Source organism: Salvia miltiorrhiza, chromosome 5 (genome assembly GCF_028751815.1).
Source record: "Salvia miltiorrhiza cultivar Shanhuang (shh) chromosome 5, IMPLAD_Smil_shh, whole genome shotgun sequence".
Lineage (NCBI taxonomy): Eukaryota > Viridiplantae > Streptophyta > Magnoliopsida > Lamiales > Lamiaceae > Salvia > Salvia miltiorrhiza.
Genome location: NC_080391.1, coordinates 21,209,059 through 21,353,237, shown reverse-complemented (window position 1 = coordinate 21,353,237; position 144,179 = coordinate 21,209,059). Strand labels below are relative to the sequence as shown.

At 36.4% G+C, this 144,179-nt stretch overlaps 6 protein-coding genes, 2 long non-coding RNA genes and 2 other non-coding genes across 13 annotated transcripts; 3 read left to right on the top strand and 7 right to left on the bottom strand.

The window, feature by feature from the left end:
- Positions 1-54,664: 54,664 nt before the first annotated feature.
- On the top strand, positions 54,665-58,267 carry LOC130986685 (cytochrome P450 84A1-like). The gene is made up of 2 exons (XM_057910155.1): positions 54,665-56,001; positions 57,385-58,267. The coding sequence occupies exons 1-2, from the start codon at positions 55,072-55,074 to the stop codon at positions 58,006-58,008; spliced, it is 1,554 nt and encodes a 517-aa protein (XP_057766138.1). The 5' UTR covers positions 54,665-55,071; the 3' UTR covers positions 58,009-58,267.
- A 2,310-nt stretch (positions 58,268-60,577) lies between these two features.
- Positions 60,578-64,478, bottom strand: LOC130986684 (protein FMP32, mitochondrial-like). Its single transcript, XM_057910154.1, has 7 exons — positions 63,920-64,478; positions 63,443-63,574; positions 63,286-63,345; positions 61,356-61,432; positions 61,224-61,280; positions 61,054-61,120; positions 60,578-60,965 (listed from the first exon to the last, which is right to left on the bottom strand). The coding sequence occupies exons 1-7, from the start codon at positions 64,046-64,048 to the stop codon at positions 60,846-60,848; spliced, it is 642 nt and encodes a 213-aa protein (XP_057766137.1). The 5' UTR covers positions 64,049-64,478; the 3' UTR covers positions 60,578-60,845.
- A 2,531-nt stretch (positions 64,479-67,009) lies between these two features.
- TRNAK-CUU (transfer RNA lysine (anticodon CUU)) lies at positions 67,010-67,082 on the bottom strand. The gene has a single exon. It is a non-coding gene; the product is annotated as a tRNA-Lys (tRNA).
- A 1,125-nt stretch (positions 67,083-68,207) lies between these two features.
- Positions 68,208-68,277, bottom strand: LOC130987241 (small nucleolar RNA Z105). Its single transcript, XR_009089633.1, has one exon. It is a non-coding gene; the product is annotated as a small nucleolar RNA Z105 (small nucleolar RNA).
- A 5,468-nt stretch (positions 68,278-73,745) lies between these two features.
- Positions 73,746-77,389, top strand: LOC130986683 (uncharacterized). Its single transcript, XR_009089340.1, has 3 exons — positions 73,746-74,394; positions 76,470-76,534; positions 77,130-77,389. It is a non-coding gene; the product is annotated as an uncharacterized LOC130986683 (long non-coding RNA).
- Positions 77,390-78,978: 1,589 nt separating this feature from the next.
- LOC130986682 (uncharacterized) lies at positions 78,979-83,995 on the bottom strand. The gene is made up of 6 exons (XM_057910153.1): positions 83,562-83,995; positions 81,703-82,061; positions 80,713-80,882; positions 80,240-80,276; positions 79,589-79,658; positions 78,979-79,365 (listed from the first exon to the last, which is right to left on the bottom strand). The coding sequence occupies exons 2-6, from the start codon at positions 81,983-81,985 to the stop codon at positions 79,245-79,247; spliced, it is 681 nt and encodes a 226-aa protein (XP_057766136.1). The 5' UTR covers positions 81,986-82,061; positions 83,562-83,995; the 3' UTR covers positions 78,979-79,244.
- Positions 83,996-88,493: 4,498 nt separating this feature from the next.
- On the bottom strand, positions 88,494-94,222 carry LOC130986681 (uncharacterized). 2 transcript variants are annotated; one of them, XM_057910151.1, is made up of 15 exons: positions 93,649-94,222; positions 93,486-93,567; positions 92,810-93,307; positions 91,877-92,042; positions 91,619-91,768; positions 91,301-91,398; positions 90,985-91,076; positions 90,699-90,769; positions 90,479-90,614; positions 90,168-90,227; positions 89,915-89,997; positions 89,401-89,477; positions 89,224-89,294; positions 89,020-89,077; positions 88,494-88,834 (listed from the first exon to the last, which is right to left on the bottom strand). In XM_057910151.1, the coding sequence occupies exons 1-15, from the start codon at positions 93,912-93,914 to the stop codon at positions 88,712-88,714; spliced, it is 2,031 nt and encodes a 676-aa protein (XP_057766134.1). In that variant the 5' UTR covers positions 93,915-94,222; the 3' UTR covers positions 88,494-88,711. The 2 variants fall into 2 exon arrangements, with proteins under 2 accessions (XP_057766134.1, XP_057766135.1); XM_057910152.1 differs by lacking the exons at positions 88,494-88,834; positions 89,020-89,077; positions 89,224-89,294 and having other exon boundaries at positions 89,433-89,477; positions 89,915-89,980.
- A 5,599-nt stretch (positions 94,223-99,821) lies between these two features.
- LOC130986680 (uncharacterized) lies at positions 99,822-101,135 on the top strand. The gene is made up of 3 exons (XR_009089339.1): positions 99,822-100,247; positions 100,435-100,597; positions 100,785-101,135. It is a non-coding gene; the product is annotated as an uncharacterized LOC130986680 (long non-coding RNA).
- Positions 101,136-110,947: 9,812 nt separating this feature from the next.
- Positions 110,948-119,901, bottom strand: LOC130986679 (zinc finger CCCH domain-containing protein 44-like). Of its 3 annotated transcripts, none has more exons than XM_057910147.1 (11): positions 119,382-119,901; positions 119,135-119,214; positions 118,611-118,798; positions 115,165-116,272; positions 114,921-115,048; positions 114,339-114,398; positions 114,207-114,257; positions 113,929-113,999; positions 113,590-113,744; positions 113,431-113,499; positions 110,948-113,331 (listed from the first exon to the last, which is right to left on the bottom strand). In XM_057910147.1, exons 1-11 carry the CDS (start codon positions 119,702-119,704, stop codon positions 111,158-111,160), a joined length of 4,407 nt encoding a protein of 1,468 aa, XP_057766130.1. In that variant the 5' UTR covers positions 119,705-119,901; the 3' UTR covers positions 110,948-111,157. The 3 variants fall into 3 exon arrangements, with proteins under 3 accessions (XP_057766130.1, XP_057766131.1, XP_057766132.1); XM_057910148.1 differs by having other exon boundaries at positions 113,440-113,499; XM_057910149.1 differs by lacking the exons at positions 114,207-114,257; positions 114,339-114,398.
- A 2,682-nt stretch (positions 119,902-122,583) lies between these two features.
- Positions 122,584-131,261, bottom strand: LOC130986678 (zinc finger CCCH domain-containing protein 44-like). The gene is made up of 11 exons (XM_057910146.1): positions 130,506-131,261; positions 130,129-130,208; positions 129,491-129,678; positions 127,189-128,317; positions 126,938-127,065; positions 126,363-126,422; positions 126,230-126,280; positions 125,946-126,010; positions 125,397-125,551; positions 125,223-125,294; positions 122,584-125,137 (listed from the first exon to the last, which is right to left on the bottom strand). The coding sequence occupies exons 1-11, from the start codon at positions 130,868-130,870 to the stop codon at positions 122,847-122,849; spliced, it is 4,584 nt and encodes a 1,527-aa protein (XP_057766129.1). The 5' UTR covers positions 130,871-131,261; the 3' UTR covers positions 122,584-122,846.
- Positions 131,262-144,179: the final 12,918 nt, after the last annotated feature.

Here is a 144,179-nt window from a genome sequence, read left to right as displayed (position 1 = left end):
CAATCAGTTCTTCATCACAAAACCAAAGCTCACTTCAACGCTTTTGTGAATGTTGGGAGCAAAAAGGAGGTTATCTCTTTCCTTGAAGTGTGGATCTGCGTTACTTGGAGCATTTGGAAGAGTCGAAATAACTGCATTTTTAATAACGAGAGTTGGAATATGGAAAGAATTGTGGCAGATATTAAGTCTAGTTTATGGAGTTGGAGAGCAGCCTCAAATCGATCGTTTCAGGAGCAAGATTTTAGAAGTTGGTTCTCGGCAGCACGATTTTCTGTTTAAGCTTCTCTTCTTCTACGTGTTTGGTTTTTGAGGAGTTCCTCCTCATTTTCTCCTGTTTATTTTCTATTCTTGTGAGTTTCCCAGACTTTGTTCTCTTGCTTTGGTACTTCTGGTACCTGGTTTTTTATAAAAATTCTCTTGCCTGATCAAAAAAAAAAAAAAAAAATTGTGGAAGAAGTTGGCTTCTGCAGAAAGAAGCTAGCTTTGCAAATTTTGCCAACTCATCCTCCCTCCAATGATATGTATCTACTAGTTTTTTTAAACTTTTTTCAAGAGAAAGAAGTTACCATTGAAACCACCCTTACATGAATTACATTTTATAGTCCAAAATTGTAGTTGTGGGATATGACGATGGTAAAATTATGGGGGACCAACAATATGGGTAGTGGGGTAATGGTGGTCTCCACTACATTATTATAGGTTAAATTGAGAGGCATCCATAGCTTGTGGTAGTGAAGAGAGAGACAAGGCTAATGGGTAGTGAAGAGAGACCGAAGGCTTGTGTGTGTTTTTTTCTCATTTAACAAGTAGTGATGGTAAAATTCAACTATTTGTATGAGTGAATGGTTGCATTGACGACTCAATTATGACTTCTTTAAATCATGTGTGAATCCAATTTTTTAACCATGCTATATGAAGTTTGAGCATGTTCGTATAATTTTAGCATGCTTATACAAATTTTGTGAGCATGTTTGAAATGAAAATATTTACTTACCTACATTTTTAACATAAAAACACTAAAACAAGCCTAATTAACCAACTAGCCGCCATAGATTCTCATTTTTATTTCACTAGCCAGCATGTTTCCTCTGTCGTCGGCTACTGCCGTAAATAGGATATTTATCGGTTACTAGTTTGTTTATTTTATTATTATTACATTATTTTATTGATATTTTGGTTGATTTGCTATTTAATTAATTGTTGTCGTTTTGGTTATTTTGAGCATGTTAAAAATAAAAAAAATAATTTAGGATATTGTAGTAAACTGATAAATTTTAATTAACCATATAGTTTTATAAACACAGTGAAACAAACTTATTTAACCCATTAGCCGCCGATAGAGTGTTTCCTCCATCGCAAAGTAGTGTTGTAAACGAGAGATTTATCGTTGCTTAGTCTACTTTTTATTGTTATTGGACCATTTTAGTGCTATTTAGGATTATTTGGTACTTAATTGTTGGAATTTTGATTATTTTCGATTTAATTGTTGTTGTTTTCAGTTATTGTAAAAAATAGAAAGTAGTCCATTATTTGGGGGCCGAGACAATAAATGTAAAATAAAAAATTAGTACATATTATAAGACATCTTTGAATAGAGTATTGCAGACTTTGAGTGTTATTGGAGGATGCGTTAACCAACACATTTAGGCAAAGGTGATTCGGTCACCTATTAAGTTTGGACTCCGATTATAAGTGCAACATGAGCTTGCACCATGTCATTTCTTGCCAAATTAAGATGGACGGCAATGATGATTATCCGATTTTTATATCAATAGGGGAAGGATTATTTTTTCGCTTAGAGAATTTGCGTTTGTTATAGGTTTGAATTTCGGCTCCTCTTCATTTGATCTCACTGCACACAACAATGCCAGACACTTCACATTCATTTGTAATATGAAAATCCAAAAAATTGTATTTCGAAGAGAAAGAAATTTTGAAATAAAAAATGGAGAGCTAGAGTTTTAAAATATAATTGATTCTGGAATATGCAGCTTCATTTTAGTTAAGATACGTAATTAAAATTTTTAAAAATGCATGTTATTGAGTACACGAATTGATACACGAAAATGTACACGAACACGCTTTTATGCCTCAAACTTAGTTTTTTGGTTGATTTTTTGTTACTATAATGCATACTTTAATATTTGTGGTATAATATAAAACTACCCAACTATTCAAAATCATCTACCAAAAATACCCACTTTTTAAAAATTCTACATTCTATACCCAATTGAATTTTTTAATATTATTGTTGAGCATGCGTGTCACCTAGGAAATCTAATGGGAGAAAAAGTACACTTTGTAAGACTTTTGTTTTCTTCTCTTTATTGATCGACTCAATTTACTCTCAATCTACCAACACAAAAAAAGTATAGTGTATCATTAATTGTAATAAATGAGCATAAGTATACCAACATTATACCCTGTCATTTCCGCCTCTTCTTGCGCATTCAATACTAAAGTTATAGAGAAATTTTGCGTATTACTTATAGAGAAATTTTCATATCTTCAACGTTTGATTTAATATTAATGCAATTACTGATGAAATTTCCACGTTTGATTTATTTTTACTAAAGTTATGAATTATTTGTAATAGCGAATTGTGCATAAATTGTAGCAAATTAATTTGCTTCATAAATTGCGCATAATTTGCTTCATAATGGATTCTTGTTCGATGCTTGTGAATTGAATCATAATTGTAGCATAAGCGCATAATATAGTATGCGCATTAATTGAATACTTGCGGGTACTTTGCGACTTATGTGGGTACTATATACGCATAAATCGTGTTATGCGCATAAATTGTATTAATTCGGATATACGATACACATAAATCAAATTAACGCGCATATAGGACCCCATGAAGTAAGGTAACTGCGTGTCTCTGAACACTAAAGATTCCAAATTAAAAATATCTCTCAATCATTTGTACTTCTATGACACAACTATAGTTTTTCCATACCAAAGAAATATTAAAAAATTAGAATGGGTATGGAATGTAGCAAATTTAAAAAGTGGATATATTGTGTACATACATTGAAGAATATGGGTAGTTTAGAAACTATTCCTTAATATTTTGAGGTAGATATTGTATGGATTATACATTTATTTATGAATTACAGTAGGACACAAATGTTAGGTCGAATGTTCTTGAGTACACAAAGTGATATACAAAATTATACACGAATTTGTTTTTATGTAACAAACATTATTTTTTGGTTGCTTTCTTGTTACTACAGTGTATATTTTTACCATTTTTAGTTGAATATTGTCTGGACCATACATTTAGATTTTAGTTACAGTAGGACACAAAATTCTCAAGTCGAATGTTCTTGAGTACACAAAGGTAACACGGAACTCTACATATAAATGCGTTTTTATGTCACCAACCTAGTTTTTTGGTTGATTTATAGTTACTATAATGGAGTAATGGTTTGACTAATGACGAGTCATTGTCGTTGCACAGTCACATGACTTGACTGAGGTGATGTCGTCGAAGGAACAAGTGAATGTGGAACAAGGGCACCACTTAATTGTTCGTTGAACTACAACACATATGTTTACAGTTGAGGAAGAGAACACATCCTTCATGGTCGACCATGAGAACCGGACATATGAGTATTGTGAGTTTGAGTTGGACAAGATCCCTTGTCGTCACGCTTGTACTGCTATAAGGTACGTTTATTTTGGAGTAGTGTTTTTTGTCTTTTTTTTCATACTTTAATTTTCTACCTTTCATATATTTTTTTTCCATTAGGCGTGCTGGTTTAAACGCCATTGAGTTTGTGGCCCGATATTTCAAACAATATACCTTGTTGGAGACTTTTGCAGCTCGCATCGTGCCCGTGCCACATCCTACATCATGGAATGTGCCTGAAGAAATATCATCATACATCGTTCAGCCCCCAATTATCACACAAAAAGTAGGTCGTCCTAAGATGACACATGCACGGTCAAATGTTGAGAGTACGTCGAAAACACGTCACCAAATATGATTGCGCTGCAAGTGTGTGGGGCACAACAAACGCGCATGGACAACGTCACTCGTTCTGGAAGGCATTGATTTGAATGAGCTAGTAGGGGCGGAAGAAGAAGAAGAACAAACAGTTGTTCCAAGAAGACGACATAAAAAAGAAATGTAGTGTTTGCCGGAATGAAGACCATACAAAAATTTATGTCCTATATGAGATGACGAAATTTTAGTATTATTTTTCATTTTAACGTCACTATGTAGTTTGAACAATGATACACTATGACTTTAAGTGTTTTATTTCATTTGGATGCTTCAATTAAATATGGTTGTATATAAAAGAGGAAGAAAAAACCTTAAAACCCCTTGAAAGCATAAAAAAATAGACTAAGGGCTGAGCCTCATTAAAATCTCTTCAAGAAAAACCCGTAAGGAAAAAATCTTGAAGATGAAAAAGAGTACTCGTCTAAACCAGAGCGAAAAAGAACGCGAAAGACAAATGCCGAGAAAGCATAAATGACCATCTCAAGAGCTCCAGCCAAACCATCGCCCGTAGACAGTCACGACTTTCAACGACAGAATAGAAACAAAACCACAACCACAACAAATCAAATGAACAAAAAAAGAGGAACAAAATAGATTCGAAGACACGAAAGACCAACCACTTCTCAACGCCGACACTTCCAGGTGGCAAGAGCCAGAAATGCCGCAGAGGTCCCATCAGGACCCGACCCCAAGAACCCTAATTCCGAGCGCACCCGAGAATTGAAAAAAGGTTCCCGAGACGCCCTATCTCAAGCACTAAACTCCCCACTAAACAGCAAAAGAAAAAATAGAAAATCATCAAATAAAAAGAAAAGGAGATAAAGACTCCACCCACCTAGACCATCAACGACGGAAGCAACTGAGTGGTCCAAAAAGAGAAAACCAAATACCTCAATGGCGTATGGAAATATCAAGAAGATCTCACCATACGCGGAGCCACCACAAAGGCCCGACCATCAAAACCCTAGCCCCGAGCGCACCCGAAAACTGTGAAAAGGCTAAAATGACACCCCAACCCTAATCTATACCATACGCAGATGACTGAAATATCTATTTAACCACAAATAAGCATCCAAATGATATTTTGGATGCTTAAGGTTAAATAGATATTTTTCTGCGTTTTCTTGCACGGTTTCGTGTATTGTCGTGGTCCTAGGTCTGACCGAGGGAATAATTTGAACTCGAGCCTCATTTGCTACAGTCTTACCCCGCGACCGCGGCCTTAGGTACACGAATAATACATGAAATCGTGCACGAACGTGCATGTGATACATTGCATAAATAATTACTTATGTACCATAATGATTCGCCCTAATTTCATGCACCGTAGAGGATAACAGATTTTAGATCGATTTTTTAATTGATTGATCATTATAAGTTGATGAAATCAATTAATTCAATAGTTTTTTTTTTTCATTTAATTAATTGATTACAATACAAAGGTAAAACACATCAAATTGATTAAATCAATTTATTATATTTATGATTGTCATATTATTTTTAGGAATATCAACATTTGTGAAAAATAATTATACTCTCTCCGTCCCACTTATCTTGACACTTTTACTTTGGGCACAGAATTTAAGAATAAGGAGTTAAGAGTGTAAAGTAGGTGGGAATTACTTGTTTAATGTGTGTAGAGAAAGTAGGGACCACATGCTATTTTTGGAAAGTGACATTATAAATGGGACAAACTAAAAGGGAAAGTGTGCCAAGATAAGTGAGACGGAGGGAATAATTATCAATATTTGAATACATATTTGATTAGTAATTTCTAATAATTTAAATATCTAATTATAATGACTTTAATCAACAATAATACTTATTATTTGTACAAACATAAGTATAATCATTAATATTTGTGTTCTTTGTCCGACAACATTGTAAGTGTTTGATGCATCACCAATTTTAATCGAGAAGTCTACAAATTCGTGTTAAGTAGGTTTATTTTGAGATATGAATCATAATTCTCGAGGAAAATGTAAATACCAATAACTATATCAATGTCCAACCATATAAAAGTACGTTATTTGATTTAGTGTATGTGTCGTGCATAATACCGTGCACACTAGAACATGTTCTACAATACACGAAACCTTTTCATGTCAACACAAAGTAGCTCTACAGTGCACGAAGTAGTACACAATAATATGTTCTACAGTACACGAAATAATACATGGAATCTGTTCATGTCAATACAAAGTAGTTTTGTAGTGCACGAAGTAATTCACAGAAACATGTTCATGTCAACACAAAGTTGAATAAATAAACATGTTCTACAGTTGACGAAATAATACACAATAACAAAATTCATTCACAAATAGATATAATACATGATAACAAAATTCATTCACATAATTAAACTTGTGTTGCTTCAACTTTTTTGTCCTTTTGGGTTAATTTTTATGATCCTCTGAGTGTATGTTTATTAGGTTAGCTTTGGGTTGATATAGTGCAAAAAATAAAAAGTTTAAAACTAATTCATAATAATAGTTTCAATAGTAATTATGCAAGAACTATAAATTTTTTATTCTTGGCAACAAGGGCTGCACTTGCAATAGCTAGATTTTTATCGAAAATAGTCGACTATAAGTATATCACAATTTGTGTCGAAAGTGTTCCATCAGTGCTTCGATAAAGGACGCATAATGCATTTGCTAGGTACATATCAATGCAACCAGAAGCTAACCTATCAATTAAAGAGTTTAACATAGAGGAATGTAAACGCTAACCTATAATGACAGTAAAGTTAAAGGAACATAAACCTTATTTATTTCACTGCAGAGGTAAACTAAATGGATGAACGATAAACCTAAATAAGAGAAATATATAAGGGTGAAAATACGTTGTGGAAAATTATGAGGATAAAGAGAGTTTTAGCTTTATTTTTACTTTTATGTTTTATTTATTTTTTTGAAATGATAGGATCAATAACAGTTCCCCATGACTCGAACCCTCGACCTTAGCTGATAGTATATTATTATACGTACACTAACCATAGAAAGTAAATAACTCGTGCAATTTTAACAAATCCGATTAATACATGCATGTTGCAACAGATGGATACCGCTCATAAGGGTTGGACTTGCAACAACTACATTTTTATCCACAATAGTCGACTGTAAATATCTCTCGATTTTTATGCAATACTATAGATGGCTGCAGACGGTGCTAGGGCAAGTGGTAGGGCGCAGATAGCGGCGCTATACAAGTAGCAGCATATCGTGAGCGACAACACGAGGTGGCCGGGCGACGGAATGTCAACACGGTGGGCAGGCGGATTGGTTCGACGATGGTGTGTGGATGGGTGGAAAGTAATTAGGGTTTGTTGGATAATTAAATGAGGAAGAGAGAAGGGTGAAGAGAAATTAAATACTCAATACTTGCTGATGCGATTTGATAGAGAGAGATAGAGAGGGAAGAGAGAAAAGATAGGAGAGAGGAGATAGAGAAATTTGATGGGTCCATTTTTTAAAAGAAACCGATTAAGTTTTTTTTTCAAATGCGTTGTTTTATTATTTGTGGGTCCTATTGAGGATAAAATTATCTTTTAACACAAAGTTGGCTACTTTTGTTATAGTTTTATACTTGTGGCTTTATATCTTTTACTATTATTTTATGGGCTACTCTTGCATTGTCCCCTTAATCAGAATATATAATTTTCTCAATACCATCATATGCACCAAGAGATGTGATGTGAGAGTGCCATTTTGTAGGCATTTATATAGAGGACGTATTTTTATGGGCAAATTGCATGAAAATACCCCACTTTATTTCAAATTTGATTTTTTGACAAACTTTTTTTTTGTTGCAAAAATTTGAACGAGCTTTCAATTTGTTGCAATGTCCGGCCCGTTAAATTTTCGAGCCAAATGAATGCCAACGTGGCATTAAAAATGCTACATCACACTCACAAACCCCCCACGTCACCCTCTCTCCCCCTCTCTCTCTCTCTCTCCATACCCTGTTTCGCCCCCATCCAAATTCTCCCATCGTCTCTCCCGCTCCCTACTTTTCTCAAATCGCCGGTTCTCATCGTCTCTCCTGCTTCCTCATTTTCTCAAATCGTCGGTCGTCGTTCTTCTGAGAACAAAACAGGTAGTGGTGCCCAAATGGAAACCAGTGCCGCCGCCTGAGAAAATGGGGTGAGCCCTAATTCGCTTGCTCACCGCTCTTCGGCTAGAGAAAACGTCGGCCCTCAAGCCGGTGGACCCGAGAATTTGGGCGGTGGAAAACAGGGAGTCGGAGATGGTGATGTGGGGAGACCCGAGAATCTGGACAGATTTGGGCGGAGGAGGAAGTGGTGCGACGGGGTTGAAAGGTATTTGGGGCGGCGCCGCCCCTCTGTAAACCCTAACCAAGCAGCGCCGCTGCCCCTCGATTTTTCTTGAAATCCTCGCCGGGAAAAAGGTCGATGATGAGATGATAACATCTCTGAGACCACCCCCCCTGAAATTCTCGATTTTCCTTGATTTAGGAGCATTTTTTTGAAGTTTTTTTTTTTCTAGAATTGAAAGTTTTTCTTCTTCATTCTTCAATTTCTGATTTCGGGACGGCGTGGTTGTTGGGTATCTGTGGCGGTGGAGGGAGGAAGTCCGGCGAGTTGTTTGGAATTTGGGGGCGGTGACCGTTGCTGTGGAGGTCCCAGAATTCGGGGAGGAAGTGGCGGCGATGTTGTTTGGAATTTGGGGGCGGTGATCGTTGCTGCTGCGGAGAGACGATGGGAGAATTTGGAGGGGGGCGGAAACAGGGCGTGGAGAGAGAGAGAGAGAGGGAGAGAGGGTGACGTGGGGGGTTTGTGAGTGTGATGTGGCATTTTTAATGCCACGTTGGCATTCCGGGCTGCCAACTAAGATTTAATTTGGCCCGAAAATTTAACGGGCCGGACATTGCAACAAATTGAAAGCTCGTTCAAATTTTTGCAACAAAAAAAAAGTTTGTCAAAAAATCAAATTTGAAATAAAGTGAGGTATTTTCATGCAATTTGCCCTATTTTTATTGTAGGATAAATAAAAAAAAATAAAAGAAAATATACATCTCTTTCAAAATAAGTAGTACAAGATAACACTAACCCATACATACAAACATGCAACAAAATGCTATTACAGTCCTAGGTGTCGACACAAAATGAAATCAAATGAGATACATATTGCAAAGTTAATAACCAACAAAACGTAGCAACACACGTTATACTACCTAGCATGGTAATCCCTTTTACTTAACCAATCCATGAATTACACCTTCCATGAATTAACATCGATGGAAAAAATCTATGAAATACACCTTCCATGAATTAGCACAAGCAAATAATTATATTTGTTAGCCTATTGAGCATGTCGAATCGTCATTTGTACTTGTGTCGCTTCCACTACCATCTTTCCATCCAAACAAATAGTTCAAGATATTTCAATTTAGCTCTCCTTCTGGATTGTAAACACATCAATGGGGTTATCTCTGAAAAATAAAATATTTAGAGCACGAGAAGGTTATCATTTCAGGCAAATAGTTGAAATTCAAAAATTAAAGAACGAGTAAAATTTTCATGAAATTCGAAAAACCTGAGCAATATTTTTCCATGTTGTAGCACTCGCACAAACGGTGTTGCCAGTGTCACAATACCAATCATCCTCTAACAACCAATGAAATCGTAAATGGCGCAACTTCCATTCAACCACCTTGCAGTGATATTGGCTATGCAGAATTGAAGATAATATGGATGGTCACACAATTTTTGTTTACTAATTCGTTACTAGTTATCTAACAATCTTCATTGTACGTCTACTTTAGTTTCATCAACACGATAGTTTCTGTGGCATTTGACCATATGGCTCTATAAAATAGTGTTTCTTGAGGGGAACGAGTTGGAGGAATTTTTTTGGGCTTGTTGGTAGTACCAACAAAAAATATTTGTTGTTGTTTGAAATATCTATTTGTTGTATGTTATATATTACTCCCTCCATCCTAGGCCAATAGGCTCAGTTCTTTTCGGCACGAAGATTAAGAAATTTACTTTTTGATAGATAAATAGTGTGGTCTACAAAAGTTTAAACTTTTAAGTATTCCCTTATTTTTTCCTAATCACTTTTGCTCCCTTATCTCATTTTAACCTCTCCATTTAAATTAAATGAATTAGAATCCAAAATAGGCGGCTGAAATTGAAAGCTTAACAAACTGAAAATTAAAAAATGAATCCAAACTTTCTAAATTAAAAAAGGCGGTTATTTCAATTTAATTGCCAAAATGAAATTGAACTTTCTGAAATTTAATTTAGGCAGAAATACAAAATCCTACAAATGCTCTTGCAAAAGCTACGTGCAACAACAACCAACAACATTTCATATCAAGAAAGGCAACAACCAGCATCACAGATGCATAAAACGAACATGCACAACACAGATACACATAAATCAACCAAGGGACATCACAGATGCAAAATGAAAAATTGGAATTGCATTAGATCATTTTTTCGAAAATATCTTTGGTCCTAATCAAGAATGTTAAAATTGCCCAACTTAAATTTAATTTGGGGGGGGGGGGCATTCAACCACTACCAAATTCATCAACGACCGAATCAACCAAAAATGAGAAGGGAGAGAAGGGAGAAAGGTGGGTCGCCGGAAATTGAAGAAAAAAGGGGAATGGGGTGGCTTGTGGCTGTTGTCGCTGGAAATTGAGGAGAGAAGGGAGGGAGGTGGCCGCAATTTAGAGATCTACGATTTTGGGTACCTAGGGCTTGGCGACGGCCTTCCGGTCGTGCAGTCGCTCATGATATAGGCGGCGGTGGCTGGCAAAGAACGACGAAGGTGCGGCAGGGGACTGTGTCGCCGGAGTTCTGGGCTTGTGATTGTTGAAGAGGGGATGGACGGCTAGAGAGAGAGAGAATGGAAGTCAAAATAAAAATTGGGGTTTCGAATTAAATTGTCACCTCCCCCTCTTTCTTCCTCCGATCAGGATGGCAAGCCAGCCACTGCTCGTGGATCAAGCGGTTCCGCCGCTGTGAACCCTATCCCTAAATTGCCTCCCCATCTCTCTTCCTTCGGTCAAGACGGCGGCAGAGTCACCGCCACCGACCACCTCATCTCTCTCTCTACCAACAACCACCGGTCCAACTCCCCACTCAGACGACATTCTCTTCGATTGTCCGACAACTGCGGTGGCATCGCTCATGGGCTTTGAAGAGGGGAGGAGAAGTAGCAATAGAGAGAGAATGTGGTGATGAATGAAATTAAAGGTGAGAAATGAATATTAGGGTTTTCAAATTAAATGGTATATCTTCCTTTAACTAAGAATTAAGAAGTTCCTAATTATTTCTAATTTAAGACTGAGTGAAAAAGGATTGATTGAAAGGACGAAAAAAGATGCTCTTGTTTGAAACCCTAACCCTAACCTCTCTTCACCATCTTTCCCGGCGGTAAAGTGCCGCCGGCCTTGCCTTCATTTTTTACATGGTGTCCAGCTCCTCATTCCCGCAAGTTTCGAACAATTTTAATCTTCCGCCCAAGCATTCGAATGCATCTCCCCTACGAATCTCTGAGGGTAACAATAATATCCCGCCATCACAATCTTTGATCGATCCCAAGACGAAGGACTTGAACCTTTCAAAGGATGCACTAGTTCCGAAAGCAGCGCTGACTCCAAACCCCCATAACCCAACTAGGGTTCATGCGGATCCTAAAAACCCTAATACGGTTAGGGTTTCTTTTGCTCGTGTCCTCAACAGATCTACTCCCAAACCAGCAGATGTTTTTGCTCAAGACTTCAATGCTCTAAGCCGGTGAATATCGGTAACAAGTTTGTTATTCAAATACCAGAATCTTTATATCAAAAATGGCTTCAGGAATTCCAACCCGCTGTTCACGCTCGGGTGATTCTCAACAAGGGTGATGTTCCTCGACATGCGTCGGACATCAGAACAAAGTTAATAACCTTATGGCAGACCTCTGAGAAGTTACGTGTGATCCCTTTGGGTCGTAGCTTCTTTTCTATTATTTTTTCGTCGGAGGAGGAATTGACTCGTGCTAAATCTAAAGCTATTTGGAAGCTTAAACCTGGTGTTTTGAAACTTCGTGAGTGGACGCCCCAGTTTGATCCTTACAAGGAAGCTTCTTCTCTCTCACAAGTTTGGTTGTGCATTTATAACCTTCCCCATGAATACTGGGATCCGGAGGTCATTACCGGGATTGCAAAATATGTGGGTCTTCCTATTAAATTGGACGACTTCACTGCTGCTGGGCACGTTGGACATTTTGCAAGAGTTTTGGTGGACATGGATGTTTCCAAACCTATCCATGAAACTCTTTCTCTTACTAAGGGTGGGTTCGGTAACTTTCGAAGTTGAATTTGATTATGAAAACTTACCTCATTACTGTGGTTTTTGCAAAATCGCAGGACATTCTATACAACAATGTCGTCGGTATAAAAAGCAAGCTGTCCAAGGTGATAATCAAGGTCCTATTGTCAAAGAACAGGTGAGCAAGATGCGGACTCACCTTGTTAAAGCCAAGGCCAAGCAGACTGACAAGCCACAAACACATGCTCAGAACACTTTTGACGCGATTGGAATTTCTGGAGAGAAGGATGCCGCTGGGGCTTTTCCTCAAACTTTTGGCGATCATGATAATGATGCCTCTGGGGATTTTTCTCAAATTGTTGACGAGTAGGCTATCACTGCAATGAAACATTAGGATCTTATTCAAAAGCATGACATCCGGGTCCTCAAAACTGACCTTTATGGCCCGGATTTGTTAGACTCGATATTAGTGCCTATTCATTCCGAGCAGGTGATCATCACAGATCAAGATATGGACTTGAATGTAGGTTCTCATGACCTTCATAGTTCTCGTCAGGCTATTGATGAAGTTCTGGCGTTGGAAAATTCCATGAAAATACAGCGTTTGAAGAGTGACATCATAGCTCAGAATCACATGGAAGATGTTGCTGGGCAGCCGGTGATTTCGGACACGCCAGTTGAAAGAGGCCGCGGACGCCCTCTGAAGCATTCCGTCGAGCAGATGGCACGCCATGTACCGCCTGATAACTCGATAAAGAACAGGCTCCGATAACCAATGCCTTCTCCACAACAATCCACTGTCCAATCAGCTAATGAAGTAGGGAAAGGTCAAGAAGAGCAACTGGATTCAAATCATCAAGAATTTCATGAGCTTGTCAGGACGGCTTCTGCTAATGGTTTGGCTATTTCGGCCTTTCAAATTTTAGAAGAGGGATCGGCAGCTCGTTTTATGGATACTGCGGTTACTCATAAATGGGGTGATGTGATAGATGATGAAGATCCTCAGTCGGATGATGATCTTTTGGACCAACAATTATGAATTTTCTTTCTTGGAATATTCGCGGGATGATTGATGACTCCCGCGCTCTGCTTCATAATTACTGCGCTACATACCGCCTTGTCCTATTGGGTATCATCGAGCTTTAAGTCTCGATTTCAAAGTCTTCCACCTTCTTTTTGGCGTTCGTTGGATCTTATTCCTTTTCATCAGAATTTTCGGTTGTCTCAGTTTTCTAATATTTAGGTTTTGGCTAGTTCGGTTGTCACTCCGGTTCTCGTTCATTCTTCTGATCAAGCTGTGGTCATGGATGTTTCTTTACTGGTTAGAATGTTAGAGTTGCTTTCGTTCACGACAGTTGCGATTATGTTAATCGCCGTACTCTTTGGGCAGAACTTACTTCTCTGTCTACTGATCATTTGTTGATTATGGGAGATTTCAACGCCATTCTTGGTGCTCATGAGAGGTGTGGTCGTCGACGTCCTCTCAATATCTGTTGTCAGGAGTTCAGTGCTTTTATTGACGATAATAATCTTATGCAGGCCCCTTCCTCTGGCCCGTTTTTCACCTGGACGGACAGATGCAGTATCCCCAACACGACTGAGTCGGTTCTGGATAGAGTTCTCTACTCTATCGCTTTTGCGGATTTATGGAACTCCCTTGAAGTCACGGTTCTTCTTAGAATGGGTTCTGACCATGCTCCTATTATTCTCAAATGCAGTGTTCCTTCCTCTTTTTCGGGTTTCAAGCCTTTTCATTTTATTAATATGTGGTGTGATCACGCAGACTATTTACCCATGATTACTCGCTCCTGGCAGTTACCTATTGAAGTTCCTTGCCCTATTGTGCGGGTCATGCACAAACTTAAGCGGCTGCGAAAGGATTTTAAGATCTGGAATCGTGATACGTTTGGTAATTTTAATACGGCTCTTGCTGACCTTCAGGGGCGTCTTTCTTCTCTTCAGCAACACCATTGGCTACTCGGAGACTCTTTTTGATCAATAAGTGCAGCTTTAGGCCTTCATCTCCACCATGTTATCTCGTCAATCGAGTTTTCTTAGATAGAAGAGCCGTGTCAAGTGGCTTAATGATGGCGACAGAAATTCTAAGTTCTTTCATAACATTGCCAAAATGCGTAAGGCTAAACATGCGATCAAACATCTTGAGATTGACGGTCAACTTGTCGAGAATATGTCTCTCATGTTTCATAACTCGGTTTCAGAGGCTCAGGCCGAGGATTTGACTCGCGTCCCTTCCGTGGATGAAATTAAGGCAGTGATTTTTTCTGTGGACAAAGATAGTGCCCCTAGTCCTGACGACTTTAATGGGGTCTTCTTTCACTCTACTTGGGGATATCATTGGCACGGATGTAGTGAATGTTGTCACTAGGTTCTTCACTCATCATTATCTTCCTGCTGGTCTCAATTCGAATATCTTAAGTTCGTTGCCTAAGAAGTAGGATGCCCGCAGTATTTTGAATTATAGGCCGATTGTGCTTGGGAATTTTCTCTTCAAAGCCATCGCTAAGTCTTGGCTGTTCGTCTTAATATGGTTGCTTGCGATATTATCTCTACGAATTAGTTCGGCTTTATTGCTGGTCGTTCGATTCATTAATGCATCCTACTTGCTTCGGAGGGTGTTAATTGTATGGAGAGGTCGTATAAAGGTAATAACATCGCGCTCAAGGTTGATATTCGCAAGGCTTTCGACACTCTAAATTGGGAGTTTCTTATTGCTGTTCTTAAAGCTTTCGGTTTCCCTCAGGTCTTCTGCAGTTGGATCCTTATCATTCTTTCCTCTGCTCGGATTTGATTCACCTCAATGGGTCAATTCAGGATTTTTTTTAGTTGCAGTCGTGGGGTTCGTCAAGGTGACCCTCTTTCTCCGATTCTTTTTGGAATCGCTGAAGACGTTTTGAGCAGACTTTTCTTAGAGGCTTCCGAGAGACGTCTTCATACGCATATGCGTTTCTCTCGCTCAATTTTCTTTCCGTCTCATCTGCTTTATGCTGACGATGTTTTACTCTTTTGTAAAGCTACACGGAAAAATTGCATTCTTATTGATTCTATTCTCCAGATTTATGCAGCTGTTTCTGGCCAACATTGCAATAAAAGAGTAAATCCACTATTTTCTTTGGCAAAGGGGTTTCCATCGCCCGTAGGTGATGCTTTCAACGTACTCTTGGGTTCGCGGCTGGTTCCACTCCTTTCATTTATTTGGGAGTTCCTTTGTTTCTGGGGAGAGTCTCCACGACCAAGCTTATCCCTATTCGTGATAAGATTTTGGCTCGTTTTCCTCGTTGGCAGGGCACTCAATTATCTATGGCAGGGCGTATTTGTTTGGTGAATTCGGTGATTCATAGCGTGGCGGTTCATAGTATGCTTGTTTATAAGTGGTCGGCGAAGCTTTTAAATGACCTTGATAAAGCTTGTCGTGCGTTTATCTGGAGCGGAAGCACTAGCAAAAAGCCGACATGTTCTATTAACTAGAACAAAGTTCGTGCTATCAATCCTCATGGAGGCATTGGTCTCAAGTCTTTTTTCGATATTAATGAGTTTGGGTTGGAATATTATGAAGCTTAATTCCTTGGGCTACTCTATTTTTCATCAAAAATATCTTACGGATTCCATGGAGTTTGTTTCAGCCTGGGCTTCTTCGTCTATTTGGACCACACTATCCAAGCTCTTAGCTCTGATTCTTTCTGTTCTATTGGCCTTGGTAACTCTATATATTTTTGGAGAGATAATTGGCTCGGGTATCGACTTTCTGATAAGCTTCGTATTCCTGATTACATGATGCCTTTCTTTGCTCAAAAGATTTCTGATTATTATTATGATGGTGCTTGGAATCTCACTTCTAGCTTCGTTCAAGCCTATCCTAAGATTGCTTTGGATATAGTCACTACTCCTATTGCTGCTGAAAGAGATGACAGGGCTTGGGCGCACTCTAGCTTTGGCGAGGTCACGGCTAAATTGGCTTTTGATTAATATATGTCCTTCTTACCCGAAAGTGGATTGGGGTAAGTGGATTTGGGCCGTTTTTATTCCCACGAGACGTTCGCTTCTGGTTTGGCGTGCTATCATGGGGAGACTACCTTCTTTCGATGTGCTTCACCGTCAAGGTTTTTCCGGGCCTAATCGCTACCCGCTTTGTGGTGCTCATGAAGAGACGATTGACCATATTCCTTGGAGTTGTACTTTCGCCACTCAGATTTGGAACGACTTCCTTCATTGATTTAATCTTGAGTCTCCTATCTACTTGGAGCTGGGCAGCCTTCTCTGCTTCGCTATGAGTTTTTGTGCGGGGAAACAAGTTGTTAATTTGTGGCGAATTGGGTTTGTTTCGCTTCTTTGGAGTCTGTGACATCATCGTAATGCCGTAGTTCATAACAATGCCAAACCTTCTTGCATGGTTGTTCTATCACAGGTTAAGGTGTTCTTGATTGAAGCTTCCTCTAACTTTGATCTTGGCCCTATGAACAACTCCATTTCGGATCTCATGATCCTTTGCAAGCTCTCTATCATCGGTAATCCGCGGAAGCCCCCGATTCATCTTTATATCTCTTGGCAGCTCCCGCCTCCTTCTTGGATTAAAATTAACACGGATGGTTCTATCCGTGAGGGTATTATGCATGCAGGGGGGTTATTTCGTAACGCCTTCAATGAAGTTATTGGTTGTTATCACTTTAAGAGCGGTCGCGGGGCAGCTTTTGAGGCCGAACTCCTCAACCTCCTCTTTTCTATGGAGTTCGTTCATTGTTTCGGTTCGTCTCATGTTTGGTTTGAAGCAGATTCCTCATTCGTTGTGAATCTTCTTGTTTCTCGCTCCAACAAAGTTCCCTGGTGCTTTAAACTTCGTTGGCAGCAGGCTCTCCGTTATATGTCTCTCATCTCGTTTCGTATCACTCACATTTATCGCTCGCTTCGCGGATTTTCTAGCTTCTACGGTTCGTGAGGAAGGTTTTTGGGATCGTGCTATTGATATCATAGTCATGCTTGTTCATAAAGATTTACATGTCCCCTTCTTCACTCGCACAGTGGACTAATTCTTCTGAGTTCTCGCCGTTTGGTTTGGTCGAGCTGTTGGCGGGCGTTGTCTTTCTCCTTTGGCTGCATCGAGTTTTTTTCTTTGCTTCTCACTGGTTCTTCTCTTGAGTTCTCTCTCCACTTTTGTTTGTTGGTTTGGATTTGGAAAACCGGGCAGCTTGGGGACAATGGTTAGGCCGAAGTCTCTGGAGCTTCCTTCCCGTTTCCTTCTCCTTTTTGTTTTGTTGTGTACTCTTCTCTCTCGTCTTGGTAGTTCCCTCCTTGGGTTTTCTAAGATGGGTTTTAATGAGGCTCGGCTCCCATAGTTTGCGTTATGTGCTCTCATGGGTTCTTGATTTTTCTTTTTCCTCTTTTTTCTTAATAAATTTTCTATTTCATCATCTAATTTAAGACTGAGCCTATTGGGCTGGGACGTCCCAAAAAGAAAAACGAGATTATTGGGCTGGGACGGAGGGAGTATTAAATTGCAATTTTATTAAAAAACAAAAAACAAAAAAACCTAAGAACCCTTGAAAGCACAGGAAAGCAGACTAAGGATCGAGCCTCATTAAAACATCTTTAAGGAAAACTCAATGGGAAAAATCTTAAAGAGGGAATAAAGACGAAAATAAGAAAAAGAAAAAAAGAGTGGAAGTGGGACCACTTCCAGAACTCCAGCCTAACCATCATCCTGAAGCAGACCCGGCTCTTTTTCCCAAACTAGAAGCGCAACAAAAGCGGTGCAACTGAACTAATAAAAAACCAATTGTTATATGTTATATAGATAAAGAATATTTGAAGCAAATCAAATAAAAATATATTAATACATAGATTCTTGGATGGTACTTACTGTCATCATGCCATTGTTAATTTGTTGGTAACAAAAAGACGAACCAATACACACCTATCGTGTGGAGAAAAATATAGGCTGCATTTTACCCAATTGCTACACGAAAAAATGGACACAGATGAATTAAAAGTATAGTGAAGGAAAATTAGACATTAGATACATAACTTGAAATTTATTATTGAACACGAATTAAAAAATAATATATATAAACTTACCCTAGATGAAATACTCATCCAATGTACATGTACCATGTCCTTTGATTGAGGTGTCGTAGATTTGTAAGTTCCATGAACATGTTTAGGTAGAATTGTTGAAGAAAAATTTGATGTCGTCGCTGCAAAATAGGGACGCTTGCCTATAATATAGAAAATCAACACCTAATTCATATAGAATGCACGATAATAAATTGCAAATAATTATGTATCAATTGGGATACATTTTTTTTTTACTTTGAGATAGGAACAAGGACAATACATATAATCCTTCTCCATGTATTATGCAACAAAAAACTATAGCTAAAAGAAATAGAACTATTAAACAAGAACATTAAACTTTTAGAAATCAATGTCATTTTTCAATAAGCGTTAGATAATTAAAAAACAACAACTTTATTAGTTGACTGTTTTTATTCCTCTGTTTTTTTCCTATCCTAATGACGACTAACTCGAGTGTTGGTGAATCTTCGACGAACAGGAATGAGAGGGTGATGGACATGCAAACCTTGAGATGTGGTTGGTATGTGAATCTCAACACTTGGATTTTCAGCTAGTTCAACTTCGGCTAGCATGGACTAAATTTCTTTATGGATTGTCTTGAACCTATCGAGAAAGATTTCACGACACTTACTATCCAATTTAGCGTCATGTAGGAGCGCATACATCCCACACACTAAATGGTTATTGAAAGTAACATTTGACATACTATTAGATTCACTTGTGCAACCTTGATCAAGCAAAGAGTCATGCTTAATGTGTGTTTTGGCATCCCTAGACAATCGACGCATGAAAAATTTCTTCAGTATAATATAAACGTTCAGATGGTAATAAATCCCAAATATATGACACATTGACACATGCATGTAGCATCTTGAGAATTCTTGTGAAAAGTCACGTAGTTTCTACATAAAGGAGATGTTATAGTTTTCACAATGAATCTCAACTCTTCAACTTGGTCGTCCGAATGATTATGGATGGTATTCACTTTTAGGGAATAGATCACTTCATACTAATAGGAAATAAAGACATTGCACGTAAAAAGCTTTGCTGCGTGGATGAGCAAGGGGTTGTGTTCTACAAACTGACCTAACATTTCAATACACAAAGTGTCATATGCCCTTTCTTTTACACGTCAATCCATATGAATTTTTTCATATTTAAGTACAAAATCGTACAAAAAACCACTACTTGCACATAGGTCCTTCAACACCTTATTGGTTACTTCGCTGTGTGACGTTGCATGAAGGCCTACACAAAATCTATAACTTGTAAAAATGCCAGACCATCTTTTGCGCAATTTATACATGCTCGCAAACCACCTGTGATTACCCAAACCATAGTCAGTAATCATTTTCCTCCATGTAGCTTCAAATTCATCTTTATTCTCACACTCATTCATTTTCCTCCATGTAGCTTCAAATTATTCTCACACTAATTCATGTAATGATGTCATGCTTTCTTAAACTCAAAATTTTCATTCAATATACTAAAAAGAGACAACGAATTTTGATTGATATGCCACTAGCAGAGACGATGACACGCTCATTTGAATTGTGAATCAATAGCACTCATTAATGCTCGACATTAATCTGAGAATATCACTTCAGTTTTCCCATTCATAGAGTCTAAAAAAGTTGAAAACTACCATTCAAATGTCGACGTTGTCTCATCTGAACAAAATGCCAAACCAAACATATAATCGACATGCACAACTTATTGGTATGCCCGCTGAATTCAGTGCTTTCAAAAGAGATTTCTTAGTATGTGAAAGCTGACGCGATGACCAAAGCAAATATGTTTGATCTTTTGGAACTAACTCGTGATTGTGCTCCTTATAGAATTTGCAAAACTTCCAAGCCCATTGCCATCACAAACAATTCGTAATTTTTCTTTACAGTTTTACTTAGAGATCTTATTCCTTGTAGACAACCAACCTTTCTTGAAGACGTCGACTATCTCACATTCCATGACAGGAGCATAGTTATTCTTTCATTCGCACCTCTTCAGTTTTCATGAAATAGTTCTAAGTCCCTTTCTTAAAGCTAAACCCTTTGTATCAAGCATACTCACAATATAAGAGATAAGTTAATCCATCCCTTCAACTGGAGAACCATGTTTCAAACTTTTCTACAAATCCATTTTAGTACAATTATCAATTCCAGATTCCATATCAAGATAAAGATCACCATCATGGTTGCTTACTGCGTCGTCAAAGTTATATTCAACCAAATAATCAATATCATCTGCTTCATGTATAGGAGAACCATCAATTAAATTTTCCTTATTCATTTTATTATCCATGCCACATTCCAGATTTTCATCATTTAAAATATGATTATAATACTCCAAATCGAGAACACCAGCGGGTATATTCAAATCTACATGAGGTAACTGGTAAAGCATGAATGAACGGATAGTCATTTTATCGGTGAATTTTTGTTGAATTGTGAATTATACCTAGTGGTTGATCGGAAAAGTGAGAGAATTGCTAAGTTGCAGAGAGCACGAGAATCAAATGCAATAGTATTGAAAAGTAGAGATAGCGTAAATTACAGAGTGCGTGTGCATGGGTATTTATAGATTACATGCTAGGGGTAAAAGAGTAATTTCGCCTTCAAAGCATGCCTTCCGCGTGGTCGAGGGTATAATAGTAAATTTGCCCCCAGGCGGGGAATTCTGCTACTCTTTTGGTGATTTCTCTGGCGAAGGCCATTTCTCTGGCAAAGGCCACTCCTCTGGCGAGAGTGGCTTGTCTGACGAAGGCCATTTTTCTGGTGAAGACCGTTTCTCTGACAGCATCCGTTCCTCTGGCGAGGTCCGTTTCCCTGATAAAGGTCATTCCTCTGTTCCGCATATATCACTCCTCATCACTAACAAACACAAAAACATAACATCATTTATCTTATGCTTTAATTGTGCAACAAAACATCATAACATAATACATATATGTAGGATTGGTAATCGGTCCGGTTTAGATATAACCAAACCGATTTTCTAGTTAACCGACACCGAATAAGGGCAATTTCACTAACTGCTAATCGAACCGATTAGTGGTTCAGTTAACCACAAATAACCGTTAACTTCAATCTCATATAATCTAAATTCTACTATAATATCCAAAAATCAACAAAACTTAAGCAGCAAAATGGTTTAAATCAACATTTCGAACTCCAATTTGCAGCTAACAAAAAAATCTAGAAATTACATATGATTGCTGCCTACTAACATGCTGTTTAATTTTGAAAAGATTAATCAGCTTGTTGTAGCATTGCAGCAAAAAGATAGAGAATTTGACCTCGTGTCATCAGCTTTCTAGCAACTCAGCAAATATTTAGATAATTGTTCACAACACAACAACTAAAGTTCACAACATAACAATTAAAATTCACAACACAGCAACTCAGCGACACAACTTACTAGGGACGGCGGAGCCACAGCGACCCAAAGGCGGAGACGTGACGAAGGAGCTGCCGGCGAGAAAGCAGTTGGGGGAAGGCGGCGAATCGAACTCTAGAGTTGTAGAAGGAGGCGCCGCGCCGTCGAGGACTGTTGGTAGAACAAGGAGGCTGCTTCTCAGGCTAGAGGTGTTCTATTTCAGAAATTAGGGCTTAGCGTTAGGTAGGAGGAGCCGAGAAGGTGTTCTGATTCAGAACTTTTTATTTTATTAGTGATTACTTTGTTTTAATTTTGATTATTTGATTAGTTTGTTTTAATTTTAATTTTTAAAATAATATATAATATTTTAATAATTAATTCGGTTAACCTATCGGTTACAGGTTATCAGTTAAACCGATTAATCAAATTTTAGAGAATTCAAAAATTGAAAATCGAACCGAACCGGTGAAAATCGCGGTTATCGGTTAATCGATTAACGGAAAATTCGGTTCGGTTACGATTATAACCGATTAACCGAAGTCGTTTTACCAACCCTAACTTCGGTGCAATTACAGAAGGAGAAATCGAAAAAATAGAGAAAAAAAATACATGTTATTTTCACACTCAAAATGACAAATATACTGTTCGTCTGAAGAAAAGTATTTGTTTATAGTTAGAATTAAAAAAAGTGGGCCCCACCATTCAAATTACAAATAAAATTTACTGTGAATACAAATCTCTTTTTTTTTAACCGTTAATTCAAATCTCTTGCACCTTCAGCTTCCAACGGAAGCTTTTGGAGTAGTGCCCCCCCCCAACTTTAACTAACAAAGAATTAAAAGAAATAGACAAAATAAATATAATTCAAAAAGGGGTATTGGCCAATAAATACATCAACTTTCCCAATTTTCTAGAATATAACATCACCTTTAGTTTTTGCTCCATAATACACCACTTTTATGATTCTTCTAGTTTCTCCCATAACCATTTTCTGAAAATTCTAAACTAACCCCAAAATAATCAAAAGTGCAGAATAACCCCAACATATTACAAAACCAAGACAATATACCCATAATATGGCTTTTAAAACAGTTTAACAATTAATCAGGCCCAACATGCTTCCGTAACACTTCGAAATAAATCTTAAATTTAAACCAACATTATACCTTTGTCAACTGGTCTTCTTCAGGAGTCAGTTTTGTTGCATTTTACGGCTCGTCTGCCCACCTGGCACGCACCAACCACACACTCGCAAGAGATGGTTGCAACCTTTCTCCTTCACTAAGTGTTGACTCAATACTTTGTTGGAAAAATAAAAGATAAATTTTTATTCAACCGGAATAGTTGGACAAAAACTAAGCGTTTATAGAGGAATTATAAAATACTTAATTTATTTCATAATATTCTCCCCAAGGGAGGAGACAAACTTGTTTAGCTACTCATAGTAGCTAATACTTGTGTACATAAAAATAAAAAGAAAACTAAAAACTTAAAAACGAAAAGCTTTGAAAACAAAAAAAAAATTACAAAGATAATTTTTCTAGAGAGAGAAAGTGCTTGTGAAAATGTGTTGTGATTTTTTCGATGCCTTCTTCTCTCCAGAGCTTGAGTTTATATAGAGGTTTGATCCCCTCTATAATTGCTTGGTAGTTGGCCTTGGATTCCTTCTTCGTGGCCAGCTATCTTGAATGTGACGTCCATCATCTTTTGTTGGTCATAATTGCCGACAATAGTTAATGTTATCACATGGTGCTGGACCCTTGCTTTATCGATTTGTGATAATGCTGGTAGGGGCCGGCTACTTTTCCTTTCCACTCACGTTTGTCCTGGAGCGTTTGGTGAGTGGTCCTCCTGTAATTCCACCCACTTTTGTCGTTTCTTTTGTGGGTGCGATCCTTGCTGTGAATCACATGATTCACTTTGCTTTGTCGGCCACCTTACTTTTTTGGTGCCCGAGGGTTTCTTCCCTTCGGAGTCTGATGCTCATCATGTTCATCAGACCGGAACCTCCTTCTGTCAGGCTTTGGGAAGAATCCTTTGCCGAATTCTGGCTCTTTCTGCGATGAACATTGATCGCAGACTTTCTCAATCCAATGGCCCAGATGAGCCATGTTGCAAAATTTGCGACGAGTCTCCTTGCTCCCCGCTATCTTGTTTTCCCACAACATTTGCCGTTTATTCTCGAAGGATTTTTCGGCAAAAGGGGTCGTGGTTCCTGTCATTGTGTTAACCAGGAACATTCCCAGATCTGAACTTTGGTAGAACTTAAATCTGGACTTCATTTTATCCATCTCTGTGAGACAGACCCATAGGCCCCATGCTCGTCTAGTGGAGATTTGATCCTCCTTGAATGTTGAGACGATTGCGGCCTGGAAATTGGGAACTTTGATCCGATTCAGGGCTCCCGTGTCAGGTCTCCGAAGCTTGATGAAGTGGAAAGCTTCATAGATTCCTTTTCCGACTGGCTCTGGTGCTGCACTGAAAAAGTACAATTCCAGAACATCTCCCCTTTTGAGGGACTCGTTGTTCTCCCATGCATCAAACACCGTTCTTTGGATCCATTTGGGTAGACCCTTGATCTCGGTGAAAGCTGGAGAGGTAGTATAAACTGAGGCCAACGCCCCGAATTCATACCATTCCTTAACGTCGTTTGGATTGGCTCCTGGGGTTGTCCAAACTCGCGGATATTTTCCTGCAACATCAACCCGGCAATTTCCCGGATTAATGCCCTTTCTTGTGAGAAGTTTCTCCCACCTGTCTTGATACATCTGCCAAGAAGGAGAAATATCAATAAAATCAGTATCAACCTTAACTTGGCCTGTCATAGGCCTAAGATTGATCTCTTCCTCTTTTACCCCAGAGGTGGAGGGTTGACATGTTGATTCAGGGTGTGACCCCTTAACAACATCTTTTCCTTGAGGGTCCGGCTGTGAAACCATTGCCTCAGGACTTGGGCTAGGGGTACTTGAATCCCCTGCTACAGGTAATCCGCCCTGTACGGAAAGCATTGCTTTAACCCGATTATCTCGGATAACGCGCAAGAGCGGCTTGTTGATTACTTCTTGAAGATTGAACATCTTCATGAAGCATGCATCAATTTGGTTAGATACTTGAGCTTCATCAGCCGCTTGTATCTTCCCTGCTTGTTTGGTGTGTAGAACACACTTTTCCCATTCTTGTTGTAGCAACTCTAAACTTTCAAAGAGCTGCGCCTGTTTTGCCTCGATGGCCTCCACCTCAGGGAGCTCCATCCCTTGTTAGGAAATCTGCAAGAACATTTTGATCAGATTTCAAGATGACAATATCGTAATCATAATATTGGCATTCTGCTTGCCATCTAAGCAATCTAGCCTTTTCAGGTTTAGATTCTATCTTTTTTGTTAAGAAAGCTTTAACATTAGTGTTATCTACTTTCAAAACAAATTTCTTAGCAAGTAAGAAAAGCGGCCATTTTTTAAACGCCTTTCGCACTGCAAAGAATTCCTTTTCGTTGATGTGCCATCGCACAGCTTCGTTGTCGGAAAAGAGACCGCTACAATATCTGCAAGGTTCTTCACCATAGGGGGTGATCTTTGTGAGCAGTGCTGCCCACCAGAAATCACTCGCGTCTGTATAGAGGACCAGGTCATCCTCATCTTGTGGTATTGAAAGTTTTGAGAGATTTTTGCAAATCTCTTTTAACTTTTTCATACCCTGCCGATGCTCCTCTTTCCAAATGAATGGAACATCTTTTTTCAGTAACGAACTGAAGACTTTCCGGTGCTCTGCAAGATTTTTGATAAACATTCCTGCAAAGTTAACAACTCCAAGAAAACTTTGGAGCTGCTTCTTTTCTTTGAGATCCTCCGGGAAATTCTGGACCTTTTCCACAATATGATCTTGTAGAATGATTCCAGATTCATCGATCTCGATTCCCAGAAACTCCATCTTCTGGGTGGCTATGACTGCCTTCTTTTCAGACAGCACTAGTCTTTCTTGTTGGCAAACATCTGCAAAGATCTCTAGATGCCTGACATGTTCATGAATGTTTTTTGATGCTATGAGAATATCATCAATATAAACAAACATAAACGAGGAATAATCTTTGAAAAGATTATCCATCTTTCTTTGGAATATCTGAGGCGCGTTGGCTAGCCCCATTGGCATGACATTCCAGACATAATGTCCTTGTGGAGTTGAGAAAGCTGTAAACTTCTTACTCTCTTCTTCCATGCGAATCTGGTAGAAGCCTGATTTGCAATCGAACTTTGAGAATACCTCTGCACTTCTGATGCAGTTGATGAGGTGTTCTCTACTTGGGATGAAGTATCCGTCAAACTCAAGAATGTCATTAATCCCTTTATAATTAATGACCAATCTTGGTTTTCCTCGCTTGATCTCCCCATGATTTCTTACCAGAAATCCAGGTAATCCTTTTGCCATAGAGATTGCCCGAAAAAGCTCCAAGAACTGATCCTCTAGCATCTCTGATTCTTTTGTCGCAAAGTACGACATCAATTGGTTGGTCTGTCCCTGGGGAGAGGGAGGATTTGATTACCAACTGAATTGCTCCAATATGAATCCATTTCATCGTGCTTGCGACTTCTGGCTTCATTTTCTTAAGATCCTGCATAATATCTTCGGCAGGAACCAGCTGGATTTCCACCTGATTACTTGTAATCTCAATTGGAAGCGCCATTTCTCGGTTTGTAACACCAAAATAGACATGATGCTTCCTTTTGGATGGAATCAAGCTATGTAAAACTCGATTCAATCTTCCATTGGAAAACCTTTGGTATGTCTGTACCTCTCCAGTTTCCCTATTGAGTTTCTTCACGAGTTTTTTCACCACCTCCTCTTGTGGAATCAGAAAATGACTAGAAAATCCATTCTGATCCTCCTTCTGTATGTGGTGGACCTCGTGTTCTTCTTTAGTCTGACTCGTCTCCGGTTGATCCATCGGTCATCTCCGAATCTTCAGAACTAAAGACTTCTTCTTGCTCATATATGCTCTCATCAGAGGATATATCTTCAAATTGATACACGGGTATCAAATTCTGGTAAAAGATAGCATCTTCGATATCCTGTGTGGATTCGAATCTTTTTATCCCTTTCTTCTCGTTATCGGGGCAATTAGTAGAGATATGCCCCTTTGCACCGCACGACCAGCAGTTGCAATCCTTGAAACTTTCATTTGCTTTGGCCTGAGTACGCCTGAAAGTTTTTCTCGCCGGGATTCTCTTTTGATTTGAGAATCGGTTTCTTGATGGTCCGCTCCGTTGGCCTGATTTGTAGGAGCGTGCCTTCTGTCTGGTCCACATAGTTCTTGGCTTCCAAGAACTTCTTCTAGACTTTCTTTCATAGGGTTGGTACCTATGTTTCTTTCGGCTCCTCCTTTGATACAGCAGCTCAGCACCAATCTCTGTTGGAAGATCAATGTTGTTGCACATCAATGGGGATTTCTTATTGAATCTCCTCAATCTCTTGAGATTCCTCTGGTCCGCTGCCTTCTGGCACCATTCGGACAACTTCTTGTGGACATAAGACATCCTTCTTGAAGCGCTATCAAGTGGATATCCTCCTGGTGAAACATACTCATTGATGAGCATCTCCCTCCATGGACTTGGAAACTTTGGGAAAAAGAGGTCCATGGCCTTCTGATCTTCAACCACTCCCATATGGACATATAGGGTGTACAGGCGCAGAAATTCATCGAGAGCTTTTGGCTCTAGCACCAATAATCTCAGATTGTAAAGTGCCTGTTGATATTTCTTGCGCTTCTCCTCTGCGGATCCTTCGAAAAAACCCATTCCCAAGAAATGGATCTTTATTTGTTTAGTAGTCACCTCAATGATTTCATAAATTGACGTGCTACTAAACATTTCCTCCCTTGCCGAGACCTCAATTTTGTCCCAGTATTGTTTTGCCATTCCTGCCAAGCTGGCTTCGAAGATTCTGGCAAATTCTTTTTTGTCGTAATATATTGTGGCAATCACGACTTTTAATGATGAAGCCCATTCGTCGATGAGACCCTCCCATTCTTTGAAACTGGCTTCGTCGAGGTTGAGAATCAATCCATATGGATGGATTGGTTCTAGTGTGACCTTTCCTACAGGAGTATCCTGCATCTGAGGCCTCCGTCGTCTGGTTCGTTGGAACTGGCCTGCATTTTCTTGAGCTGGTCCCTTCTTTGACGGTTCACCTTCTTGAGGTTCAGTTTTGGGCACCTCATCTCCTTGGTTCATCTTTAGATCAACCATATTGAGGTTAGCAAAGGATTCTGCTAACTCTTGTAGATCTTCTAATCCGATTCTGTCAAGGCTATTCATGATATTTGCCTTTCATGATTCGGATTATGTCCTTCGGCTGCAACTCCTTAGGTGTTGCATCAAATAGTGATGGATACGTTGGGTCTTTGGACCATGGATTCCGAATTTTTCCAGAACATGGTTTTCGCCTTTCGATCTCCTCCACTCTTTTCTGGATATCACGCAAGAGGGTTAGTATTTCCTCTTGTTTGAGTGATATTCTGCTCATTTCCATCGGTAGTTCATATAGCTTGTTGCCATAATATTCCACCGTTTTCTGAATCTCCCTCAAGTTGACGTTGTCGGAAGAGTCTGGCTCGATCTTGTAGTAGCTTGGATAAGCCACTCATGCCTTGTCTTTATGTTCCATCAATCGTGTGACTGATGGGCCTCATCTCTGTTTCGTTCGATCACCGTCCTGGCTGCGGCGAACCTTATGAGGTTCTTATGGTAGAATTGGATACTCGCGATAATATCGCGAATAAGCTCGATATCTCCTCCTCGTCGTAAGTTGGTAACGAGGGCTTGATTGTTCCAGTTGAGATCGCCTAATAGACGACTGGTTTCTCTCTCCAGATTCTGGAGAGAATTCCTGTAGTGTACACATCTCGGACATTCGTCCGGATCCATAATTTTTAATGGAGTCTCCTCCCACATAGGTTAATCATAAAATAAATTAAATATAATATAATTCCTCTATAAAAACCCGCTCTGATACCATTTTGAACAAGGATCTTTTAAACTGTTTTTTGCTTAAAAGTACGTGGCATTGTCTCACAGTCCAGACCCAGATTACAAAGTAATCTAGCGGGCACGAGGAAAGTTTTCAGCCGATATACCATTTAAGCCCAATCTTGTACATGTTTTAGGTATAAATTGTCTTTTAGTCAAAAACCAAAAGTTTTAGGGGTCAAAATACAAAGAATTTTATAATGGGGTTATTTTTTAATATTCCAAACTTTGGACATGGGAGATTCTAGAAAAAATTGAAAGGTGATGTATTATGGGGCAAAATCTAAAGGTGATGTTATAAACTAGAATTTGGTCATAGTTCATGTATTTAGGGGCAATAACCCCATTCAAAAACATTATAAAATCTACGTGTCAACCTTTGGGAATGAGTGTGCAGTGCACACACCCGCTCCCCATTTCATTTATAACCCCACTTTATTCACTATAGCCTCCTAATTAAAATAATAATAATAAATAATTATATTTTACTATTTTACTTTATAGTCTATAGCCCCCAAATTAAATAGCTAATACTCCTAATTAGATAAACACGTTGTATTGCCCATTGGAATTTTGACAAGTTAAATGTAGAGAAAAGTACAAATGTCTGCATAAAAATTTGATATTCTATTAATCTCAAGATCGATTGAATCTGAAGATTTTGATTGATGGAAGAATCATTACAGTGTTTTTTTCCCCACACACAAGATCAGTTGGAGCTCAACCTGAATTGATAGAATCTAATTTAGTTCGCTAATGAGATTAATCTTAGGTTTGATCAGTTGCAGATTATGTACATTGATTCATTGAATTCGTAGTTCCGTACAAGAGAGATTAAGTCAATTCAATTGCAATGAACATCCCATTCAATTGCTTTACCAAGCATCAAGCTTTCAATTTCACAAATGTCATAATAATCTCATATTCATCAATTCAAATAACGGTGAATTTTCAGTCTTGTAGTTAGTTTTTCTAATAATCATCAATTAGTTGTCTTACCTATCGCACGGTCTTTAAATTTATTTATTTAATATTGTTAATTTATATATATCAATTAATTGTCTTCGGAATTATATATCTACTTTTTCTGCTCCTACCATTTCCCCCCTCTTTTTGATTTTTATTTCTTATCTAATGCACGCATGAGAGAGAGAGAGAGAGACCTACACGCTTAAGAAAAACTCAATAAAATTGCAATATGGTTAGATGATGTAACCCTATTGTTATTGTTCTTGCATATGAGAAAGTTGGGATGATCAGCCTGCCTGATGAACTGAACGTTTTATATCTAATTTGAGTTGGGGAATTGGGTTATAATTTTTAGGGGTTATTTTCTCTCAAATTGGCGATTAGGGGTAAACTATGAAGCTATTCACAGTAGGATAAAATAATAAAGTTATAATTATTTATTATTATTATTTTATATATGGAACTATAGTGAGTAAAATAAGGATTGTGAATGGAATTACCCTGTTTTTTAAAAATAAAAAATAAAAATTGGTACAATGGTCCAAGCCCATGACATTCAAAATTCCACTTTTCTTGATAAACTCGAGGCCCAAATAAATAGTGCCCTTGGTTAGCAGTAACCAGTTATAAACTTATAAACAAAAATCAGTGGTAGATAGAATCTTGAGAATATTATAAAACCGAGTAGAAAGTTTTGATGAAAATTAATTGAAGATTTGAAAAAAGAAAAGGTTGAGAACATTTAAATTTGGCTTAAACTCCCCTAAAAAAAAGGCTTAAACTAGAGGTAAAGCCAAGAGTATCTCTTGGTTGGAAAATTCACAAACAAGTTTTGACATTTTCTTTCCAGATATTACTCTTTTTTAAGAAAATAATTCTCGCCCATCGGAAACACAAAAATCCTATCAATCTAGTCGTAATTATAATTTAAAGTTTAAAATTTCAACCATCGAGTTGAGTGCATATAATTGCTATTACACCAAAACTTTCAATTGTGATAATGATCAATGGAAATTTTAAAAGAGCTTAAGGATTATAATACCCCCTCTAATGTGAGATAAAAATTTTCAGCACGTGATTTAATAAATTTGATTACTTTTTTTAATAAAAAATTTAAAAAATTAATATTTGGTGTGCTAAGTGTGGTAGGTGAAAAGTGAAAAGTGAAACGGTGAATAAAGAAAAAAAAATTGCCATACTAGAATTTGTAAAATGAAATGCATTTTTGTGTGAACTTTACGCATTTTTATGTGAAACTTTTATGCTTGTGTGAAACTTTATGTATCTAAAATATGTCTATTTTGATCAAATCTATTTTTTTTTAATTCCGAAAAAATATATTCCGATTTTACCTCTCTGCAAATTTTGTCTTGGAATGCCTTAGAAGCTCATTGTCACATATCACAATTTTGATGCGCCACGTGTCACAAATGTGTGGTCAAAATTTGGTCCTACGTACTACCTTAAGCAATGATACTACCTAATATAAGTAGGTATAAATTAATCCTTTCAAATGGGGACCACATATTTTATAGTATCTTGTTTGATTTGAATGATAATACATTTATTCCTCCCTTTATATGTATACCATCATTTTTTAGGTATAAAATTATCATTTTTTCAAGAAATAAGGGGTTGCCCGAAAAATCATACCACCTATCCGAATTTTTTCATACATCAAAACAAACGAGGTATAAGGTGATAAATATAGCTTATCTCTCCCTTATACCTCAAAGAATATTATGACATATAATTTGAGCATGTTGTTCACTTACACCTTATAAAAAAATGATACTCAAGATATATTAATTTTACCAAAGTGATTTTCCTAAAGGGTAAATATCATAAAAACCCCTGAAGTATACCCGCTTTATCAAAAATACCCTGAAATTTTCAAAATGTTCTCTAAACCCTCAAACTATCAGAATTTTATCAAATATATCCCGCATTTATTTTCCGATTACCAAAGACGTGATGTGGCTCGCCGGATGCCACAATGTAATTTATATTTAGTTTTTTTAAAATGCAATGACAAAAACAACGTCATTTCGTACCATATTATTTAAAAAAAAAATTCACTCTGAAATTTAAAATTGACTCCTATCGTGTTTGAAATTCATGCTAATAATCTAGAATTAGGGATAAATACGGTAGAATATGATACGAAACGAAGTCGTTTTTTCCATGTCATTTTAAAAAAATAGAATATAAATTACACTGTGGCATCCGGCGAGCCACATCACATTTTTGGTAACCGAAAAATAAATGCAGGATATATTTGATAAAAACCTGATAGTTTGAGGATTTAGAGAACATTTTGAAAGTTTCAGTGTATTTTTGATAAAATGTGTATAGTTCAAGGATTTTTATGATATTTACCCTTTCCTAAATAACATTGATATCGTGACTTCTTACTTCATTATAGTATCAGTATGACGTTATTTTATTAACATTATCATTATTTAAAAAGTCCAATTTTGCAACTAGTTCGGGTGGACTAATATCTGCCCAAGTTGGGGATTTGCTAGGTGTGTCGTGTGAGTGTGAGCAAGACACTCGCACACTTCTTATTTTATTCAGTAATTTTTACTTGAACCCCATTCCATAAATATAAAAGTTTATTTAAGTAAGAATCACCAAATAAATAAAATTATTCATTTCATTAATTATCAAACACACTTAAAATATTATCTTAAATTTTGTGTCGAAAAGAAGTTGATTAATATAGCTGGAATGGGGGAAGCATATTTTTAAATTATAGTTATAGATTATAAATTTTATTTCCTTCGGTTTGATTATATAGACTTATTTTTCTTTTTTAGATGACCCAAATATGTAGATTGATATTAACAGACTCATATTGAAGTCTTTGATTAACTCTAGCATTAAATATATTATCACAGAATAAATATGGACATATGAGGAGGTTATTTGTATAATTTTCTTTATCATTGATTTTCTTAATCTTGTACAAAATTCAACCAGCCTATATAATTGGGACGAATTGAGTATTAAAATTCGGATCTATGTTTCTTGGTTACCGAACTTCTAGGGTTAAATGCATATAAATTATTGAACTTTCAACAAATTTTCATTTTCCCTATCAACTTTAAAATAAATATTAAAATTACTCAATTTTTTATTTTTTTTTATTTTACATACTCTTTCATTCTATGTCAAACTTTGTGCTAGAATGACCGTCTAAAATTATATGAGTCTAAATCCCTGGAATAGTAAAATGGCGTCGATTTGGGCATATTAAAACAATATTTTTTTAGTAAAATTAACATATAATTAGATTGAAGCACAAATCAAGAATATCACGACATTAAATCGGGAAAAAGCAATAGGCTTAAAGCTGATGAGAGAAAGCGACAAGAACGAATCCAAGGAATTGATGGTAACTCTTCGTTGTTGCAATTTTAATTAGATAATTAGAAATTGAGAGGAGATGAAATAGAGATAAAAGAATTTTTGAGATTTTAATTGTCTAACAGTCTGAAACCACGTTTAAAACCACAACGTCGTTTTTATTTTTTCCAGTAGTCATATTTATATAATCATTTGAAGAATCAACGGACTAAGTTTCTATTCTTATTTTTATTTCAAATTTTCTTAAATTCAATTGAATTCGGTTATGCATTAATAATAATAATAATAATAATAATAATAATAATAATAATAAACTTTGTAATTAGCGTTATCATATTACCGTACTAGTGTTCCTATAGTCTTAATATAAAATTAATTCTGATATTTTTGGGTGGAAACAGTCACATTCAGATAGCTCGGGGTTTTTATTTTTTATTTTTTTTATATCTCATGCGGGCTTTTAGTGAACAACTAGCTAGCTACCTCAATAAGGCCCAGTTAACTGTGATTTATTAATCTCACCTTTTACTGAACGAACTTGGTAAAGTTGAGTCATCCAAATATTCTTCTTTGCGAGAAATTTTGGATTTAATTTCACCTACGTGCAATATAATTTTCTCATTTTTATGTGGATAAAAGTCTCATTTATCTGTGATTATTTTCTCACCTTTGTGCACAAAAAATTGGGTACAATCGAATTAACTCGCACCTAAAATAGTGTTATTTATAAGGTTCAGGTCAGAATACGGATTCGGGTCAGGATCTAAGTGAGGATGCAACCCCGTTGTACGGTACATCCGATTGTACCAAGACCATCTCACCTTTGTGTGGTGTAGAGGTCCCGTCTTGGGTTCAATTTCGCTTACGTGCGATGTAATTTTTCTACTTTTGTGTTGGTAGTGGTCTCGCCTACGTGATTATTTTCTCACATTTGTGTGGTTTAGCAATCCCGCGTGTAAGTGGTTTATTTTGATTATATTTAGATACATATTGTAATTTTAATGGGAAGAAAAAAGCTATGAAATCAATTAAAATATTCCTTTATAATTGTCAAACTAAATGACATGGTAAACTCGTCGTATTTTCAAAACCATAAACTTGGTAAATCATGTTTTGAATCCATATATGTGAAAGAAAAATAAATATTCTTTTATTTTCAAAAACAAAAATCTTTTGTAATTGTCAAACTAAACGACATGGTAAATTCATCATATTTCAAAATTATAAAACTTGTTAAATCATATTTTGAATCCATATATGTGAAGGAAAATAGGATAAAGGAATATTGTTTTGCGGACAGGAAGTATAATTATAAAAGTAAAAATAGTAGCAGCGTAATCTTCACACTGTACAATTTTCACAAAATTATACGTTTCACACTAATTTTCGACTGCCGCGTTGGTGCACATCGCTATTCGTTCGATCAAAAGTGGCAGTTGTGAGAAATTGTGAAAGAAAATTTATATTATTTGTAAAATATTTTTAAAACCATGCATAAAATATGAGTGATTCAAAGTTTTATGTATTTTAAGACAATTAATTCTTTTTAAAATGAACATTTTATATATATACAGGGAGGAATTAGGATTTTAAAAATGGACGGGCAAAATTATATCCATAGAAGATTGAAAGAAGTACAAAATATAATTTAAATATAATATTTTTAAAAAATTATCTGGGCAACCGCTAAGTTGAGCCTGAAACACCTGATAGGTCGCATAATGCTATGCATATTTATGTGTAATATTATGTATATATGTATACATTTTTGTTCAATTATATGTATAGAACTATGTGACTCGTCAAGTGCCTCTCGTCGCTGGTCACCTGACGGGTCGAATATTTGCTATGCATATTTGTACGCAATGCTATGCATTAATGAATTTATGTTTATTCATATTTATGTTCAATTACATGCATAATTACAACGGCGGCAGTGAGAAAAAAAAATCGACAAAATTAAAAAATACATTTTTTAATTTTCAAAAAAAATTGTTCCTATTTACCCCTCCATGTAATTTGCCTTGGAAAGCCTCTGCCACGTATCACGTAATATATCTAAATTTGATTTTTTTTTACCAACATTATTTTTGGTCAATTGATACATAAACTTTTAATATTTTGGAATTTGGTCCAAAATAAAATTTCGACAACAATGAATCCTATGTGGACGCCCGAAATTTTACAACGTGACATTTTAGCTAGTAATTAAAATGTTATGTTTTTTGTATAACATAAAAATAACGTCATTTTTAGCTGGTAATTAAAACGTTTGTTTACACTGTAGACTCCCTTCGTCGTAAATACGTTGTTTATGGTAGATGAAGGTTTGATCACTTGAACAATCAAATTGACAGCATTTTCAGTAGTCATTCTGTTGAATACATCAGGGTATTTATAGACGATGGCTTGAATATATTCGTTAGAGAGAACATCTTCCAATCCTCGATTATTGGCTTCGAAACTTATGGTTTGACATAACGGAAGACTGTGTCAGGATTTGCATTTCCGCACGTTGACAATGTAGACGTCTCTGTAAAATCCTTCTACTAGGTTTTTCTTTCTTCTGGAAAAGCAAGATACGCATGTAATGTCAAATCTGTAGCATTAAATGTCTTCTATGTTTTATCACGCCTCCTAGGTTGACTATGTCTTTTCTTTTCCTGACTTTAGGACTTACGTGGTAGATCTAGATTAGGTGAGCCATGCCTTCAGTCGGATGGTATAAGTTGATCTCCTAGTACTTGAAGAACACTTCGATTGTTAAACTGGCCTCGAAGATAGTCTGGGTGATTCATCACCTCACTCACCAAGCTTATATCCTGTAAATATAAAAAAATACTCTCTACAAGATGAAATTTTGGCATATTATCATCAATTTTAGGAGTTTTGGAATTTAATTAATACATCATAATTTTTCCAACAATTTTTCCATTTTTTATTATGCCAAAACCACTGAAACTACAGAAAATAAATTATTAAGTCTATACATTGTATAATTGTAAAAGATAAATCATATTTATAATGTGCTTTAGAGCTAACTGCTCCTACATCCACGACTTGATCCAGTCAGGTGAATAGGATTCATGTAGCTACGAGTCAGCTCATCAGCTAGTTACGTTAAGCTAATCCACGGGTTACGCGATTGTGACCGTTAAAAGTAATTTGCTTGGTTGCGTTCGACTTCACTTTCAATTTTCAGACTACTCACTTGTAGATTACTTGCTAAATTCCTTCTAACTCTAACACTTAACTTTTACAAGGGGTGTTGGGATTTTTAATGAGGTTTCCAACAAAATGAACACATTGTTACAATGAAGAACACAAGAGTACTTCAGTGTATTCAAGAAATAGGTTTAAGATGTATTAAAAAAAAAAGAAATAAGTTTAACATATTACAATGAGAAATGCCTAGCTCATAACTAAGTATTGATTTAAGTTGATGGTGAGTTTTGTTGCGTTGATGGTTAGTGTGCAGATAAATAGCAGTTTAGATAATAGCTGGATTCAAGTATTAAATATAAAGCACACAACAGTTTAACGTGGTTCGAAGAAATCCTCTTACCACGGGCCAGAGTTACTAGCAAATCCACTAACTTCGGCTTTCTTATTTTATAGCTGCAAGTCAACTAACCAACAAGGTTCCTTATGTTGATCCATGGGTTATGCGGCTGTGACTGTTAATGCAATTTCCTCGATATCTTTGGAATACAACTTCAGTTTTCAGACGACTAACTTGTAGCTTACTTGCTGATAAATTTCTAACAACTAACACCTATCTTTTGTAACGGGCGGGTGTTTGAAGATGGTTTTCCAAATTATGAAGATATTGCCACACTGAAGAACAAAATAAGATTTTTGGTGTGTTTGAATCTAGGCTTAGAATTAACAATGTAAATTACCTAGATACTAATGGAATGTTTGTAGGAAATCAGCTAAAAATCATATCTTGAAATCCCATAAGGTAACAATTAAACATTACAGAATTCACTTCTTCATAAAGACGTTGAATTCTTGACAATAAGAAGTAGAGCTTGATTGTTTTATGAATTCAAATGCGCAACATTTCTAGTAGTTTCTTTGTTGGATGCATCGGGTGTATTATACACCAAAGATGGAATAGTTCCGTTGGAGAGAACGTGTTCGAATCACAGGTTGAGTAGGCTTTGAATTCTTCCCATTTGACCCAAGGAAGGGTGTTGTCAGATTTTTGTAGATTCGTACGAAGTAGATTCTGACATCATGTGAAATCCTCGTACTTGAATTGCCCTTTCTCCAGATTCAACATGATCCACATTAAATGGCATACCTTTAGCATTAAAACTCCGTCCTTCGTCTGATGTAGCTCGTAGGTTGACTTCGCTTTAATTCTTTTGTCTTGGGCTGATGTGGCATGGGATCATCTAAGGTAATATTATCGTCCATGTCCTTCAGTCTGAGTGCATCAATTGATCTCTATTCAAGTGGTCTTTTTTAAGTTCAGCGAGTTTTCTATACTTCCATCCTTCGTCATGCACTATCAGCAAAACAAATCTGCTAATTCTTCAGGCTGATATCCCGTAAATGAAAAAATGCACACTCCCTACCCTAGCAGTTGAGTTGCAGTGTACAAGATACAACATTGACATATAATAATCAAGGAAGGGTTTTGGTATCAAATCCAAATATGTATATACATTTTTCAACATGTATCAAATCAAAGCATTCATAATATTCCCAACAAGTGTCATATTGTGAAACTGTAGAGTAAAATTATACAAGACTTTCACATGTACATCTTACCCTTGTCTTAAAGTTAAGAAACTAATAAAAAATTGAGAATTGAAAAATAATATCTTAAAATTAGGAAAATTAGTTAAGGGTACAAATGTGAATAAACCTTCTTTTCTTTTTTGGAATGTATTTTTTTGTATTATATGATATTTATTTGATGATGAAGTACTTATAAGTAAGGGGGTGTAATCGTTCAGGATTTTAATAGATTTCTGCAGACTTTTAAAATCTGGGTGTATTCGTTCAAGACTTTTAAAAGTCTATGAAAATCTAGAGGTATTCGTTTAAGACTTTTAAAATTCTATAAAAATCCAGAGGTATTCGTTTCAGACTTTTATTGTTGGGAACTTATTGAAATATCCTAATCCTTGTTTTGATGATACCAAAATCCATAGGCCTTAATTGTAATAGACTAGAACTGTTCGAACTCAAGTGTTAGAGTTCTTTTCTAGTTTAGTCTGCTGTTCTAAAGACTGAAGACTGAAGGATGAAGGACTGAAGACTGAAGTTACCAACTGAAGTATCAGTTGAAGAATCAGTTCGGAACTGATTACTTAATGCGTGCTACGTGGATTCAGCGGACTGATACGAAAGTCAAGTATCAGTTAAACATTCTTCCTCGGACTGAACCTCCAACATTCAAAGGAAGCCACGTACTCCAAAAGTACAACCGCATTAAATGCAGAGATCTCAGGATCATCCCTCTCTGTAGAGGTCATTCCTATTTGGTGGCTACTTTATCAGAGACGTCACATCTCCTGCTCTTCAACATAGTCGTTCTCACCAAACAAGGAACCTCAAAGATTTAAGCCTCAGCCCAAATTCGAAAAGCTCTCCAACGGAAGAAATCTTGAAGACGTTCTCTGCCAACAGATCTATTCAAGACCTCTCCTATAAATAGCGCTCGAGGATCACTTCAATCTTCATCGATTCAACGATATAAGCTGAAACTCTGCCAAAATTGTTTCTCAGCCAAAGCTTAACCTCTCCAAAGCTTGAATCGAAGAAGAGAATACCAAAGCCAAAAATCAGTCACTGCTGATTACACAAATTCTCTTAGACCTTAGGCAAACCTCTGTTTACCCAAAGCCTAGGTCAAAACTAACTCCAAAGAGCTTGTTCTTTGAAGTTTAGTTGGTAAGATTTCAAACCTCCCTTCGAGAGATAGAATCGAGTGTTTGAGTTGAAAAGGAGTTCAGGAAGGTACTCTGACTCCGTGACATCCTAGTGCAGGTTCGTGCTAGGAGTGGAAAATCCAACGCGAGTGAAGTGTTGGTACTGAAGATTGGATCTTCAGTTGATTCGGTTATGTGCACCCGGCTAAGCACACGGATAGGTTTGCAGTGCACCAGTTAAGCACTTGCGGAGTAAAGTTGTTGGTCTGATCAACCGACCGTGGATGTAGGAAGTGTTTTCCGAACCACGTAAAAATCTCTGTGTTATTTACAGCTTTCAGTTTTACATTCTTACTTGTGCTCTTTCAATTGATAAACTGAATACTGATTAAATGCAAAGAGAAACCTAAGACTAACAACGTGCTCAACAAAGGCTATTTCGAAACAAAGTTATTTCTGCTGCGTATGTTATCAGTCTGACTGATCTATCCTCTGATAGTCAGGAAGACTTGTAACATCTCTGTTTTAGCAAACTCGACTGAAGCCTTAACGTGCATCAGTTAAGTTCCAGTGACTTAACTGATAACTCATTACTGAAGAGTATTTCAATATCAGTCGTCAACCCTGTTTGGTCAAAATTCCTTTCAGTTAACAGGCGTCTAAGTTTGCGTGTAAAGTTTCGTTTTGATCTCTATCTTGAGATCCCTCTGATTTTGAGGAAAAATAGCCTATAGGTGTATTCCCCCCCCCCCATACACCTATTCGAGACCCTCCGGACCAAACATTTATGGAGTCGAAAAGCAAACAGAAATCAAGCAATTTTGGAATAGATAGCATTTACTGGGCAGCAGCAGGAAAAATCGAGAGAGGCGAAAATGGTGTGGAGAATGCAGAGGAGTATTTCTCCGCCGGCAGCGGTGTATCGAGTTTTGATGCATTCGTCACTGCCAAGACCACGTGTTTGTCATGATGCTCGAGCTTCAACGCCGTCGATTTTCAAGATTTCGATAAACGAAGATCGTTAATTCTTAAGTTGATTCACTGTCAAGGCTGGCCTTTCGGGCTTTGTAGGAAGGCGTTGTTGCTACCTCCTTTGCCCAAATCTCCTTCTGATTCTTGGCTGTGGACCAAGAGTGGCAGAATCGTTAAAATAATTGGATCATTTTAAAAAATCATTATAAGCCAATTTTTATCAAATATTACTACGAACTTTCAATCACTAGCTGAGAGTATTTTAATAAATAATTCTTTATAAATGTAAATTTATATTTTATTTTAGGGATTATAGCCCAAAAATACACAAACTTTGACAAAAGTTGCAATTTTCACGTGAACTTGAATTAGAATCATTACAAATCAATAAGAAGTTTACAACTCTTGCTTTTCGTTGGATGTAAATTGTGTTGTTGCAAACATCTGTGGTCTTTTTGTGGCTATGGGCAGTAATGAAATATATTTTAAGCCTATTTTTGTTATTTAATTCCTATTCAAGTTTGAATTGCAATTTTAATTAGGCATGAATAAAGAGTGAAAACAAAAACCGAGAACCCTAATTTTGTGAGATGTATTTTTTTGGCTTAATGTAAACATTTAGGTGAAAATCGCAACTAAAATATAACTTCATGTGAAAATTTGCAACTAAAGTATAAGTTCAGGTGAAAAATTACAACTTTTATCAAAGTTCGTGTATTTTTTGGCCATTGTTCATTGTACGTTTTAGATACCGACGTCTGCGCCACGTAGGAATTTTCGTCTGCCAACAAAGCTCTAATATCGCCGGAAGTCAAACTTGGGTGAAAATTGCAACAAAAATATAAGCTCATGTATATTTTGACTGATTTTAAAGTTCAGGTGAAAATTGCAACTTTTATCAAAGTTCGTGTATTTTTTTGCCATAATTCCTTTGTTTTATAATAATATTTATTTTTTAATATATTTTTTGAACCAATTATTGAATAACGTTTGAAAATATAATATTATAAAACTCATAATAATTGAAACAAGTCATCTAAATTTAATATAAAAATAATAATTTTAATTAATTAAGCATCATCTAATTTTATCGTCATTAGAAAATAAATGATAAAAAAATAGATATACACTTCATGTTTATTTTCTAGGTTTCATTTTTACATAATTAATTTTAATTTCAAAGATTAATTTTCTAAATTATTAGAATTACAGAATAAAAATAGGATTAATGGCACCTAAATACAGGAACTTTGGGTTCAGTTTAGTGTTTCCCATAAATTTTAAAAATTGTCAAAAAATACACGAACCATGACTCATTTTGTTTTTCCACAAACTTTGAGAATCGTAAAAAATACACAAACTTTGACTCGTTTGGTTTTTTCCCACAAAATACATTGTTATAAAAAATGATTCAAATAATTCTTTTATAATTAACTAGCTAGCTTAATTAATTTAATAATGATAGCTGGCAATTATTCACGGTGACATGATTTTCGTTTTAAAATTTTAAAATGTATTTCTTAATTAAAACGACATCGTTTTGAAAAAAAAATTAAAATAAGAATTATTTGGATCAATTTTTATAACAATATATTTCGTGGCAAAAATAAAATGAGCCAAAATTTATGCATTTTTCGATAATTCTCAGAGTTCGTGGGAAAAAATCAAAATGGACCCAAAGTTCGTGTATTTAGGTGTCGATGAAGAGTAGATTCTAGTAATTTTAAACTTCTAATAAATAAGTCATTTGTATTGTAATTCTAAATAATTAGATTTATAGAAATAAAGATTGGAACTTATGTGGATGAAGAATTCTAATGGATGCTACTACTTTATTAAAATTTAAAACGTAAATTATACATATATTTTTAGATTTATTATATGTATAATATGTTAAATTACCCAATTGGCATAAATTTAGTATATATGAGGGGTATACTAGACAAATCAAATTTTATAAAATAAAGCTCTTTTATAATAGGTATAGATTATGATTTTTACACAATTGTCAATTATTTTTAAATTAATGTTCAAGTGGATGTCTGAAATATGTACATAATTTAAACAATTGATATATTAAATGACATAATTATATATTTGTGCTACTTCAGCTAATCAAAATAATATTAATTCGTAAAAAATTGACAATAACCTAAAAATTTCTAATAAATGAAAATTTGTGTATGTGGAGGTAAAACTTTCAACCTATACGCACAACTATGTGGTACAATGACATGGTCGAGCTTAGATGAGGGATGCGACTGCCTAGGACCCAGGAAAAAACAGGGCCCCAATTTTTTATTTTTATTTTTATTTTTATTTATACTACTATAGAGAAATATTTTTTTTCCAGCTATACATTGGGCCTCAATCAGTCATTCAAAAAATACACATGAACAAATCCGACCTCAAATCACGAAATTTCGGAAATCTTCATATTTCAGCGCCGGCTGGATTTTAGCGGCCGTGGCTCGAAGAAGCCAGCAGTCGCTGGGCCCGTTTAAAGCTTTATATCGCACGAGGCCAAAGGCCGCTGGAACCCAGCGATCGTTGGGTTCTGTTCCAGCGTTCAATTAATTTCAATGAGCGTTGGGATGGTAGATTTCAAATCCGTAAAAATCACGTCAAATTCTTGTTAAAATCCCTACAAAATCTATTTAGAATTCTAAAATACATAAAGAATCTGTGTGAAATCTATAGATTTTTAAAATCTCTGAATTTTAAAAATCTATTAAAATCATGAACGAATACACCCCCCTAACATCCCCATTACACGTGCATAATTTTATTTGCGAATGACTTTGGTCATTGTATATTTCATTATCTATGATAAGCTCAACTTAATTAATAAAGTGTCGTTACATGTCTAATCTTGAAAAGAGTTATCTATGTTTTTAAGTGTTCCTCTGACTTTATGGTACATTTCTTTTGACATATATACTCCATAAGGATAATGTGAGACCCATTACTTTGTATAATGCAAAATACACTATTATCAACCTAAAGCTACAAGACTTGAATATGCAATAAAAAAATGAAGATAATTGAGAGAGAACTGAATCGAACTAGAACTTAATATATAAGAAGTACTTATCCTTCCTGGATTTTTACTCGGGTGAAGTTAAAGTAACACAATTGTGATATACGGTGCATCAAGATTGTGACACATGGCAATGAGCTTTCAAGCATTCTTAATGCTCCACATGTTACAAATGTATTTCAATTTTACCCCTGTACATATGTCTATTTTAAGAAAATATAATTTTTTTAAATTTTGAAAAATATATTCCAATTTTACCCCTGTGCAGATTTTACCTTGAAATGTATTGAAAGCTCCTTGCCACGTGTCACAATCTTGATGCGCCACATGTTACAAATGTATGATCTAGATTTGGACTTACGAATCTACCATAAACTTGGGTACTACAGGAACCCAACCCTATATATACTTGTCATATTAGCCCTTTTCCTCATAAAAGAAATATCTTATTCTCTACAAATATGACTTACAGAACACATTAAATTTCTTATAAAAACTTATTTCAAGTAGACAATTAACTGTGTTTTGTATTTGTTGATTAAGAAATTACTCGCTTTGAATGTTTGTTAGTATTTTTCTTGACTTTTTTTTAGACCAGTATTTTTGTTGACTTAAATGACCACTGACACCTATTACAAAAGTCTTATATATATAGAAGTCTTAAATATGAACGCTCAAGAATAATCAATTTTAGTGGACTTGTATTTGGTTATACCTCACCGCCAAAAAAAAAAAAAGCCTTAATTTATCTAATAAATCGAGTCAATATTTCAAGCCATTGATATTGAAATTTTCACACTTCCTACTTTGAGATTTCTGCTCTTTCATTTCTGTACTGCTGAGAAGTTAGGTTCGACTCAGAAAATTTAATTGTTTTAAAAATTTAATTTTCTATCAAAAATAAATTAAATCTAATTAAACCGCGCCTAACTAATTATCTATTTATTATATGAAAACACAGTTTGCGGTAAAATTGTAATTAAAGAATAAATCAAATGATATTTATAAAACTCAACAAATCTCATATCCCATATATTTTCTCTCTCCTCTCTCCTCTCTCCTCTCTTTCATCACAACATTCTTCAATTTTCTATTCTCTAAATCTTTCTCTCATATTCTCTTTTTCATATTTTGATGATTTTTTTTTTAAATCAAATTTTATTTATAAAAAATATTCTATATATATCTTAAATTAAAGATGAATGCAAGATCTTTGATTTGGTATCAAATAATTATTCAACTCTTTTATTAGTATTCTAATAAATTCTAATAATATAATTTATTTCCCTACTTATCAATTGAAGCTTTTCTAATAAGATGATATAGGTAATGAGCTAACTTAGAAAAAATTAATTTTATGCATGATTAGCTTATGTTTTAAAACTATATATTGTGATGTGAAAACTCTTTTTTGATTGTTTCTTTGTTTCTTTTAATTTGAATGATGTGTTTATTCTATAATTTTAAGGAAGAAAATAAAGTTTTCCATCAAATAGATGGAAAATTAAAAATGATACTTTTCAAAATTATAAAATAAAATTAAGGATCTTTACTGAGTAATTGATGTAGATTATTTTATTTTTCAAGAAAGAATAATATACATTTACTTATATTCTAACTATATTTAACATTTATTTATTTAGTTATATTCTAACTATATTTAATATTTATTTTTTATTTATTTGATACATCATTTAATTTATTTATGTTTTATAAATTAACATGATTAAATAAAGAAATTTAAAGGCCGCGCCACAGGGGCTCGAACCCAAGACCTTCGGTTTTAGACATTAACCCCTAATCGCTTAACCGTTACACACGCTACATCGTTTAAATTTGATGCAAAACTATGTTCGTCGTGCATCGCACGGGCGAATGTACTAGTTTGATTAATAAGACAGTGAAGCGTAGCTCATTTGGTAAAATGCTTCCCCTCCAAATAAATATAAGTCATAATATACATTAAATCAACACTTATAAATCAATCTAAGATCTCACCATATATAGGGGATCCCATTGGAACGCTCCCATATATATTCCTATTGCTAATATTTATCTGGAGGATTTTTTTTTTTTTTACCTGGATTCGAATTTTGGAGGGAGCGAAAATTTTACTAATTGTTTAATATCGTTATTCAACACTATATACTGTCTTATTCAACACTATATATTGCTTTATACATTAGCCTAACGATCTCACGAAAAATAACAATCTCATTGGAACCTACTCCTATATATATATATATATATATATATATATATATATATATATATATATATATAGGGGAGTATTCCAATGAGATCCTCAATATGTGATGATATCTTATATTGATTTGTAAGTGTTAATTTAATGTACCTTATGACTGATATTTATCTGGAGATTTTTTTTTTACCTGGATTCGAATCCTAGAGGGAGTGAAAATTTTACTAATTTTTTTAATATATCCAACACTATGTAATGCCTTATTCAACACTGTATATTGTCATATATGATATATAGGGTTAAGTTCCATGGAGAATGATATATAAGTAGAGAATGAAGAAACAATGAACATGTTATTAGAAGCGGTTGAACATACTAATAATTTTGTTGAACGTTTGGAGGTTTGAGGGTTCGAACCTTGTATAAGTTCAACACAATTCCCGTTGAACGTTAAACGAACGAACGCTGACCGTTAGATTAGATAAGATCAACGGCTGAGATTGCTTCTCCTTTCTTTGCAAACATTTACTTCTCTATTGAACCTTATATATATATGAGAGGGCTAAAATAAGTACACTTCTTAAGATACAAAATAAAAATCATTTTCAGCCCTTAGATCATCAAGATCTACGGCTGATTCATCATCATGTTGGATGAATTCATGGTCCTGAGTTCGAATCCCAAAGGTAGCAAAAAATTATTTTTCACAATTCATACATTTATACAGTGAATTCATACGTATTCTACATAAAATTCATACATTCAAAATTGTTCTTATTTCTTATTTTAAGAGGTGTTCTCACGGTAGCTCTTCCATATATATATATATATATATATATATATATATATATATATATATATAACATTCAACAAAAAATTATGCCTGTAAAATGATGAATTTTTAATTATTTCTAATTTTAACTACGTGAACAATATCTGGTCATATACATGGCATTTTAATCTTACGTCGCTTATAATTAATTGATGTGATTAATAAATATTAAACGAAGTTGTTTCATACTTGGAAAAAATAAATAAATTAAATCTACTCTCATTATAATCATGCAGAAGGTATCCTAATTAAATATTCATATGTGGTTGTATATTGTTCTCATAGTTAAAATAAAAAATAATTAAAAGATTTTCATTTTACAGATGGAATGTTTTATTCGAAATTAAAATCAAAATATGTTTAAAGTTTGTAATTTTACAGACATAATTTTATATTAAGACTAATGCTAAACAGCTACATTGTGGCCACCCACAATTTACCTAAATAAAAAATAATTTAATTTATTTAACTTATTTTTTAAATAAAAATAAAATTTTAGTTATTTTATCATATTCTCTACATTATAGTTATTTTTTTTCAATTTTTTGATAACTTTTTTATTTTTAATAAAAAATAAATTAAAAATATAAAATATAAAAAAAGTAAAAAAAATAAATACACTCACATGTAGAGAATATAATAAAATAACTAAATCCTATTTTTATTAAAAGAAATAAATTAAATAAATCAAAATTTTCATTATTATACTAACTTGTGGGTGACGACAATGTGGCTGCATAGATTTATTATTTTATTAAAGATTAAAATCAGAATACGGTCAAAGTAAAATTAGTTCATAATTTTACGGACCATTCAGGCATTCACCCTTAAATTAATTGATGAGATTTCTCGATTCCCAGTGTCCATGCAGTTGACAGTTTCTTTCTTTTTATGTCACGTAATGAAAATCCTCCAAAATTTATTTCACATATATGTTCAAATCGTGGACTTGTCAATACCTTTGACTGTTCAAAACATATATGCATTTTTTTTTATACCATGATGAGTAACACGTTACGACGATATATGTTTTCACCATACACTTTTCACTTTTAGAGTGTGTATACATGAAATTAAATGGCCTGTTATTAAATATGCTTTTTACTTTTTATAAAATACTATTAATTATAATCCAAAGTTTTAGGACTGGGTCATATGATTCAAAATAATACTACTATTTTGGAATATAAATTTGTTGGTGAGTTACATTAGCATCCACATGCCCGAAGTGGCCCACTTTTCTTTGGAGATTGATTGATACAATACATTGATATATATCGGTTAATTAAATTAAAGATTATCATTAATATTATTATAATAATTATTGTTATTATTATATTTTTCTTACCGCGGCTGGTAACTAGGAATTCTTTTACCTAGTCCAGTCAATAAGGAACGTTTGATTGTTCGAAATTATTTGAGATTATATATATTAGTTCAAAATTAATTTTGATAGAGAAGGAAGTTAAGAATGATTCATACATCATAATTAATTCTGCATGGCATTATATCTCGAAAATGAGTATCCAACCGTGGCCAATATCAATCGAATAGGATATTACAATACATAGCATCTGGAACTCTAATTGTTGTAAAGTGACATGATAAGGATGAAATTATTTATACGCCAAGATTAGTGCTAATCTCCATCTTCAATGTTAAGTATAAAACTAAACTTTTAAGAGTCAATTATAGGCCACTAAGTGGTTAAATTAGTTGTGGGTTTGGCAAAGCCAAATGTCGACTAAATATAATTTTCAACTCTTAAATATAGAAGAAATACATTACTCGCTCTTCACGAATGTTATTATATGTCTATCATATTTGATTTTTAAATATAATATAATCGTCATCTATAATTTTCAGGTATTACACAAAAATATGAGTTTACCCGCCGATGTGTATCGAAGTGGCGGCAGCTTCTCAAACACAGCAAAAAAATACATTACCTCTATTCGTTAGTGCTACAGATTAAAGGAAAAATGATGCATAAGAAATTGAAGTTATACTTAATTAATTTACTAGCTCAAAAATAAAAATTGGAAATTTATTTTATTTCCTTCTTCCCGAAATTATAGTATATTTTTTTTTTATCATTTCGGTATATTTTACAAAAGTATGCATATTCCACATTTGGACACTATCCTAATACGAATTTCTCATTTTTTAATTTTTATCCATATTTTTTCAATTTGTTCACAATCACACACATGATCCACAACAAATCCGTTATTTTTTGTTCTCAGTTCTCACTATCATAACCATATAATAAAATTGAGTCTATTTCTCCACTTATAAGTTATAACATACTCATCTAATATTTATTAAAATTAGGACAAGAGTGTGCATATTACGTAGTGAATGGTGATCGAAGTATTATTTTTTAAAATTATTTCGTTATTTTCAGCCTTTATTACGTGTATGGAAACAACCAATTACTAAAGGTAAGATGAAACTGTCGATGGTTAAGAGGTCTAAACCAAGAAAATGACTAAAATAATAATAATAATAGAGGTTTATGCATCATAATCTATCAATCTATCATTTCTTTTCATAAATACTGATTTCGAATTTCTCACTACACCAAAATCATATATGTATATATTCTAACTAATTAATGTGTCTTCTAGTATAATGGTTTCAAATTTATAATTTTTGTGACTATAATTTGATAGGTTTACAATGTGATTGCGTGTTAAACTTTCATATCCAATCTTATTATTATTATTATTATTATTAGAAAAAGGGACGATATGCACTTATTCATTCCATACTGTGTGTTGGGGTCAGAACAAATGCCCATCCAATAGATAATTAATTAATACATTAATAGGTAAAAACACCTACTTTGTTAAGTGATAATGAAAAATATCTACTATAAAAGAGACAGTGTTGTTTCATTAAAACGACACTTTTATTTGCAAGCTACTTCATGTAGAATTATTTATTAAAATTCGTATAAGCAATTTGTGAAATAAATATAATTAGGATTTTGAAGCGTTCAATAATTGGAAGATAAAAGAGTTTCTCCTGTAATATGTCGAAAATTGTATAGACTTGTCATTTTAATTAAAAACGGTTTTCTAATATTGCAAATCTTGTAAATGAATAAAAAATTTAGAAGGTTAGGTGAGCAAGAAAGCGACTATATATTTGTACTCTATTTCATTAATTTAAACTGTAGATTGAGAAAATAAGTAAGCAAACATCATTACTTGCCATAATATAAGTTCGATCAAATCCTAAAATCTAGCTGTTTTGTGATTGGATTATGTTTAACTTTTTTCGCTTTTTTCATTTTTTATTTTTAACTCTCTTTTCATTGTTTTCTTGCACTCTAGAGCACTTCATACCAATTATTGAACCAAAAAAAGTGGCGGAGCCAGGGACTAGGGGGGCTAGAGCCCCCTCTCAAATTTTGATTTTTAAATTTTTTTTAATAAATTTAAGATATATTATGATTTATGTTTTATATTTTAATAATTATTGAAGTAGTAGTATCCACTAGAACTTTTCATCTATAATAATAAGGGTTAATGGCAAAAAAATACATGAACTTTGAAAAAAATTGCAATTTTCACATGAACTTTCAATTAAGCCAAATAATACATGAATTTATATTTTTGTTGCAATTTTCACATAAATTTGACTCTAAATGAAATTAGAGTTTAATTGACAGTCGATATTAAGTCAAATATATTAATTTTTACATTCTTAGACCTATCATGAGCTTCTAAACACTCATCATCATCAGAAGTTAGACCAACATCAGGTGAACTTCCGATTGTCAATTAAGCTCTAATTTCGCCGAAAGTCAAACTCATATGAAAATTGCAATAAAAACATAAATTCACATATTTTTTGGCGTAATTGAAAGTTCGTGTGAAAATTGCAATTTTTCCCAAAGTTCATGTATTTTTTTGCCATAACCTAATAAAGGTGAAACGTAGAAATAAACATGAATTTTAATCAATCTTCTTCTCTTTTTGTTCGTGTTTTTATATAAAATTTGGATGAGTTTTTTCAATTTTATTAGTTATAATATTATAATTTTCAAATATTATCCCATAGTTGATTCAAAAATATATTAAAATGATAAATATTACTCCCTCCGTCCACGAAATGAGTACTCATTTGTGGACGGCACGGGTTTTAAGAAATGTATTGAGTGTGATGTGAATAGAATAAGGGTCTCACCTTTTTGAGTGTATTAATTAAAGAGTTTTGTGGGGTACACTTGCCAAAAAGGGAAATGCGTACTCATTTCGTGGACGGACGAAAAAGAAAATATGGGTACTCATTTCGTGGACGGAGGAGAGTACTATAAAATGAAATGAAATATAAATTTACACCTCATAAATAATTATTTATTAAAATAATTTATTTTTTTTTACGTGTGGATGCACGTTTTCAATCGATGAGTACAGGTCGCAATCAATTGTCATTGCTTTTTCAAACAGAAACAACTAATTCACCAAGTATTTATTCATAAGTTATTTGTAATGTATTGCAACTATATAATCTATAAAAATATTGTTTGTTGTTATTATTATTATACTTGTCTTTTAAAATAAATTTCTAAAATGTACGAAATGTCCAAAAAAAATGGAGACTACCGCCCCCGAACCTCCGTGCAAATTCAGACTCCCGAACTAATTTATGACAATGCGACTAACCATAAATACTTATAAATGTAGTTATATCTTCTTAGGGTTAATAGCCGGAAAATACACGACTATTTTCAAATTTGCATATTGCACATCACCTTTAAAATTAGCTTCACAATACATCACCTTTTAATTTAGTTGTAAATTGCCACCAGCGAAAATTCCGGCAACTCTTAAGTTTGACCGATGATGACATGGACAGTCACGTGACTTTTTTTACACGCTGGCAAGCCACGTGGGCAAAACGACGTCGTTTTGATGTTTTCCCCTTCCGATTCAAAGACTGAGCAACATGACTTCGCCCCTTCGAAACACAACCACAACCACCGCAAGCACTGTTTTCCCTCATCTCCACCATAACCACCACCACAAAAATCTCCACCACCATCGTTTTGCCAAAGAAAATCAAAGACCAAAACTTACCAAATCGATTGGGTCTGCGGCGGCACAGATGTAGTATTGGTTGGTTGCTGCGACGTCGATTGCACGGGGCGATGGAGTCGCTGGCGAAGATCTAGGACTCGGTGGGGGGATTTGGGGGTTTTGCAAACTTGGTAGATCTATGGTAAACTGAGAAGTTCGTGGCGTGGTGGTGGAAGGCGGCGGTTGGAGACAAGGCCGCACTGTGGGGTGGCCTGAGCGGTGGTGGCGGAACTCGATGGAGGCTGTCGGCGTTTTACAGATGGAAAAGGACGACAACAGCGCGAAAATAGCAGCGCCGCGGCAACGTCTGGCAGCGATGGTGGTGGACGTGGCGCAATGTCTGGAAATTGGAGATGACGCGTCTTGTGGCGAGCGGCGACGAACTGGAGTGGTGGTGGTGAACTGACATCGTTTTGAATGCCAGTGAGTCCACGTCTGAAAATTCCGGTGCCACATCAACACCGATTAAGGTGGTGGTCAATGCGTGTGCAATTTGCAACAAAATTAAAAGGTGGTGTATTCTGAGGCTAATTTTAAAGGTGATGTGCAATATGCAAATTTGAATTTGAAAATAATTCGTGTATTTTTCGGCTATTAACCCTATCTTCTTATAAATGTAATTGATAGTATATAGCTTTGGCCAAAGTGTTGGATTCATTAAGAGAAAATTACCTGATCATTTTTTTTCAAAAAAAGAAAAAGAGCGAAACAACTTTAGTAATACGACTATAAACAGAAAATAAAAGTAAAAGTTCCAAAATGGCGGCATTCACCAACTTTTAATTGCCTTGCTAATATTATTTGGACCTATTCCTCTGAATCCAGAGGTTTCCAGAAGTAAGTTATTTGCATTTTTTTTTTCGAACACAGAAAAGTACTATATTACTAAAATTTATTAAATTAAGTTTGAAATGGTTCGGACTCCGATTAATTATTATACTTCTATCCATAGTTCATTCAATTAGTATATTCGTACTCACAGAAATTTTCATTACATTCAAGTTAACAAATACGACAGATAACAATATTTGTTTTTTAGAGCAAAAATAAAAGTTCATAAGAAACATATTAGTAATATACTATAGGGTGTGTTTGGTACAGGGTGTGTTTGGTACGAGGTATAAGGGAGGGATAAGCTATATTTACTACTTATATTTTGTTTGCTTTGATGTATAAAAAAATTTGAGTAGGTTGTATAATTTTTCAGGCAACCCTTTATCCATTGAGAAATGAATAATTTTATATCTTAGAGAGGGTGGTATAATTTTATACCACCTTATAAGGAGCGGATAATATATTATCCTTCAAACCAAATAAAATATAACAAATGTGGTCTTCATTTAAAATGATAAGTTTATACCTTATTATATTATCCCTTTATTGAAAGGGTAAAAAGCAAACGCACGTAACAATGTGTTTCTGCGTAAATCCTTAGCTTCGATTTCGGGCAGCACTACAATGATCAGACAAAATTAAATTGTGTAGCAGGGGCGGTTCTGGGGGCGTGCGAGGTGGTAGATCGCACAGGGCCCCGAAAAAATAGGGGCCCCAAAAATATAGATCCATATATATATTATGTATATATTACATAAAACCTATAGAATCATTAAATCGTGTAAGGTAGCGCATGTGGGGAAAGGTCATTTTCTAGACTTTGTTTATTTGTGATTGAATCCTACTTGTAGCAAATTTTTGCGATTTTTTTTTTCAGCTTCTTTTTTTCTTTAGCGAATTTTCATTTCCAATTATCTTTGCGATTTATTTATCATGGCAGCACGAGGCACACTATTATTTTTTGAAACTTTTTTTTTTCAGCTTCTTTTTTCTTTTAGCAATTTTTCATTTCTAAAGATTAACAGCAGGGTAATTTCTTTAAAAATTTTAAGTAGATCAACACTTTGTTAGTGAATGACATAATTTTTTATTTATTAAGTAAATTCGTGGGACGGAGAAAGTATTGTTTAATCAAATATTTTTCTTTCATCTTATCTTTTCTTTCAACGATTTTTCAATTATAGAGACTATCAAGGTAATTTCGTTAAAACTTGTAAGTAGAGCAAATTTCTTTAAAAGTGTGAATGACATAGTTTTTTTATATATTTGTTAAATAATTTGACAAAAAAATATATTGTTTAATCAAATATTTTTATAATATATATTTTTTTAATTATGAATAGAGGGCCCAAATTTAAGAATTCGTACAGGGCCTATGTTTCCCCAACCCCGCCCCTGTTGTGTAGCATCTATTAATTAGACTTTAACAACAACCCCTAATTAACTATTTCTTCCTCAATTACTTCACTACTGGCCGGCTTCTGAAATTAGGGTGAACTACGATCAAATAGCCCATTCACTAATTTACGTACTACTGTACATGCATCTCACGCACACACACACAGCTAGCACATGCATCCACGCACACCACATAGACACACTACTTCTGGTTCCATCAACGTCCAAGTAAAAACCAATTTGTATTTCATATATAAAATGGTAGTATTTTTATCATTTCTCTCAGTATTATTAAGATCATCTCCGAAAATACCTGCATTTATAAATTTCAAGGATACGAATATCTTTATACGGTATACAAACAAAAATGACGATTCAAGAATCAAAGAGGCACATTTAAATCATTAGAAGCCAAAACTCGCAAATATAGTCTTTTGCAACATATGCCTAATTAGTAAAATTATATATATAGTCTCATTACAAATAATAAGAATTATTTTAACAATTATAAAATAAGTCTTACCCTAATAAAATACTTTTATTTATTAAACTTCAATATTAGAAGGCAAAATCAATGATTATTGGTAATGAGAATTAAAGAAGAAGTTTGTGTGGTTTCAAACTTCATATTAGACGTCCATCACTCTGCAAAATAAGAAAAGAATAAGAAGTTAGTATGTGTGTTGGCCAAGCGGAAAGGAGTTAATGTCTAAGTCCAAAGGTTTTGGGTTCGAGTTCCCTGTGGTGCGGCCTTTAAATTTCTTTAAAAAAGAACAAGAAGTTTGTGTGCGGAAAATTTTGTCAACTTTTTGTTCTTTTCTTTTGTTAACTTCTTGTTAGACAACAAACAAAATTACATATAAATTGAAACAACACAAACTTCTTGTTCTTTTCTTTTATTGCAAAATGATGAACGTCTAATATTGAAGTTTGAAATCACACAAACTTCTTTTTTTAACTCTCATTACCATTAATCATTGTTTTTTCCGTCTAATATTGAAGTTTAATAAATAACAACATTTTATTAGGCTAAGACTTGTATCATAATTATTAAATTTAATTTTTATTTATGGTAATGAGACTATAATTATAATAAATTTCTATATAATGAAAATAGTATGAATGGTAATTTTAATTGAAGTTAAATATATTAACTCTCTCTTTTATGTGGCATTGCCACATCAGTTGTGGACACATTAAAACGTGCACACGATGGATATATAGATGAACGGAACTATATATATATGTATGATCAGAAACTTGCATACCTTTCACAATAAAATCATGAGTATATTTATTCTATTTCTCACCTAAAAGCTTTTAAGAAAATATATAAAATGATTACTATCGAAACAAGAAAAAGGCCCTCCTTGATTGTAATCTACTACTAGCTAGATTTTCTCTGTTATTATATATGGCCAGATAAATACTTCCCACCTCATTTTCATATTTAACAAATAAACATATATACTTCTCCATGGCCCACCTAATTCCTTGGATTTATTCAAACTTAATGTACAAAAATGTGCGAATAATCAATTACACACCCACTGTGTGTAAAGCATGTGAGAAGCTACCAGCAGTCCCCCATTATATAAAGCCCTCATAGCATCCACCACAAAACTTGGCAACAACTCCATAGTTGCACCACCATTGTTGTTTGTAACAAAACTACACAAAATCAGGCATGGAATATAAAATGATTAATCTTCTCCAATCCGTAGAGCCCAAAGCCTTATTGCTAATCTCGTTGATAATCCCTCTGCTTGCCACACTCCTCATAACAAGATTCCGTCGCAAGCGGTATCCTCCCGGGCCTCCGGGCTGGCCCGTGATAGGAAATATGGGCCTGATGGGCCAGCTGACCCACCGCGGGTTGGCCCGTTTAGCGAAAAAGTACGGCGGAATCCTCCACCTCCGCATGGGGTTCCTCCACATGGTGGCGGTGTCGAGCCCGGACGCGGCCCGGCAAGTCCTCCAGGCCCAGGACAACATCTTCTCGAACCGGCCCGCGACTATCGCCATCAGCTACTTGACGTATGACCGGGCCGACATGGCCTTCGCCCATTACGGGCCCTTCTGGCGCCAGATGCGCAAGCTCTGCGTAATCAAGCTCTTCAGCCGCAAGCGGGCCGAGTCGTGGGACTCGGTCCGGGACGAGGTGGATGACATGGTCCGGGCCGTGGCCACCAGCAGCGGCACCGTGGTCAACATAGGCGAGCTTGTTTTCGGGCTAACGAGGAACATAACGTACCGGGCCGCCTTCGGGTCGAGCTCCCACGAGGGCCAGGATGAGTTCATCCAGATTCTGCAGGAAATCTCGAAATTGTTTGGAGCGTTTAACATCTCGGATTTCATCCCATTCTTGGGGTGGATTGATCCGCAGGGAATCAACGGCCGATTGATCAAAGTTCGGGCCCAGCTCGATGGATTCATCGACACAATTATTGATGATCACATGCAGAAAGCCCGGCCCGAAGAAGGCACTGAGCCCGTTGAGTCTGATATGGTGGATGAGCTGCTGGCTTTCTATAGTGATGAGGCAAAGGTTTCGGAGTCTGAGGATTTGCAGAATTCGATCAAGCTAACGAGGGACAATATTAAGGCAATTATCATGGTGAGTAATATTACTTTTTGTCTATCCTATAACCTATTCGATATTTATCATTATCAAATAAAATAATGAGTATTCAACAACTGCAATTTTTTAATTGATTAAAAATGAAGTAAAGAAGTTGAAGAATACTTGCTTGCTTTTGGTTGGTTGAATTTCAAGATTTCCTAAATAAACTACTTTTGTGTATAAACGAGTTATTGGAGTGATATGCAAAATAAGCAGTTTTCAATATTCCCTCTCGGAAAAGGAACCTTTGGTTTTCAAGTATTTGCAAGTTGAGAGAAATCAATTTTCACTAGATATGTTTAGATTTATTAGTAGAAATATTGTCTTTTCCTTGGCTTCTGATTAATTTATTGGTGAAATACAAAATACAGTATGCTATATATATTTCATGTTTTATACCTCAACCACCATACGTACAATTTCCATCCAGCATTATTTTTTCAAAAATCAACTAGAATGAAAAAGTCTTAAAAGGCCACGCAATAAGTCATAATATCTCCCACCTTATTCTGACTATGCGATATTATCCCCATCTTAGACTATATATTACACTATATATATGGTGTCGTACTACACATTAATGGCGGAGCCGTTTGGGCAATATATATATTTTTAGTGAGAACTAAAATTTTGATAAAAATGTGAGATTCATTAAAATTATGCATCTGCTGTAAAAGTTAATGCATTCGTTGCACTTCATTCAAGATTTTAACTAAGTGCTATATTCCTATATTCCTACCATTTGTATATATATCGATGAAATCTCATGTGTTATTCTTGGCAATCTTGCATACCCGGCATACTATATTATGAATTACAATATTATGTCATGTTGACGTTTCAAAGATCACTAAGACTTAAAATCAAACATTTTGAAAATTTGAGGCATTACTCTATTATGCCAGCATATCCAATTGATTACGACATGATGAGCTCTTCACACCTCACATAAATCCACCGTTGACCGTACTCTTTTTCAATTTATAAATTAGAAAAGTTTTTATTTAATCCTTTTATATGTCTAAAATATACTCCAATATTGTAAGAATATTGCGCTTGACAATATTGTATTTATCTATTAAAATAATATACTCCCTCCGTCCCACGAATCTTGATACGTTTTCTTTTTTGGGCCGTCCCACAAATCTTGACATATTTTCAAAATAAGGTAATAATTATTACATTTTCTTTACTACTTTATCACTTTTATTACATTTTCTCTCATACTTTATTAACTACACACTTAAAACACTAATTTACAACTTCTTAATTCCCGTGTCGAAACTAAACGTGTCAAGATTCATGGGATGGATGGAGTATTTGTTAATTGGAGGAATAAGAATGATTCTCACGTGACATGAGGTATTATTACGTCAGGACGTGATGTTTGGTGGGACCGAAACGGTGGCATCGGCCATCGAGTGGGCCATGACAGAGCTAATGCGAAGCCCAGAAGACCTGAAGCGAGTCCAGCAAGAGCTGGCGGACGTGGTGGGCCTGGCCCGTAAAGTGGAGGAGCCCGATTTCGAAAAGCTGAGCTTCCTCCGCTGCTGCCTCAAGGAGGTCCTCCGCCTCCACCCGCCCATCCCACTCCTCCTCCACGAGACGGCCGAGGACGCCGTCGTCTCCGGCTACCACATCCCGGCCAAGTCGCGCGTCATGATCAACGCCTGGGCGATCGGCCGCGACGAGGGCGCGTGGGAGGACGCCGAGGCCTTCAATCCGTCGCGTTTCCTCCGCGAAGGCGCCGCCGATTTCAAGGGCGGCAACTTCGAGTTCATCCCTTTCGGGTCGGGACGGAGGTCGTGCCCCGGGATGCAGCTGGGGCTCTACGCGCTGGAGGTGGCGGTGGCGCACCTCCTCCACTGCTTCACGTGGGAATTGCCCGACGGGATGAAGCCCGCCGAGATGGACATGGACGACGTCTTCGGCCTCACGGCGCCACGCGCCACCAGGCTCATGGCCGTGCCCACGCCGCGCCTGCTTTGCCAGCTCTACTAGGCCCTCGCCTGCACTGCATTTGGATCTCTATTTCGTTTGCTTAATTTGTTACTTATTATACTTTACTCCATCTTTTTTTGTTTTGGTTTTGTTTTTGGATATAGTTATATGTGTAATTAATTGAGAAACAAAAGACAATAAATAATTAGTACCAAATTGGGGAAAGATGTGAGGGGTGGAATTTGTTGAATATCTGGATTGATGGTTTGTTTTTCAGTTTTTTTTTTCTCATTAAATGGAAAATGTGTTTGTTATTCTATTTCATTTTTTTTTTGAAAGGGAAGGCATACCCAAACTAACATGCCAAGAACATATATTAAGAGATGTCCTTCAAGATCAAGTCACGAAGCCAACCAGGAGCCCCGTCAACCCAACAGATAGGTTCCGTACAAGAGCGCGCAAACTGCGTGAGGCTATGAGCAAAATTATTCGCCTCTCTATACATATGATTAACGCTAAGAAGCATAGACGATCTATTCCAAAGTAAGAATATCAAGAATATCATCAGGCAAAAAACGACCCTCCTCGTCCAGACAGGCCATGATTCTCGCAGCCATCATAGAATCAGTAAATAACTCAATAGGAAAGAACTCATTTCATTAATTCTTTGTTTAGCAATTTATTTATTTATACCAAATGTTACATTCGAAAAGAATTATACGATAAATTATCTTAATGGAGATTCTTATCCCCCATATACTTTGGAAGACCTCGATTATTTTCTGGAAGTCAATAAAAGGTTCAATTTATACCTTTATATATTTCTTTCAGTTCAATTTATTGGCCATCGATGCTATTAACCATTGATTATATTAGAAGAAAAATGAAAAAAGGTAGTTGGTAGTAGATGATGAAATTGATAGAAATATGGATTATTCTTGAAAATTAGTCCAGATGAAAGTTCAATCATTTCATTTTGACCATGAAGACTCTTCTAAATATTGGTATTAATTCATAGTTAGTTTCAAGCTTCCAACAATCTCTTGTTAGTCTCTCAAACAATTTTTGATATACTACCGAATTCCATTCATTCATAACAGAAAAAAAAAAAAAAAAATCGATTTTATCGAGTATGGCTTAATATTCATTTAATTGTGAAACCTAACATACTCTATTCATACGAAAAGCCCAACTACATAAAAATGCTCGAAAAGTCCTATTGTAATTATAAAACTAACAAAAAGTCATAAATTTCAGAACGATTAATCCATTATGATACATCTATGTCGTACAAAAAAGCATAGCATATACTTGAGGCTATCATAATCATAATAATCAAGAAGTGGAAGTTATTTCTCTAACTACTATAAATTTTTAATTTTTTAATTCATTTTGAATTTGCTGGATACTTTAAAATGCATGTCTTTGTCATTTAAAAAAAGTCGCGAATGTTCACCATAGGCTGGTTTGAAATTATTATTACACAACAAAACTGATAAGATTTAAAATCCAATATCCTTTCATATAAGAACAAAATGATGTGTATCTTGTATTGGACCAAAAGTTATATTACTATCGTTTAATGTAATGGACCTGCTATGTCGTGGATAAAAAAATCTTGTCCCTAGTGTTTGGTACGTACATCATTCGTTTGCACATACAGATTTTAAATAATTCAAATCATAAAGAAAATTCGTCCCAAAATAATTTAGATTTTGCTTGTATAATATTTTATCAGTTTGATAAATATATGAATGATTAAAATATTGTAATAAAAGTAAAAATAAAAAATACTACTCCCTCCGTCCCAAACGAAATGTCCTGTTTTCCTTTTTGGACTGTCCCAAACGAAATGTCTTGTTTCCTTTTTTGGCAATACACTCTCTCTCTATACTTAATATTTAAATAATTTCCACCAACCCACTTTATCTACTTTATACACATTTCTTAATCTCCGTGCCGAAAAGAAATGAGACATTTCGTTTGGGACGGAGGGAGTATATCATAAGCTATAGTTTTATTCTTTGTTTGAATTATTAGTGTCTGTCTATGAAAAAATTATTTACAATGAGTTTTTACTTAGATTGAATTCAAGCCACTGAATTTAGTTAATTGTACAATCAATGAACATTGTGTTAATATGTACCAACTATAGTAATGGATGAACAAATAATACTACAAAGTTTTTCAGTCTACTTTCATCCTTCTCGTACTTAAGACATCAGATATTCTAAAAGTAATTAATTGTTACATCCTTTTTCAATCTCTAAATTTATAACTTTCTTGAATATAACTCGAGATACCATTGAAATTTATGATTAAATATTCAAAATGTAGAGATGATTGATGAAATGTTAAGTCCAGCTAGTGACTTTTTGCTTGAGCAGAGAAAAAAGTTTATCCTTACCCTTAGCCAAAAGCCCAGCCCACCTACTTAAACTTCACATATAATTAGAGATGTAGATCACAACTTTTTTTGGTAAGTCTATATAACAAATCGTGCTGTCTTCGTGTTCGTGTTCCCCTCGATTAAACTTGCTTGTACTCTTAACATAAATTGAACAAAACCAAATACAGTCGAGCTAAATAACTTCTCTTCAAGAATCACCATGAAATTAATAGTAAAAGGTTGAAAGGGTAGAATTTTCTGCATTACTTGCAAGTTTAATGGGCTTTACAACATTATGGGGTGGGGGGGGGGGGGGGGGGGGGCGGGGACAACAGCTTGAAATCGATAAGAGAACTATTATAATAAGCTTGCAAACAAAGGACCAATCAATTAATACATTGTTATTTGAATTACTAACAATGAGTCTAGTTTTCTACTTGGTCAAGGATTTTAGACATAAAAATGAGTATAAAATCCCCACGAAAACCAGAACCAATGGCGCTGTCGGCTACATCAGAATACGGATTACAGCAAGACCAACGGCAGAGACAGAGGCGAGCGTACCTATGCAATACTTGATCACGTCATACTTTGCGGCTTCCAGTTGAGCCCGCAGTGTATGAATTTCCTGAGAGCGCACAACGGAAACAATTGAGTCGAGCATAAATACAAGTTCAAGAACTATCAACTTTCAGCGACTACATAAGAGTACTCACTCGATCAAGTTTGGTGGTGAGGTTGGTTGTTTCTTGGTTTTGGTTGTTCAGCTCATCTCGAATTCTCCTGCAAAATTATGGCAGATTTTCAGTTGATAGACTAAAAGTAATGGAAAGGTTAAAACTACACTTCATTTGGTTGGAGAATTCTATACATTGGTATAACTTACCCCCTTTCAAGATTAAGATCCAAGCGCTGCCCGGCTGTAACTTTGTCGATTTCATACCTGTACCAACATTGTTTTTAGTGTCTATCAGAATGAACTGTAACAGAGAAGATGAAGTTTATTTTATCTACATACCTTAACTCACTACGCATCTTCTCTATATCATTCTTGATTTTTTCCATCTCATGTTGCAACATTGAGAAATGGTGATCCTGCACTTGGAATCAAATGAATTAGGTGTGTCTTGGCCTATCATACAAGTTTCTTTGAGCTTGGAATGGTCGAACACATAGTAAACGAGTACAAACATATAATGAAGAATAAATTTAGGCCACAGATTCCCTACAGCATTTGATATTAATAGACCTTTGCTACTAGAGGTTAATGCATTTGAATGAATAGGGACAAACATTGAACTCTCGAGGCATGCATGAACATAATTGGAGGCAGATCCTAAATAAATATGTTTACTTGCTTTTTTCTTACAAATTGTCTTCCGTTCTCAGATTTCAGGTTTCCTCCTCTTTATCCAAAATCTGTATGAGATAATCAATCAATTCTAGAGTCTCACATAGAATCTGCCCTTCTTGGATCAAGTCTACATAATCATAACCAGCCTCGATTCTCCATAATGATTACACTCATTTTATCTCACTATAGTATTTTTGCTGATATTACAATAGAAATACTGCATTTGGATCTAATCTTGGTCGGCAAACAACAACCTATTTTGTAATAAAGAATCAGAGGAAGTTATGGCTGTTTTCAGCATTTATAATTTGAGTTGCTAAACCTGTCCATATTCTTATATTGTCAAGGCTGTTTTTGACCAGAATGTGATGTTCAAATCATAGATGTTTACTTTTTAGTTTGTAGTCAGCTTCATCCTAATCAATATTAATCACTTTTTTAAATTAGAAAGTAGCAATTTAATTCATTAAGAAACAGAGATTTTATGGCTTGTGATAAGGTACTTAATTTTAGTTACTAGCTATGCTTAGTTTCTCTGTAGAGAAAATAGAGAAATAACTGGATATAAGTCATTTGTCTTAGTCAATTAAAAAAAATAAGTCATTTTTTTAGGCGAAAATAAGTTGTTTTTTAAGTTCAAAACATAGAGGTAAATTCTATTCTCTATTTGAAACATCAAGATATATTTTCTCAAGCTTATGGAGGGTACACCAATGATTACTTAAGCTTAACAAAAAGGAGGCCAATGGCCAACCTATATTTATAATCATCACTTTCTAATGGAAGATGAAGATTAGAATAATTATATTGCTGCTATCTGAACATAGTAAAATTGAAGCTCGGTGTTGGAATGTTTTTATGAGATTTACTCCCTCCATCTCAAATATATAGTCCAATGGACCAATATTCTATTTTGAGGTGTCTCAATCAGATAGTTTCATTATTATAAAGGGTATTGTTTTTCATGGTCATCTACAAATATGTCCTCTTTGCTATTGGAAATTAATATCATTACTAGATGCTGTCAAAGTCAGACATGTAAATTAATAGTAATCTAAATATCTATAACACTCGGTTGTCCTTAATATTGAAATCAAGAGGATGTTTTCACAATTTTCCAAGAACCAATGTGCTACTTATATATTCATAATAGTAGAACATATAATAATTTAGCTAAATAACAAAAAAAAAGGTTCCAATTCGATATAACATTGTTGACCAATTCTATAGGCTCGACGTGAGATGAGTCGTCTACAGTTACAAGAATCAACTACGACAGAGACAAGGTACTAGTGAATGCAAGATTCCATGTCAAGGACAAAACCAGCCATAATATTCGACCTTCACATATTGAACAATCAAATCCACAACATATTTCAAAACAAGGCATTCTCAAGTTTTGATCATAAATTCATAATACAAAAATATAATATCCATTCCCACTTTAGCAACAAAAAACACTCATTTCCTTAGCATACAACCAAACAACTAGCAAACTCAGCAGCCTCAGTTTCCGACGCAACTAAGGACTAATCTCAACACAACATCAATTTCAAACAAACATGTAAAGAAACAAAAGTTGTGATAGCTATACCTGAGAGCTCTTAACTTCAGTCTTGAACATGGACAGATTGTTTTCCTGAAACATCTCGCTCTACACGAAAACAAAAAAAATCGCAGGAACATGTTAACACTACAAATTCCTTCATCGCCAACAAACAAAAACCAACAGAAATGGAAGCACCGCTCACTTTTTGCATTTCACTCTTTGAAACATAGGAACCAGAAACATTCTCCATGCTATCATTCAGCACCTCCATCATCGCCTCTGTTATCGCCTGCGCCTGCCTCGACTCCACCCCCTGGGCCTCCAATTTCCTCACCTAATCAAATTCATCACATCACAAAAGGCAAAAATCTAACTAAAACCATCACATCACATAAATGTAACTGAACAACACAACAACAAAAAAGGCAAAAAAGGCAAAAATGTGACTAATACCTTGGAAAACACAAAAAGCAAAATGTAACTAATCCATCATTACAGAAGGGGGGGAAAACATGTAGCTAAAATCTTCAAAACAGAAACAATAAGTTTGTAAACACAACAATCACAACCAAAAGCAAAATTGCAGCAATTGCAGCCAGCAATCAAACAAAAACACCAATTTCAACTCCAAATAACAATAACCCCAAAAAATCATAGAAAATAAATCAGAATCAATTACAAGGGCCAGAGTGTCGACGAGGTAGACCCGTTTGCCGTTGGATTTAGCAAGCTCGGAAATGGGTCGGGTTCCGACCAACGCGGGTCCCAATCTCAGAACCCGCTTACACGCCGCCGCGTATGCGGTCATTCTATGTCGTCGTAATCCAACCGGCACTTCAATCAAGAATTAAGCAAAACCTACTCGAAAACGGTTTCAAGTGCGAAATGGGATGATAGATTTTATTAAAATCGAAAAGGGTTTCGCTTCTAATCAATGGAATCGGCTTAAACAAGCACAAGGATCAAAATCTTGGTTTTCTTTAATCTTGCGAGCTATCAACAAAATGGGGCGGAATTAAAGAGAGAAACAAGTAAAATGAAGATCGAAAGAGGAAGGTGAGGAGAAGTTTTCCTAGAAAAACGTGAGAATTGATAACTGGATTGGAAGTTGGGTTTGACACCCTTTTTGTGCTGGAGGTTGGCATTATTTATAAGCAACTACTGCTGCGGAAATAAAAGAAAATCAAGAATTCAAAAATGGCGTTCAACTTTTGTTCCAGCGTGTTTTTTTCCTGTCTTAAAATTCCAAAGACGCATATTTTTTTTGAGGGACCGAAGACGCATTTTTAAGTGCAAATATTTATAATTCAGTTTAGTCTTTAGGTTGAGTATTTCATGAGTTCTACTAAGTCAAATATTTTCAATCGATATTTGAGGAAATTAGGTTTTATAGATTATAAGGTAAATTAGCTGTCTAATCTGTCAAAATTCAACTAATATTATTTTACTATGTGATTTATAATTGCTTTAAAAACATTCACAACGCGTAATTTAGCGTCGGACTAAGCCGAAGAAGAAGAAGTCGTTGCCGCTGGCGTGCCACATAGACTCGTGCTGGACACAGGCATTGATGTCGAGCACGAGAGGTGATTATGTGTGGTGCGTGTTGAACACGCACCCAATTTAAAAAAAAAAAACTAATAAATCTGACCGTTGCGTGCCGACATTTCAATTTTTTTTTTGTAACCATTGGCAACGTCTCTTTTTTTCTTTTTCAATATCTATAAATACCCCATTCAACATTAACACAAATCACGCATCTTTTTTCTTCTCTATTTTTAAATTCTCTCTAGCAAAATGGCTTCTTCATCTTCATCTTCTTCCGACTCAAGCGGCAATGAGCGATGTGCTCAAGAATTCGTCCAACTTGTGTCGCAATTTTACGAAATTGTTGACGTCATTGGTCCGCCGGAAAGCCCTCCTAATCGAAGGAGGCCGAAGAAGAAAGCTTACATTCATCGGGATCGTAAAGCCGGAGCACAACTTCTCTGCAAGGATTATTTTGTAGAAAATCCGGTCTACACCGATTCTATTTTTCGGCGCTGTTTTCGTATGTGATGTGCATTATTTTTGCGCATCGTTAATGTTGTGCAGTTCGATCCTTACTTCCAATAATGTCCGGACACACTTGACAGACGCGGCTTCACACCGCTGCAGAAATGCACAGTTGCTATTCGTCAACTTGCAAATGGAGGTGCAGCTGACCACTACGACGAGTACCTGCGAAATGCAGAGTCGACCTTGTTGCAGTGCTTGAGCTGATTATGTCGAGTGATCGTCCAACTCTTTGGCGCATAATATTTGAGGAAGCCGACGTCCACTGAGTGCCAAAGGCTTATTGCACTGCACGAGGAAAAGCACGGGTTCCAGGGGATGCTAGGAAGACTAGATTGCATGCACTGGGCATGGAAAAATTGTCTGGTGACGTAACAAGGAGCATACACTCAAGGTGATCAGGGGAGTCAACCATCATCCTTGAAGTTGTCAAATCCCAAGATCTTTGGATCTGACATGCATTTTTTGGGACTCCTGATTCAAACAACGACATCAGCGTGGTCAACACATCGATGTTGTTTAACGAACAACTGGAATAAAAGGCTCCACCAATCACATTTCAAACCAATGACTCATATCTATTAGGAATGAATGAAAAAGAACCCCTATTAAAAAAATGTTGAAAGATAATATGAGATTTTGATTATAAAGGTGGCCACATTAAGAAATTCACTTCTAGCGGAGAACTAAGTCTGATCGTATTGATTGTTATAATGATTGTGTTGCACCATAATTCTTATTGATTTCTATCTTTCGAGTAACATGTTTCTTGGGGACTATGTGAAGTGGCTTGTTGGATTGATTGGTGGTGTTTGTTTGCTTGTGAGCCGCTTCTTTACTTTGTTTTTGTGGATTTCGCTTGAGGATAAACAAAAGACTAAGTGTCGAGGGGTTATTTAACCCTATTTTGTGATGAATTTTCTAGGTGTTTATGTGTTTTATTGGTTTATATTTTAATCTCATTCACTGAAGAGTTGATTGACTTGAGCTTATTTGCTAAATTTTGTTGTCTCAGAATTCTACGCTCGAATTTATTAATAAGTGGACAAAAATGGAAATAGAATTGAGTTGGGTTGCAAAAAAGAAATAGGACTAAAAAAATAAAGATAAATGGCTCGTATTGGGTTGGGCTGCAAAATTTTCAGCCCTTGGTCCAACTTGATAAGATATTCATCCCCGGTGGGCCGAGCCGGAATGAACGATTCATTTTGCCACCTCTAATTATAAGTTTAACTATCCAGACCCATTTAAAAATATTATTGAATATAATATGGGTTATTTTCATGAGTTTATTAACATCACAATAAATATAAATAGAAAGCAAATAGTCCTTATGAGGACTATAACGCCCATCATGGTCTGAAATAGGAGTGTAAATGTAAAAAGTGAAAGTTATAGACCTCGTTTTCAAATTTCCTAATTTATAATCCTCATTTTCAAATTTTATAACATATAATCTTCGTTTTAAAAAATACTAAAAATTATGATCTTATTTTAACAATTAGCTCACTAGAACACATCTATACTTCAGGAATGTAGATTTCTTAGACTGTATGACATAGAATACCCGATTGGAACAACAACAACAACAACAATAATAATAATAATAATAATAATAATAATAATAATAATAATAATAATAATAATAACACTGGATGAAAGAAATGAAGTGTATGTGTTAACATAAATGATAAAAAAAATAACCAAAATAAAGCGCCCACCGTGGGGCTCGAACCCACGACCACAAGGTTAAGAGCCTTGCGCTCTACCAACTGAGCTAGACGGGCTGGTTAACAAAATAACTGCAACAATTATTTTCTTACCATAGAGGAGTGATAATAAAACTCCAAATAGCATCAACTTAGAATTTACTAATACAGCATGATACGAATCAAATAAGCTTTATTTTATTTTAGAAAAGAAAGCCGAAATTATTAATTAACGAATAAGTACACTCAAAATAAAATTGAAGATTATGAGAAATTATTTAATTTGGGATAGAATAAGTAAAACTAAATTTAGAATGAATAAGTTATGATTATTTAATGTTTCAGAATAAACTTTTTCATTTATGTTATTTCTTCTCTCCTTATTATTTTTTCTTTAAATTTTTGTATTTTAATTTTATTATATTTTTTATATTAATTTTTATGATTTTATTTATATATTTTTAAGAGTTAATTACATATAAATTATTGAACTTTTAAGAAATTCTCATTTTGCGCATGAACTTTAAAATCTTTATTAAAGTTACTTATCCACTAAATTTTTCTCATTTCTATATTTGCCCATTTTCCGGCCATATTTTGGGCATGAAACAGCGTTGTTTCCATCTAACTATACTATACGACGTCAATTCTATTTTCAACCGGTCATATTTATGCCACGCAAGCATATTCATGTAAAGGGAACATATTTATGTCATGTCACCACGATGAAAAATGAGATAATATGCAAAATAAGAGGGAAAAAAAATAGTTCAATAATTTAGAGTGGATTTTGAAAATGGACTATTTGTTTTAGTAAAAATTAAAAATTGTCCACTAAGATTAAAAAAAAAAAAAATAGCCACTATTACCATTTTACCCTTTAAACATCACCCCTTTAAAAATTCGCGCATTTCACAACCAGTCGAATTCACAACCTTGGTTGTGAATCCACAACCCGAATTTTTTGGTTGTAAATTCACAACCAGAAGTTTTAGTTGTGAATTCATGGATCTGGTTGTGAATTCAATAACATTAAACTATGAATTCATAAATTTGATTGTGAATTACATTTGTCTGAGAGAACTTCCATTAATATGATTGATATTCTGTAGCTCAACGAGCCGTAAATTGTCAAAATAAAATGGTCACGTATTGGATTTAAAATATAAGAAATAAAGAAAAATCTAATTGAATGAGGGGCATTCAGAATGAGTAGGAGGTTATATATCAATCAACCAAAATTCAGACAAATTTGAAATCCTCATTATGCCCCAAAAAGAATTAGAATCAACAAAACATAAAAATTACAGATTAGTTCAAAATGAAAATTAACGAATTTGCGAATTTTGATGAAATCGAAAAAGAAAATCAGCATGAAGAAGAGGGTGAAATGGAAGTTCTCTCAGACAAACCGCCTCTTCTCCGCCGCACCGTCCATCTCCATCACCACCGCCTGTAAATCACCCCAAAAACAGACGATTTTCCCTAAATCCTTGCAAATCCCTAAGTTATTCGAGGAGATCTGCCCGCGGCTGGAGGCGGACAAGAGACAGAAATTCAGGGAGGCAGAGGACGCGGCGGAGAATGGAGGCGGAGGTAGAACACGCGGCGGAGGATGGAGGCAAAGGATGTGGCAAACGCGGCGGAGGCGGAGGTGGTGACCGGCGACTGGTGGAAAGGCAGATGAAATGAGAGGGAGAGAAGTGAGAGAGCGTAGAGAGAGAGAGAGAAGAGAGAGTAATTTTCTGACCGACCATTTTTTAATATTTTAAGAGGAGGGGTATTTCTTACTTTTTGCTAAAAAAATTGGCCATTTTTTAATATTTTTATTTCATAGGCTAGATTTTAATTTTACAATATGAAAGTGGACACTTCTATATATTAACTCAATAATTTATATGCAATTAACTATTTTTAAAATTGTATAGTTTTTAGTGCAATTAATGAGAAAGAAATTGTATTAACTCATTTTAGAACTCTTTAATTTTAAAAATCATAAAAAATAAATTTAGAATGTATAAGTTGTGGTAATTTAAAGTTTTAAATTAATTTTTTTTCTCCTTCCTCTCTATTCTCTTTAATATTTATTTTTAAATATCATCACTCTTTAATGACATGTTCACTTTTTTCTACTATATTAATTTTATACTCCCTCCGTCCTAGCCAAGACGATACATTTGCTTTTCGGCATGGGATTTAAGGAGTTGTAGATTAGTAATTTAAGTGTGTAATAATAAAGTGATAAAATAGGAGAAAGAATGTAGTAAAGTGATAAAGTAAGAAAGAGAATGTAATAAAGTGATAAAGTATGAGAGAGAAGGTAATAAGGGAATACTTAATTAGTACTCCCTCCGTCCACGTAAGAACTTCTTATCTTTACTTTTTGGGACGTCCACAAAAGAACTTCATATCTATATTTGGACTATACCCCACCACTTATAATCCTGTTACTTTTCACTTTTCACAACTCCCAATATTAATTATAACACATTTTCACCACTCCCAATACACTCAACTACCTTTTATTCACTCTCAATAGACTCAACAATATTTTTTCTTAAAACCCGTGTCACTCCTCCTAGGAAGTTCTTTCATGGATGGAGGGAGTATTAATTAAGTGTTTAAAATTTCTTATTTTTGACAAATATAAAAATGTATCATTTTCGTTGGGATGACCCGAAAAGGAATATGTAGCATCTTGGACGGGACGGAGGGAGTATCTTTATCTATATATTTATTTATTTTCCTTGTTTTTAAAAGAAAAATAAGTAGAAACCATATTTTGTGTTTTGCATTTTTTTTTCATTATAATAGTTTAGAATCTAATAAAGGTGAAGAAAAATATTTTGATTTATTTTATAACTCTTTTGTTTTAAAAAAATTATAATTAATTTTAAGATAAATATTAAAAATATAATTTCAAATATACTTTTTATTTATGTTTTTGTATGACAATACTCTATAATAATAATAATGTGTAACGCTAATTTTTATTATTAAATAATTTTTAATTATTAAATAACAATATTTATTACTAGACTTTATACAAAGTCAAAAATATATATTTTCAAATTCAAATTTTTTATTTAGTAATTGATGTGGATTATTTTATCTTATTTTATTTTTGGGTTAAGTATAAATTTCACCCCTAACGTGTAGGCCCTTATTACTTCTAGCACCTTATGGGTAGGGGTGTGTCAATTAAGCCCCTGAAGTACCTAATTATCTCCAATTTAGCCCCTCGCCCTAACGGACACTTAACGTCGTTCGTTTTTAAATTTATTTTTTTTATTTGGTGGGCCCCACCATTAATGTTTGCGCGGGTTAGTTAACAACAAGTGCATATGAAACGTTTATTCCTCTTCACTTGCTGCAAATTTTGAAGGGAAGAAGAATAGGGTTTCAGAGGGATTTTAGGGTACGAAGACGAAGAGAATCTCCTCCATATCTACTTTTACCGATCAAATCTCGACTAAGGTAAGTATTAAGCCTTGATTTTTGGGGGAAAATGTCATCTTTTCAGAGCATGCAATGTTCGGACAAAAGCGATATGAAATTTCGTCTTTTTTGTATTATTTTGTGTAGGAATCGATGATCGTGTAATCGTTTGTGTTTTCTTCTTGTATTTGTTGCAGCATGCTGTCGAGTGTGACTTTTGTTTTTAATTTTTTTGGTATATGGAAGAAAGAATCTGAATCGGCAAATTGGTATATGATGGGTATAATTTAAAGGAAATAACCATAGACAAAATGACTTATGAGCGCATACTTGATGAATTTGCTAAGTGTTATGTCACCAAACTTAACAAAGTGTACGCTTTAGATGAAAATTATGATATTGAAAAAGATTTAGTGCTACTCAGGGACTCACAGCACTGTCTCAAGGTGTTTGATTATCTAGAGTTACTTGGACAAACTAAAATAATATTGTTTGCTGACCATGAAAGTGATCTCATGCCCCTTATTAAACCTTTACCTTTGTTTGATGAAAAAAAAGGGTAGTGATTAATTAGAGAACATACATGGGTTTGAGATTGCAAATGATGGTGAGTGGATTCACTCTAGAGAGAAGGTAGAGGAAGTAGAGACAGGAGATGGAAGGGTAGAAGGGCAGGATAGATTTGATGAAGGTAGGGAGGCTGGATTAAAAGATGATAATGGTATAGGAGCTGATTTAGTGGGAAGTGAAGATGAGGGTGATGACAGTGATCACACAACTACTGACTCTAGCACATATAGTGATATCCAGTCAGATCGTGATGAGGAAGTAGGAAGCATGATCCTATGGTTGACTCTGCTGCTGAGGGAGATCAAGGATACTTCGCATTAGGTATCACCTTTGCATGGGCAAAGGATGCTAGGGAGTCTATTAATGACTATGCTGTCAAATTTGGTTACAAGATCAAGTTTGTAAAAATATGAATCTCATAGAATCAGGGTGGTTTGCATCAGTGAAAGAAATTGTCCATTTGTAATGCTTGCTTCAAAGGATGGGGAGTCAGAGGGCTTGGTTATTAAGACATTGACACTAGAACATATCTGTTGTAGGCAAATAGAGGTGCCTAGTACTTCTAAAAAATACATAGCCAACTATTTCAAGGAAGCATTGTATAGAAATCCTAGGTTTTTATCCAAAGATATGCAGGGCCATGTCAAAGACCACCTGAAACTCCATGTGAGCTTGGAAAAGTGCAAAAGGGCTAAGAGGACCATCCTTACCAAACTGCAAGGCAGTTACAAAGAGGAGTTCAGCATGCTAGTTGGCTACATTGAGAAGGTGAAAGAGACTAATCCACGAAGCAATGAAACTGCAATTATCTAAAGATGAGTTAGCAAATAGCAGGAGGGTTTTTCAAAAGGTTATTTGTGATGCTTGATGCATGCTAGAAAAACTGGATTGGTTGTTGCAGACCTTTAATTTCCTTGGATGGTTGTCACTTGAAAGGGGTTACTTTTGGAGTCCTTCTCACAGCCGTTGGAAATGATGCAAATGATGGTGTTGTTCCTATTGCATGGGCAATAGTGAACAAAGAGAATAAGCACAATTGGAACTGATTTTAAAATTGGTTAAGGTGTGAGCTACAACTTGATGATGGCTCAACAAGTTACACTCATGTCTGATATGCAGAAGGTTAGAAATAACTTATTGCTATTCCTGTTTATTATTGAAAAGCATAACTCATACTTAATGATTTGTTTGATGTTATGGCAAGGTTTGATGGAAGCAGTGAAGGAACAACTTCCAAAGGCTGAGCATAGATGGTGTGCAAGACACATCTATGCTAATTGGAGTAAGAAATGGAGAGTGATGAACTGAAGAAAAGGTTTTGGATAGCAGCTTGGAGTTCATTCGATGAGGAGTTCAAGTTGAACATGGCAAAGATTAGCTCAATCAAGAAATAGGCTGTTGTGGATCTTCTCCAATATCCACCAGAAAATTGGTGCTGAGCATACCAGAGTAACAGGTGCTGCACTAACATGGTTGACAATAACATCTCAAAATCCTTCAATTCTAGTATCATAGAAGCTAGGCACAAGCCCATCATTAGTATGTTAGAGGATATTAGGGTGTTGGCTATGACTAGAATTAGGGAAATGAGAAACAATGTGCATAGTTGGAAGTGTGAATGGTCTCCTTCTTCAATGAAGTTATTTGATGCTGCAAAATGTGATGCAATGACTTGCAATGCCATTTGGGATGGGGAGGATGGATATGAGATTGGGGAGTTTGAGGATAAGCATAATGTTTCTTTGGATATGAAGAAATGCACTTGTAGAATGTGGGAACTAATAGGTGTACCCTGTTGCCATGCCCTTGCGGCACTGTTTTATTCAAAATTGGACTCTCTTAGTGTTATGTCAAGCTAGTACCACAAGTCAAGCTTCCTAAAAAGTTATGAGCACTCAGTATAGCCTGTTCCATGAGAGAAGTTCTGGAAACTGAAGCAAAGTGATGGCATAGAGCCTTCTCCTGTAGAGAAGAAGACTGGCAGACCCAAGAAGATGGGAGTGAGAGCTCCAAACGAGCCTAGGAGAAGCAACAAGCTCTCAAGAAAAGGGCAAAAGCAACATTGTAGCATATGCAAGAGTGCAAGTCATAAAAATGGTCAGTGCCCTGAAAGACCAAGTCAGGTATTATTATACTTATCAATTCAAATGCTACACCTTATTGTATTGTACTAATTGTTAATTTGCTTCAATACTTGATAGGTGACACAGGGTACACAAGCTTCTAATTCATCTTTGCCTACAAAACTTCAGTCAAGAAGAAGTTCTCAGGGCTTTGGATTGTATATCAATCCTGACAGTGGAAGAGCGGTTCTTAATGTAAGCTTCCACAATCCTATGGGTTTTATTTCTTCATTTCCCTCTTAATATGCTATAACTAAGTTGTTGTATGCAATGTAACAACCCGGTATGTCACAATCAGAGATCATAGATGAGGGGAGATCCACAGAGCCAGACCAAAACACACGATTTGCAATTCCAAATGAGGATGAGTTGAGGAAGGAGAAGAGGAAACAAGCACCCCTTCCCCCTCCCCCCCCCCCAAAAAAAAGGTGATGGAGAGAGCTCCAAGGTTAGGAAGGTGGCCTCCAAGCCATTTGTAATGCCCCGACTTTTATTAAGGATTATAGACTTTTAATTATTGATTTAAGGATTTCTTATGGTAATTAGGGTTCAGCATCCATTAATAAAATACGGACTTATGTGAATTTGATGATTACATACGTGATAATTTATTTTTATTTTTATTTCAACGGATGATGCACTCAAAATATATTTTGAGTCCATTAAGAGAATGATGGAGCTCAAAGATTTATTTTGAGTTTTCAAATCGAAAAAAAAAATTATGTATTTATTTATTTTTACCGAGAAATTTAGGAATGATGAGTTATAAAAATTTTCCATCAATATTTTTCTCAAATTATTTTCCTATGATGTATTTATAAATTGAGAGAGTGCACTAATGTTAGTGCTATTTATTCTAATTTTGATCACAAGAGTTTTATGCTCTAGCATTTTATTAATTGATGATTAGTCTTACATATATTTTTTTTCTTACACATGGGTTATTACTACACCACATTTTTATATTTACTTAATGTAACACCCCATTATCCTCCACTAATATTTTCTTTTCCCTACCACTAATCTTTTTCCCTACCATCACTAATATTTTCTTTTCCCTACCACTAATCTTTTTCCCTACCACTACTCCTACCTCTCCACCACACTACTCCTTTTCCCCACCACTACATTCTTTCTCCCACTCTCACAACTTTTCTCCCACCATTATCACACTCCATAGAAGCCTTTGAAGCCCCAAGAGAAGTAGCAAAGCAAGGGAGAGTGTGGGAAAACTATAGAGTGAAGGTTGTGCTTCGAGGGTGAGTTTTTCTTTGCTTTTTCTCAACTGAAAATGCTTTATGGCCATGGATTTTTACACATTTGTGTGTTATATTATGTGAGGATATGTTTTATGATTTTGGATGATTATTTTGGTAGAGTTTATTGGGTGAAAAACCGTGCATGAGGTAAGGCAGCGAATCTGCCATAAGCACACTGCTCGGCAGTGTTTTGCAAGGCGATTCCAGCCATCCAAACGGTTCCCAAAATTTCCCAAATTAATTGTGTATCATCTTTCATATGTTTTCTATACTTTGGTAAAATTTCAGAAGGTTTGGAGCTCTTATGATTTATTTATGAATTTGTAAACATCACTGCCCATCTGGAATACATTTTTGGTAAACAATCTTTGGGAGGCCATAAGTAAAGTTTCAATCGGTGAAAACCTTTGAAACTTGAATATGTCACTCTAGACTCCCGTATCTTTCTTTTGACATCAGTCTCACCATTTTTGAGTAAGGGAAACAACCGGTATAAATTCTTGAAATCTAGTTCTTATTCCTTGTACCATCCAGTAGATTTTACAAACCTACGACTTTGAGGTGGCAAAGGCCGACTTAAATCTTTGATTCTCAAGCCTATCTTTCTACTGAATATTCACTGACATGTTGGGAACTTACTTGTTCAGTTTTAGAATTTTTTGTGAAGCCTAAAGTGGTTTTTCCGATTTATGTTCTAAATCTGCCAAACTTGAACTCTTTTTGTGCACTGAACTTTAGACAGTCATATCTTCTAAACCATGAATGCTCTTGGAGTAAATCCAACTGTAGAGTGTTATGATCTCTCCCTAGTTTCCAGATTGACCCTTGGGGTTCCCAGTGGAGTTTTGTAAAGGGAGATATGAATTTTTAAAGAAAGCCCACTGACTTGGTTGTAATCTGGAAATCTGAAATTTTCAGATTTTTGCTTGTTAAATACCCATCTTTGAGAGGGCATATCTTGCTCGTTTGAATTTTTTTTCATTCGATTCAAATTGGAGAATGATCCTTGAAATGTCTAGTTTCCAGAATGTCTTTTGGAGCCTCATTTGGAGATCCGAGGCAGATTTGATGTCTGTTGCAAAACAACCTCTTAAGAGCTCAAGTTGTTGAATTATTTTCTATGTATCAAAGTTTATTTTAAAGGATGTTTCATGAAAGATTTAGTATATGTGCGTAACGAGTTTGGGACTATTTATTTTAAATGAGGTCCGTTCTTTTATTTAAATTATGATGGACTTTTAATGAATATTTTTGGGATTAAACTCTTATTTCTTGATTTATATAAATTATTTTTTTAAGGACTTATAAATATGAATTTCGTAGGCCTACTGACCTACTCTGATCGACGGTTTTTCGATGTCTAATAGCTTTGCAAATTTTATAGCAAGTCCCTACATGAGTCTTGCGTACCCTGGTAAAATTTCAAGCCATTCCAACTTCGTTTGATACTTCTTTAAAATGCAAAACCTAAACTGCACATTACTACCGAGAATTTCAGAGAACAGAGGAAAGAGTCATTCATTTAAGTAGCTTCCTGTGTGATCTAGATTTCCAAATGTTTATGGTATTAACCTTATTGTGTTAGCTAGATATCCACCAAAGTTGAGCCCAGTTTGACAACGTTTACTATTTTTCAAAAATCCAAGTTTTCGATTGTTCAAAACTGCCGAACATGGTAGATCGTGGTAAAAACGTCATATCTCTCAAACCACTTGGAGTTTTCGACTCTACTTTTTTTTTATATGAAACTAGACTCGAAGATCTTTCTTTCGGTATGAGTCTCGAGTCCAGGAGATGTCGGAGTCAGAACAGATTAAATTTTGAAGTTGAGTCAGTGTAAAAAACAGAGCATGTTTTGATGATGATTGATTGTGATTCTTATGTGCCTTATGTGTTTGTGTTGCCTATGTGTTTGAATGAGATTAGACGAGGTATGATTGATTTTTGACTGTCTTTAATGTAACGAATTATGGATGCTAGAACCCTAAAACATTAAAAGATACCCTAGGCACGTAGAATTAGACTTTGTCTTATGACAATTTCTTCACGAACTTATCGACTCTTCATCAATGAAGGACCGAGCGACAGAAAGTGAAGCCGAAGAAGAAACGACTCCACGCCAGCTTTAAGAACAATTGAGGTGGGCATTACTTTTACTATACGTATATAGAGATCCCCTGCGTGTCGTAGGCCTCTTATACGAATATATGCATGAGATGATTTTAACTGTTAATTTCAGTTTATTATTATGCCCAAATGATAAATGACTCTTATGAAATGAAAATGAAATGTTCATGAAATGAAATGAAATGTTTATGAAATGATTGACTGCCAAAAATGTTTATGTTTTTATATGTATCCTATCTGTGTTGGTTCGCCAACTTTAAAGGAAATCCAATTGGGATCCTATGCTAGACAAAGGTCGCTAGCTAGGGTTAACGTGTACACTCATGGAGACCGCGAGTCGCTTGCGACCGGTCTTGGCGTCCGTGGTAAGGAGGCCTCCTTCCCGGCGCGTGACAGAAAGGACAGATATGGATCATATAGACTGAAAATGGGATGCGCATCCACCTTTATGAAAATGAATGAAATGTTTTAGTAAGCGCAGGTCATTCAAGAAAACCCTTGTGTGTTACTGTTGGCAGTTCAATTTATATATGTATGCATGTTGTATTTTCGGCTTATGTCACTGAGTATTTTTATACTCAGCCCTGCATGTATTTCTAAATGTGCAGGTTGAGCAGGCGATGGAATGGATCGGTGTTGAGCGGATTTCCCTTTTGATGTTTATGTAATGAAACCTTGAGTATGCATCTCCATATGCATAACTCACACGTTTTTTTTCGCTGCAAACACTCTGACTTATTTATCATTTCTACTTGAACTTATTACTACTTCATTTTAATTAACTTTCAGTTGGGGTCTAGTCGTTATGGCAGACTCATTTGTGAATTACCCAAGTGGTTATATATATATACCACTAGTTTGTTATTAATGTTGGTTACTTAGTAAATCCCCTTTAATTTCCGTTTCTTATTGTTCACCCCAAGTCATAACCCCGGTTAACCCGTCATTGGGATAGTGGGCTGTGACACCATTCAAGGCTCCACGAGGCAAAGAGAAACAAGAGAATGAAGAAACTGTCCCCAGAAGATCCCCACGAGGAAAAAATGCTTCTTCAACTGTGGGTTCTACTGCAACTAGTTGAAGTGCTGCATTTCTTCTCAGATGGATGATTAATTGTTTTGTGAAAAAACCTGAAATGCTTCTTTTTTTTATGCCATTAAGTTAACACTTGATTATACTTTTGTTTTGAATTACTACTTATGTTCTTGGTGTTCCTTTATGATGGATATTATAATAGATGGATGTTCTTTTATGGCAGTAAACATATGAGTTACATTTCTATTATGATGGGTTTTATATATATATATATATATATATATATATATATATATATACCCTTAAATCTGTAAATTGTTGTTACTTAATCATTTCAAGAATCAAGCAAAGCTATATAATACAAAATGAACTTCCATTTCATTTCCAAAAAAGAGTTCATCCAAAACTACAAAGGATTACTATGCTATTGCAAAATAAGCAAACAACAACCAAGAAGCAAGCAAAAGTGTAGTAAGTAATCTACTTTTCTTCCTAATTCTATTTGAATCTTCTTTCAATGCTTGCATAACACCCCAAAGCTAAGCAATTTTAGTCTCCACATCCATGGCTGCTGAGCTTGAGCTTTCTTTCATCTTCATGAGCTTCAGATTCTCCTTCTTCAACTCATTTACCACTTGCTTAGCTCTTTCATTAATTGGTTCATCAAGCAATCAAAAAATTCACAATTCTTCATCTACTAATTGTAAAACAATAAAACAGGGATTTCAAACCCTTCCAATTTCAACTAAACCAACAAAAACATAATTAATGAAACTCACAACTATACCTTCCAATTTCGACATCCATAGAATCTTCTACCCGTGTTTTCGTCCGTCCATGATGTCATTATCGAAGCCCTTAACTTCTGGCCTTCAAATTCGCACTCACAATACCTCAGATTATCGGAACCCCCAACTGACGTCAACCACGCCACGAGCTCGACGAAGACCCACCAAAGATGGAATTGAAACTCATGACTATCCTCGAAATGTTAGAAGACAGTGAAACCATCTACTAATTTCACCAAAAAAAAATGCAAAATTCGACCAAATTTTGAAGCACTCGTCGCAATTTAGGGTTCTTATTTCAGAGAAGCCCCAAATTAAAAGGGGTTACTTCAGTTAGTTAATAGTGGAGCCCACCAAATAAAATTAAAAAACGGACGGCGTCAAGTGTCCGTTAGGGCGAGGGGCTAAATTGAAAATAATTAGGTACTTCAAAGGCTTAGTTGACACACCCCTGCCCATAAGGTGCTAGAAGTAATATGGGCCTACACGTTAGGGGTGAAATCGATACTTAACCCTTTATTTTAAAAACATATTATACATTTGATTATATTTTGATTCAATATAATATTTATATTTAATTATTTAAATATGTCGTGTTCAATTTCTATGCGGACATACTAGTAGAGAGAGAATATGAAGAGGCTCATGACGAGAGCAATAGAAACTTGAAAAACAATAAAATGTCAATGTACAAAATATTCAGGCAATGCGCATAGTATACAACCCATTTATAAGATGCCCATTTCCCCAACTGAAGTAGCAAAAGATGTGACTGGAAGTCGTGAAGAAATCGCCTCGTGCCCTCATTGTATTCTAACAAGTACGAGGAACGGTGATGCTCAAGGTCTTGTTCCTCTTCGCATTTTATTTTCCCAGAGAGCCGCTGTATGGATACCTCGCCTACTTTGGTCTCTTTCTGTAGGGGTACATAATATCATCCAGATTTCGCTTTATCTGGTTCCCGACTCTACGGATGTTCTTCGCTACCCCGTTTGCAATCAGGTTTGCATTTCGAGTAAACCTGCGTCAAGAAAGAAAAAGTGAAACAGCTTTCAAAGTGGAGGAGCATACAAGCCAATGCTGAATCGAGACACGCTAGATCACAATGATTTTTAGATCAAATTCACTCGATTGTTGCAGCTTGGTTACACTCTCTGATCCAAATATTTTGTCAATATTGCTAATCATATCCATCTCGGTCCACCACAGCACATGACTACAGTATGAAATATAAAGGTGCTTGCCTGCTTAGAAACTCATCCCGACTGGCATTAGTTGGCTGAGGTGACTGATGCTGTGGTAATCGGTTTCCATCTGTATGAATAACAAATATAGATACCCTGATATTAAATCAAAGAGGTATGTGACAATAATATAACCAAACAAACTTCAAGGCGTCACTAAAGCATATATGCACTGCATACATATTTTATTAGTATATGGGAACTAGGGAAGTTATTTTCATTTCATGACTGATTTCATATAAAAACAGAACTCCACCTCCCCTGCTGCCTTGTGGAGGTTTTTCAGAGATGGTCTCGTCAGTATACCACTATAAAAGTGCATATAAGTGAAGTAATAGAAGACTAGCCAGAATATTTGATCTGGTGCTAGTCTATGACGATATACATAGAGAACCCTCCATGTCTTGTATACTTCATAATTTGACAGTTCATTTTCTTGTTTGAGTAAATCACCAGCACCTACATGGCCTAGCTTGTATATTCTAGAAACCTTCTCCATAGTGGTAGATATTCAGAATACTTTGACTAGAGCATAAGCACCTTCAGGCATTAGCAATTAAATTAATTGACGGTCACATATGTACAGCTCACCCTTTCGTAACTTAAGCCATTAATAAAACCTTCGATTAACCGCAAAGACAGGACACTTACCAGACAAAGATTCTTTAATTTTCCGATCCACTAAAACCTGCTTGTAAGGAAAATCTATATCAGTTGAGTACATGTAAGAAGAAGACGTGACAGATAAGGAGAGAAACCAGCAATGATCAATTTCACCATGAAAAGCAGACAACCCCCCACACCCCCACCCACCAGGCCCCCTTTGCAATCACCATCAAACCATAACATAGATTCGGTCTCCTGAATCACAGTTATTATCTCTCAAACAATTTCCCTATTGCACTAATCAGTTCTAACATTTAATTATAATGATGAATTAAACAGAACAAATGTAAAATTTTATTGCACAAAACAAGTGCAAGCAACCATGACCAAAACAAAAAAGTTACTTACTTGAATAAATAACAATATATTCGTAAATTCACCATGCACCAGTTACAGTCATAAAAAACTGAATTAAAATAACTAAGAGACGTAAATGAAGAACCATCTACGACACTAACCTCAAGTCCAATGCAGACTGGCAATTCTGGTTCAGACTGTGGTGCATCAGAGGTCCGGTTCTTTTGGTCGGCATAGAGAGAATAACCAATGCAACCATATTTAAAATCCCTGAGGACCTTACCCTCTTTTGATGCTTCCATCTCAGATTTCCCAACAATATACCGAGGTGCTATTCAATCAAACATCAAACCATAATTTATTACAACATTAACCTAGTATGTACAAGTCATAACTTAATATATGCAAAATGGAATATAATGGAAACTACATAACTGGTATATGAAAATCAAGCACGAGCACAAGAATTGCAGTGCATGCAGAAATCCATTTACATGCGGCATAATCTTTCATGCATCTACAACAGTTCCAGTAAAACTTTAAGCACATCGTCTTAAACTAATAAACAAGAATATGATCCACCCTTTCTTCAACACCAATTAACTCAGGCAAAGAGCCAATCACAAGCATTCTCCTCAACTTTCCAAGTCCATAAAATGAATATATGTTGTATCAAAAAATCTTAAGCTCGTTACACCTAATTAGCAAAACCAAGGCTGAAACAACAAGCATACATCCAACACGTCGCCCTCGTCGGGATTTTTCAAGAAAACAATTTAGAATAAGAAAAAAAAAACGCAAAATCTCGTTCCCACCAGAACTTTTGGAAATATAATACTATAATTATCAGAAAAGCAAATACATAAGAAGGCTATCAAAAGATCCAAAAAGCAAATGATGAAAAAACGGTCAGGGGCAGATCCATCATCCTTTGCAATTATACATCGGACTAAGTCTGTTAACGGACGATGAATACTTCACCAGAGGGAGCCACCGTGTGCGGTGTAGCACCGATTACACCCAGAATACCCAATCCCAGACTTCACCATTAATCAATAAGAACTAAGTACACACAGAAGCACACCAAAAATGCAGTTAAGGAGACGAATCAAAATCAAAATCGAAAAGATGGGGATAAATTAGGGCTATACCATTAGGGATGGAACGGGAGACCCCAACGCAGAGTGGATTCCTAGAATTGGATTTAAATTGCGAAGAATAATAAAGGCAGCCTTTGCACGATCTCCCCTTGTTCCCGCCATTGCCAGCGGTTTCAGCATAATTCGTTTTCTTCGTTGTGAAATCGTTCGGATTTGGAATTTCCGGTTTAGAATTGGTAGGAGCGCCAAGTGAGCCGGAGCTGGGCTTTTCAGCCATTTTTGGGCGCGGAATCGCCTTCTCTTCGTCGTCGTTCTTCGCTCTCTCTTCCGCCATAAGCAGCAACACCACCTCGATCTTTCTTGTGCTGCAGTTTTTTCTTTATCAAATAAAGTCTCTCTCTTCTGATTTGCTGCAATTTATGTTTATTTTGTAATTTGATAATTTTGGAACTCTTCCAAGGTTAAATGCATGTAAAATCACAATTTTAATTAAAATACTATATTTTACTATTTGAATTTTAAAAACTTTATTTTTTTATTTAATTTTACTACTAATTTCATCTAAATGACCGTAAAATTGATATGACATTAATATAAATTTAATTTTACACATAAATAAAATATTTTACTAATTTCATCTAAATGACCGTAAAATTAATACTCCATCCGTCCCGTTAATCAAGTCTCCTTTCTTTTGGGCACGGGTATTTAGGAGACTAAAATTAAGAGTTAATCAAGTCCCCTTAAAAAAGTTACTGTGCACCACCGCCTTCTTCCACCGCCTGTGCACCACCGCACCACCACAATTTCTGAACCGCACCACCGCACCACCGTAGCCGCCAGAACAGTGAACGGAAATCTTTCAAGAAATCACCACCGCACCGCCACAATTTCAATTTCTGAGCCGGACCACCAAAAACCACCACAGAGAAATCAAGAAATGGAAATCTTTCAATTTATGAAATTAAAACAACAAAAATAATTGAAAGGGTGGAGGCGAGCCCTAATCGTTTTGGGCGAAACAACAAAAATTGGTGGAGTTGGGTGGTGGTGGGCGACGGCCGGAGGCGGAGGGCAGAGGCGGAGAGCAAATATCCTCTCTGCAGCAGCCGACGGCAAGAGGTGGTGGGCGAGAGCCGGAGGCGGAGGGCAGAGGTGGCGTTGGAGCCCGCGGAGGCGCGAGGCGGCGGAGGCGTTGGAAGCGGAGCAGGAGGATGGTGGAGGCGGCGCAGGAAGATGGTGGCGAAGGCGCGAGGCGCCGGAGGTGCCAGGCGGTGGAAGAAGGTGGAGGGCAGCGGCTGTTGCGGCAGAGCAGAGGAGAGGCGGAGGGCAGCGGCTGTTGGAGCCCGCGGAGGCGCGAGGCGGCGGAGGCGTTGGAGGCGGGGCAGGAGGAAGGTGGAGGCGTTGGAGGCGGAGCAAGAGGAAGGTGGAGGCGTCGCAGGAGGATGGTGGCGGTGGAAGGTGTTGGAAGCGGTGGAAGAAGAAGAAGAGGAGAGGGAGGAGGGAGTGCGATTCATTTCAGAGAGGAGAGGAGAGAGAGAGTGCAGAGCGGGTGGGTGGGTAGGTTTTAGGGTTAATTTTTGTGTTTTATAGTATAGGTAATTAAGTTACTAATTCATCCCTAATTTTAGCCAAAAAAGGAAAGGGGACTTGTTACATGGGACGGCTCAAAAAGGAATACGGGACTTGAATATTGGGACGGAGGGAGTATGACCGTAAAGTAAACACCCAATGACATTATTTCATCTAAATGACCGTAAAATTAATACGACCGTAAAGTAAATAAAATAATGTCATTTTAATATAATATAATTAACATTTATAAACCCTAAAAAATCACAAATAATTCATTTCACCTGAAATCAAATCTCAAATATGTTTTCTCCTAAAAAATCGCTTTGCCCCCTCACATTTTACAGGTAGGCCACGCTCATTAACAGCAACCCTTGTCCCCATTTCCCTTCTTTCCCTCAGGAACGCTGCTCTCCCCATCTCCAACGCGGAGCTCCCCCTACATCTGCTTTCTCTGGACACGCTCGCCCTATAGAAACCCTATGCCCGTTGTCGGTGGGGACATCGGTAGTGATCACGCTCGCCTCGGTGTGAATATGCCAAAGAAGAAGAAAAAGACGACGACGATGATGATGATAATTTAGAGTTATGATTTCAATTCTATGGATTGGGCAATAAACATGTATAAACGACGTAGTTTTGTACTCTTACTAAGCGTTGTGTTTAACTTATCCGATGAGAAAAATGTAGCGCGTGTCAGCAAGCCACATCAAATTTAAATTGGAGAATTGAAAAACGGTGGTAAAACTGAACAAATGTAAAAAAATTGATAAAAAATGAAATTTTCAAGTTCGTGTGCAAAGCGTATTTCGACCAAAGTTTGTGATTTTACATGCACTTTTAACCTTTCTAACAATGGAAATTTTCGATATTTATATGCTATTGATTTTTTATTATTTATATTAATTTAATTAGTTTATATTTTATTAAAATGATAGTATTGACGATATTTAATAAAAACTATAAAAATATTTAATCATATACAACCATTGTCTATAAATAGTATGCTTAATTTGTTCGGCATGGATTTTAATAAATGCTATTTGAGTGTATTGTGAGTGGAAAAATGAGTTTATTTGTGTGAGTGGAGTGGAAAAATAATGGTGAACCATATTGATAAAGTTGTAAATAAGTGTTGAAAGTGAGAATAAAAAATACTCCATTCGTCCACGAAAGAGAGGGTGGCATGAATTTTAAGAAAATTAGTTGTTTATTTAGTGAGTGGAGAAAGGGCTCCATGTTGGGAACTTAATGAAATATCATATCCCTAGTTTTGATGATACCAAAACTCTTATATTTATTTTAATAGACTAGAAGTTTCCGAACTCAAGTGTTAGAGTTCATGTTTTCTAGTTAGACTGCAGTTCTGAAGATTGAAGACCGGAGGACTAAAGACTGAAGACCTCAACTGAAGATAGCTTTGAAAAGACAAAGTCAAATACTGAAGTATTGACTGGACGAGAGTCACATTGAAGGATCAGTTATGACTGAAGTATTAATGTTGGCCACGTGGAATTAGCGGACTGATACTCAAGTCAAGTATCAGTTGACATTCTTCCTCGAACTGAAGATTCTAAGTTAAAAGGAAGCCACACGCATTCAAGTACAGCCGCATTAAATGCAGAGATATTGAAGATCGTCCTTTCTCTGCAGAGCATTCCTTTTTGGTGCAAACTTTTCAGAGGCGCCTTACCTTCTGCACCTGAGATGTCGTTCTTCACCAAATCAGGAACCTCGAAGATTGAAGCCTCAGCCGAATTCAAACTTACTCTCACAACGGACGAATTCTTGAAGACCATCTCAGCCAACGGATCTATTCAAGGCTTCGTCTATAAATAGAGCTTGAGGAACACCACAATCTTCACCGATTCAAACGCACAAAGCTGAACCTCTGCCGAAATTGCAACTCAACCTTTCACTGCCTTCAAAAGTTTGAATCGAAGAAGACAATACTCAAAGCTAAAATCAGTTCACTGATTTCATACATTCTCTTAGTTCCTTAGGCAAATACTCTGTAAAATCCAAAGCCTAAATCCCCGATTACAGAGAGCATGTTCTTTGTAATCTAGTTGGTATTTCGAACCTCTTTTCAACTAAGTTAAAAGAGAGTTTGAGGAGAGAGGAGTTCAGACCGGTGCTCTGACTCCAGAGTTCTTAGCCACCCGCTGTAAAAGGTACTTTGTCTTAGCGTGCTAAGAAAGAACGAGAAATCCAACCCAATGTGTTGGTACTGAAAATTGTATTTTCAGTCTAAGGTTTGTTGTGCACCCGAAGCACAAGCCCAGAGTGTTTGTCAGTTTGATCAGCTGGTCGTGGATGTAGGAACTTGTTCCGAACCACGTTAAAAATCCTTGTGTTCTTTACTTGCTTTCAGTTACTTTCTCTGTGCACAAATCTGCTTTACAACTAAACTTGCTTAATTGAAAAGAAAAACTAACGATTTTATTAAGTGAGAAGCTTTCTAAAGGCTATTTGGACTAGGTTTATTTTTCCGCTGCTAGTGCTATTAGTCTAAAATTGATAAATCTTCGAATAATCAGTAAAATTCATAACACTCCTCTGTCTACAAACTCTGGACTGGAGTCTTACTTGGATATCAGTTAAAGCCTTGTGCCTAACTGAAATCAATATACTGAAGTTACTTCAGTATCAGTCTACAACCCCTTGTTAATTGAAGTTTTCTTTAATTGCTCTCATAAGTCAAACCTTGAGTATTAGTCGATACTTCTTCAGTCACTTGCAAAAGGTTTTTGAAAAATAGCCTACAGGTGTATTCCCCCCCCCATACACCTGTTCAGTGACCCTCCAGGACCCAACACTCTACAAAATAGAAAAAGTAGAGAGAGTTAGTGAGATAAATGGCCCCACAAACTAAAAAGTGGTGAGTTCATGAATGACAAAAAAATATTATGACATACTTTTGTGAACAGACGAAAATGACAAATTATGACATATTTTCATGGATGGAGGGAGTAACAAATTAGTGGTAAGGTCATGTTAAAAAAATGAGTTGTGCATATTCTTATGAGACGGGCAAAAAAAAATGAGCATACTCTTCTTAAATGGAGTAATTATTTTTTTTTTATCAATAATGAAAAGTAAACATTTTTAGTTAAATAATATGTAGTTCATAATACATAAACGAATAGCCAATTTTAAATCAATTTCAATGACAATTTTGTAAAATAGTAAAATATTAATTAATGTCATATCTATGCAAAATTAAAAATAAATGCATGTAAATTAAATTAACCAATCATTAGTTCCTTATTAACTACCACTAATCTCTAATGTGGATGGTATTATACTCTTCTTTTTGGGTCAGACCTAACGAGTGAAAATTATGGATTAAGGTGAAGAATCAAACTTGGTAGAAGAAAACTATTTTCTCCGCCCCATAAAGTATGATTACTTTTATTTTCGTCCGTCACACACAAGTGCATAACCTATTTCTGAACCCACCCATACAACTAACCCCTTACTTTTAATCATTCCTTTATAACAAAAATGGACCACTTTTTCTATTCACAACACACATAACATTTATTAAAACTTGTGCCGAACAAGCTAGGCATACTCTTTTGAGGCAGAGAGAGTATCAAAGAAGAAAGTCAAAGTTGATTCCGTTCAGTTAAAGATGGAAAAATAAGACCCCAAAAAAAATTCAACTCAACTCTGTGTTAACCTTATAGCATCCACATCAGTTGACTCGATCGATGAGGCGAAGGACTCGAGCTATGACTCGATGGGATGAATCAAGCTCGTTCTTCCTTAAATGGCACATGTTATACAAGCACGGAATTTTAAGAGGAAAAAAAAACTTCACACTTAATACAAGGTGACAGCCACTGAAAAGTTGAAGAGAGAGAGAGAGAGAAAAAAAGAGAGAGAAAAAGAAGCGAGCGACAATTCAAGAGGAAATTAGATTAGGGTTAATAAAAGTGATGAGAAGTGAAATATGCGTGTGACGGAGATTGTGACACGTGTGTCTTTACTGTTCAAGTGGACCTTAGAATGGAACTCGCTCAGGCCTGTGAAAGGTAGAGTCCCATGATCAAGGCCGGCCCTGACATTCCGGGGGCCCTAGGCAAAAAGGAAAAAAGGGACCCATATAATATTAACTATTAAGTGCAATAAACTAGAAAACAATGATGAAACAATTACAAAAATAACTTAGATCTTCTAGCATTTTGAGAAGCAAAATCATCAATAATTTCTTCAAGATCAAGTTTTTCTAATACCTCATGTTCAATGCACAAAACCGCTAATCCATTCAACATTTCTTGAGACATAGTAGAACATAAATATGATTTTATCAATTTTAATTTTGAAAAACTTCTTTCTGCTGAAGCTACAATAACTGGTATAGTCAACAATATTCTATATGCAATAGAAACATTAGGAAAACAATCTGAAACTTTAACAAATTCAAGAACCTCACCAAGCGACTTTGTTTCAGATGGTAAACACATTTGTAGCACTTGCAATTCAAAATATAAATCTTCAGCATCAATGTCAAATTTATCATTATGTTTCAAGGCATCTTGAAGCTTAACACAGCACTTATGCAATTTATCACTATCCCATAAATATAACATCTTATGAGGAAACAAAAAGCCAAAAATATCTTCAAAAATTGTCAATTGATTCTAAAAGACTCCTCATCAGATAATGGAATCTCTTCTTGACAACTTTCATCAAATTGTTTCTTCCTACGAATCATACGTTTTGGTGGAAAAATAGGATCAATTTCCATCTTAGATGCAAGCTCCTTAGCTAATGTCAAGGCCGATTGAAAACCATGCTCTCTATATTTTTCAAAATAAGAAATCAAACCTTTCAAGATAACTATTGCAACATCAATTTGCATATTTTTAGATTGTAATTTTTTGCTAATCAAATTTGTTTTGTTCAATATATTATGTCATATAGTCATACCCAACAAAAACTCAAAATTCTCAAGTTCATTAGTCGCCAAAGACTCGGCTTCACTCCTAGTTTTAGCATCATGACTAACACTTACTTAAAACTCGTGTCGTCCACAAAATGAAAATGATATCGTAAATGGAGGGAGTTCTATTAAAGAGGGTTTGTTATTGATCCTTATCATATTATTCAATAATGTATATACACAGTAAAGTTTATCGTTGTAATGTTTCTTCCTGTATCTTTGCTGGAAAAGAAAACTCCCTTAATATACCATTCGATTCAATCCGTGTTTCCAAAATTATTTTAAATGATGGGTTGTGTGACATCTATAACACTAGGGAAGCATAAAAAGTGTTTTATCAAAATGTAACATTTCTCACCAAAGCAAAACTATGATTTATCTACAATTCATTTAATGCAGAATTTCCCATCTCTTTGTGTTTGGTGCATGAGAACTCCTTACAACTTATTCACATATCTGCTATGCCTTACCACACTTCGCCTGCCCTTGACATGATTTGCAGGTTTCAAACCTCTGATATCTCCTGTGGAACGAGTACTATGATTTTACGATTCTTCTGTTGAAAACAGGGAAGTAAGTGTCGAGCTCGAGTTGTTTAACAATATGGTGGGTTCTCCATAGGTACGATGAGTGCCCCTCAATGAGCTCGGTCACATCAATCTGTTAGCCATGATTCGTGCACAAGAAATAACTAACTAGGCATAGCGTATATTATTCTATGCAAGATGAATGGAACTAATCAAGAGTAGAGAATCATGTGTAAGACTGTCTGATGGGTCTTAACCGATCAGACGGTCTAACACAAGTTTTTGTGAATGAAAGAGATGGTATTGAAAGTGACGTACATTTTCAATGCCCGGGACATCAACTGGTTGAATTCCAGCTAATCCTTGGGTGAGAAGACTGTGAAAACATACAACGGGCCAGCATTAGATGAAAACTCAACAGGAAGAAGCAAAGATCCAAGACAGAGATAATCAGATTCTTGTTTCAGGACCAATGCTATCGGTGGAACTAGATGTAGAGATTGAGTAACAAAAATTGCATACTTGGCACGAAACGCAATTCCAAGCATCCAATCATTCGTAGAATAGACGTTCACGTATCTCCCAGCTACTACCTGTAGTGCATTGTAGTTAACTTCAAAACTCGAGGGCACTTCCAAACATAGGCATACATGAGTTCAAAAATTTATTAACTTTTGATCAGCAAAAACTATAGACTACCTTTCGTGTGGCTTCCCAGTTCATGTCCTTAATTCCGATGGGAGCTCCAAGAAGAACAACTCTTTCCACAAGTCCAGCTGACGAGAATTGGAAAAGGAGGATCAGTTTCAACAGTAGTTTATTAAATTGGAAGAAACCAAAGGAGGTGATTGAAACGATGAAATGAGAGATAGGAATGAAATACAATGACGTAATAATAAATAATAGGTCTAATTAGCAAGGATGGCAATTCTCATTAAATTAATTTAAGTCCTACTAGTGAAAAAGTTCAGCACTCTCGTTTTGATGATTCTTTGATAATCTTATCTTGATCTAAACTATAAAACCAGAAAACTAGCAAACTAGCAAACATCTGGTATCAATCTAAAAGTTAACAAGTGAAACCACATTGACGAACCAATAATAATAATAATAATGAAAAAGAAAAGCATATATTTTCACACAAAGAGGTTCTTTGCGCAGTTCCATTTTTACTTTCATTGCCAAACCTACCCTGAAAAAGGGTTGTGCTTACCACTATTTTCACTTTCAGCCAGGGTCTGGAGGCACCTGAAAATCACCCTTGCTCCAAGTGAGAAACCTACAAGTGTCACAGGCCTGAGAAATTTATGTACATACATGAATTAGCATCGAAGATCTTCCGAAAAAAAAAAAAATTTAATGATAGGAATAGAATAGAATAGAAGATGAGATCTACAAAATTTCAGCCTTTTGGAACGCGATTCAATAACTCTCAGTATTTACTCTCTTTCTATAAGCTGGTATACCTCTGACCATGCAGCCCCTTCAGTAGAACTTCAGCGAGTAGCTTTCCGGCCTTGTCAGACCTGCAGAATATTACAGCACTAAGATTTTTCCAAACAAGGATCATAATAGTAGAAATTAGAATCGAGATGTTCTCCTCGACAGGCCTAAACAACTTAAAAGTAAGATAAAATCACCCATATATGTTTTCACCTAATGCCAAAAGCCACCAAGAGGAAAAGGGAAAATTATTATAAAGTTGGTTTTCCAGAATTCAAATATTAAAGTGCGGAGAGTTTCTCCACCTTTTTGACAGTCAAGTTCGAAGGAAAACCTGTTCAGGGCAATCGTCCATTTGCTGTCGATTATATCAGTGAGATACAGCAATGTTGCTGGCCAAGCCAGTGCTGTCAAAAGAGTGCTTAGTACCGTCAACATTGCACCATGTTTCATCATTTCCATGGCTAGTGCTGCAATATAGTGATTGTTTCTATGTCAATGAGCAATACCATAGGTATAGTCAAACTTTTCAGCTACGAGTAAAATCATTTTACCTGAAGTAAGCCAATCTTGAATAGCAGTGCTTACAGCAATCAGATGCTTTGACTCCCACTGCAATACATAACTAAGGAAAAAATAATTACATTGCAGTAAAGAAGAATAGCAAAGACATGCTTTTAACCAGTTTGGATAAACTTTTATAGTGTTGACCACATTTGTTACTTTGGGAAGAAAAGAGTTATCAGAAAGTGAACCAATTAGTGTAATATATTGCTATTTTATTGAACCATAAGAAAATAAAGGCGTGTGGAAATTCTTTATAGCAACCGGGTGGTCTACCTTTCGGAGTTGTCACATTGTCCTTCCCAAGGTCTCTCAAAGTCATCCTCCTCAAAAACAAATCCAGATATTAAGATCTGAACTGCCAGTCGCTGACAAGAAAAGAAAATGAGGAAGGGCGCAGTGAAGGTAACAAACATGCAGAATGCAGATGTTTTAACTTTACAAGAAGATCAAAGTAAAACATGTGCATTCTATACAAGAACTGTGGCCTTTACAAAATCACAATAATAAGACAAAAGGAAGATATTGTATGATAATTTATCCTATTGTTTACTTTTAATCTATGGTACTATGTAAAGTTTAAAATACTCACCCCTTGGTTATGGTTTTCTCCTACAGCTTTGAACTCAAATTCATCAACATCTCCAATCCTTCTAGCCATTTTGCTCCCTGTGAGTCCAGCTCCAGCAGCTAGTTCAATTCAACATCAACAACATATCAGTAGGGTAAACTAAATAAGAAAATATGCAAGCATTTGCAAATGAAAAGAGCATATGGGAGTTGTTCTTCAGACCAAGCAAGCATGAAATAAGTAGCTTATATATTTACCCCCACGGTTATCTTGTTTGGAAATAAATACAGTTGCAATAGATTCACAAATTAAATATCATATGCTGCGTCTTCAACTCACCACCAAAAGAAGCTGCCACTGCAACAGAACCTGCAACAGTTCCAGCAGCACTAGCAAAAGCTGCAGCACCTGCTCCAACAAAGGGGATTATAGTCCCTAATGTAGGCGCCAAGGCACTGAATCCAGCAGCAATCGCTGGAGCAGCTAAACCTGTTCATGTACTCGTTACTAGTAAATCCCAAAATCCAATTTTACATCTTTCGGAGAAATTCACTGACTTCAGCAACCTATAGAAAACCACAAGACAACTAGTCATACCTCCAGTAACTGCCAACAATGTTCCTCCAGCTAACGCAGCACCACCTATAATACCTCCACGTTTCCACTTAGCCCATCTGCTTTCTGGAGATCGAGAAACATCTTCGATTTCCTTTTCTTTTAGAAGAGCCATTGCTGAGCAAGCAACAATAGTTTCAATGGACTCCTGCAAAAAGATCAGTTCTTTTGACAAGGAAAAAAGAAAGAAAAGGAGCCAGCGTCATATAAGTAGAAAAGTATCACACTATAGCAAAAGACCAACGATAGCCACACACTATGAGTCTATGATTGAGATCAGTACAATGAACTCTAAGTTCACATACCAAGATCAAATATGCTACTCAACAGGTTAGTTAAGGTTTTAGGTCTTGGGTACATAAACTCAACCATTACTATATTAAGAGAAAACATCATGAACATATACACATGCTTCCATACTATCCCTAACAGCATGATGAAGGGCAAAGATGCAAAAACATCTTTGAGCCTAAGAAACCTAGGTAGAAATCAAACAAAAAGATTCATATATCTTCTTGCAATACAGTGAAGTATACCCATGCTTGCACAGTTCATTATCTGCAGCAGATATTCGCTCCATATCAGTTATACCAGGCTAGCATGTAGTTTTTTAGTTCTGTGCTTTGAGCAAGTAATTACAAATGTGCAGTTCGATTTCACTTGGAAATGCCACGATGTATCATATACTTCTACTGAGAAACAACAGAAGCACATGATAGATGGATTTACGGCTGCATAGCATCCCTTGGTTACTTCCACTATACCTTATGGATAGTTGTAAGATAACTATAAGTTGCACTTCTAACAGCTAAACACATAAAGATGACCCATTAAATTACTGCTGTGACAAACAGAAACAAAATGAGTGCATATGCAATCGTAAACTTTAACAATTTAGCAGGCCACAGAACGTACCACTGTTATCCACTTCAGATCAAACCAGGCAGATAGCAACCTCAGAGCCACACGATGTCTGGCATCATAACCTTTTCTCTGTCTAATGGTTACCTTTTCGTCTTCAGGTGCACTGGCTAGACAAGCAGTAAGAAGCTCGTACAGAACTGTTACTTTTCTTGAGTAAGTAAGCATTGTTATCTCTTCCAATGGTTTCCCATCAGATTTGGAGACGGACAGTGCATGGGCTTCCTCAGCTGTAGTAGCATTTGTTTCCTCCAGACGACTAGTCAGCACAGCATTCTCTTCGGATTCTGGCTCTGTCGTCTTGTCAGAGGTTTTGAACTTCTCCCGACAAGCATGCTCGTATTCACGTTGCTTCTCCTGCTTGGACTCGTAATCTTCATGACTATTTTCTAGACTCAAGGTCGTAGCTTTTATAGCATTTGCCAAAGCCAGTTCCTTCTCAGCAGATTCTTGAGATGCATCGCTGCTTTCCTCGGATAGCAACCTTATAAACTGATGGAAAAAGTAATGGTTTTATCACTATAAATCATCTTCATTAGTGCTACAATAACACACATAGCATAATATATAACATCCATCAATGCACGTGTGTTTTTTCCCACAAATGGTGACGATGCAAGCTTAAACTTGAATAAAATATTAAATAAAGAAAGAAAAGAAAAGAACTAACAGCTCCAACATGATGGCTGGCACTTGCATATGCCACAGTTTCCTGCAGACCATCCCACGCTCTGCTATCAATTGCCAGATACCTAAATTTATATACCCAAAATTAATCTCCTTTTTTCTCACATTTTCTTGTGTGTGTGTGGGCTAAGAGAATAGAGCACTACTTGAAGACAGGACGAAGAAGACCGGATGAATCGTGGGCCCAGAGCTGGGGGTCATCGGCGACGGATTCGCAACTACTGCTAGTGCTGATGCGTTCCTCGGACGGGCAGCCGGCGGCGGAGGCTCCGTCGTCGCCATCGTCGTCTGGGTGGGAGGGAAATCCCAAGGGACGGCTCTGATGGATCTGCGCCTGGTGCAGCGATAACGCGAACAGCGCTGCGGCGGCGTATTTCTGCGTCGCCGTTAGCAGCGACGGTGATGAAGACATCCCTTTCTTCAGCTCTTCTGTTCGATAATTCAGACCCGCAAAAGGTGTTATTGCATTTGAATTGTAGAGGAAAGATTGGTTCCGGCAATTCGTCGAATATCTTGCGATCTCTACTTCCTTGCGATTTTCTCCTTTTCATTTCGACAGTTTGGGGGAAATAACAACGCGCCAGCGACGACTTCGTATAACGATTGACTACGACCCATTATGCACATGTCGGTTACTTTGTCTGCGATCCGCAGCTCAGATTTATCGCTTTCAATTGAAGATAATGAATTTTTATAATAAATAAACTATTTATTAAATTTATCTAGTGTTTTGTTAATGCTATGAAATATTTATCGGTGATACTGGAAATTAATATTCCCTCCGTCTCATTACAAATATTTCAGTTTCTGTAATGAAATATTTCATTATAAACGATTCATTCTTTTTTGTCAAATAATTAAAAGACTAATTAACTAATGGGCTCACCACCTAATTTCTCTATACAAATTTTTTTCTCTTTCCACTAACTAACTTTATCTATTAATTATACGCTCACATGTTAGTGTTGTGGATAAAATTATCTTTGAATTGTACTTATAAAAAATGCTCGAGGCCGATTTTTCTTGTTTCGCATTTCTTCTCTCCTAAACCATAAATCTCGTACGATTGTTTTTCTCTCTATCTCTGATGAGCCCCATCTTTCTCTATCTTCGATGACCTCTTCTCTGATTTTTTTTTCTTCACCGCATGCAGTCGTCATCCTCTTTTTCATATTTACATGTGCGTCGTCGTCAACATCCTTTTTCTCGAGATCCACTTTCATTCCTCAGATTTACGAGTTTCAAATATACAAGAGTTATGAGATCCAAGCTCAAATTTCCGAATATATGGAGCGAAATGGTATGAATGGAACAAATTCGTATCATTTCGTGCCAATCGAAGAAATGGATTGTGTAAACTCACTCATTAGCACCATCCATTATGTCCTTTCATAGATCTGTCGCATATATGCACCGCACAAATGAAACAAAATATGTCATTTCGTACCAAATGTACTGGCAGATACCTTTTGGGGTGATGAAGAAACTAATCTTCAGGCTTCCCCATGATGGGTTCGGAAATAAATTGAGTTAAGAACATGAAAAATTTGTAAAAAGCTTGTAGAGAAAACAAGAAGAGAACAAATAGCTTCAATCACTTATCAATTTATTAGCTGGAGGTTCCCTTTTTATAGCCTATCAACTAAGGATGTGTTTGGTATATAAGTTAAAATAAAGGGTGATAAATAAAATCTAGATAAATAACATGGGTTAAGTGAGATTGTTATTATTTATAGGTGTTTGGTAAGTAAGATATAGTAATACTTAGATAATTATTATTCTTGTTTGGTAGAAAAGAAACTATAAATTAAATAAGTAAAGTACAATTTTAACCTTATACATTTAAATTAATTATTAAAAAAATATCTAATCTCAACCCCAGCACCACCCCCTACCAAACAGTCAGACACAAAGTGCATCTTCCTCCAGAATGAGTGCTAATGGAACTTATTTTTCTTTGAATTCACCAGATATCCTTGATGCAATATGATATAAAGGCCTCATCCACAGGACAACTCATCATTTGCAATCAATAGTTTTGTTGTACGGTGTTTAATAGTCTGATCCTAAATTGCAAGGCTGGAATAAACAACAAATACGCTATTACTTATGGAGATTAATAATGGAGATGAGAGCAAAATTGAGGATTACTTTGTAAGACATAACTTCTGTTATGTGTGATTCATGAAAGTCGCGTTTCATTCACTTAAAGAAGAAACACGTTGCTGCGGAAAGGCTTAGCTGCAAAAGTCAGAAACACGGAGGGGCTAAGTTGCAATACTTATTAGTTGTGTTATGATTAGATCTCGTCCGTTGGATCTGTTATACGGCTACGATTAGATCTGGATGAATTAGTTATAACTAATTCGTCTTCTTCTTCGAGCTAGATAGAATTTTGCAGAGAGTAAGCTTCAGCTAGAGGGTTTCTTTTCTTGGGCGTGTGAAATTTGATTTGGGTAGTGATCTAGATCTTTGGGTTCTCTCTTCAAAGTTTGTGAGAGTGTTTGAGTGTTGATTGCTGCTGTATTTATAATTTCTCAGTTTGTGAATAGTGAATAAATCGAGCTCTTGTTCTTGGCCCGTGGACGTAGGGATTTATCCTGAACCACGTAAATTCTGGGTTGTATATTGTTTGTTTCGTAAGCATCCATCTCTTGATCAACAAGTGGCGCCGTCTGTGGGAAGCATCTCACAATCGGAGTTTAAGTTTTTTTTTTTTTTTTAGTTTGGAGAAATTGAAGAAAAAATTTGAAGCAATGGTGTCTACCAAGATGGATCTCGAGAAGTTTACAGGCAAGAACGATTTCGGGTTATGGTGAATTAAAATGAAAGCCATGTTAACTCGAGAAGGACTCGACTCTGCATTAGAGGCTGATAGATCCACATCCTCTGGAGCCAAAGATGATAAGAAAGATGTGGAGATCGAGTCCAAGAAGGCCGAAATTCAAAAGCAGGCTCTCTGCCTCATCATTCTGTGTTTGAGTGATAAGGTTTTGAGGGAGGTTTCAAAGGAAAGAACAGCAGCTAAGGTGTGGAACAAACTGGAGGAAGTTTACTTGGAGAAATCCTTAGCCAACAGGCTATACATAAAGCAAAAGCTCTATTCATTCAAGGTGGTGAATGAAAAATCGATGGAAGATCAACTTGAAGCATTCAACAAGATCATAGATGATCTTGAAAACGTTGGTGTCAAATTAGAAGATGAAGACCAGGCAATCATTCTTCTGAATGCTTTACCTAGCTCTCATGACAATCTGAGGGAAGCCATGCTTTATGGCAGGGAAAGAAGTATTTCTGTGAAAGAAGTACAATCTGCACTCAAGGCTAAGGAGCTGCATAAGGCTTCCACCTCTAAAGGTGAGCCTACTGGAGAAGGGTTGACTGCAAAATAGAAGAAACCCTGGCAAGACTCTCAAAAGAGTAAGAACAAGAAAACCAAGAAAGATTCCAATAAACCATGGCAAAAAGATGAAAAAAAGTATGAGGATGATGGTTCACAGAAATGCTATCATTGTAAGAAGCCAGGGCACTGGAAAAGGGATTGTCCGATTTGGAAGAAGAAAAATAATCAAAATCAGGCAAAACCACAAGCAAAGGAAGCTCCTGAACAATGTGATGTTGTAGAAGCTCTAAATGTGGTGGAGAAATCTATTGAGGAGAGGTGGGTACTGGATTCAGGGTGCTCATTTCATATGTGCCCTCATGAGACATGGTTTACTGAATTGGAGCATAAGAATGGAGGTACTGTGTTACTTGGAAATGATCAAGCCTATGCAGTAAAGGGTTTGGGGAGCATTAAACTTCAGTTACATGATGGGACAGTCAGAGTCCTACAAGGAGTCAGACACTCGTTAGCTGACTCGATGGGTTGATCTCCATCGGGCACTAACTAAGAGGCGTTATAAGGGTGCTTGCTGGATGTGTTCCGAAGCATGTAATGTAAGGCCTGCCTGGGTAGCGTCCCGAGGTCAAATGAAACTTGTTTGGGTTACGCCCTTAGTTCAAGTAAATGGGATAAATGAATCCGACGGTGGCTAAAAGGTCCGGGATCACAGCGAGTAACAGAAAGGGAGTGTGACATGTGTGCACAAATGAAAAAAAATATTTAACATGCTTAGAAGTTCTTTCAATTTAAAACCTTCTAAGTTATGTCAAGTATGATTGGATAAACTGTCTTTACGAAAATATGAAATGTTTATGAAAATACTTGCCCACTAAGTACATTAGTACTTAGCCCAAAAATACTTTCAAATGTTTTCAGGTTGGCTGGTCGGTACTGACGGGACGAGCTGAGGCTAGGGTTCAACTCCTTATTTAGACTTCCGTTGTAGCAATAACTCTTATTTGTCTTTTGTTTTCTCAACTTAAGACTTTATGTTAAATTTCAAATGATATCTCTGATCGAATTTAGACTCTTAACTCCTAAAATTATGCTAATGAATGTCGGTTGTCAAAAGCATGAAACAAAACTTGTGATCCAAAGGGGACTAGCCCGACTTGTTATCTTATTATTCAGGTTCAATAAGGATTTCTCCTTATGTTATTTCTATAAAATGGTTGCACCTCGATTGTATTTATTCATTCAAGAATTGAGGTGCGACGGAATGGTATCAAAGCATAAGTTTTCCGTTCCAAGCTCTAGAAAACTAGAAACATAATTAAAATAGAATAGAAACATAATTAAAAAGAACGCAATTGTAAAAAATTGAATTAAATAAAACTCTGAATAAAACTGATGAACAATCTTGAATCTTCAATCCTTGCAGAATTCCGATCCAAGCTCTAGAAAACTAGAAAGCAATGATAATATAAAACTATGAAACTGAAAAACTAAAGTTGGGAACTGAAAGATAAAGTTGGGAACCCTAAATAGGTCAAAAGAAGACCTATATATAGGCACAGGAGATAAATACAGTGTAGAACTCGAAAATACTGATAAAATCCAAAAATCCCACAAAATCCCACAAAATCCCGAAAATTCGGAAACTCTCGTTGGACACTATTCACTGCTGGGCGCGACTTTCTTGTTTCGGCCGAACTCGTATTTACGAACCCGTTTGTGCCTACGAACTCGAATTTACGAACCGTTTGCGCCTACGAACTCGTATCGCGATGATATACAACTTTCATTAAGATCAATAGTCCAAATTGAACTCCATATTTCTGTAAAATTTATCAAAGTACGAGCAAGTAACATATTTCACAAGATAAAGCAATTTAAGCACAACTTATATAGAGACAATTGGATATACATATGCATCTTCTGTGATCTACAACACACCATAAAAGGTTATTCCAATTATATGATCTTCTGTGATCTACAACACACCATATAATCTACTTATATAGAGACAATTGGATATACATATGCATTATGAACAATTCAGTTAAGAGATAAGATAGTGAACTTATGAATCATTGTATACAAACATAAAAGTTCTTGCTTTCAGTATACAAGTCCAACAAAATTTTGTATAATGGGATATTTTTTGAAAAATACTGTAAGTTGAGGATATTTTGTGAAAGCGTTGAAAGTTGAGAGTTTTTTTAATAGAAAACGAAAACTTGGGACATTTTATGGAAAAAGTTGAAAGTTGGGGGAAGAGAGGGCGAGTGGGAATTTGAAGAGAAAATGAAAGTTGAGAATATTTTTATGAAAAATGATGAAAGTTGGGGGCACAGGACATGATTAACCTTTTTTAATTTGAAATTATAAATGTTTCCTTATCATTGATTACAAATCTAAATTGATGATACTTACAAAGTTTGAATGATTAGCGAGTATTGATATATACATATTTGAGATAAGAGCAAACAATATAAAAACTTTTTAATTGGGTTCGAAACAATTATAGATATATAAATTCTAAATAATATTGAAAATTAATGTACATGTCTACATGAAATTTTTTGTAAAATCACTTTTGAATCGAGCCTAAGACGAATATATACAAATATATACATTTTATAATGAAATAATTACCTTTTGAAGGTACTACCTTAATTCATGTGTTGACATAGCTTTTATATATATATATATATATATATATATATATATATATATATATATATGGGTCAAGTTAAACAAAGAATGACCCTATGTATAGAGAATAGAGATTAAATCTCATCCCTAGAAATTGGCAGATGTGTGGTTGAAATTAAATGATTTTTCATATCTTAATTAACAATTCAAATAAACAAAATAATACTTTTAATTCGAACAAGGGCATTACAGTCAGTATGTTTTGAGGGTACACTGGAAGCCCTAAAATCACTCCTCATTAACAGCTCACACGTTCATCTCTCTCTCTCTCTCTCTCTCTCTCTCTCTCTCTCTCTCTCTCTCTCTTTTGTTTCTCAACCTCTCGGTCGTCTCTCACCTTCTCTGCAAATCCTTCGTCTCTTTCTTCTTCGGCGGCGTCGTGGCGGTGGATGAGGGGGTTGGCTGGGTGGATGTCCCAATCGCAAGCGGCATAGATAGAGACGATGCAAACGGCCGCCGATGATCCGATCACTTCTCTCTTCCCCTGTCTTCTGTTCTTGGTTCACGGCGGTTGTCCACAGGAGAGCGCGCGTCGCTACGATCTGTGGCGCTGTTCTGCGGCGGCGATGGGCGTGGTGGTGGTGGCATTCACCACCATGATGCGGGAGAGATGGGGGCGGTCGTTTACGGACAGGGCCGAGATCCTGAAGTTGACGACGCGTGAGCAGGGTTAGGGGCGAGGGTGAACCTGGGGTCTATCTGGTTAGTGTGCATTCGTACAAAGTGTTTATTACGACACTGTTATTTGATTAACATCTTATTTGTTTTTCTGCCACAAGTTCGAAATATTTCTTTAGTTGTTCAATTTATTATACATATATGTTCAAAATATTTTTTGCGAAATTATTATTTGGTAAACATCCTATTGCGATATCTCCCTGTGAGGTAGATGAATGGCCTTTTCTGCGCGGCGACGATGGGCGTGGTGGCGGTGGCATTCACCACCACGATGCGGGAGAGGTGGGGGCGGTCGTTTACGGACAGCGCCAAGATCCTGAAGTTGACGACGCGTGAGCAGGGTTGGGGGCGAGGGTGAACCTAGGGTATATCTGGTTAGTGTGCATTCGTACAAAGTGTTTATTACGACACTGTTATTTGATTAACATCTTATTTGTTTTTCTGCCACAAGTTCGAAATATTTCTTTAGTTGTTCAATTTATTATACATATCTGTTCAAAATATTTTTTGCGAAATTATTATTTGATAAACATCCTATTGCGATATCTCCCTGTGAGGCAGATGAATGGCCAGTGCTACTGGCATAGCATGCAAGCGGTGCAAAGCGCGGATAATACGCCCAGGTGAGGGGCGTGGTAGATGAGGATCGAGGCCAACCGAAAAAATACATAATTCTCGATCCGCCATGAAATTCGAGAATGAGGAATTATGGCGAGAGTAGGACAGGAGGAAACACACTTTTCCTTTCTGTTTTTTCTATTTTATTGTTCAGTTAATTTGTAAACAATTTTTCTGTAGTTGTTAGAGATGAGTGAAGAGATTTTTTCATGTGATTTTTATTTGACTGTTCATTTAGAAATTGTATTTTGATCATTGAAGAAAATGTGTTATGTTCATTTATAAATTGTGTTCTGTTCACTTATAAGTTGTGTTATGCTCATTGAAAATTAGAGTTCTTGTTCATTGATAAATTGTAATTATTCGTTACGTATTATAATCTTGAATAATACTATTGATATCTGATTGAGAATTGTAAAAGTATTTAACATATCACATTTCGAACAAGCGTATAAAAGTTACGAACTTCTAAATAAAATATTTGAATTTTTTTACTGACATAAAATAATTAACATATTACATTTCGAACAAACGTAAAAAATTACGAACACCTAAAATAAAATATTAACTTTTTTGCTGACATTAAATATTTAACATATAATTTTTCGAACAAACCTAACAAAATTACGAACATCTATATAACTATATTGTACATATAAGAACCGAAAAATATATAAGAACTTTAAAACTTTGGCTTTCTTCTGCACGTATAAGTAGGGTTGAAAAAAAATCTTTCCATATCTTGAAGATATGATTTTTGCGTGAGATATAGCAGTGTAAGATTTTACCAAAATTAAAAAGATAATTTAAGATATACAAATCTTATAATTAATGGCTGCATAAAATTGCTCAATAACATATATAGCCTTTCGGCTATAATTAAGGAAAAAAATCAGCGAAAAATTGGCCATTGGATTGATAAATTTGGAGGCTCCAAAATAATTCTCCTTTCTCTATATATCTGTGATTCTCTGTTTAACCTCTCTCTCTCTCTCTCTCTCTCTCTCTCTCTATATATATATATATATATATATATATATATAGAGAGAGAGAGAGAGAGAGAGAGAGATGTTATGCTACATACCTTATGTGAGCACTGCTCACGTTTAGCATTCGTTAGCGTTATCTTTTTTGCTTTAGACATTTACGTTTATTCTAATACTTCATAAAATGTTATTGAGATCATTAGTTTTATAAATTACATAAAAATCAAAGTTCAATTTGTTCTTTTTATTAATTATTTGAAGTTAAAGGGAATATGAACAAATTGGACTTTGATTTTTATGTAATTTATAAAATTAATGATCTCAATAACAATTTATAAAGTATTAGAATAAAAGTAAATGTCTAAAACAAAAAAGATAATGCTAACGAATGCTAAACGTGAGCGGTGCTCACATAAGGTATGTAGCATAACATTTCTCTCTCTCTCTCTCTCTCTCTATATATATATATATATATATATATATATATATATATATGCATAATCACTTATATAAATAGTAAGATATGTTTTTCTACTAAAATAGCATTCCAACTTTTAGAATTAACTTATTTTTAAAATTTTGTTGTTTGTTCTTTATTTTGTCTACTTCATATTATATTAATATTTTTTGTGTTGTAACCATTTAAAGTATTAGTTAATTTTTAATTTTTTAAATATTATATACTCCCTCGGTCCACCAAAAATGGAACACATTCTTTGAGCACGGGTTTTAATAAAATGAGTGGTTAACAACATCCACAATAACTTTTAGGGAAAATTGCACCTAAATACACAAACTTTGTCGAAAATCCATATTTGACGTGAAGTTAGGAATTTACATTTTAATACACCAATTTAAGAAGTTGTTCAATTTTGACACATTTTTCAATTCCGGCGACCGGCATTCTGACGTGGACGCCGGAATGCCAATGTCGCAGCCACGTCACACACCCACTCTCTCTCACTCTCTACACGTCACCTCCCCCCTCCCCCCGTCGGACCCTCCCCCTCCCCAGAACCGCGTCGCACCACCGCCGCCGAGCCCAGCCTCCCGCCGTCAGCCACTTCCCCCTCCCCAGAACCGCGTCGCACCACCGCCGTCGAGCCCCACAGCCACAAACCCTCCATCCCGCCGTCAGCCACTTCCCCCTCCCAGAACAGCGGCGCACCCGCCACCTCCACCAACCAAACCAACCGGATTTCCCACCACCACCGTCGATAGAGAGAGAGTGAGGGGAGGCAACTGGACAGAGGGGCTGTTCGGCGGAGAGAGTGATAGCGGCCTCAGCCTTTGAGGTCGACCGACAGTCCAGAAAGGGTGAGGTCGACGGCGGTGGTGGCCGAGGGCTGCTGCTGTTCGTCTGTCAAGGATAAGGGCAGAGGCGAGGATGAGGGAGGCGGCGATGGCGGCGGTCCGGCAGACTGCTGCTGTCGGCTGGAGCAGAGGGGGCGAGTCCGGCGGTAACCTCGCCGGAAATCGTAGGAGAAAGAGGGTTTAGGGATTTAGAGAGAGTGATTTGTGGATTTGGGGATTTTTGTGAGAGATGAGATAAGGGCGACGAGCGAGAGAGCGAGAGTCGGGGAAAGGAAGGAAAGACAGAGAGAGCGGCGGCGGCACTCGCCGGCCGTCTGTCGATGGGAAATTGAGAGAAAAGGGGGAGAGTTTCATGAGTTACTTCATCTGGTTCGGTTTTGAGAATGAAAGAACGGGATTTGAGTGAGTTTGATAAGGGGAAGAAGGTGGTGGTGGCAGCTGGTGGCGATTTCGCCGGGAATGGAAGGCGGCGGCGCCGGCAGGAGAGAAGAGGGAAGAGAGGTAGGGAGAAAGAGGGTGGAGGGCGGCGAGAGTGATGAGAGAGAAGGGGGAAGGTGATGTGTATAGAGAGAGAGAGAGAGTGGGGTGTGAAAGAGAGAGTGGAGTGTGTGTGTGTGTGTGACGTGGTGATGATGTGGCATTCCGGCGTTCACGTCAAAATGCCGGTCGCCGGAATTGAAAAATGTGTCAAAATTGAACAACTTCTTAAATTGGTGTATTAAAATGTAAATTCCTAACTTCGCGTCAAATATGGATTTTCGGCAAAGTTTGTGTATTTAGGTGCAATTTTTCCTAACTTTTATTTGAAAGAACGAGTAATAATTCTTCCTACTCATATATTGTACAATATAAAATTTTGACATCCATATAACATTAATAAATTATTGAATTTTAAATATAAAAGATACTTTAAAATATTATTTATTGTTTAAAAAAATAATATTTTCAGTACATCACACAGAAGCAAAACAAATTTAATATAATATATAAAAATAAATTGAAAATAAAAAAATAGAAATTAGAAGTTTCAAAATAATTGTTTTTCTCTAATAGAAGATAGTCTATGTAGTGTCATCTACCACAATCATGCCCAATTTGATTAATGTTATGATAACTCTCACTATTCATATATTTATAAAAGAGTGGATTAATAAAATTATCATTTTAAAATAATAATAAAAACAAAAAATTACTCATTAATATAAAAGGATAAACACTAATCATTCTTAGTATTAATTTAATATTTTAGTGGATTAAGTACCAACTTCTCCCCCCTCCCAATGTTGGCACCCCTATCGCCTTTAACACCCTAGAGTCAGGGTTGGCGCTGCTCACTACCCTAACGTGCCAAAAGTGAAGTAAATTTCCCCCCGCGTTTTAACGGTGACTTAACCCTGTTTGAAAAAAAAATATTATTTTTAATAATTGTGGGCCCCACATGAAGTCGTCGCTGCTCGAATTGAGCAGCGATGTGAGGCACATCATGTCGCCTTTCCTCGCGACGATCATCACAGACTTGATGTCGTCTTCTAGGGGTGGTATAACCGAACCGGTTTACCGGTTAACCGGAACCGGTTAAGGACAATCTTCCTAACCGGTTTTCTGACCAGTTAGAACCGGACCGGTTAATCGGTTAACCGGTCAAAACCGATTAATTCATTGTTTCTCAATTTGGTCGAATTTCGATTAATCGAATTAATCGATTAACCGATTTTTATTTAAAAAAATTCAACTTTGTAGAATGTATGCAATAGAATTTGAACTCTTGACCCTTGAAAGAAAGAATGAGGTCTTATCCATTGTACCAATTCATAACTTGTGATAATTTAGAACCAAAAAAAATTTTATAGACACATGTAATTTATATTAAAAAAAAAAACAATGATAATAAATTAATTCCCAACCTAGGCAATAATTAAAGATACTTAAAGTAAACTACTAACTCACATTATAGCCAAAAACAACAATAACAAGTCAATTACTTTCAATCCATAAAAAAATCTAATAAAATTAGTCTGAACTCCGCCAACAAGGCAACAAACATAACATAATATAAACTATAAAACTAACAAGTCTAAAGTTCAACGCCAACAAAAAAAAATGATTCACGGTAAGACACTTCGACTTGTCTGACTAGGAACATCTCCACTACTTTCTCCACGAACTTCATGTCCTCCACTCATCCCAAGTTGTGTCAAAACTGTTAATTTTTTAAAATTAAAATAAAAAGAATAATTAGCATATTTGTAAATTGTAATGATTTGAATTTTATAGTTTATAAGACACTAAAGTACTCACCCGATTCAAACTCCTTCTCTAACTCAGTCTCAGTCACATCTTCTTCATCTTGGAGAAATTTATCCTACGAACTAGATTTGAGCCAATCCTCAGCGCATATCAAAGCTTCCACCAGATTAACAGTCAACGAGCTTCTAAATTTAGAAAAAACACGACTACCTGTGCTAAATGCAGCCTCAGAAGCAACGCTCGATATAGGGATAGCCATGATGTCCCTCACCATCTCGGATAGAATAGGGAAGCGCAGGCTATTTTTGGACCACCACTGTAGGATATCAAACTAATCACCCTCAATAGCTTTGTGCTTGTATTTCTTTTCAGCAAAGTACACAGTAATCTCTGACATATCGCCTGAATCTTCATCTTCACTATCATCAGAAATAACATCAACATGACTTCGAGCACCACTAACTCGAGGTTCAATTTGAACCGAAGTAGGTGTATTCGCAAGTGCTTCATCAGTTGAAGCATGTTGTTTCTTGTAATACTCAAACAACTCATTCAATGAGTTGCGCACCTCCCCCAACAATTCAATTGCTCGTTGCAGAGCATAAACTTTCTTCAAGCACTTTTCCACATGTGTTATCTTCTGTCTCAGATCCAACAATGCAGCAATGTAGAATAACTTGTTCATTCTTGGGTTCATCTCATCAGCTTCCAACTAATACTTTCCAAGCTTGTCCTTCATCTCATTGGTCATGGCCCTAATCTCAGTATCGGTGTCCCTCTGTAACTGAGTAATGAACTCAAAGATAGAGCACATTTTCTTGAAATAAAAATGGGCAGAGACATATGTGGTACCTGAGAAGAGAAGTGTCAAATCATGAAATAAAAGACTTGCTTATTTCCTTGAAAAATAAATTGACTAAGACATATGTGGTACCTGAGACGAGAAGTGTCAAATCATAAAATCTGCCAAAATAATCACAAAGCATCCTCACTTTAGCCCAATCATTGCTGTCAGGAACTCCAATTGTCATGTCTTTGTACTTCTTTTGATTCAAATCATGTACAAATTCCTTAACTACATTCACATGTAGATTGAAGACCTCAACATATGGCACATCAGACTCGAGCATCAAATATTTAGAGTTCCATCTCGTCGGCACATCCAAAGTCAAAGACTTGCTGCAAGCAATCTTCAAGGCCTCCACATAACCTCTAAACCTGTCCGCTCTAGATGGTGATGCCTTTATCCATTTGACGGCTTCTCTTACTCGTCTCACGGACATGCCAATCTCATCCAATCCCTCTTTCACAATTAAGTTTAGGATGTGAGCAACACAACGCATGTGCAAATACTTGCCACCAACAACACTTGTCCCCCACCTCTCAAAGTCTGGCTTCATGTACCTAATTGCAGCATCATTTGTCGTTGTATTGTCCATCGTGAAACAGAGTACCTATGCAAGCCCCACTTCTCCACCGATGATATGATTGCAGTAGCAAGATCATCACCTGTGTGACTAGTGCACTTGCGAAAACTGATTATCTTTTTATGCAATTTCCAGTCCTTGTCAATGCAATGTGCTGTGAACACAAATAAAATTTGCGTTGTTGATCCATGTCCAACAATCAGTCGTGATCGACACTCGTCCCATGCCTTTAGCTTGAAAAAAAGTTTTCAAAATAACCTTCCGCTCCAAAAACAATCTCATACAATCAGCTCTTACTGTTTATCTGCCCGGGATCTTGAACATAGGACATGCAGCCTCTATAAACATCTTGAACCCCTCACGCTCGACAAATCTAAATGGAAGTTCATCCATGATGATCATCTGACACAATGCCATTCTAACGACATTTTGATCGAATTTCCAACTTGTCAACGATCCTGTTCCATCAGTAGTGGGTTGTAAGTTGAGAACCGATTGAATAGTTGTTGCTTGATGCTTCTTCAAGTACGAAGTAGTATGATTCTTCAAAGCAGTGGTGTCGTTTCTATTCGGATCAGCCCTTATTAGTCTGCCACAACGCTTGCATTGCCCTTTCTTAATATTTTCATCCCCTTCTTCGTCCATAACCTGAATATAATCAGCCCAAACATTGGACCTTGTCCCAGAAGATTTCCTAGTTTTTTTTGCCTTTGGTTCTTCATCATCACCCTCTAGTTCACGTATTTCAACCTCTTCAAACATATCATCATTTTCAATTCCAAGCCTATTGCTTGCTTGTTGTGTCATAGATTGTGATCCATCTTCAATTCTCTCCATCTAATCAAGAAGTTAGTCAACTTATTACTTATTAGTTATTAGTAAACAAACAAGTTAGTCAATTTATAAATCATTTACTACTTTCTCTTTAAACTTCATATAAAAAACTTAATTTACACATAATCAAGACAACATACTAAAAAATATTGTCCAAATCAATTTAATTAACAAAGCAAAGATTATTAAACACATTGCCTATCATCATCTCAATTTATATAATAAAAAAAGAGTTAAAAGACCATAATCAATTTATATCATCATCGATTTATCATCATTCATCAGTATTAAAAGACCATAATTAAAATGATAATTCATAACAAACAGAAAACTATATAACTGCGAAATCAAATCACCAACACATAAATACATCATACATATTCAAAGCCATCAATATACATAAGATTTGTTCGACTTTCAACTTTCAAGTTTCAAACAATCGAAAATGCAAACAATTTTTTATATACTAATATTTGTGATACCTTTAACAATGAAATATTCAAACACAAACTAGAAGTAAAAGAACTTAGCAATTCATCCCGCAACTCATGAACTTCTCAAATTAAACAATGCCTAAAAAATTAAAAAAAGAAGAAAAGAAAAGATGTTAACCTGCTGAATGGACGAGCTGCTGCTGACGGAGGGAAAAACGGCGGAGGAGGCGAGCCTGGCGAACTGAGCGACGCCGGCAAAGTGATGAGCTGTTGCTGCCTACTGCTGCCGGAGGGAAAAACCGGCGGAGGGGCGAGCCTGGCAGAGTGAGCGACGCCGGCAAAGTGACGAGCTACTGCTGCCGGAGGAAAAAACCGGTGGAGGAGGCGAGCCTGGCGGAGTGAGCGACGCCGGCAAAGTGACGAGTTGCTGCTGCCAGCTGCTGCCGGAGGGAGAAACCAGGAGGAGAAGGCGCCGGTGCAAGGGACGAGCGCTGTTGCTGCCTGCTGCTTCCGGAGGGAAAAACCGACGGAGGAGACGCCGGTGCAAGGGACGAGCGCTGCTACTGCTGGGACGAGCTGTACTGCTGCCGGGACTGTCGGACTGGAGAAAGGGAGGGAGGTGCCGGTGGGAGAGGCAGCGGCGTCGGTGCCGGTGGGAGGCAGGGATGGGAGGCCAGAGGGAACCGTGGAGGCGGGTGGAATGAATTGAATAGGAACAGAAGTTATAGAACAGGAGAACAGCGGCTGGAACAGTTTGGAAGTGGAAACCCTAAGGCTAAATGACTAATGTTAAATTAATAAATTAATTAATTTAAAAAAATAAACCGATTAACCGATCGGTTAAATCGATTAACCGGTTTACTGTGAGAGTGTTAACCGATAACCGAACCGAACCGAGAAAAATCAGTTTTTGGTTAATCGATAACCGGTTTTTCCGGTTCGGTTACGATTTTAACCGAAAAACCGACACCGGCTTACCAGCCCTAATGTTTTCAATTAGTAGTTGGATCAGCGAATTCAAACGCCTTCAGCTTGAACTCTAGGCCGCCGATTTGGAGGCGCGCGAAGAGTTCTCTCACGAAGAACGTGAGCTTCTCCTTCGAGGAGGTCGGGTCAGGGCGGGAGAGGACAATGTCGATGGAGTGGTGGAGGACGGCGGAGCAGAGTAGGAGCTCCAGGTTGTTGATTTGCTTCGACAACCAACCCGCCGTCATGTCGAGGTCGGATTACATCAGCAGCTTCTCGCGACCGACAGTCACGCCACCCCAGTGGTGGCAGAGGATCTGGGTGCGGCAGGAGAGTGGAGATGAGCGCGGGGAGGAGCGGACTGTCTGATCAGTGTGGGGAGTTGGAGATTTCAGTGGTGACGGCTTGGACGGCAGCGAAGCACTTGCCACCACACGGCGAAGGAGGTGACTGAGAGGGTGGGTGAGAAGAGGTCGGAGGCCCACAATTATTAAAAAAAATCAAACTGATTAAGTTACCATTAAAACGCGGGGGAATTTGCTTCACTTTTGACACTTAGGGTAGTGATCAGCATCAACCCTGACTTTGAGGTGTTAAAGACGATAGGGGTGCCAACATTGAGGGGGAGGGGAATTGATACTTAACCTTATTTTAGTTAAAACTCATTTATGAACAATGTCATTATCCATGAGGACATAACGATAGCGTATATAGACTACAACCAGCAGGGGCGGATCTACAGTATGGCTGCACTGGGCTCCAGCTTAGTGCAAGCCCAATATTTTTTCTTATATATATTCTTCCTATCTACATAACCCAGCCCAAATTCTAGCCCACAGCCCAGCCCAACCTAAAAAACAAGACTTCTACATAATCTCAACATATAAATAAAACTGACAGTTAGCAAACTATTAAGAAAATAGGCATTGCACGAATTCCTAAGCAAAATCAGCAATAGTAAAGCGGTAGTTCTCGTCCCCTAAAAAAAATCATAGTTCTTGTCTCTGACTCCAAAGTCTTGATCAATTTGAATTTAATAATTTTCCATCATCTCAACAAGCAAATCACGGTATGTAGTTTAAAATTCCAACTTAGAATTAATATCAAAATTAATCTCATTTTTGTTGAATTTAATTTGATAATATTGAAGATTGAAATAGAGTAGAATAATTTTTAATTATTTATTTAAAACACTTCTATTTAAATTGTAACTAATACGTTCACCCATGCGATGTGAATTATAAATAAGAAATACAAGAAAAAATATAGTATCAAACTATTCATAGTAATTGCTTAATATTATATATTGATTTGCTACATTTATGTTATTTTTATCCTATTTTTCTTTCTTAATAATTTTTAATGTTGAATTTGAGTCAATTTTCAAGTTAAAAGTAAAATTACGAATTATTAATAATGAAAATTAGTTCATTTGTTTAGAAAATGAAACATTTTTTAAAAAAAATGCATAAAAAGTATGTCTTTATGTGCTTTCAATCCACTATTAAAAAAATGTATGAAAATGAAGTGTACGAAATACTCAAAAAAGAAAATTCTTCGGGGGCACCCGTCCCCGAACCGTGTGTAAATATTTTCAAATGTTGTAATTCAACAAAGTCAGCCCCCCCCTAACGTTAAATCCTGGATCCGCCCCTGACAACCAGCTAGTTGTTTCGATACTAAAAAATAACCTTGTGATAATATTGAAAAATAATAAAAAAATTGGTGAAATATTCTGTAAATGAGTGGAATTCAAAAATATTCAAATTAAAATAATAAAAATAAAGATTATCCACTAAAAAAAAATCTTAAAAATAAGTTAAATTCAATTCTCATGACACGGATAAATTTGTTTAATATATATATATATGAGAATGGATATTTTAATACATTGACTATTTAAAAAATATTAAAATCTTATTGATAAAAGGAACGTGGAACTATTTTTGTATGCGCGAGAGTACAAATCTACATATAGAGCTGACAAATTATGGCTTCAATGAACCATTAAAAAAAAAACTAGATGACCTACAGAGTGATTTCCCGGGCCCTAACAATTAATTGTACAAAAAATTATCTGCAACAAATTGTTGAAGAAAGTGCGCAAATCATGGATGTAGGTAATCACAGAAAGCGCCCTTTTTACAGTGACCACCCTCGTAGAATTTACATACCCTCTGCCCTTTCGGCGGTGGCCGGGAATATCCACCGCCGCCGCCGCCGTATGGCTGCCGACCCCACGGCGGCCTGCCCCTCCCAAATCCTGCTTCACCACCTTGGTAACCACCCCATTCTCTAGGACTGCTGAACCTCTCGCTGCCATATTTCCGCTGGCCGTCCCACGGCAAGCTTCCGTTCCTTGGGCTGCGGTTGGTGCTCGGGTTCGCCCAGGTGGGTCCTGCGTTCGTTCCCCAGCCAAGGTTCGCCATTCCCTGGCCAGGTCCCCCGAGGACAAGGTTCACATTACCTTGCACTGTCACCAGGTTGATGTTACCCATGTTGCCCTGCAGTGTTCCCCACCCAGGGTCCGATCCGTCGGACACCGTTCCGGGAGCCATGGTCGCACCGGTGATCTCTTGATTTGCGTAGGTCAGCGATGGGGGGTGAAACTCTGAACCGGTGTCACTGGAATGGACCGGAGCATTCGTCTCCCCCTCACTGCTTGCAGATGAGTTCACACTCGACCTCCGGAAGAAATCGAAGGCGTCAACCGGAGACGTCCCGTTCAGCTTGCTTGGCTCCGACGACCGGGAACTCAAGTGCACGTCGCTGGTGGAGCTCACTGCATCACTCCTTCGAGGTTCCGTTGACGAACTGAATTCCTCAATTGAACTGAAGCAATCATCTTTACAATCTTCGAGCAATTCCCTAGCAAACTTGATAGCAGAAGTAGGTGAAGGTAACGTCCCTTGCGATTCCATTGCATCGACTTCAGCTAACAAGTCTGACACTGAATCTTCCCCTAAAGCAACAAACTCGATCGGCTCATTCATTATTGCAAGCCAATTAGGCATGTTCGACATAGGATGATGGGTCGAAGAATCTGGTGGCGAAGTGTCAATGATCTCAATCTTCACTTCGGGAGGTTTCGAAGGAGATGCAGAGACGAGGCCCGGATCCCATTCCTGGACAGATGGTCTTGCAGGCGTCGGAGAATATCCACACCATTCGTCGTCTACTTCTGGAAGTTGCACGCTAGCGTTCCAGCCCGGCCCTGAGTTCGACACGAGGAGATTTACAAACCCGTCTGGCTTGGTCTGAGTTGCCTGAGCTCCCTCATTTTCATTGTTAGATTTTGGTGTAGGACTTAGCAGCTCCAAAACACCAGAATTCTGCTGAGGGACATCTGCAGATACAAATGACTGGTTTTCAACCTTCGGAGTAGGACTAGGGAGAAACAAGATATCTACATCCTCAGCCTGTTTACTCGAGTCGGGTGGCTCTAGCACGGGTGCAGAAACGGATCCAGATTCGATATTATTTGAGCTCAAATCAATAATTAAAGATCTCGAATTCTCTTCATAAGGCTTCCTTGCCCGGTCCTCATTATTAGACCGACTCTGATGTTCGTGCCCACTAGTCATAATAGGGCTTTGAGTTAACCCGACTGAGGTCTTTTCTCCGGTTTGGGAACCCCGGTTGGGATCATCTCCCCCCTGGCATCGATCAGTCAAAGCTGCATGTCTCGTTCCAGAGCTTGATGGAGGAGGCAAATTACGCGGTTTGACATCATTAACACTGGAACTACTATCCTTGAGCAAATCCCAACATTGTGGCCAGCCAGAAGAGCCTGCCTCGTCCACCTTCATAACTCCAGTAGCCTCTGCTTGTTTATTACTATCTTTACTGGTCCCGTCAGTGCCCTCCCTTACACCAATTCCCTCGGGAGGCTTGTTTCCACATGAACCTGAAGACAGTGCATGTGATAAATCTGATGCTGCATGGAGTTTCCCACTCAAAGCATCAGTGAGAAGTAATGAGTCGTATTGCTCATGATTCGTCCATATCCTCATATCAGGTGGAAAGAGTCCGGTTGTACTCCACTTCCGCAGCTGCATCATGGAAAATGGTCCTTGAATCTTACCATTAGGATCGCGATAATGCCACAGTTTCTCAGTTTCTATATTATCAGCTGATGGCGAGCTTCCCGTGAAGGCAGTTGCAGTCGACGTCTCTAAGCCAGACCTTTGCATGGCTTGATCATTCCTACCACTACTTGATCCGCTGGCATCGGTTTTCTCGATTATTTTGTTCTTTGCCTCAGTAGATCGCTCTTCTTTACCTGAATAAGATGTAATACAAATTTCTCTGATTAAATCTCCAGGTAGACAAAAACTTCCACTGACCTATCTAATCCTAAATGTTAATGTTATCTTAACACCTTGCTTACTGGAACTCGTCTTTTGTGCATTTCGAGGGAATCGAAAGTAGCTTGGCCTCACGTATTCATCTGCATAATAAAACCACCATTGAATAAGCCAACTGTGAAACATGAAAGGCATCTCCAGGAGAGTGCCAAGCCCAACTAAAAAAAAAGTACCTTTTTTACCATCGCCACCACTTCTGTTATCTTCTTCGGATTCATAATCTGGATTCATTTTTGGATCAGCATGTATCTCTGGAACTTCAGAAATTCTGCGCTTGCGCTCCTCAGGGGATTTTAGCAGCTGCAATTTGTCCACACATTCTCTAAGCGTGAAGATTGTCAAGGAACTCCATTGTAGTGTAGTTTTGATATAAAACAAGAAAACTAATGTTTATGCACCATATTTGGGTGTTTAGCTCATTCAGACAAAGGCAGATATCTTCTTATTGAATCAAGGGTCATTAAATTACTACGATGCGCTTAATAAATGCAATAACCATAAACGAAGGATATTCTTTCTTATGCCCCTTCTCGCTAGCTCGATCTCTAAGATGATTTAGCTTTAAAACCTCTGCTTCCAGCCACTAAGTTCAGAATAACAGAATATCAGAACCAAAAGAGCCATAAAATTATGTCAAGGGGTCAAAAAAGGAATCCAATTAATAAAGATCAGGAAAAAAAAAATCCATGTGCTTCCTAAAGAAGAACAAAAATCTGGACTTTTTGAAAGCATGATCCATAGTGCCTGATCACTAAACTAAATTCGCACAGATAACAACCAATAAACTCACGTCCTTAACCCTGACCGATTGGAGCACCACAGCTTTCTTTTGCACCTCGCCCTACAAGCAAACAATTTAAGTGATACAAGTGATTTTGCAGTTAAAGGTCCACTTAAGAAGCAAAGAAACATGGGAACTTACAATGGTAAAATGTTTCACAAGACCACATCTAATGCTTTGACGTAGCCTTCTGCATTCTTCCTAAATGGAGTAGGGGGATGATTATCAACGGTCATATGGAACATTCAAAGAAAAAGATAAAGGTGGTGGGCATTCATGATCAGACGATCAAGTCGATCTAGCATTTACGGTATTCTTGCTAGTATATGAATCTTGATTTATAGGATGAAAGAATCGACACAAATATTTGTATATCTACATATGTATCCCAATTCACCAGCCATATATTTACAACTAAATCAATATATATGATTCAGGAATACTGAATACATATCTCTGGAATTTGAAGATTAATAAATGAGTTGCCAATACATCAACTTTTGTAAACTACACTATTTATTAGTTTTGGTTAATCTCCAGTTCAATAACAGGAAAATATTGCCACAGAAAGGAACAGCATAAAGCACTACAATTTACGATTTTCAGAGCTTAGAAAGGAACCCGCATGCCAAAAAGATATTATAATGCTAACAGTACTAATAGATATAGCAACACAAAAGTAACTTCCAGAAAATTCTAAAATACTCATCGGACCCTGGTTACCTCAGTAAACTCTTGATTTGAAATGCCATCAATTGACACAACTTCTTTCTTGTCTAAATTTGAAACTTCAAGCATGACATCTGCTGTCCTGTTGCCAATTTTATAGGGCTCAGCCACCTTACTAGTCCCTGAATTGTCGATATTAACGTATAATTGATGTCAGCATAATGAAGTATAAGTAAGCAGTATAGAAGAACAAATGAAAGAAGCTAAAGCATAAATGGGATGAATGCATGGACCTTACCTACAACTTGGACAAGCCTGTTAACTTCAGGCTTCTGATCATTAGTTGATATTCTAATCCTCACAATAGAACCAACAACATTATTATTGAAATTCTCACGATCATCTAAAAGATTCTCCATCAAATTACGCCGCAAATAGATCAAACTAATGTTATAGACATCAATTGCAGCATATTCGTTTAAATCATGGTGTGGGGCTCTGTCTTCACTCTTCTTACGAGTTTTTCGCTTTCTACTGTTAACCGGCATTGCCAACCCAAACATTTTGCCATCACTCTCCACGTCATTTGCCATAGAACTAACAAATCCAGCAGGAATAAAAGAATTTTTGTGAGAATCCTCCTTGATGAGAAAGTGAAACTCAAGAAGCTTCAGCATTTCAATGTGACCAACACGTGGCTTTCCAAATAAACTTTTTAGCCTTTGATCACATATAATTTGACTCTTCCGTCGTGGATCCCGGAGGTTGTTTCTCTTTATGTATTCAAGCAATAGTGTTTGGACATCAAACTGCAATATAGCTGATGTATCCCCATTCTTCATGTGTGCAACAAACTCCAATAGGTCTTTAGATGCCCATTCACTGTCACTTGCTGGCTTGTCTGACTCTCTGGTATTCGTGTTTTTGGTGATGCATGACATGTCGGTATCTTTGACAGTGCTAGAATTATCTAGGTCCTTCTCGACGACTGGGTCACTTGTGTCTTTGTCAGTACGTGTCTGATCAGTGACTATGTCCGTGTTTGGTTTTAAAGTATCGTTGTTGCAACTTGACCTCATTTCCTCCTTGTCGCCGTGTCGTTTCCCCACATGGTTACCATTGCTTGATGTCCTTAATCCATCATTTTGTACAAAATTAGCATCTACATGGGGCTTGTTCAGCTCCAAGTGTTCAGTACTCCTATTTGACTCAGAAACTTCTCCACCAACTGCCGCAGGAAGCACATTATTGAACTGCGGCTTGCAAGCTTCCGTAGCCACAATTTTCCAGGGGTTTTTAGCTTGAGTGATCTCACTCAATGTTAATGACAACTTCTCTTTTAAGAGTAGCCAATACATTTTGAAGAGATACTCCCAGCTAAGTTTGTCATCAAAATCTACTTTAATCTGCAAAGATAATTCCAGTAGGAAAAATGAATTATGAATCCGTGAAATTGTACATGCAAAAATTGATCATTCGCGCCAGAGCGCCATATCCAATTACATTAGGACTATAAGAACATTACATCTACTTTGACTAGACATAGCATCGAGATCTGCCAGCTAGATTCAAACAGTCTAATATGACTGGACATTCAATTTGGTCCCAAATGTCAGCGACTTCCAAACCACTACACTAGTATCTGGTGTCAGCTTCTGTCTTCCTATCAGTGTTCCGTACTTATTGGATAACCCAAATAAAGGAAAATGTAAAGCATTATTTTATTGTTGTCCTACTACTAGAAGCTTACTAACTTGGTTTGGATGAGGCCAGATGATAGTTGCAGATAAAACCAACTTGGGAACCAGATAATGGCATGATACACCCACTAATGATAGGGTGATCAAAGGAGAGAAATCATACATTTAGGCCTTGTTTGGTAGCCATGTTAGGATATAGCAAGATAGCTTAAGTCAAGATAGATTATATTAATAAGGCATGATTGATATTATTTTCATGTGTTTGGTATCCTATATATAAAATCTAGATAATATAAATTCATGTTTGGTATCCTAGTTTAAAATTTGGATTAAATTTAAATTTTCAATTCTAACCTTGATAAAATTTTAGAAAGACAAATATGCCCAAAATTATTCAAAAAAAAAAAAACCTAGAACACCACCATCTCATTCCTAGGAAACCAATTGCGCCGCCCACCTAAATCCCATGAATCAACCTGCCACCGCCCACTGGATCAATCAATTCCTAGAAAATATTGAGCTCCTTCACCAGAAAACCAATTGTGCCGACCACCCAACTCCCCAACCCCCAAACTCTTTGATTCAATCTGTCATCCCGTCGCACACCCCCACCCCCACCCCCTATGGCCAAAAAAAATAAAAAAAAAACAAGTTGTCATCGTTTCAACGATCGAATCCATTTACACCACTTTGACGTTGATCCCATGTCCTTTGCATAGGATTATGAATCAGTTTTGGTATAAACCGAGAAATAAGATATTGAGCTCTCCTGCCGTTGTCGTCGGTCAACAATCACCGTCTTCTTCCCCCGGTGGTTCTGCCGAAATTTTCCCCAAAAATTTCTGACGCCCAACACAACCACCGACTCCGATAGCTTTGGTTCCATAGAGAAGATATTTGAGTAGGAAACATATAATTTGGAGCTTCTTGAGGACAATTTTGTCTTTTCATAGTTTAATTTGGGGTACTGTAGAAGCTTGGAATTGGTATAGGACAGGTGAGGCTAGATTGGTAAGCTAAAGAGGAACAGTGAAGAACGGGCCTCATCCAATACCCAGCCTGATAGATTAGCCATCTACTCTACCAAATAATTAGTTAAGTGGAGATACCTTAGCTATCTTGGCCTTATCTCTTTTACCAAACGAGGCCAGATGTTTACTAACTGTGATCCAGCTATCATAAATACCATCAAAAGATCATAAGTAATTACTATTTGATGCTTGCGACAGATTACCTTATGTGAGAAGTATAAATTGAATCACATACAAAAAGACAAAAATGTACTCAAGTTTATTTCTTTTCCAGAACCAAAATTCATAAATTGTGACGCCCCTAGATTTTATCGAGGTTAAAAAGATTGCTCAATCGGTAACTAGCTACATCAGTACTTCTAATGTGATAAGACTTCCACTCTTAGAAGTGCCGTCCCCATGCTTCATAGCTTGGCAGCCTAGAGGATAAGGTCACACCTTTTCTTTACAAAAAAGCTGCATGATTCACACAAAAGGCTTCTGCATGTCACGATGTCAATAACGTTTTTTATCATGATGTATACATGTTATAGAATGTTTGGACAAATAAAAGCATGGCTTTAAAGCAAATGTTCTTGCATGTTAATTGGGTATCTAAGATGCTGGGGGTAGGCTGAGTAAGTTCCTCTAATCTCAAATACTATAGTTTTAATAAGACATAACTTAGGTGCAATCAAATCAGTTCGAGTCATACATTAAATAAAATAAATACCTACACTGCAAATAAATTAGAAACTCTAAAGCTAGTTTTTAAAATTATCATTATTAATACGGAAATGGAGAAAGCATGAAGGGTGGAAGTCCTCATAAATGCTAGTTTCCTGATTGATAAGAACACTATAAAAGAAGAATCTTTATAATTAGACCAAAATGATGGCTGCTGTAGAAGCAACATATACTGAAGTATTACTCAAACTGAAGCACATCTTCTCAACAATCTTACTGAAGGAATACAAGAAATCTGGATAACCAATCATTAGAACTTGAAAACATGAGAAGAAACAAGACCATACCGAGTCATTAGTTGCTTGGTCTTTATTTTCAATTAGCATGATAGGTTTGATGCATGTCGAGCAAAACCCTTTGTTTCCTCTAACACACAAGAAATCTTCTTTCTTGATACACGACTTGCACAATGAATAAGTGCAAGTGTAGCACGTAAAATAAGAAGCCTTTCGACATACACTGCATATGTGCCACCCTGAAAGAAATAGCCCATAAGTAACTAACAAACATTCTGCAAAGAGTTCATCCTGAAACAACTATAACCAATATACTACCACTCTGTCGACAAGTGTGAGAATTAGGGAATCAATGAATTTGCATGCATGGCTATCGCGTGACAGAAGGAAATTAGAGCCATATTAGTTAGAGGAGCATAGGGTTACAAAATAAAACCAAGCCAAAAAAGGTTGATTTTTGTAACAAATGCGTGTTGAGCAAATGCCAACATCTTCAAGCTTTATGAATGTGCAGTTACTAAAAACTTGTACCATATAAACTCCTTGAAGCTCTTACAAGAGAGACATGAACATACCGCAGTTCCACTTTGCTTTCGACTGAAAAAATGCTTCATCTCGCTTAATACATGCCGGATGATACGCTTTTGGACAACCCCTTAATCACAACAAGACAAATTCAGTAATAAATTCCCAGAGCAAGTGAGAGAAGATGACGATCAGAATGAAGCTCCACAAAACACATTCCACACACTACCTTCATTAACATCTCAAATGATAACAAACTAATGAAGCAAAAACAAAAATGGAAGTTACTAAACTCACTTGCGATCGCAGAGCACCAAAGAACCACCATCGAAGCAAATAAAGCAAACATCTTCCTCCTCATCCTCAACTTTAATCCGCTTAGGCGGCGGAGGATTGACCGCGAGCTGCGCCTTGGGCGGCCGCCCTCTCTTCCGCTTCTCCCCGGCGCCGATCACCTGCCCCACCGCCGGAGAAGGCCGAACATCTGCAGCAACCAGCTGAGTGACCGGCGCAGACGCGGAATTCTCCACCGACGGCGTAGAAGCAACCGGCTCATCATCATCGTCATCAAACCCTTGCGTCTGAGCTACAGCAGCTAGCAGAGTCTCAATATTCTCCATTTGAGAGAAAAAGAAGAACCCTAAAAAAATCTAAAATTTTGGCAGCGGGGAATCCCAGTCAGACCAAACTCCAGAATCATCGATCACGAGCAATCTCGCAGAATCAGGAAGGTGGACGGTGGGGTTGGCTGAGAGGGATGAATGTTGAATTTGGATTTGTTTACTTTATTGTAGCAGAGAGAGCAGTAATGAAAAAACCAAACTTTTTAATATGATTATCTTTCGGCGAGAAGTGGAATTCGTGTGTAGGGCCACCACACCCCCACCCCCACCCCCACCCCTCCGCCCACCATCCACCCACCATGTGGATGACTGGCGGCAAGTCAAAGCACGGCCGCGCGTCGTCGACCCAAACACGTGATTGGGCCTCACATTCTCTGCCTTTTCTCCTTTTTATTCCCATCTCTCTTCTTTTACATCACTCATATTCAAATTTCATCTCACAAAACTCCATCTAAACTTGACATGTTTGTTGCTTTTTTATTCATCAATTCATTTAAATTCCTGACTTGCACTCAGCTCCAAACATATTTTCAAATAATTTTAGATATCAATGTATTTTGTGGGAATATTATTCAGATAATGATGTATGGTACTATGTTTGTAATTGTGCATTAATTAAAAATTGAGTGTTTATTATGTAATCATAAATGTTTTATCACGAGATGGTCGCTCGCCAAAATTCTCTTTATTTTCAAAGCTTGATCAAAATATTTAGGGGAAATATGTTTGGTGCTTTAGAAAAAGACATATCCACGCACAAACACACACACACACTAATTTTAGTGATGACTTGATCCTTTTGCCTTTCACCATCTCCATTTTAGGTTTTTCAACTGCTCATGCTTTCCATCTGTCAATGAAAGTTACCCATAACTTAACTTGCTTTCATTTTTATTTTTATTTTAAATTATCAAACATCTCTTCCAAATAGTACTCCGTAATAAGTTTTTTTAGCATATTCAACTATAGTTCTTTAACATCATTTTTCTTTACTTACGGTCAAAATTAAATTACTTGATAATCTTTTTTAGCTACCTACAACTACCAACCGTCGCGAACGATTAATTGAGTATACAAAAATCACCACATTTTTGGCTTGGTTTTATTACACACACAGTTCTTATTGGTTGTGTGTGTATATATGCTGTAAATATTTTATTCATTCATTTTTTTAGAATTATAAATATATTTTGATACACACATATACATCAAATTATTAAGACTCAAGTCTACGCCAGTGGGAGGCAGGCTCTAGTGGCCGGGATCGAGCCCCGTGTTAGAGAATGTGTTGTGGATGCTCGAACTTTTTTTTAAATATAAAAATTAATAATTAAATAAAAATTTTAAAGTTTGTATCATGATAAATTTGAATCTAAAATCTTTGTCTTAAGTATTAATCACTCTATTGCTAAATCAACACACGCACGTAATCTCTTATAACTTTTGATTCAACAAAACTAAATCATTAAATATTGAATTGAGTTTCCCTGGTTGATGGTCCAATTTGTATTGAAAGATTAAAATCTAAAAATTAATACTACATGATTCTGAATTTTCTAACTAACTAATAACTTATGCATAACCTTATCTACTTAGCTTTCCATGCATGTTACTAATTTTCTATATATTTGTAACAGTTAACTGCTTGATAATTAATCATTAATTTTCTCTGCTTTCAAAAGTTAACAACTAATTAACTTTATCTCTAGATTAACTTGTAAGTATTTATATGTTATTTGATATAAATAAATTATTAATCAATTCAACAAAAATAGATCAACTATTATTATTTTGAAAAACTTGACAATGTCATTTTGCTATGTGGTAGCTTTATAATATATAGTGTCATTGTGTCCCATTGACAAAATTTATGATAAAATAAATAAAAATACAAAATAAAAATAATTAATATGGCAAAATTTCAAAATGTACATAATTTGCTCATTGTAAATTCAATTTATAAACATATCATATATTAAATTAAAAATTTTGTCACCATCTTTCGTTTAAGATGCATATTGCAAATTTTTATTCCAAACAAAAATTTGCACGAAGAAAAAAGTTTTTTTATGCAAATAATGACAAAAGGAAGTGAAACCTTCAATTCCAAAAAATCTGGAATTAAAGTATTAATAGAAAATATCAACAAAAATGTATAAATAGAATATGACAAGAATAACCTTATTTTCCAATTGAATTACTCAATTTTCTGCCTCTGTATATTATAGAGTAGAATTCAACAGCCTTAATTTAATAATAGCGTGTTGGCAAACAAACTCAAGTCGGTTGGATGTCTTCGGGTGTTTAATGCCCTCTTTAAGACATTACATTACATCAAAATATCCAAAAATTGTTCATATCATTTCATACCTCTCGTCTCAAAAAATCAATATATAAGTCAACTTATTTTTTATTTATTTTTTCCTTCTCTCTCTCTCTCTCTCTTTGGCGGATGAGTAAAATGCAGAAGTAAAAGAGAAAATGTAAGAATGGATTCCTAATTTCACTTTGTAGCTCAAGTGTCAAATGTTAAATGATCCTTGATTCCAGTAACGGCATTTTTTTTTTACTTCTCTTTCGCTTTACTTAAAATAATTGAGTTAAACCCAAAAATAATTCCACGTGGTTGTTGAGCACAAATTTGGTCATATATTCTCTGCCAACAAATTTGTATGTAGTAATATAAAGATGATATGGATTGAAATCCTAAACGTGCACAATTAGCACTCCACGCATAATTTTTCAAGAGGAGAAACGAGCCCAGGCTTGACAAAAGTTTATAATTATAAACACGTTCCATTCCAAAGCACATAAACGAGTCCAAAACTGTAGCTCAACTAAAAAAGAAAAGAAAAGAAAAGAAAAGAAAAGTTGGATATAGGAATAAAATACACACATAATATACTTGCATGTACTGGTGTACATAACCATGGGTACAAACTAGTAAGTGCTTCAATCCTAGGTAGAGTGACAATATCTTCTTTTTATTTAAAATGAACCTAATACAAATCTACAGCTGCGGAGATTACTCTCACAATTAATTATACAAAAAAGTTATCTGAACCTAGAGAGATTACTCCAACAATTAATTATACAACAAAAAAGTTACCTGCAACAGAATGTAGGAGATTTCAAGCAATCACGGGTGAAGGTAATCACAGAAAGCTCCCTTTTTGCAACGTCCACTCTCGTAGAATTTACACACCCTCTGCCCTTTCGGAAGAGGCCTCGAATACCCGCCACCACCTCCATACGACTGACGGCCCCATGGTGGCCTGCCCCTCCCACCCCCGAATCCTGGCTCACTACCTTGATAACCACCCCATTCTCTAGGACAGTTGAACCTCTCACCGCCATACTTGCGCTGCCCGTCCCATGGCAAACTTCCGTTTCTAGGGCTCCGTATTGAGTTCGGGTTCGCCCAGTTGGGAGCCTGGTTCGCTCCCCATCCAAGGTTCGCCATTCCCTGGGCGGCTGGTCCCCCGAGGACAAGATTGACATTACCTTGCACTGTAACCAGGTTGATGTTACCCTGCATCTGTCCCCAACCAGGGTCCGTAGCATCGGATCCCGGCCCAGGAACCATGGCTGCACCGGCACCAACCATCTCTTGGATTGAGTTGTTTGGTGCAGCGCCGGGGTGGAACTCCGAACCGGCATCCCCAGAATGAACCGGGGCACTAGTTTCTCCCTCGCTGCTTGCAGATGAATTCACGCTCGGCCTCCGGAAAAAATCAAAGGCGTCAACTGGAGACATTCCATTCTGTCTACACGGAGCTGAGGATTGGGAAGTCAAATGTACATCGCTGGTGGAGCTCAATGCATCACTTTTTCGAAGTTCCGGGGTTGGGCTGAAATCCTCGATTGAACTAAAGCAATCATCTTTGCAATCTTCAAGCAATTCCCGAGCAAACTTGATGGCTGAAGTAGGCGAAGGCAAGGCACCTCGTGATTCCATCGCATCGACTTCAGCCAACAGATCAGACACTGAATCCTCACCTAGAGCAACAAACTCAATTGGCTCATTCATTATAGCAAGCCAATTAGGTCCATTTGATGGAGGGTGGGACGAAGAAGCATGGGTAAGATGGTGGGCATCGGGTGCCGTGGCATCAGCATTCTCCCCCGTGACTTCAGGTGGTCTTGAAGCAGATGCAGAGACTAGACCAGAATCCCATTCCTGGATAGGTGGTCTTGCAGGTGTCTGGGAATATCCACACCATTCATCAGCTACATCTGGGAGCTGCACGCCACCGATCCCTAGACTAGACGCACCAATCCAGCCAGGGCCAGAATTAGGCATAGGAAGATTCATAAACCCAGAATGCTTGATGTCAGTTTCCGGTGCTGCCTGATCTTCATTGTTGGATCTTGGTGCAGGACTCAGCAGCTCCAGAAAACTTGAGCCCTGCGCAGGAATATCTGCAGATACTGACTGCTGGTTTTCAGTCTTCGAGGTAGGACTAAGAAGATCCAAGACATCTATATTCTCGGCCTGTTTACTTGAGACGGGCGACTTTGATACAGGAGCCAAAACCGGCACAGGTTCAAGGATGGTTGAGCTCAAGTCAATGTTCAGAGATCTCAAATTTCCTTCAGAAGATTTTCGGTCATCATCTTTAGGTTGAGTTCGAAGTTCCTCTCCACTGGGCATAGGGTTTTGAGTCGGCCCAGCTGCATTCTTTTCTCCATTTGGTGAAGTAAGTAATTCATCACTCTCCCGGCCTCGATCAGTCAAATGCTCGTCTCTTGTCTCAGGGTTTGATGGAGGAAGCAGATCTCGTATTTGGACACCATCAGCACTTGGATTACCATCCTTAAGCAAATCCCAACATCGTGGCCACCCGGAGGAGCCAGACTCGTCTGCTTTCACAGGTCTAGCAACAGTGTCAGGCAAAACACCCGAACTACTACACCCAGTCATTTCTGTTTGTTTAGCATCTCCAGTAGTCACATTTGTACCCTCGCTCAGGACAACTCCCCCAGTAGGCCCATTTTCCTGTGAACTTGAAGAGGCTTTATGCGACATGTCTGGTGCTGCATATAATTTCCCATTCAGAGCATCAGTTAGAAGTAACGAGTCATATTGCTCGTGATTCGTCCATATCCGCATATCATGTGGAAACAGTCCAGTAGTATTACATTTCCGCAGCTGCATCATGGAAAAAGGTCCTTGAATCTTACTATTGGGGTCACGATAATGCCACAGTTTCTCAGTTTCTATATTATCAGCAGGCTGTGAGTTCCCGATGGAGGCAATTGCAGTCGATGTCTCCAACTGAGACCTTTCCATGGCTTGATCGTTCTTACCACCAGAAGGTGAGCTATCAATATCAATCTGATTCGTGTGTTTCTCCCAATCATTTGATACACTAGCATCTGTCTTCTCCATTATTATAGCTTGCACCTCTACAGAGTGCTCTTCTTTACCTGAATAAGACATTAACAAATTTCTGCATATTAAATTTTGAGGAAGAGCAAGCATTTCATTGACCTATCTACAACTAAATGTCACCTCTATTATTAGAAGAAATGGACTCCCAATCAGTTCGAGGAAATGGAGAATAGCTTGGTCCCGCATAATCATCTGCATAATCAAGTGTAGCCATCAATGAAGTCCGTTCTAATTTGGGGGGGGGGGGGGATGCAATTAAATAAGCTGCACTCCCAAGAGTATCGTGTGAGGTACCTTTTTTACTGTGGTCACTACTTCTGATATCTTCTTCTGATTCATAATTTGGATTCATTGTCGGATCAGCATGTATCTCTGGAACTTCAGAAATTCTGCGTTGGCGCTCCTCAGGTGATTTTAGCAGCTTTAATCTGTCGGCATTTTTTCTAAGCGTGAAGAGTGTCAAGGAATTTCTAGAAACACGTAAAAAGTATATGGATGATCATGTCACTTAGGGAGAAATCAAGAACAAATTATTTACAAACTTATTTTGACAACTGTCTATACCAAATGTGGAATAAAAAAAGCAACAAAAGTCTAACTCAATAATATGAACCCAGAATTTGGCTGGAAAACTCTGCATGATGAAAAGTGCAGCACGTAGACATGAAGTCTAATGATTTAAACCAGACATCAAGAAGACGTGATTTTACAGCAGTTTGGCATTTAAATCTAGAAAGCCAAATGCTTTTGCACCAAATTTAAGACTTGTAGCATGATCCACTGAAGGTATAATATGATGATTACATGTGCATAATAAATGCAGTAATAATAAATAGAGGATATTCTTTCTTAATCCCCTTCCTGCCAACTCGAAGATGATTTAGCCGCAATATTTCCGCCTCCAGCCACTATGTTAAGAAAATTACAAAATCAGAATCAACAGAGCCACAAAAAATTAAGTGTAAGAAAAAGGAAATAACTTAATAAGTTAATAACTATGGGTAGATGTAATGTTTTATTCTTGCTTCTTTAAGGGCACAAGAAGAGAACTGGTGCTTTGGAAGAACAATTTCATGGTAACCGATCACAAAGCTTAATTCACAGATAAGAAGAACCAGCAAACTTACATCATCTACTCTAACTGATTGGAGTGCAGAGGCTTTCTTTTTTACCTCATCCTGCAAGAATAGCACAGATAAATGGTACAATAGTTTTGCAGTTGTAGGGCAGATCACGAAGCAAGGGCACACGAGGACTTACAACAGTAAATTGTTTCACAAGACCACATCTAATGCTCTGACGTAGCCATTTGCATTCATCCTGAATAACATAAAATATTATTACATTGTCATACACAACTTTTAAGATAAAAATTATGGGCGTTCAGGGTTGTGCAATCAAGTTGAGCCAGCATTTCGTGGTGCCTATGTTCCTGCTAGTAAATGTTTCCTCCTGACTGATAGGATGAAAGAGTCCACATAAGTATAAGGCTGCAACTTCTATAATTTTTGAAAACATCAAATTTTATAATAATATATATATATATATATAAGTATAATTACGGAATTAATTTAACAAAATGAATATCTTAATAATGCATCTTTTGAAGAGACTATATTGATCTCAGATAAGGTATGAATCTCGATCTTACTTACACTCATAATTTGTAGAACATTTAAACAATCAATAAGGTGTTTTTTCATAATATATCACAACTAGATACACCTGAGAGCATCACCAAGAGCAAAGAACACATTAATGCATTACACACTTAAGTATGACATATATCACAACTGAGATTTAAGAAAACTGATTGATCACATATCCCTTGTTACCTCAGTAAACTCTTCATTTGAAATGGCATCAACCGATACAACTTCTTTCCTGTCCAAATTTAAAACTTCAAGCATGACATCTGCTGTCTTGTTGCCAATTTTATAAGGCTCGGCCGCCTTACTAGTCCCTGAATTACAAATATAACATATTCAAGAAATATTTCATGTCGGGACAATGAAGTCCTAGCAAGCAGTGTGGAGGAACAAATGGAAACAGCTAAAGCAAGAGAAAATAAACGCATGCCCTATACCTATAACCTGGACAAGCCTATGAACTTCTGGCTTCTGATCATCGGCTGATATTTTAATCCTCACGATAGAACCAATAACCTTGTCATTGAAACTCTCACGATTTTCGGTAAGAGACTCCATCAAATTACGCCGCAAATAGATCAGATTGATATTATGGACATCAATTGCAGCATATTCATTCAGATCAAGCTGGGCTACTCCGCTTTCATTCTTCTTGCGCATTTTTCGCTTTCTACTATTACTTGGCACTGGCAACGCATTTACTTTTCCATCAGCATCCAAATTATTTGCAGTAGATCTAACAGCTCTAGCAGGAATAGACAAATTTTTCAGAGTATCCTCCTTTACAAGAAAGTGAAATTCAAGAAGCTTCAGCATTTCAACTTGATCAACACGTGGCTTTCCAAATAGATTTTTGAGCCTTTGATCACATACAATTTGACTCTTCTGATGTGGGTCCCAGAGGTTGTTTCTCTTCACATAGTCAATCAAAAGTGTTTGGACATCAAACTGTGATAAAGCAGATGTGTCACCGTTCCTCATGTGTTTAACAAACTCCAAGAGGTCTTTAGATGCCCATTCAGTACTGTGAATCGCCGGCCTGTCTGTCTCTATGCTATTTGTGTTGTTGCCAATGCATGGTTTGTAGGTATCTTTGACGATGCACGGATCATCTAGATCTTTCTTAATGCATGGCTCGTGAACACCTTCCTTAATGTCTGGTTTGTCAGTGGCTTTGGCAATGCTAATCTCATCACTGACATTAGGTTTTACAGTCTCTTTGCTGTAAGTTGGCACATGTTCTCCCGTGTCATCGTTTAATTTCTCGACATGGTTGCCATTGCTCGACAATGATGTCTGTAACGCATCATTCTGTACCATCTCCACATGGGGTTTGTTCAACTCCAAATGCTCAGTGTTCTTATATGACATAGAAATGTCTCCACCAACAGCAGAGGGAATCGCATTATTTAAGCGTGACTTACGCGTCACAGCAGCCACACCTTTCCAGGGCCTTTTAGCTTGAGTTAGCTCACTCAGTGTTAATGATAGATTCTCTTTTAAGATTACCCAATACATCTTAAAGAGATACTCCCAGCTAAGTTTGTCATCAAAATCTACTTGAATCTGCATGAGATAACCCCAGTAGAATGAAACGAATCACATAAATATGCACAGCAAGGAATTGAAATATTGAGTACAACTTTCATTTATATTAAGATTATAAGTGATTGCATAATGAGAAAATAATCTTACTAGAGATAGTTTGAAAACTTCTTACAGACATGTTACGTTAAGATCAACTCAACAAGTAATGTTGCCCCAAATGCCAGAACTTAAATACAACTATCTATGTGATTGCCTGTGTGAAAACTCATTTCTGACAATGGGTTCAGAACAAAATTCTCATATCTAATTACCTTCAAATAAAAAAGCATTGCATTGATTGTAATATTTACAGGTTATCATTTGCAATTCAATTATATTTCCGAAAAAAAAAAATCAGAATCATTACTCACACAATTAAAGAGTTTCGGTATTTAGATGCTTAGAATAATTTCCATATAAACTCGAAAGAATTAGCATTTTATGTTTTGCAGGAATTGATATTAATCGACAAATTCAATTTCTTGGTGTATATCACTCGACAAAGCTTTAGAATGTCGCTTGTCAGTAAATTTGGATCACGCCGTACACATGTAATAAAATGTAAAGTCATATATATCAATTGGTTTTAAAGCAAAGATTCCACAGCATGTAGCTCTTCTATTTGACTCACCGAAAAAACCGCCAGAAAATAATCAGTTTATCCATTACCGCCAAGTAACAAAAATAGAAATTATATTGGTCTTGCTCTAAAATTGAATAGATTTAATCAGCCCCAAACACTTTATTTCTGCATTTATACCAAATAGTAGGTAGATTCAATACCTTAACACAAACAAATTTTAACTGTTAATATTTGACATTATCATTACCAAAAAGTAACGAGAAAGAAAAAGGTGAATAAACAAAAAGGAGAACCGGTGGAAGTCCCCATAAATGCTAACTTTCCTGATTGGTCCAGTTTTAAATTCACAAAAGATTTCAAGAAACAAAAAAAATGTACTCGTAATGGTAATCAGTTATAAAAGAGAAATCTATATGACAAGGCTAAATAGATTGATGATGCCAAAGTAATGAATATCAAAGCCTTCCTCAATATGAAGCAAATCTCATCAACAAACTTACTCATTAAACCAGAAATTCAGCTGAGCAATTATTAAAATTTAATAAAAGTAGAAGAAAAAGTCTCCATACCGAATCATTGGCTGCTTGGTCTTTATTTTCAATCAGCATGATAGTTTTCATGCATGTTGAGCAAAATCCTTTGTTTCCTCTCACACTCACGAAATCCGCATCTTTAGTACATCCCTTGCACAACGAATAGGTGCAAGTGTAGCACATATAATGAGAAGTCTTCCTGCATCCACTACATATGTGCCAGCCTGCAACAAATAGCACCAAAGCAACATAGATAGGCATCACACAGACAGCTCAGGTCACAGCCAAAACCAACGAATTACTTCAGCTTCAACAAGTGTAAGACATGGAATGAGAAAAGAAAGGGACCACGTACATCACGAGAGGAGAGTGGTGCCAAATGAGGGGAAGATATGCAGTTTGCAGAAAAAAAGTAACCGAGGAAAATAGGCAACGCGTGCAAGAAATGCATGTCACATAAAATGTCATTTTAAGCTTTATGCAAGTGGCATAACTTAATCAGAGCATCTAGAACATGAACATCATTAGGCAAGCTGTTCCAAGCAAGCATTAAATCTGCCAATCAATCGCATAACACCACAAACCAAGTAAAACCAAGTAAAAAGTATAAATACATAGTGGTATAGAACTATATTCAAACTCTTAGTTCTTCAAACAAGGGAAGGCCAACGTACCGCAGTTCCATTTAGCTTTTGATTTGAAAAAGGCTTCGTCTCGCTTGATACAAGCCGGATGGTACGCCTTTGGGCAGCCCCTAAAGATAACAACACAAATTCATTATATTCCAAAATGATCTATATTACAAACACTTAATCTACTCCCACAAACAAATTCCACAAACAATTAGTCTACTATATGAATACATGGAGAGAGGGAGACATCACAATTGACTAGACATCCTACAAACACTCTTCTACTGTATGAATATCAACATACTACTTGAGAGGAGAGAGAGATCACAACAATTACAGTAAACAAATTAACAAGTGAGCATAGAAAAATACTCCTCAAATCCTACAAAATTCATCCAACTCATCATCTCCAAACTCACTTTCGATCACAGAGCACCAGAGAGCCTCCATCAAAGCAAATGAAGCAAACATCTTCCTCCTCATCCTCCACTTTCACCCGCTTAATCGGCGGAGGCTTCGCCGTGAGCTGCCCCTTAGGCGGCCGTCCCCGCTTCCGCTTCTCACCGGTGCCGTTCGCACTCACCGGAGTCGGAGCAGCAGCCATCAGATCTGAAACAACCCCACCCACCACCGGAGAAGGCTGCACAACTCCGGCAACCTCATCACCCGCCGGAGACCCAGAACTCTCCAACCCTAGCTCCGACGGAGTAGCAACAACCGGCTCCTCGTCGCCGAAGCCCGTGGTCTGAGCCACGGCAGCTAACAGCGTCTCTATATTCTCCATAGCCGAAACCCTAAAAAAATCTCAACTCCTCCAGCAAGCAATCCCACCCAAGATGACCCCCAATTCTCATCAAATTCAAACACATTCCAAGAAAAGCAAAAAACATTAAAAGAAAAAAGAAAAAGGAAAAATCAAGATGGAGGTGGGGTGTAATGAATTCAGTGTGTACTTTTCCTTTTTCTAGCTGTAATGGTAAAACCAAACTTTTAAATATGACTAGAGTTTGGAAATTAGTGGAATTTGAGTAGCCTACCTCCCCCCTTCCCCACCCCAACTAACCAAGTGCATGATGAAATGCGGCAGAGTCAAAGCACGGCCGCGCGTCACGGTGGTGGGGCCGGAAAAGAATTGGGACTCAATTATATACTATACTCCGTCGCTTCTTTTCTTAATTCTGATTTTCAAAATTGTAATAGGATATTTTAAATGTAACAAAGCAGATCTTGTCTTTTTATAATTATACATGTATTTATTTTCTACATGACTAAACATTGGAATGTTGATATTTATTAAAAAAACCAATTTAAAAAATTGTCTGATCATAATTATTTTTCCTCATTTTTCAATTTCTTTTCACTATTAAATTTGAGTTTGAGACATGTGTATGTATATATAACTTCTAAATTAATTTCGTAAATTTTATAATTTTAAATTTATACTTTAAATTTAATTAAATATTTTATTATTTTAGATTTTATTGTTAATGATTACTCCATATAACAATTTATATTTGTTTACTATAGTGATGAGGGATAAAATATGTATTCATCCAAGATCATGACACGTGGTCTATTTAGATAAATCGGGACACCACATGAGATGGAAGGTACCAGAGAACACTCGTCTTCATACAATTTCCAGAGAAGACCAGGCCAAACCAAGACTAGCTCAGAGACAGTTCTGCCCTAGAAATGAAGGAGAAGAGGATTTCAGACATACTTACTAGAGAAGCGGTTCCAGACCAAGCCACTCCAGAGTTGTATTAAAGACAAAGCTCCGACAAAGAATCTGACATCTTTTTAGGATATCTTTGTTGAAGTCTAGATGGTTAGTACGCGGAGCACGTGTATTAGTGTAAAATTACTATGATACCCCTCTTGTAACAAGTATAAATAGTTCATTCTCATAATAATATAAGCACAATATTCACCACACCAAAAACACTGCTAGGTCCTGAGGGTCTCGAATAGGTGTATGGGGGGGAATACACCTATAGGCTATTTTTGCACAATCTACTGACCTCAATCAGAGGGATCTCAGTCAGAGATCAATACGAAACTTTGCATGCAAACAATGACTCCTGTTTTACTGAGAACAGTTTTGACCAACAGGGTTGACGACTGATACTGAAAGCTCTTCAGTAAAGAGTTATCAGTTAAGTTGCTGGAACTTAACTGATGCAATTAAGGGCTTCAGTCGTGTTTGCAAAGACAGAGATGATATCAGTCTTCCTGACTATCAGAGGATAGTTCAGTCAGATCGATATCATACGCAGCGGAAATTAAACTTAGTTTCGTAATAGCCTTGGTGGAGCAAGTTGTTGATTTAAGGTTTCTCTTTGCTGTTAGTCAGTGTTCAGTTTTATCAATTGAAATAGCACAAGTAAAAATGTAAAACTGAAAGCTGTAAACAACACAGAGACTTTTACGTGGTTCGGAAAAACCCTTTCCTACATCCACGGTTGGTTGATCAGACCAACAATCCACTCCGCAAGTGCTTCACTGGTGCACTGCAAACCGTACCCGTATGCTTGCCTGGTGCACACAACCGTGAACTGAAGAAAACCCTTCTTCAGCACCCACACTTCACTCGCGTAGGATTTCCCTGCTAAGCACACCTCGTGCTCAGACTTTTCACTCAGAGTTCAGAGTACCTTCCTGAACTCCGAACCACTCAAACACTCTTATGGAGGGGAGGTTTGAACGAGTGCCAACTATACTTACAAAGAACAAGTTCTTTGAAGCAAGTTTGACCTTTGGCTTCTGGGTAAACAGATATATGCCTAGGGTCTAAGAGAATGTATGTAATCAGCAGTGACTGATTTTGGCTTTGGAATTCTCTTCTTCGATTCAAGCTTTGGGGCGGTTAAGCTTTAGGCTGAGTAGCAATTTTGGCAGAGCTTCAGCTTATGTCGTTGAATCGGTGAAGGTTGAAGTGATCCTCGAGCGCTATTTGTAGGAGAACTCTTGAATAGATCCGTTGGCGTAAATCGTCCTCAAGATTTCTTCCGTTGGAGAGCAATTCGAATTTGGGCTGAGGCTTCAATCTTCGAGATTCCTTGTCTGGGTGGAAACGGCTCTCTTTGATGGACAAGAGATGTGACGTCTCTGAAAAGTAACCACCAGATAGGAATGACCTCTGCAGAGATAAGATATTCTGAGATCTCTGCATTTAATGCGGCTGTACTTGTGCGTACGTGGCTTCCTCTGAACGTTGGAAGATCAGTCCTAGGAGGAATGTTCAACCGATACTTGACTTTAGTATCAGTCCATTGCGCGCATTAAATAATCAGTCTTCAACTGATTCTTCAATTGATACTTCAGTTGGTATCTGCAGTCTTCAGTATTCAGTCTTCGACACCGAAAGCTAAACTAGAAACGAACTCTAACACTTGAGTTCAAAAAGATTATAGTCTATTACAGTTAAGTCCTATGAATTTTGGTATCATCAAAACAAGGGTTAGGATATTCCACAAGGTTCCCAACAAACACTCTAAGGCTTTTCTCTCTTGTGTTCGTGGAAATTCAAGTGAATTAAAAGGAATCATCTCACCGTCGAAATATTTAGTTTAATCCTATACTCATCATATAGGAAATGACGTCATCATACGTGGTATTCTCAAATCTCACAATTAAAAAAAAAAAAAAAACTCTCCTTTATTTGCAATGATATCTATTATAAAATAATTTAAAAAATGTCTAACAATTAATAATTATTTTTCATCACTTTTTGATTTATTTTCCCTATTAGAATTTGAGTTTGAGACGTATATATGCATAAAAATTTTAAATTAATTTTGTAAATTGTATAGGTTTAAAATTATACTTTGAGTTTAATTATAGTTAACGTTTACTCTAAATATAACAATTTATATCTTATAGTACATATTAGGGCAATGGATTAGTGCAATGTAGCATCACCATATTTTTACCTTTTTATTTATCTTAATTCTTCAAGCAATTCATATTTATTAATTCTTATTTATCTAATAATTATACTTATTTTTCTAAAATCTCAAATTTCACATTGATTTTTTTACAAAACTTCATCAAATCAAAATTACTATAAAATGAGCATTTCTATTCTATCATTCAACAAGGCAACCAAGTATGATCATGCTATAATTACTTTAAATATAACTTGGCTATTGACTAGTTGGCAAAATAAATAGTTATATTTTTTATTGATAAATTTAATTTTATTAATTTTAATTTTCAAGTAGTATTGTTTTGTATCGAAATTTGATGGCCAAAAAATATTTTTATTTTTATTGAGAATTTGAATTTGATCAATTACTAATTTAAAATATATTTTTCTAATAAAAGATAAAAGAATGTAATTTTTTGATAAAAAAATTACACGGTTTCTTTTCAATGGAGTAAAAGAATATGATTTTGATATTATAAAAAAATTATATAAAAGTGGAACAAATAAAGTGTGTGAAAAATATGTAACATCTCCAGTTTCTAATCATTTTTTATGGAATATGGTTTTATTTGTAAGAGAATATGCACCCATATAGCCATATTAGGGATTGTACCTCAATATTTGGCTCTCCATCTTAAAAATATTCTTTCCAAAAAAAATTATTATAATACTATGAATTATACTTAATTTTTATTTCAAAAAATTAATTTTTTTTAAAATTATATACCATGACTTTGAATTTAACAATCTATTATTAACTAATAAAAGTGAAATTAAATAATAAAAAATAATTATATACCCTAATTTGATGAAATAAATTTTAGTTAATAATCAGAAAATTAAATTAAAGTATAAAAAGTTGAAATTAAAAAATTATTAAAAAGTAAATAAAATTGAAAATGAGATACAAGAAAACATTAAATAGGTACACTGGATCTCATTCTCAAATGAAGCTAGTCATGTTCGAAAATTAGATAAATATTATTGCTAAACATCAAATAAATCTTGTGTTTGCGATATGGACGAAAAATATTTGGGAAAAAATTGAATTGGGTCATATAAGAAAATGACACATTTTCAATAAGAAACAAATAAAATGGACCGATGCCCACTAATTAAAGTAGTGAGTTGAGTCACCATCTCTATTTAGGTTTTTTCAAATTCTGGTGCTTTTCTTATGTCGATGAAAATTACCTTTAACTTATTTGGAATTTATTTATCAAACATCTTTTGTGCATAATAAAATTTTGTTTGCACATTCATGGGTGAAAGTTGAATAGTACTCCCTCCGTCCCAAACGAAATGTCTTGTTTTCCTTTTTGGGCTGTTCCAAACGAAATGTCATGTTTCCTTTTTTGGCAATACACTCTCTCTCTATACTTAATATTTAAATAATTTCCACCAACTCACTTTATCTACTTTATACACATTTCTTAATCTCCGTGCCCAAAAGAAATAGGACATTTTGTTTGGGACGGAGGGAGTAACTCTATTCATGTCTTGTCCACAAATTAAACCAATAATTTATTAAATGGTTAATCATATTTTGGATCAATAATTTTCAATTTCTTTTTATTCAAAACCTTCAATTTTTAGTGTTTTTCTAAAAAGGCTCCGCTATAAATTGATGGCTTCTTTCATTTTGCCATAAACATGGTTCCCCTACTTGGAGTTTTCAAGAAGAAACTGTTTCTTTCCTTTGTTATGAGATTTTTGGCCATATTTTTGAAGACATTAAAGATCAAGAAAAAAAATTGCATTTTTGTGTATGGTAGATAAACCCTTATTTATAGTTTTAGATTTAGAGCGAAATATGAATTTCATGTGAATTTTTATTTTGAAATTTAAGTGTACTATCACCTTGTTTGAAATCTATAAAATTTCAATCATAAATAAAAACATGTGTAAGGTTCGGAGGGTTTCGAATAGGTGTATGGGGGGGAATACACATATGGGCTATTTTTACAATTTCGAATAGGTGTATGGGAGGGATCTCAAGAATGAGATCAAAACGAAACTTTACACGCAAACTATGACACATGTTGACTGAAAAGAGTTTTGACCAAACAGAGTTGACGACTGATACTGAAAACTCTTCAGTAATGAGTTATCAGTTAAGTCATTGGAACTTAACTGATGCACGTAAGGGCTTCAGTCGAGTTTGCTAAAACAGAGATGATATAAGTCTTCCTGATTATCAGAGGATAGATCAGTCAGACTGATATCACACGCAGCGGAAATAAACTTGTTTTGTAATAGCCTCGGTTGAGCACGTTGTTAGTCTTAGGTTTCTCTTTACAGTTATTCAGTATTCAGTTTATCAACAGTAAGAACGCAGATAAGAATGTAAAGACTGAAAGCTGTAAATAACACAGAGAGTTTTACGTGGTTCGGAAAACACTTTCCTACATCCACGGTCGGTTGATCAGACCAACAATCCACTCCGCAAGTGCTTAACTGGTGCACTGCAAACCGAACCGTGTGCTTATCGGGTGCACACAACCGTTTCACTAAAGAGACCTTACTTCAGTACCCACGCTTCACTCGCGTCAGATTTCTCACTCCTAGCACGACCTTGCACTAGGATCTCACGGAGTCAGAGTACCTTCCTGAACTCCTTTTCACTCAAACACTCGGTTTCTTTCTTACGAAAGGAGGTTTGAAAAACTTGTCAACTAGACCTCAAAGAACAAGTTCTTTGGAGCAAGTTTTGACCTGGGCTTTTGGGTAAACAGATATATGCCTAAGGTCTAAGAGAATATATGTAATCAGTAGTGACTGATTTTGGCTTTGGAATTCTCTTCTTCGATTCAAGCTTTAGGGAGATTAAGCTTTGGGCTGAGTAGCAATTTCGGCAGAGCTTCAGCTTTGGTCGTTGAATCGGTGAAGATTGAAGTTGATCCTCGAGCGCTATTTATTGGAGAGGTCTTGAATAGATCCGTTGGCGGAGAACGTCTTCAAGATTTCTTCCGTTGGAGAGCATTTCGAATTTGGGCTGATGCTTCAATCTTCGAGGTTCCTTGTTTGGTGGAAACGGCTCTCTTGAGGGACATGAGATGTGACGTCTCTGATAAATTAGCCACCAAATAGGAATGACCTCTGCAGATAGGGATGATCCTGAGATCTCTGCATTTAATGCGGCTGTACTGTGTAAGCACGTGGCTTCCTTTGAACGTTGGAAGTTCAGTCCGAGGAAAAATGTTTAACTGATACTTGACTTTAGTATCAGTCTGCTGAGTCCTCGAAGCACGCATTAAGTAATCAGTTCTGAACTGATTCTTCAACTGATACTTCAGTTGGTATCTTCAGTCTTCAGTCCTTCAGTCCTTCAATCTTCAGTCTTCAGTCTTCAGAACTGCTAACTAAACTAAAAACGAACTCTAACACTTGAGTTCAAAACAGTTCCAGTCTACTACAAATTAAACCTAAGGATTTTGGTATCATCAAAATAAAACCTGATATTCCATGGGGTTCCCAACAACATGGTGCCTCAATTTTCAACGAGAATTTTGTTGCTTGAATTCAAACTTTTAGTTCAATTGTAGTAGCTTAAAAAAACAAGTGTTTGATTGTGGTATTTGTGCCACAAATGCCACTAATGACCCTTCCCTGTTGTTTATTCGAAGCCATAGAAATGGAGGATCATTGTCATGAAGCTTGGGCTGAGAGATGAATTGCCCCAACTCAATGAACATGAGGCTGAATGAAGAGTTCACTTAGTGGGGGCATCTTTCGACAACAATGATGGTCTCTCTATGTATGACACTGGAACAAATTTAAAGCCAGAAAACTGATAACATTCACTTTTATATGGTTTTAATGTTCATATGATGTCAATTTTATAGGAAATTAAGTGTTGGATAGTTATTTTATACTTATATTGCTTTATCATGCGAAATATGATATTTACTCGTACTTTGATGAATTTTACAGAAATATGGAGTCTGAATTTGGATGAATGATCTTAATGAAAGTTGTAGATCATCACGATACGAGTTCGTAGGCGCAAACGGTTCGCAAATCCGAGTTCGGACGAAAGAGATATGACCGAAATAAGAAAGTCGCGTGCAACAGTGAATAGTGTCCGACGGGAATTTCCGAATTTTTTGGAAATTTTGGGATTTTCGAATTTTATCAGTATTTTCGAGCTATGTACTGTATTTATTCTCTGTGCCTATATTTAGGTCCTATCATAGATGAGATTTATTTTCTTGCAAGATTGAAGACTTTAAGATTCAAGCTGTTACTTCATAATTTCTTCCGAGTTTTATAAATTTTAATTCTTTTATTACTTTCTTCTTTATTATGCTTTTAATTTATTTCCTGATGTCTGACTAGTTTTCTTTTCTGATTTTAGGGTTTGTAAATAGTTAATTAGATTTATGTGACTGATTTATTGATACATTTTTGCCTTTCAATTTCTGATTTATAATTCTTTGTGCTTGATTTCTTGTGGATTATCTAGCCAATAATTTGCATGTGTAGTTATTCGGTTTGAGACCTATGGTGCGTCGTTTTACACCAAAAATATCCGGCAGTCAGCCGGTATGCCCACACTGCGCAGACAGCAGTAAGCAAAATCGTCTCCCAAGGGATCGGCGAGAATTCTCCTAAAATTCAACCTGCAAAGTAACTCAACAAACGAAATTTATGGGGAAAATATGAAAATACTAAAATAGAAATAAATAAATAAAACTAAAAAGAATTGCAATGGTTCAAATATTAAATAAATAAATAGAAAATCCAACAATTAATAAAGAATTCCAGCAATCAATTAAGTCCACCCTAGCTTAATTATTCCGATCATTGATGCATATATAACTTTAATTTATGCAAGCAAACCAGTTATAACCACCGAAGACGCTTCTGACGTGATCTTATTTCTCCTTAATTATTCGGTAACCAGGAAGACGCTTCACTAATTACTACCCTAATCGACTGACAACCGTAAGAGACGCTCTATAGGTTTAATGAGCCGACAACATTAATATCTAGAGAAACCCGATTCAAAACCAATAAACTCTGACGCAGGATTATTGAATTAAGACTGCTTTTCCCTTGACCCTGATGTGTCAATTTACCACTAATCAAACCTAAACCACGATTACGGATGGCCGGTTCAATTGGCTGTATAATTAATTCTAACCCACTAAATATTGCGCACTACCTAATGGATTAAAACAATTAATGACAGTAAACACAGAGAATCACAGATACAAGCATAAAATAAAGTATAAGAACAAATTAGATCTCACAGAATAATCTTGCTAGTGCTTCCCTAATCGTTGCTGGAATAAAAGAAATTAGCTAGAACTCATAAACAAATAAAATAAATAAATAAAGTAATAAATAGCGAAAAGATGAAGAAAAGAAAAAACTTGATTAATGGTTCCCAAAATTCGTCCAGCAGCTGCTCCCCCAAAGTTGGCGTGAATTGTGATGCATAAATGTATATATAATAATTCTAAACCTAAACTTAAACCTAATTAAACAATAAAAGCATAAGAAAAAGGCCTAAGCCTAATATCAGCGTATTGGCCCACCAAATAATGAAAAGAAATGCCACTAAAAGACAAAAGAACTTCAGCCCACAAGATTCTCGCCAATCTTGAATTTCGGACATCTCAGACGGTATGGGCACGCCGTCCAGCTCGCGGGCACAGATTCTTTATTCACAGCTTAAGACTTCAAAACTCTTCTCAAAAGCAAGTCTTTTCTCCAAAACCTATCAAAAACCATCAAAAAGATTTATTAGTTCCACAATTAACTCCAAAAGATAATAATAAGCAGGAACTATGCATTAAAATCAACCAAAAACATTCAAAATATGCGTATAAAATACGCTCAATCAACCTAGCGGGAATAACTATTTAGCGGATTCATGAATATATGATATGATTTTAACTTTGAGACCTAGCGGAGATAGGTGGATCATAATGAGCTATTCTTGTGAGTTGTTGGGAAGTTAGTAGATTTTCTTGAGACCTAGCAGAGATAGAGAATTTATTAATCTACTGTCATATGATTAGGGGTGAGCAAAAAATCCGAAACCGAATAACCGAACCGATCCAAACCGAAATTTTAAAATATGGTTCGGTTTTTTCGATTTTTCGGTTCGGTTCGGTTTTTTTTTCCATAAAATTTCGGTTTTTCGGTTCGGTTTGGTTCGGATTTTTTAAAACCGAACAAAACCGAAAAACCGAATTATATTTATAATATATATATAAATATATGTTAAAATATTTTAATTATAATTTTGTAATATCTAACTTCTAATATTTTTTTAATTTTATAGTTTTTTTTTGGAATTTTCGGTTTTTTTAATGAAAATTTCGGTTTTTTCGGTTTTTTTCGAAAATTTCGGTTTTCTTCGAATTAATTCGGTTTTTCGGTTCGGTTCGGTTTTAATTATAAAAATTTTGGTTAATTCGGTTCGATTTGTTCGGTTAATTCGGTTCGGTTTGATTTTTTTTTTTAAACCGAACTAAAATATGGTTTGGTTTGGTTTTAGCAAAAACCGAACCATATAACCGAATGCTCACCCCTACATATGATGCTCTAGCGACAGTGTTTGATTATATTTGTAATCTCTCATCAGGACTGGATTAAATTGGTAATTAGGATTAGGGGTGGTAAAACGGTTCCGGTTAATCGGTTTTAACCGTAACCGAACCGGAAAAACCGGTTTTCGGTTAACCGATAACCGATTTTTACCGGTTCGGTTCGGTTATCGGTTAGTGTGTTCATCACTAATCGGTTAATCGGTTTAACCGGTCAGTTAACCGGTTAAACCGATTAACCGGTTTATTTTATATTAAATTAATTAATTTATATTTTAATATTTTAATTTAAATAATACATTAATATTTCAAGTATCTATAAAAAAAAATTTGTTCTAAATTATCATAAGTTATGAATTGGTGCAGTGGATAAGACTTTATTCTTTCATTCAAAGGTCAAGAATTCAAATCCTATTGCACACATTCTACATATTTGAATTTTTTTAAATAAAAACCGGTTAATTCGGTTAACCGGTTAACCGATTAACCGAATTAACCGGTTAAATTCGGAAAAATTGAGAAATCGTGGATTAATCGGTTTGGCCGGTTAACCGATTAACCGGTCTAAAAATCAGTTCGGTTATCGGTTAGGGAAATGGCCCTTAACCGGTTCCGGTTAACTGGTAAACCGGTTCGGTTAAAACCGAACCGACCGGTTTACCAGCCCTAATTAGGATTAATAGGTTGATTATATGAATTTGATTAATGAATTTACATCCCTAGGATCAGCCGGTTGTTTATCTGATTTATTTATATATCTTTATTTATTTTATTTGAGTTTATTATTTTTATTTATTCATCATATTTGTTTTTGCCAGAATATTGCTAGAGAATTATTAGGATTACTTAGAGTATTATCACTTAACAGTCTCTGTGGATACAATACTCAATTGTTATATATGCTACAATTGCACCGTGTTAGTTGCGGTATTTTATCACTAAGAAAATAATGATCAAAAACTCGCCGAAAACCGAATCGAACCGATCATAATTATTAAATATATATTTTATTAATATAATTAATTTAAGCAATTTTTTTTCAAACCCTAAAATTCCTTTCATCCTCATCTGAAACAGAATTTGCGCCGCTCCTCCACTGAGTCCACTTCACTCTCGCTCATCCATAGAGTTCACGCTGCTCCGGCCAGTCGTTGGACACCTTCTTCTCCGGTCGGCAGGCTCTTATCCGGCCGCGCACCACCCGGCTAGGGTGTGCCTATGTTGTGCATTCTCCACCCGGCCGCGACGAACTTCAGTGCGTTACCACTCGACGGACTCTTCTCCGATCAGCGATTCAGTGGGCTCTTCTCCGGCCACACCACCACCCGTCGTAGGACTCGCTGCAATCTCCTTCAAGTGAGTAACTAATTCCCTTACTATTCTATTTCTTGCTAGTTAGTTGAATATATTTAGGGCTAGTTTGGTAGCCTAGTTCAGCCCTAGATAACTTAATAATCTAGGGTTGTGATGTTGTTTGATATGCTTTATTATAATTTGCAAGGCCCTCTACTAAACCATGGCCCGGTCCAATTTTACTGTAGCGCTTAGGGTTATTTGTCCTGCCCAACCCCTGTGATTGATAAACTTGTAGGAACAATATCCTCTGTTAAAGCTTTGATTCTCAAATTTACCCTCTATTCTACAATCTCATAACAACGTTGGCCAACTGCGGACGTTGGCATCTCTGGCCCTCTATTGTTTGCCAACGGCGGCACACCAAGAAACGACGTTGTCGGGTCGGCGGCGGAGAGTGAGTGGAAAATTAGAGCCAAGCACTTAGCTAGGAGATCCAATGTGAAGTTAGACCCATAAACGACGTTGTCAGAGTTGGAAGTTAGGCTACAAGGATTCCCATCGAACATCGACTAGGGTGTGGGCCGCGACGTTGAAGCTAATTGACCCATTCGTCTCTTCTTCCTCGTCGCTTCTGCAGAAATTGAGTGATTTCCTCTAGGCTAGGAGAAATAGACTTGACGAAGTCGGCAAAATGGTGAGAAATACGAAAAGCTTATTTTTGGTTGGTGGGTAATGGTGATGGGGCATAATGCAAAATCTTTGAGGGTGTTTTTTCCACTCTTGAGCAATGACATTGCAAACTGGTTAGTGCTGAAGGATGTGAGATAATTGATTTTGCAGGCTTTGTGATTGTTGAGGTATTTCTATTGAAGTTCTTAGAAAATTCGCGAAGATGGTTTTGGGGGAGAAGTTTGCATAATTGGTAGGTGGTAGGATGATGTTGCAATTTTTTTTATTTTATCAAGGTTATTTTAGTAAATTTGAAATTTAATCTTGAATTTAAATAATGATACCAAAAGGTAAAATTTGTCTTATCTGTGTATTTAGTTTTATTACCAAACACATCAAATGTAATATTATCTCACCATATTCACAATAATTATCTTAAGTTTACTTATCTAACTTAATCCTTACATGGATACCAAACTAGCCCTTAGTTATTTATTGTATTTGTATATATTTTGTAGTTTGTGTTCTTGGATTCTTGAGTTGCTGTTATTTGTTAGTTTTTGGCTTCTTGCTGTCGTGAAATTTACTTCTTAAGAACCGAAATTTGCTAATTGCTATATTCAGAATTTGAGATTGGGAAGTGGGAACAGATTCACAATTCGAAATGATGAGAAGTTGGGAACAGATTGTGACTCAATTTTATTCAAATTTTTGCTATAAAAAGTTTGTTCCCTAAATATTGTTGCATTAATTTGATAGTGATGATGGCAGATTAGTGATAATTTCACATTTGGCATATTAATGATAGTTTGTTCCCTACATATTGCATCAATTCAGATTGTTAATTTTATATTTTCATTTTTTTTTATATTTGGTAAATGCTTAATGGCCAATGCTAAAATGATGGCAGATCAGTGATAGTGATGTCTTTGGAAAGTCGGGAATATAAAGCTCAAAGTGCACTCCTTGCAACCCCCACCGAGGCTCCGCAAAATGCTACACAACATCTACTTGAAAATGACGAGTCCACTTCAAAGAAGAGTCAGGGAAAGAAAACTTCCCTAACTGTGGACCACTTCACTCCCTTTACAGATGAAGATGGAGCACCCAGAGCTAAATGCAATTATTGTGGTCAAGAATACTACGCAGATACAAAAAAAAAAAAAAAAACGATAGGACATCTATGATGAAACATTGAAAGATGCAATAAGCTTCCTCGTTCTGTTGGTATTAGACAAACTCAATTGTCTTTGCAACCTGTGACTGAGGGTGAGGGAGACTATGAGGGAACTTAAGAGTTGGAAGTTTGATCAGGAGCTGTGTAGGAGGAAATTAATTAAGATGGTAATTAAAGATGAAGGGTTTTAAGGAATTTGTTAAGACTCTGCAACTAAGTTTAAGCTCGTCTCTAGATGGACAATGTCACGAGATTGTTTTTAAATATAACTAGATGAAAAGCTTAAACTTCGGTCTTATTTTGTTGAAAGTGGTCAAAGTGTCTGCATTACTACAGATACTTGGACTTCTTTGCAACAAATGAATTACATGTGTGTCACTGCTTATTATATTGATAAAGATTGGAAGTTGAACAAGATGATAATCATTTTTTGCACTATTGAAAAGTATAGGGGTGAGGA

Bases quoted from the DNA above. Each gene is read 5' to 3' on its own strand.
- LOC130986685 (XM_057910155.1), top strand. From the start codon at position 55,072: ATGGAATATAAAATGATTAATCTTCTCCAATCCGTAGAGCCCAAAGCC. The intron at 56,002-57,384 runs GTGAGTAATATT...TTATTACGTCAG, and splicing joins ATATTAAGGCAATTATCATG to GACGTGATGTTTGGTGGGAC.
- LOC130986684 (XM_057910154.1), bottom strand. From the start codon at position 64,048: ATGACCGCATACGCGGCGGCGTGTAAGCGGGTTCTGAGATTGGGACCC. The intron at 63,346-63,442 runs GTGAGCGGTGCT...GTTTTCGTGTAG, and splicing joins CAAAGAGTGAAATGCAAAAA to AGCGAGATGTTTCAGGAAAA. The intron at 60,966-61,053 runs GTGAGTACTCTT...GTGCGCTCTCAG, and splicing joins TCACCACCAAACTTGATCGA to GAAATTCATACACTGCGGGC.
- LOC130986682 (XM_057910153.1), bottom strand. From the start codon at position 81,985: ATGGCGGAAGAGAGAGCGAAGAACGACGACGAAGAGAAGGCGATTCCG. The intron at 80,277-80,712 runs GTTAGTGTCGTA...CCTTACAAGCAG, and splicing joins CAGTCTGCATTGGACTTGAG to GTTTTAGTGGATCGGAAAAT. The intron at 79,659-80,239 runs GTAAGTGTCCTG...TTATTCATACAG, and splicing joins AATTAAAGAATCTTTGTCTG to ATGGAAACCGATTACCACAG.
- LOC130986681 (XM_057910151.1), bottom strand. From the start codon at position 93,914: ATGTCTTCATCACCGTCGCTGCTAACGGCGACGCAGAAATACGCCGCC. The intron at 91,769-91,876 runs GTATGACTAGTT...GTACATGAACAG, and splicing joins ATTGTTGGCAGTTACTGGAG to GTTTAGCTGCTCCAGCGATT. The intron at 88,835-89,019 runs GTACGTCACTTT...CATGGCTAACAG, and splicing joins ATGTCCCGGGCATTGAAAAT to ATTGATGTGACCGAGCTCAT.
- LOC130986679 (XM_057910147.1), bottom strand. From the start codon at position 119,704: ATGGAGAATATTGAGACTCTGCTAGCTGCTGTAGCTCAGACGCAAGGG. The intron at 114,258-114,338 runs GTAAGTTCCCAT...GTTTGCTTGTAG, and splicing joins TTGTGAAACATTTTACCATT to GGCGAGGTGCAAAAGAAAGC. The intron at 113,332-113,430 runs GTGTTAAGATAA...CATCTTATTCAG, and splicing joins GACGAGTTCCAGTAAGCAAG to GTAAAGAAGAGCGATCTACT.
- LOC130986678 (XM_057910146.1), bottom strand. From the start codon at position 130,870: ATGGAGAATATAGAGACGCTGTTAGCTGCCGTGGCTCAGACCACGGGC. The intron at 130,209-130,505 runs GTGAGTTTGGAG...TGTTATCTTTAG, and splicing joins CTGGTGCTCTGTGATCGAAA to GGGCTGCCCAAAGGCGTACC. The intron at 128,318-129,490 runs GTATGGAGACTT...TATCTCATGCAG, and splicing joins ACCAAGCAGCCAATGATTCG to ATTCAAGTAGATTTTGATGA.